The sequence below is a fragment of the Podarcis bocagei genome, assembly GCF_964188305.1.
Source record: "Podarcis bocagei genome assembly, chromosome: 2".
Lineage (NCBI taxonomy): Eukaryota > Metazoa > Chordata > Lepidosauria > Squamata > Lacertidae > Podarcis > Podarcis bocagei.
This window is the reverse complement of record NC_138126.1, coordinates 16,189,934-16,319,974: the sequence shown is the minus strand read 5'-3', so window position 1 is coordinate 16,319,974 and position 130,041 is coordinate 16,189,934. Positions and strand designations below refer to the sequence as shown.

The 130,041-nt window shown below is 45.8% G+C and overlaps 6 protein-coding genes and 1 pseudogene across 11 annotated transcripts; 4 read left to right on the top strand and 3 right to left on the bottom strand.

Moving 5' to 3' along the window:
• Positions 1–3,866: 3,866 nt before the first annotated feature.
• On the bottom strand, positions 3,867–9,357 carry LOC308581232 (E3 ubiquitin-protein ligase TRIM7-like). Its single transcript, XM_081183762.1, has 7 exons — positions 8,915–9,357; positions 8,323–8,418; positions 7,791–8,021; positions 6,753–6,775; positions 5,127–5,248; positions 4,862–4,894; positions 3,867–4,396 (listed from the first exon to the last, which is right to left on the bottom strand). Exons 1-7 carry the CDS (start codon positions 9,341–9,343, stop codon positions 3,888–3,890), a joined length of 1,443 nt encoding a protein of 480 aa, XP_081039888.1. The 5' UTR covers positions 9,344–9,357; the 3' UTR covers positions 3,867–3,887.
• Positions 9,358–11,671: 2,314 nt separating this feature from the next.
• On the bottom strand, positions 11,672–18,017 carry LOC308581227 (E3 ubiquitin-protein ligase TRIM7-like). The gene is made up of 7 exons (XM_081183758.1): positions 17,485–18,017; positions 16,885–16,980; positions 16,085–16,315; positions 15,772–15,794; positions 14,781–14,902; positions 14,359–14,391; positions 11,672–12,194 (listed from the first exon to the last, which is right to left on the bottom strand). Exons 1-7 carry the CDS (start codon positions 17,911–17,913, stop codon positions 11,674–11,676), a joined length of 1,455 nt encoding a protein of 484 aa, XP_081039884.1. The 5' UTR covers positions 17,914–18,017; the 3' UTR covers positions 11,672–11,673.
• Positions 18,018–18,773: 756 nt separating this feature from the next.
• LOC308581187 (E3 ubiquitin-protein ligase TRIM7-like) lies at positions 18,774–26,768 on the bottom strand. The gene is made up of 5 exons (XM_081183714.1): positions 25,983–26,768; positions 23,739–23,834; positions 21,952–22,052; positions 21,526–21,611; positions 18,774–20,960 (listed from the first exon to the last, which is right to left on the bottom strand). Exons 1-4 carry the CDS (start codon positions 26,175–26,177, stop codon positions 21,560–21,562), a joined length of 444 nt encoding a protein of 147 aa, XP_081039840.1. The 5' UTR covers positions 26,178–26,768; the 3' UTR covers positions 18,774–20,960; positions 21,526–21,559.
• Positions 26,769–46,791: 20,023 nt separating this feature from the next.
• LOC308580818 (zinc finger protein RFP-like) lies at positions 46,792–86,715 on the top strand. The gene is made up of 7 exons (XM_081183011.1): positions 46,792–47,415; positions 48,367–48,462; positions 48,760–48,990; positions 49,342–49,364; positions 81,573–81,694; positions 82,049–82,081; positions 84,492–86,715. The coding sequence occupies exons 1-7, from the start codon at positions 46,984–46,986 to the stop codon at positions 84,998–85,000; spliced, it is 1,446 nt and encodes a 481-aa protein (XP_081039137.1). The 5' UTR covers positions 46,792–46,983; the 3' UTR covers positions 85,001–86,715.
• Positions 51,204–53,873, top strand: LOC308579659 (E3 ubiquitin-protein ligase TRIM7 pseudogene; annotated as a pseudogene). The gene is made up of 3 exons (XR_014013475.1): positions 51,204–51,207; positions 52,562–52,594; positions 53,115–53,873. The product of XR_014013475.1 is annotated as an E3 ubiquitin-protein ligase TRIM7 pseudogene (transcript).
• LOC308580797 (zinc finger protein RFP-like) lies at positions 58,790–128,388 on the top strand. 3 transcript variants are annotated; one of them, XM_081182973.1, is made up of 7 exons: positions 58,793–59,641; positions 60,147–60,242; positions 60,799–61,029; positions 63,893–63,915; positions 64,812–64,933; positions 66,238–66,270; positions 70,242–71,437. In XM_081182973.1, exons 1-7 carry the CDS (start codon positions 59,237–59,239, stop codon positions 70,799–70,801), a joined length of 1,470 nt encoding a protein of 489 aa, XP_081039099.1. In that variant the 5' UTR covers positions 58,793–59,236; the 3' UTR covers positions 70,802–71,437. The 3 variants fall into 3 exon arrangements, with proteins under 3 accessions (XP_081039100.1, XP_081039099.1, XP_081039101.1); XM_081182975.1 differs by lacking the exon at positions 70,242–71,437 and adding an exon at positions 128,019–128,388 and having other exon boundaries at positions 59,185–59,641; XM_081182974.1 differs by lacking the exon at positions 60,147–60,242 and having other exon boundaries at positions 58,790–59,641.
• On the top strand, positions 88,084–126,635 carry LOC308580808 (zinc finger protein RFP-like). 3 transcript variants are annotated; one of them, XM_081182996.1, is made up of 7 exons: positions 88,084–88,796; positions 112,482–112,577; positions 112,888–113,118; positions 113,453–113,475; positions 114,470–114,591; positions 122,284–122,316; positions 124,813–126,635. In XM_081182996.1, exons 1-7 carry the CDS (start codon positions 88,365–88,367, stop codon positions 125,325–125,327), a joined length of 1,452 nt encoding a protein of 483 aa, XP_081039122.1. In that variant the 5' UTR covers positions 88,084–88,364; the 3' UTR covers positions 125,328–126,635. The 3 variants fall into 3 exon arrangements, with proteins under 3 accessions (XP_081039122.1, XP_081039124.1, XP_081039123.1); XM_081182998.1 differs by lacking the exons at positions 112,482–112,577; positions 112,888–113,118; positions 113,453–113,475; ... (1 more) ...; positions 122,284–122,316; positions 124,813–126,635 and adding exons at positions 89,369–89,464; positions 90,256–90,486; positions 91,504–91,526; ... (1 more) ...; positions 94,987–95,019; positions 96,640–100,561 and having other exon boundaries at positions 88,191–88,796; XM_081182997.1 differs by lacking the exon at positions 88,084–88,796 and adding an exon at positions 108,115–108,577.
• Positions 128,389–130,041: the final 1,653 nt, after the last annotated feature.

Genomic DNA, 130,041 nt, shown 5'->3' with positions numbered 1-130,041 from the left:
TGGTGTTTCCTGCTTGGCAGGGGGTTGGACTCGATGGCCCTTGTGGTCTCTTCCAACTCTATGATTCTATGACTTGGCTACTACAGTAACTAGAAAGATGAGTGTGAATGGAGCAAGGCGGGGGAGGGGGACAGCAATTCATTCATTAGCTTCCAAAGTAGTCTGAGGCTGACGTGCTGATAGTAAACAAAACCACAACAAATTCCAACAGCTCTCGCAGGGAGGATGAGCATTCCACGTAAAACAAACAAATAAATAAATATTTCCACCATATCAAAGCGGCTCGGAACTCCAGCCAACTCCAAGGCAGCAGGGATCCTGAGTAATCGCATCTGAATTTCCTGGAAAGGAAAACGCCCATTTGCAGACACAAAAAAGAGAAAGCGAAACCCGCTCTCTCACACACGCACTTACTCTCTTCCTGACGACTCCGCCATGGCTGCTTCAGGGGGTCCCGTGAAGGATCTCTTCGAGGAAGCCACTTGCTCCATCTGCCTGGAGTATTTCAGGGATCCAGTGATCATCCCGGAGTGCGGGCACAACTTCTGTCGATCCTGCCTGATCCAGTATTGGGGGAAATCCGAGGGAGAGGCTTCCTGCCCAGAGTGCAGAAAAACAGTTCAGGAAAAGAACCTCATCCCCAATCGGTCGCTGGCAAATGTTGCAGAAAAAGCCAAGATGCGGGCAGAAGCAAAGGAAAGAGTCTGCGAGAAGCACCAGGAGCCCCTGAAGCTCTTCTGCAAGGAGGAGAAAAGCCCCATCTGTGTCGTGTGTAATGTATCTAAGGAGCACCAAAGCCACAAGATGGTTCCTCTAGAGCAGTGTTTCCCAACCGGTGTTCCGCGGCACACTAGTGTGCCGCGAGACGTTGCCTGGTGTGCCGTGGGAGGGAGGCGGGCGAGGCGGGCGGCGAGAGGCGGGGTGGCGGCGAGGAGAGGCCGCCCAGCGCGGGGCTCTCGCCGTCTGGCTGCCTGCGTGGCGCTGACGTCACGGGGCTGTAACGTCGAAAGAAACCGGGAATCCAGGCTGCGGACAGCCAAACTTCGCCTTTTCTCTATGGCCAGCTTTCATCCTATCATATGCTAATACGTCTACGGTTGAAGCTGCGGAAGGGCGGAAGTTCCTGCGGGGAAGAACCGTCCGGTGAGCCCCGCGATCTTGGGAAGCTGAGTTCCCCCCTCGAGAACCGCCCCTCTCCCGCCGCCCTTCTTCTTCTCCGCTGCCCGCGTATGGTCCTGCCGCGTAGCATCCTCTCGGCGCCCAGAGCCCGGGGGGCTTCCTGCTTGCCATGGCGAGCGGCAGCAGCCTGGCGGCGGTAGCTGGCCTCGCAAAAGCTCCCGCCGCTGGAGGCCCCTTTGCGCCCGCCGGCCGCCTGTCGGCCGCCTGCTCCTGGGAGTGCCGGGCGGACCTGGCGGGAGTCCTGCGCCTCGTCCCGGAGGGGGAAACCGACGCCTGCAAGCCCCTGGGACCCCCGCTGAACGGGTGAGGAAGGCGCCCGAGACTGGGGGGGGGGATACACACGCCCCAGGTCACGGGCCTTCCTGTTCTCTGGAAGGAGCCCCGGGAGCCGTGGGAAGGAGGCGAGGGGCAGCCGAGACGGGGCCTCGAGGGGCTTGGCGGGGGGCTGCCCCTCTTCCAGACACCCCCCCAACCCCCCAGAATGACCGCCAAATGCTGAACAAGCATCAAACAACCACAGAGGCTTCCGTGTCGTGACTCAGCGGGCAGAGTGTAGGTGTGTTTTTGCACGAAAAGGATCCCAGGCACATCAGTTCCCGGCGTCGATCCCTGCCTTGGAAACCATGCAGAGCTCCTGCCCTCCAAGTGCAGACCCGCCGCTGTCAACTTTTTCCACATTGAACCCAAACACATTGCACTTCTTAAATCTTTGGCCATATAGTTTGCACGGTTGCACTTGGCGCTGCGACCCAATTTGGATCAATTGGAAGACCAGTGGGTGTAGCAGCAGCCTGGCAAGAATAGGCTCTTGTCCTCATTCCACTTTTTCAATCCACCCTTCCCCCTCTGGGGTAGCTTTCTTACTTGCTCTAGAACAGTGGTTCCCAACCTTTTTTTGGGCCATGCCCCACCTAAACATCTCTAAAATCCTGCCCCTCCCCCCATGACGTATAATTCTTATTATTCAAAAAGTGAATAAGTAAAAAGTGACCTTTCCCCATCTGGCATGGTGGTGTGCCTCGAGATTTTTTTCATGAAACAAGTGTGCCTTTGCCCAAAAAAGGTTGGGAAACACTGTATTAATTTGTGTTTTGACAAAGGCTGAGATCACGCAAGTAAGTTGCGCATGAATTTTAGGCCGACTGTACTCAAACTAGCAAACAATCTTTGGATATGGAGATTTTCCTGAATTGCCACATAAGCTTCCCTGAGGAGTAGCAAAAAAATGGAATTTTGAACCCAATGCTAAGAATTTGTCTAGAATGTATAACTTGTTGCTGAAATGGAATACACAAGATGAAACAGTTAAATCAGCTATGATTAAGTGGGCACAGGACATTGGTCATAACATTATGTTTGCTGACTGGGAACAGTTGTGGACCACCGGTTTGAAATTTACGGCATGTAATGCCTTAAAGGAAAATATTATGAAAATGATTTATAGGTGGTACATGACCCCAGTCAAGCTAGCAAAAATCTACCATTTGCCTGATAATAAGTGCTGGAAATGTAAAGAAACTGAAGGTACCTTTTATCACCTTTGGTGGACGTGCCCGAAGATTAAGGCTTTCTGGGAAATGATATATAATGAAATGAAAAAAGTACTTAAATGTACCTTCCCTAAGAAACCAGAGGCCTTTCTCTTGGGCATTGTCGGCCAATTGGTGTCAAAGAAGGATAGAACTTTTTTTATGTACGCCACCACAGCAGCAAGAGTACTCATCGCAAAGCATTGGAAGTCTCAAGATCTACCCACTCTGGAAGAATGGCAGATGAAGGTGATAGACTATATGGGACTGGCTGAAATGACCGGCAGAATGCATGACCAGGGGAAAGAAACGGCGGAAGAAGATTGGAAGAAATTCAAAATTTATCTTAAGAAACATTGTAAAATTAATGAGTGCTAAAATGTCGAGGTTTTAGGGGAAAAGGGGGGACTACAGCTGTAAAAGATTAAGTAAAAGAAAAGAATAAGGGAAAAATTTGATAAAACCAAGTGTTAGGATTTGCTGAAATAATTTTGGAAATTGGGATGTAGAAAGGGGAGGTATGGGGAAGTCGGCGAAGTAAGGTTTAAGAAAAAGGGATATGAAATTATACATGTTTGTTCGTATGTTTGTGTGTTTGTATTGTGTATTGTTTGTGTTTATAAAAACTGTGAAAAACCAATAAAATTTTTATTAAAAAATAATAATGGAATTTTGGAACTTCCATCTCCACGGCCAGTGGAGGTCTTGCGGGGAGGAAAAGGGAATATGAGTTCAGGATTGAGGCTGAGGAAATGTTTTAAGTGACGCCCGTACATAATTTTGATTTTATTCAGAAAAGATGATGGTATTGTCTATAGAAAATGTGTCAGAATTGGAGGTTGGAGAGAGAACTACATCAAAACAGGAATGTGGGGAGGTTTGCTGTTGTTTCCTAAATTATTTTCTTGCTTCTTTCCCCCCTTTGCACCTCCTGCACTGACAGAAATAGCCGGTTCCCAAGGGAGAGAGACAAGGGGTCTGACAGGGGTCCCAATCCATCCGTGTCATTTACAAAGCTGGCCCGAGAAGGGGGAGTTGCATCATGATTGACACAAGGGATGGCCAATCACAGTTCTGCAAATATAGTTTCTCCTGAAGTGCCTGTCAGCTCAGTCCTGAAGAGGAGACTCAATATGACATGATGGCCATGAATATATGCTTGTCTGTCTGCACCTTCAGTCAAGAGAGTCTCAGGTTCGCTTTCTCGCTCACATAAAAGTAGGGCTGGAGGGTCTCTTCTGAAAAGCAGGCTGCCAGGAATGTGCAGAGGAGGACTGCTGTGTCTGCATCGTAAAAGGACACCCGTCCCCCTTCACAGTTCAGGGCCAGTCGGATCCTCTTGGGCTCCTCACTTGGAACAGGGGCCTCAAGGGGGGAGCAGAACTTGTACACACCGTCCCACTTCCCCAAACCCCAGATCCCTTCCGTAGTATTAAAATACAAAACACCCTTCCTCTTCACAGACTTTCTGGCCACCCCCACCCCCCACCCCTCCTCTCTTCCCACAGTGACCTCCCAGAAATATCTGCCTTCCTCGAACGCCTCACATCCCAGCACATTGCCATATGTGTCAAATCTCTCAGGGTTGTCTGGCAGGTCTTGATAGAAGTCTCCCTCTCTCACACTCTCGCGATCCTCAGACAGGATGAGCCAGGGATTAGCTGTGTCAGGATCCAAAGTTACGTTTTCTGTGGAGGCAAATGAAGAAAGATAAGAGAAACGACGTCAGTGGGAAAGCTGACTTTTCTTTAGGAACATGACAGAAACAGCATCCACTCTGAAATGAACAGGGACTCCATGGCTCTGCATTTGAGACAGGGATGTTCATCAACTTGAAACATTTGCAGATCTGCCAAGAGTTCAAAGCACTTAACACACATTACAGTGGTACCTTGGGTTAAGTACTTAATTCGTTCCGGAGGTCCATTCTTAACCTGAGGCACCACTTTAGCTAATGGGGCCTCCTGCTGCCGCCGGAGCACGATTTCTGTTCTCATCCTGAAGCAAAGTTCTTAACCTGAAGCACTATTTCTGGGTTAGCGGAGTCTGTAACCTGAAGCGTATGTAACCTGAGGTACCACTGTAATAAATAAATAAATAATAATAATAATAATAATAATAATAATAATAATAATAATAATAATAATTTGTACCTATTTGCAGCTGAAGTCCATATTCCACAGTGTCTGGAAGAGAAAAAGGAACCAAGCTTAGCATCACAACATCATTCAGATAACAAACCTGGAAAAACAATATGAGCTTATGAGATTGTAGCCAGTGTGACTTCTTGATATTGAAAATGAATAAACTAATAAACCTTCCATTTTCCTGGCATGGCTTATATTCTGTAGGATCAGAAGCCTGCCATGAACACTTATAAACATCCATTATAAAATACTTTCAGCCCTTCTTTACTACCTCTGAACTGCTTCATGACTCCCTCCAGGAAGGGATTAATATCACAGACGTCCCAGATCCTCCACTTCAGGGCAGGAGGAAAAGCTACAGGAGGATCCTCCATGTTCTCCTTCGCTTGAGACCTGGGAGAAGAAGAACAAAGTCAAGCCAACATCCTTCCAATGCAAGGAGCTTTCTGAGAAGACAGGTGTCTCATCCTGATAATAAAGGCACCATGGATATATCATGAAGACTTGGGAGCAGGGTTTTTCCAATGGCAAAACGGAGCATATAGCATGATGTGTGGATTTAGAAAGCACCTAAGAAGTTGAAGAACAACAAACACACACCAGCTTCCAAAATATGCTGAAGGAAATATATGAATATGAGATTGAAAAGAAGCTGATATATGCAAATTAATTGTTTTAGGAAAGTGAGCAATACTGGGTCCTTACGCAGAGATTTTAGGACTACACCAGTTTTAGTGAAGAATTTCAGGTGATTAATGAGCAAAACAAAATAGGTCTGGTATGTGCATTTCTGAAATATAAGGACGTTCAGAATGCTTTAGAATGGCTTTTGCAGTTAACATCATAAATGTATTTTAGCACAGTGGTTATATTTTTAAAAATACAGAGGATATTGGAAATTAAAGCAGTATTTTCTAAACATGGAAGATTCTCAAAATTCATGAGTGTCTGGAGATGTTGCAGGTGTTTGGGGGAGAAGGCTCTCAGCGGGTTCTCTTCACGATGCCTGGGTCAAAGGCAGTGGTGCCTCTGAAACACAGGAGGGGAGTGTCCTCTGGGGCTCAGATCCTGCCCATCCGTTCCCCACTGGCATCTGGTTAATCATTGTGAAAACAGGATGCTGGATGAGATGGTCCACTGGCCGGATCCAGCAGGGCCCTTTCTCACATTCTTATGTCTGAAGAAGAACCAGCAGGAGCCTGAAATACACTGGATATTTAAGGGATACGGGTGGCGCTGTGGTCTAAACCACTGAGCCTCTTGGGCTTGCCGATCTGAAGGTTGGCGGTTCGAATCCCCGCAATGGGGTCAGCTCTCGTTGCTCGGTCCCTGCTCTTGCCCACCTAGCAGTTTGAAAGCACACCAAAGTGCAAGTAGATAAATAGGTACTGCTCCGGCGGGAAGGTAAATGGCCTTTCTGTGCACTGCTCTAGTTTTGGTGTTACACTGCGTCAGAAGCGGCTTAGTTATGCTGGCCATATGACCCAGGAAAGCTCTCTGTGGACAAACGCCTGTTCTCTCGGCCTGTAAAGCGAGATGAGCGCCGCAACCCCAGAGACGTTCTTGACTGGACTTAACGGTCAGGGGTCCTTTACCTTTTCCTTTTCTTTAATGAATGTTCCCGTTTTTCTGTATATATTCCGGAGTAAATGAATCCTTCTAGGAAAAGGGAGAAATATGTAATGGAGGGGAACAAGGAATGGCTTCCTTCCTATGATTCTAGATGAGACCAATAGCTACAAATGACCAGGAAAATGTGTCTTTGTCTGTGATCTTGTGGAATGGACGATGGAGTCCTAAGCTATCTCTGGAAGGAGGAACTGGAGAGCAAGTTTCCCACCTGTTAAACAGGAACTTTTGTAGCATCAGAATAAGGCAGGGGTTTCCCATCACTTACCTCTGCAAGAAGCTTCCAATATCCTGGAAGGGAAGAAAGAAAGATGTCAGTGGAGCCAGAGCACTGTCATCAGTTTGTTGTTGTTAATTCTGCTGTTGTCATTATCGATTTTGTATACCACCCTATACCCGCAGGTCTCTCAGCAGTTCCCCAAATAAAATCACAAGATAAAAACATAAAATTCATAATAAAAACAAAACAAGAACAACTAAATAATACAAACTGACTTCAGAGGCAGCCCCATCTACAACCCCCAAGCTATGTATCCACTCCTTCAGAGGAAGTGCAACCCCATCAAGAGCAGGCCATCTCCCACCCATCCGGTCTAGGGAACCACCCACTAATAGCTCCTCAGTCTTATCTGGATTGAGCTTCTGTTTGTTGGCTCTCATCCAGTCTGTTAGAGAGACAAGACACTGGTCCAGCACTTCCGCTGGAAGGTGTAAATGAGAGTCACCAGCATATTGCTGAAAACATGCTCCAAACCTCCGGATGACCCCAGTTATCAATACAGTGGTACCTCAGGTTAAGTACTTAATTCGTTCCGGAGGTCCATTCTTAACCTGAAACTGGTCTTAACGTGAAGCACCACTTTAGTTAATGGGGCCTCCCGCTGCCGCTGGAGCACAATTTCTGTTCTCATCCTGAAGCAAAGTTCTTAAGCCAAGGTACTATTTCTGGGTTAGCGGAGTCTGTAACCTGAAGCGTATGTAACTTGAAGCGTATGTAACCCGAGGTACCACTGTACTAAGCAGCTGACCAGCACTTACTGGGGAAAAAGGTGGGCAGAGAGCTACTGGTTTTTAAAGTTTCCCAGAGACCTCTGGTTGGCAAATGGGAGAACATGATGAGAGAATGAAGGGGCTTGTGGTTTGATCATGTAAGGCCGCTTTTGCGATCCCAGGCCTTTCACACTTCATGTACCAATTGTTTAATTTAGAACAGGTTTCTTTGGCGGGGCGGGGGCTAAGATGTTATTCTCCTGCCTATAGTCTGAAGCATCACACTCCACCCTCTCGCATCAGGATGAGGCCTCACCTGCAGGAGTTCACTTGCTGGTTCCTGAAGCTTCTCCTCCATCTCCTGGATGAGGCTGTCAAGAGAGGAGAGTTCCCTGGAGAGTCTGGCCAGGTGCTCCTCCCTTTGGGCTGCAATCTCCTTCTCCACTTCCGCCATCTGGGCCAGAATACGTTTCTCTTGTTCTTCCAGAAACTGGTGCAGTCGCCTGAACTCAGCCACCATCTTTTCCCTCTCTGCACCTGTTTGTTTCTGCAGCAAAGAGGTTGAAATAAGAGAACAGTGGGCCAAAATCAGGCATCTAGTCTTCTCTTGCAGGATGAAGAGGCCAGTTATCCCAATTCCCTTGGAAGGCCACTTCTGACATATTCAGCAGAGAACGAGCTTCATAAAAACTTACAAGTCCACCACCTCCTTCAAATGGTCTTTCATGCTCTGTGGAGATCAGGCCGTTCAAAAAGAAACCGCTTTCTGTATTCCATATTCTCTCCCCCCCCAGATATCGATTCTAGACTATAGCACTTTTTCACCTTAAAATAGCAATGATACTTACAAGCAGGTCTTGGCTTTCCTTTTCTGTGTCTGCTTTAAATACTAGAATTTTCTCTCTCTCCTTCTTCACATTGTCTAGGCAGCTTCTGATCTGATCCTGAGAAGAAAACAAAGTCCAAGTTGGGCTGCGCTACACATTAAAACAACAACATTAACACAACTCCCTGCCCCACATCCCTGGGTCTTTTGCAGAGGTTCCCCTTTTTCATACCAGATGAGGAAGAAATGGGGCTGCCCTATATCAGAGCTGAGAAACATGGGGGTTTTGCTATTTATCCCACACACTGAACACACTTCCAACAACTTCCCCCGCCTCTTTACTAAATTAATCCTAGATGTTGTAATCTTTCGTCCCAGGGGAGTTACTGCAGCCTGCATTCAGGGGGACACTGGTGCACTTTAATCCCTCAAAAAGAAAAATAAATGTTTATTGTATTAATTTTTAGAAGTTTAGTTGTATCAGGAGAATATCTTTTGGGCTGCAAGTTGAGAGAATACATTACAATATGATCATTATCATCATTATCATTATTACAAGCCCCTCTTGTCTGCAGCTCTTCCACCCCCAAGAAAGACCCACTGCCTTTTCCCACCTTGTACTCCTGGGACGCCTCCTCCAGAGGAACCACCTCGTGGCTTTTGTGCTCCTTGGATCTGTCACACACCACACAGATGGGGATTTGGTCCTCTATGCAGAAGAGCTTCAGGGGCTCCTGGTGCTTCTCGCAGACCCTTCCTTTTCCTTCTCCCTCCTCTTTTCCCCACAGATGGCTGAATTTCTTGGCTATTTCCACAACATTTGCCAGCTGCTGGTTTCGGGTGATGCTGCTTTGCTCAACATTTTCCCTGCACTGAGGGCAGGAAGCCTCTCCCTCGGATTTCTCCCAGCACTGGATCAGGCAGGATCGGCAGAAGTTGTGCCCACACTCATGAATGATCACTGGATCTCTGAAATACTCCAGGCAAATGGAGCAAGTGGCTTCCTCGCGGAGATCCCGGACGGGACCCTCAAAAGCAGCCATGCTTGCCTCGCCAGGAAGAGGGAGCTGGTTTCGTTTTCTCTCTTTTCCGCCTGCAAACGGGCGTGTTCCCTTTCCTGGAAATTCGGGTTTCCGGGAAACTCAGGATCTCTGCTACCTAGGAGTTGGGTGGAGCCCCGAGCAGCTTTGATACGGTGGAAATAAATAAATATATATGTATATTTATTTATTTAAAATAAGTGCTCATCCTTGGTGGCTGCTCGTTTATGGAACCATTTCCCTGTGGGAGCTGGTGGAGTTTGTAGTAGCTTTGTTGACTATCAGCACGTCAGCCTCAGACTACTTTGCAAGCTAATGAATAAACTGCCGTCCGCCTCTCCCGCCTTCCTCCACTCACAGCTTCTATCTAGTTAGTAGCCACCGCATACAGAGGAGAAACAGCCCAGCCCTCCATCCCGGTGCCAATTTTTAGTGAATGGTTTTGACAGAATCGCCGGCGTCTGATAATGTGCAATAACCACCTCTGGAACGAACTCTGCAAACGGCCTTTGCAAACAGCTCAGCTAAAGGGTATCCAGATATTTGCTAATCACACCGCAGGGCAGCTATTAGCAGCAGGTGTTTTCACTTAGCCCTGTTTTCTCAATGAATGCAGCCCTTTGTCAGTGAAATATCACTTCGTTATAAGAATTTTAAGTTCTCAAATATAAAATAAATACTGTGATACCTCGGGTTACATACGCTTCAGGTTACAGACTCAGCTAACCCAGAAATAGTGCTTCAGGTTAAGAACAGTTTCAGGTTAAATATGGACCTCCGGCACGAATTAAGTACTTAACCTGAGGTACCACTGTACATAAATGCACACATAACTCAATATATGAACCATGTGTCTGAAATCATACGGGAGAGCGATCCTGAAGCCATTTTGACTCTCCCAATGGCCCCAAATATTCCTCTGCAGTAAGGGAGGAAAATGGGGGAAGTCCATTCATAAGGGCATATTTGTGTATGAATAGGGTGAGCCTGTGACCTGAATTCAGGAACTAAAGTATTTACTATCACAAAAGGTCATGCAATCTGTGACCTTTAACAGGTATCCTGACAGAAGGATTTCTGCTGAAGACTGCCTCCTTCTGTGATGTATGTCCGATATTTGGGGGGTTTGGTCTTGTGCTACAGGTGGGCAGTTTCAAAAGTCTATATAGGGGCTTGCACACCATCGTTCTGGGTTTTCCTCCCTCCTTCATAGGGTGACTGGGCAGTGGGAGGCTCCCTTAGTGAAAGTACGCCTCATGTTAAGAACAGTTTCGGCTTACGAACGGACTCTGGAACGAATTACGTTTGTAACTCGAGGTACCACTGTGGAGGAACTTTGCAGGGAGGGCTTTGAAGCACATCTCTGAAGGGACCCTTGTTAAGATTTCACATTCTGAGTGCACAGTGTGTTGGACTTGGGATGACAAGGCCCATGTTCAAATCCCCTTTGACCATAAACCTGAACGTTTCTCCTTTTTCTAAGTCTCTCAGCTCAGCCTCTTCTACCTCACAGGGTTCCTCTGAGGATAAAACAGGATATCACCCTCCTAAAATCTCTGGAGGAAGTGTCATGGGGAATGGATATTACACAGTTGAGTTCCAAACACCACAGGAGCAACAAGAAGTACAATCTTTAGTAGAATCAAACATGTTAGCGCATGAAACATATCCCCAAATTATTTTAGGCTCGTTATACAAAAGGATAAAAGGAGGGGATCTCTCAAAATACAGGTAAGTATCTGACTCTTCATTACAAACCACCTTGGTGAAAATAATTTTATACATGGGAATTTACCACATACACATAACCCAAAATTCTCAATGTTTGCCAATGGAGAAAATTCTCCCTGGCCAGTGGAGAAATTGGGGGAGGAAAAGGGAATATGAGTTCAGGATTGAGGCTGAGGAAATGTTTTAAGTGATGCCCGTACATAATTCTGATTTTATTCAGAAAAGATGATGGTATTGTCTATAGAAAATGTGTCAGAATTGGAGGTTGGAGAGAGAACTACATCGAAACAGGAATGTGGGGAGGTTTGCTGTTGTTTCCTAAATTATTTTCTTGCTTCTTTCCCCCTTTGCACCTCCTGCACTGACAGAAATAGTCGGTTCCCAAGGGAGAGAGACAAGGGGTCTGACAGGGGTCCCAATCCATCCGTGTCATTTACAAAGCTGGCCCGAGAAGGGGGAGTTGCATCATGATTGACACAAGGGATGGCCAATCCCAGTTCTGCAAATATGGTTTCTCCTGAAGTGCCTGTCAGCTCAGCCCTGAAGAGGAGACTGAATATGTCATAATGCCAATGAATATACACTTGTCTGTCTCACATCAGTCAATAGAGTCTCAGCTTCGCTTTCCTGCTTATGTAAAAGAAGGGCTGGAGGGTCTCTCCTGAGAATGAGGCTGCCGGGAATGTGTAGAGGAGGGCTGCTGTGTCTGCATCGTAAAAGGACACCTGTCCCCCTTCACAGTTCAGGGCCACTCGGATCCTCTTGGGCTCCTCACTTGGAACAGGGGCCTCAAGGGGGGAGAATAACCTGTACCCATTGCCCCACTTCCCCAAGCCCCAGATCCAACCCCAGATCCCTTCCCTGGGACCGAAAGAGAAAACACCCTTCCTCTTCACAGACTTTCTGGCCACCCCCACCCCCCACCCCTCCTCTCTTCTCACAATGACCTCCCAGAAATGTCTGCCTGATGTGAAACCCTCACATCCCAGCACATAGGTAAGTGTGTCAAATCTCTCAGGGTTGTCTGGCAGGTCTTGATAGACGTCACCCTTTCTCACTCTTTTTCGATCCTTGGACAGGATGAGGAGGGGATTTGCTGTGTCTGGATCCAAAGTTATGTTTTCTGTGGGGGCAGAGGAGGAAAGAGAAGAGAAACAACGTCAACTGGGAAGCTGACTTTTCTTTAGGCACATGACAGAAACAGCATCCGCTCTGAAATGAACAGGGACTCCATGGCTCTGCATTTGAGAGAGGGATGTTCATCAAGTTCTTAATAAGGATTCTGGAAACATTTGCAGTTCTTTCAAGGGTTCACACATTATCTATATAGAACCTGACCCTGTAAGTTAAGTCAATCTTAGCATGCCCATTTTTCAGATGGGAGGACTGAGGCTGAGAGACAGTGGCTTGTCTAAGGCCAACCCCACCACCTACATTTCATGGCAGAAGGGAGTTAAAGCAGGGACTCTAATTCACATCTTAATCTTTTACCTCACATCACATGACAGACCATGCTTGACAGGTCAGGTAGAACTGGCAGCAGGTGCTCTCACCCTCCTTGTAACCACCATTCAAGTTTCAGTTATATATTTAACATTATATTACAGACCATCCTTCCAGAGAGTTTATGAAAAAGCAAGAAAGTGGTTAGGCTACCCGGAACCCCCTTGTGTGAAATGTCCTGCTTGGGATTCTTGAAAGCCCATTGTATGATTGTAGAGTTGGGAGGGACCCTAAGGGTCATCTAGTCCAACCCCCTGCAATGCAGGGATCCCAACTAAAGCATCCATGACAGGGGGCCACCTAACCTCTGCTTATAAACCTCCAAGGAAGGAGCGTCCACCACCTTCTGAGAGCTCCCTTCCATGTTCTGCAGTGTGGGCCTTTGGTCTGTTTCCCCCAGGCAAACTATGAGCAGTCAGCCAAGAACAAACTCGATTATCTCTTACGGTTTGGTTAAAGCGGAGCTTTTAAATTGACAACTATTACATCGTTGATATGAATGGCTTTCTTTTTCTGTGAACTGTGTTAATGCATTTATTGTTGCAATCTCAAGATGAAAGGCAAGATTTATAAAACCTAGGAAGTGCCATTCCCACCTGTCACCTTGAACGCAAAGACCCCATCCTGGTTCCCCAGGCCTGATTGGCTATATGAGGATTCATTTTTTTCACTGCTCCTCACATTTATGGAAAAAGTGGGCAGTCGAAGCACAATAAGAAGTCCATTTAAAAATTGGTCAGGCTGGTGGACATTAGGAAGAAGATCTGCTCTGCAGTCCTCTCACCTGCTCCCCACGTTATGGAAAGTTTGTGAAGCAATTTCTTTTTAAAGACACACATTTGTACAGTGGCCTTTGGAAATTATGTGGGATATTGGATGTTGCGAGTGCTGCTATTAGTAAAAAAAATATTGTTAAATGTAATGGTTTTTTCTAGTTTATTGTTGTATTGGTTAGCCTTTATGTATTTTACTTACTGTTTTCTAAATGAATCACAGAATGTACTTTTAAAGATAAGTAGGAGTTTCCTTTATGCTTCCATCTGCTGCACCTTTTCCAGCTCTTATGAATCCCTTTTTGTGGTTTTCAGGATCAGGCCAGACTGGACTTCTGTCTTCCCATTGAGCCTTTCCCCCTGGTCTGTGGTGCAATTCTGTCCTGCTCTTTTAAGTTTACTCAGGTTTCTCTAGTCCGCCATCATGTTGCAGCAGAGAAGTCATACAATACAATACAAAAGCTGACTGAAGACCCCCATCTTGCAGGGAAGCCGGAACACTGAAGTTCACCATCAGTCAGCCCCCAGCTCCTACCACTGACACCCTTCTTGTACTCAAAGGTTGTTGCAGCCATTTTCTGAGCTATTTCTGTTCATGCATTTCCCACTCTTACACCTTACTCTTACATAAACGCTCCTAAATGGGTTGGGGATTTTGTATGGCTCAAAGGGATATTTCTCCCTCATGTGCCGGAAGCATTTGGCTTCACACCATCCCTGTGTCTTATTGAGATTGGGCACAGAAAAGCCAGCCATCCTGGGCTGGGGGTTTCCTAAGAGTCTGCAGGATCAGGCCAAGAGCCCCTCTAGCCCAGCAAGCTGCTCTCACGGAACAGATGCCTCTGGGAAATAAGGGGAAATAAGGCATGGAAGGAAGAGCTGCAGTGGCCTGGTCTTTTGAGAAGCAGATCCCATCTCTCCCGAATTTCTGCCTCTGTTTGACTTGGAAATGGTTAGGGAAACCCAGCCAGATGGGCAGGGTATAAATAATATAATTATTATTAAATGTACCTTTTTGCAGCTGAAGTCCATATTCCACAGTGTCTGGAAGAGAAAAGGGAACAGAGATTTAGCATCACACCATCATTCAGATCACAAACCTGGCAACAACAATATGAGCTCATGAGATTGTAGCCAGGGTGGTGCACTCCTGATGTTGTGGACTACAAGTCCCATCATCCCTAACCACTGGCCACGCCAGCTGAAGAGATTCCAGAGCCCAGCAAGAAGGGTTTGCCGTCCCCTTTCAATTGCATAAGTAAAATCAGTTGTGAATCATCTACATATTAAAGTGTGGCTTCTAGATATTGAAAAAGAATAATAATAAAAACCTGTCCATTTTCCTGGCATGGCTAATATTCCGTATGATCTGGAGCCTTTCATGAACACATCTAAACATCCAGTATAAAATACTTTCAGCCCTTCTTTACTACCTCTGAATTTCTTCATGACTCCCTCCAGGAAGGGATTTATATCAGAGAAGTCCCAGATCCTCCATTTCAGGGAAGGAGGAAAAGCCACCGGAGGATCCTCTAAGTTCTCCTTCTCCTGAGACCTGGGAGGAGAAGAACAAAGTCAAGCCACAATCCTTTGAATTAAAAGAGCTTTCAGACAAGGCAGGTGTCTCATCCTGATGATAAAGGCATGATGGCTATATCATGAAGACTTGGGAGCAGCGTTTTTCCTATGGCAAAAGGGAGCATCTAGAGAGAACCTAAAAGATGAAGGAAAACCGACACACATCTGCTTCCATAATATGGTGAAGAAAATATAGGAATATGAGATTGCATAGATCAGCCTCTTTACCTTCAAATTAATTTTTTTAGGAAAATGAGAAACACTGTGTCCTTACGCGGAGATTTTAGGACTACACCAGTTTTAGTGAAGCATTTCAAGTGATCAATGAGCAAAACATATTGATCTGGTATGTGCATTTCTGAAATATAAGGAATGGCTGCTGCTGGAATGGCATTTGAAAGATGAAGTAAAATCGGTTATGATACACTGGGCCAAAGATTTTGGATATAATATACAGCTAAAAGAATGAGAGAGCTTGTGGAAAGAAAGAATAAAATTTACAGCATGTGATGCTCTGAATGTGATGAAAATGATGTATAGGTGGTATATTACCCCCATGAAATTAACTAAAATGTATAAGACAAGTAATAAATGTTGGAAATGTAAAGAAAAAGAAGGAACTTTTTATCATATGGGGTGGGAATGTAAGAAAGTAAAAAGCTTCTGTGAGTGTAAATGGGACCAATAGCTACCAAAAAATGTGTCCCTATTTTTGTCTGTGATTTTGTGAAAATGGGCAATGGTGTCCTAAATTATCTCTGGAAGGAGGAAATGGAGAGAGTTTCTCACTTGTTAAACAGGAAAATTCATAGCATCAGAATAAGGCAGGGGTCTCCCATCACTTACCTCTGCAAGAAGCTTCCTATATCCTGGAGAGAGAGAGAGAGAGAGAAAGAAAGAAAGAAAGAAAGAAAGAAAGATGTCAGTGGAGCCAGTTCTACTGTTGTTATCAATTTTGCGAGAACATGATGATAGAATGAAGGGACCTGTGGTTTGATCTAGCATATTCGCTTTTGTGACCCCAGGCCTTTTACCCTTCATGTACTAATTGTTCTCTTTACAGCAGCTTTTTTTTAGGGTGGGGGCTAAGACATGTTATTCTCCTGCTTGTACTATGAAGCAGCGCACTCCACCCTCTCGCATCAGGATGAGGCCTCACCTGCAGGAGTTCACTCGCTGGTTCCTGAAGCTTCTCCTCCATCTCCCGAATGGCGCGTTCAAAAGAGGAGAGTTCCCTGGAGAGTCTGGCCAGGTGCTCCTCCCTTTGGGCTGCAATCTCCTTCTCCACTTCTGCCATCTGGGCCAGAATACGTTTCTCCTGTTCTTCCAGAAACTGGTGCAGTCGCCTGAACTCAGCCACCAACTTCCCCTTCTCTGCACCTGTTTGTTTCTGCAGCAAGGAGATGGAAAGAAGAGAACAGTGGGCCAAGATCAGGCATCTAGTCTGCTCTTGCAGGATGAGGAGGGCCAGAGGTCAGCAAACTTTTTCAGCAGGGGGCCGTTCCACTGTCCCTCAGACCTTGTGGGGGGGGCCAGACTATATTTTGAAAAAAATATATATGAAGGAATTCCTATGCCTCACAAATAACCCAGAGATGCATTTTAAATAAAAGCACACATTCCACTCATGTAAAAACACGCTGATTCCTGGACCGTCCACGGGCCGGATTGAGGAGGTGATTGGGGCCTGATCCGGCCCCCGGGCCTTAGTTTGCCTACCCATGACTTATCCAAATTCCCCTGGAAGGGCATGCCTGACATTTTAGAGGGATCACGCCAATATTTAGCAGGGAAGGAGCTTCATCAGCACCCCCCCCTTAAATGGTCTATCATGTTCTGTGGAGATAAGGCTGTTCAAAAAGAAACCTCTTTCTGTATTCCATATTCATTCCTCCCCCCCCCCAGATATTGATTCTAGACTGTAGCATTTTTTCTTCTTAAAGTAAAAATGATGCTTACAAGCAGGTCTTGGCTTTCCTTTTCTGCGTTTGCTTTAAATACTAGAATTTTCTCTCTCTCCTTCCTCAGATTTCCTAGGCAGCTGCTGATCTGATCCTGAAAAGAAAACAAAATCCAAATTGGGCTGTGTTACACATTAACAGGCAAGCTCAACCCTATGTTTGCTCCCTGCCCCACATCCCTCGGTCATTTGCAGAGGTTTCTCTTTTCATCCCACACTAGGCAGAAATAGAACGGCTCTATATCAGAGCTGAGAAACATGTGAGTTTTGCTATTTGCCCCCCACACTCAACACACCTCCAACATCTCCCCCCTCCTTTTTATTAAATTAATCCTAGATGTTGCAATCTTTCCTCCTAGGGGAGTTACTGCAGCCTGCATTCAGGGGTCACTGGGGGCACTTTAATCCCTCGAATAGAAAAATAAATATTTATTATTTATAGTTTCAGAAATTAAGTCTTATCAGGCTGCAAAAGATTCTTGCTGGATAACTGTTCTGGGGCTGCAAGTGGAGAGAATACAAGATTTATTTAGTTTTTTGCAAGCCCCTCTTGTCTGCAGCTCTTCCACCCCCAATAAAGACCCACTGCCTTTTCCCACCTTGTACTCCTGGGACGCCTCCTCCAGAGGAACCACCTCGTGGCTTTTGTGCTCCTTAGATACATTACACAAGACACAGATGGGGCTTTTGTCCTTCTTGCAGAACAGCTTCAGGGGCTCCTGGTGCTTCTCGCAGATCTTCCCCTTTCCTTCTCCCTCCTCTTCCCCCCCCAGATGGCTGAATTTCTTAATTATTTCCACAACATTTGCCAGCTGCTGGTTTCGCCTGATGCTGCTTTGCTCCACTGTTTCCCTGCACTGAGGGCAGGAAGCCTCTCCCTCGGATTTCCCCCAGCACTGGATCAGGCAGGATCGACAGAAGTTGTGCCCACACTCCGGGATGATCACTGGATCCCTGAAATACTCCAGGCAGATGGGGCAAGTGGCTTCCTCGCGGAGATCCTGCACGGGACCCCCAGAAGCAGCCATTGTTGCCTCGCCAGGAACAGGGAGCTGGTTTCCTTTTATCTCTTCCTTTTAGCAAATGGGCGTGTTTCGTTTAGGAACTTCAGAAGTTGGCTGTAGCTCCGAGCCGCTTTGATATGGTGGAAATATATATTTTTATTTATTTTAAATGGAGTGCACATCCTTGGTGGTTGCTCGTTTAAGGAACCATTTCCCCGTGGGAGCTGTGGAGTTTGTAGTAGCTTTGTTGACTATCAGCACGACAGCCTCAGACTACGGTACTTTGCAAGCTAATGAATGAATTGCCGTCCCCCTCCCCCGCCCCCCTCCATTCACACTCCTCTTTCGAGTTAGTAGCCAAGACATACAGAAACAGCCCAGCACTCCATCCTGGTGCCAGTTTTTAGTGAGTCGTTTTTACAGAATCGTCGGCGTCTGATAATATGCAATAACCTCTGGAACCAACTCTGCAAACGGCCTTTGCAAACAGCTCAGCTAAATGGTATCCAGATACTTGCCAATCACATCGCAGGGCACCTATTAACAGCAGGTGCTTTCACTTAGCCCCATTTTCTCAATGAATGCAGCCCTTTGTCAGTGAAATATTACATTGTTATAAGAATTTTAAGGTCTCAAATATAGAATAAATACTCATCAATGCACACATATAGGAATATATGAACCATGTGTCTGAAATAGTACGGGAGAGCAATCCTGAAGCCATTTTGACCCCAAATATTCCTCTGCAGTAAGGGAGAAAAATTGGGAAAGCCTTCCCATTGTCTTTTTGCTTACAAATCCATTCTTAAGGGCATATTTGTGTGTGAATAGGGTGAGCCTGTGATTATTTATTTATTCATTCATTTCATCCAAGTCATAGAGGATACAGCTTTAAATGGCTATGATTCATGATGGCTATAAATCACCTCCATGATCAAAGGAACCATTCCTCCCAATTCCAGTCTCTGCAGAGCAGAAGAAGGAGGAAGCGCTCTTACTTACTTGCTTATTTATTTCATAAAAAATTATACACCACTTGTTTTGTAAAACAAAAACCAACAACACCAAAGTAGTTTACAGAAAGATAAAATCGGGGGGGGGGGATAAAATATACCAGAAGTTAAACTACTAAAACTTATTTTCTAAGCATCTCGGTAGGCTTGACGAAACCAGAATGTTTTTAGTAAAGGTAAAGGGACCCCTGACCATTAGGTCCAGTCGTGGCTGACTCGGGTTGCGGCACTCATCTCGCTTTACTGGCTGAGGGAGCCGGCGTACAGCTTCCGGGTCATGTGGCCAGCATGACTAAGCTGCTTCTGGCGAACCAGAGCAGCGCACGGAAACGCCGTTTACCTTCCCGCTGGAGCGGTACCTATTTATCTATTTGCACTTTGACGTGCTTTCGAACTGCTAGGTTGACAGGAGCAGAGACCAAGCAACGGGAGATCACCCCATCACGGGGATTCGAACCGCCAACCTTCTGATTGGCAAGTCCTAGGCTCTGTGGTTTAACCCACAGCGCCACCCGTGTCCCCTAGAATGTTTTTAGCAGGCACCAAAAAGAACACAGTGAAGGCACCTGCTTAATATCAAGAGGCAGGGAGTCCCAAAATGTAGATGCTGCTGCACCAAATGACTAGGTTCTTGCAAATGCAGACCTGGGGTCCTGCTTGTGGGGCCCCCATAGGTTTCTGGCTTCCAGGTTCTGCTTTGATTTTTAACCAGAATGTTAAGGTCAGCCAACCAGAGACAGGGGCGCAACAGTGGCTTCGTCAGGCAGACAATATATGCTCAACCCAGAAATTTGTGATCAGGACCAGAATCAAGCCTGGGTGTCTATGGACACAAAAATTCAGTCCTGATTCCCCTTCCGGTTTCCTCCCAGCGAAAGATCCCTGAATTGCACAGGGTTGGCCTAGATGGCTCTATGATCCTATGAATGTAAATTATTTTTGGGGTGGGACAGGGAATTGTTTATTGGCAGATCCGCTCCACTTCGCAGTGGGGAGGAATTTGCGGTGGACCGCATGGCCACCCACTCCCCACTGGGGGCGGGGGACTTTGTCCCCCATTGCCTGGGTGATCCCGGCCACGTCAGAGCCCGGCCAGCCAACCCGCTGGCTAGGGGGGCCGTTTAAACGGAGGAGCGAGCCAGAGGACTTCCTCTTTGGCTCGCTTCCTCAATCACCCGCCCTCCCTCCCTATTTTGCAGGTTAGGCACTGGCCTTGCTATGGACTTTGGTTGGTCGCCTTGGTTGTCCGAGGGGCCTGGTAGGAATTTTTCCACTTGGCAAATTGGCGCTGGCCACTTGGTTTTCGCCTACCTCGTAGCAATCGTCACAACTTTGTTAGGGTTGCGGTTAGGCATTGCTTGACCTTGTGTGGGGGAGGGGAGGTGTGGCCATCACCTGCCCCTCCATGCTTAAGGGTATTCCGTTAAAGGAATCCGGGGGTGTTGATCTTGTCCGAAGCCCGGCTGGGGAGCTAAGGCCTTGACACGACCCCGACGGGAACACCAGGGGGAGCTTGAGTTGGTCTGCATTGACAGGGCTCCTCCTACCAGTGGCTTACCCTCACTGGCGACTTCCTGCACAATGGGCAGGAGTCAAATATAGTCAGGTCCAATCAATGGCTAAGCCAATACTGCTCACATTCTGTAATTTCAATAAAGTTGTGGCCAAAATTTGCCCAATAACATAAACCTAATATCCGTGTCCTTGTGTGAGTTATTTCCAACGAGGGGGTGGCTGCGGGGTCTCGACACGCAACTGCCTGAAAGGAGACGCTTTCTAGGCAGTAGCTCCTCCCATCTATGATTTCCTTCAGACTGCTCAGGACATTCCCCACAGCCTCTATGATGATTACTGTCCTTGGCTGGCGGGTTGATCTTTTCTTAACCTGAAAGGTAATAGTGAGACTCCACTTGATGTTTCTAGGTCCTTCCTACAGCTTCAGATGTTTCCAGCTCTGCAATGGCTTCTGCTCCTCCTCCTCAATCCGCTTCTTCAATTTCTCCCCATAGAAGAAGAGCTGCAAGGTTGCTTTTTGAGAGGTGCAGAGGTGTTGGAGATCTGCAATCCAGGCAAAAGGCGGAGCAGAATTAATTTTTGTTTCATTCTGGTGCAAAGGACAATAGTGTTCATAATCTGTGAAATGGATCTAAGCAAGCATGCCTCTCTCATCTCCCACTTGAAACTACCGTATTTTTCGCTCTATAAGACGCACCAGACCATAAGACGCACCTAGTTTTTGGAGGAAGAAAACAAGAAAAAAAATATTCTGAATCTCAGAAGCCAGAACAGCAAGAGGGATCGCTGTGCAGTGAAAGCAGCAATCCCTCTTGCTGTTCTGGCTTCTGGGATAGCTGTGCAGCCTGCATTCGCTCCATAAGACGCACACACATTTCCCTTTCTTTTTAGGAGGGAAAAAGTGAGTCTTATAGAGAAAAAAATACGGTAAATGCCCAGCATTGTTCCTTGTACTTTGCTCACCCGGGGAAGGAACTATCCCTGGGTGACTATGGGAGGGAAGGCAGAAAATAAATAGAATAAAATTATGTGGTATGACAGTGAATGGTATCTCCTCCCTCTGCGCCTGGAGACTGAGGCTTGACACAGAGGGAGGAAAGGGACGTACCTGAAAGGCCCAGAGCAGTCCTCGTCCCAAGAGCTTAAGAAGACTGGCAGTTCAAGGAAGGATGTCTTCTCTTCCATTTCCATTTGCTAGATGGTGGAAGGAGGAGAAAAGGGAGTCAGGGTGGAGAATATATTCAGGTTCTGCAACATCAAGGGACCACGTCATTCCTGAGCATTGCCTGGGAAAGGCACTTTTAAATTCCCTACAAAGGTCACAACATTAATCAGGGAAAGAACTTTCTAGAAGCTTATGGGTGCCCACCCTTGGAATGGTCAGTCATTTCCTGCAGGAGAAAGGGACAACCCCAAATAGAAGCAAGGTGGCCTTGTGTGCTTAAAAATATCCAACCCTTTCTGGATTTATTTTCCCCTGGTTTATTATTTTTAGACTTGTACTTTTTCATTTCCCAACATCAGCAACACTTACAAGAACCCCTTGAATCTTCTTTTCCGCGTCTGTTTTCCCCCATCTCCAAATGCTGCCTGTCTCATCGCCTCCAGATTCTCCGCAAGAGCGTCAATTTGATCCTGAAGAGAAAATATAAACCACTTCATTTTGTTTTTGGTTCCTTTATTGTCTATTTCTGAAGTGAAGTCCGAGGGGGAAAGTTGAATGGCATGCTTGCTCCTTGCCCTCACATTCCTGTGCTTTTTACAGAGATCTCCTGCAACCTTCCATATCCTCTTGCAGCATTTGAATGGGTTGGATTCAATAGATTACAGGGTGCAAGTGAAGTAGGGGGTTTAACACACCTTGATAGGAAGGAAGGGAGACCTCCCCAATGCTTTGGGAGGAGAATACACTCAAGAATGAGGGAACATAAAAAGTGTCCTTCTAATCTGGATCAGGCCAGCATCTCTTTTTCACATTGTCCAACCAGATGCCTCTCTTAGACCTGAGTGGCGCTGTGGTCTAAACCAGTGTTTCCCAAACGTTTTTGGGCAACGGCACACCTGCTTACCGGAAAAAAATCTCGCGGCACACCACCATTAAAGCCCCGCCCCGTGACGTCAGCGCGCAGCGTCACGCCGGGAGGGACGCACAAAAGTGAACGTTTTTTCCCTCCCCCTTGCCGGGGTGGGAGGAGGCAGCAGAGCGAGGGCAGCTGAGGCGGCGGCGGCAGCTGAGGCGGCGGCGGCAGCTGAGGCGGCGGCGGCTGCGATAGCGGGCGGAGGAGCCGTCGCCGGGAGTTGCTGCTGCTGCTGTTGCTGCTGCTGCCTGGACATGCCGGCCTCCTCCTCCTCCGCTGTCTCGCGCTCCTCCCTTTTGCGCGCGCTGCCCCGCCGCTCGGCACCACCACCGCGGAGCCGCCCCGGCTCGACGCGGATCCTCCCTGCCGCCTCTCGCCGCCGCCTCTCGCCCGCCTCCCTCCCACGGCACACCAGCCGGTGTCTCACGGCACAGTAGTGTGCCGCGGAACACCGGTTGGGAAACACTGGTCTAAACCACAGAGCCTAGGGCTTGCCAATCGGAAGGTCGGCGGTTCGAATCCCCACGACAGGATGAGCTCCCGTTGCTCGGTCCCAGCTCCTGCCAACCTAGCAGTTTGAAAGCATGGTCATGTGTAAGTAGATAAATAGGTACCACTCCGACGGAAAGGTAAACGATGTTTCTGTGCGCTGCTCTGGTTCACCGGAAGTCATATGGCCAGCATGACTAAACCGCTTCTGGCGCAGTGAGACACCATTTACCTTCCCGCTGGAGCGGTATCTATTTATCTACTTGCACTGGTGTGCTTTCGAACTGCTAAGTTGGCAGGAGCTGGGACAGAGCAATGGGAGTGGGAACTTGAACCACCAATCTTTTGATCAGAAAGCCCAAGAGACTCAGTGGTTTAGACCACAGTGCCACCAGCATTATGTGTGTTGAAACATCTAATATTCAGTTTTACTGAATGCCCTCAGCTTCTTGTATAAGAGATAAATAATTCTGTCCATCTGCTTTCTTCACACTGTGCATAATTTTATGTCCCTCTTGTCTTAACTTTTGTTTTTCTAAACTCAAAAGCCTCAGATGTTGTGACTTTTCCCCATAAGGAAGGTTGAGGTGTCGCAAGGCCGTAGGACAGAAAGAATTGTTTTCCTTTTAGCTTAGCAAGCAATTGGAAATGTCAAAGCAGGTAGCATCACGCAGAGCTATGGAGTGCATAAGAAGTGGAGTGCAGGATGAGGCCAGTGATCTGTTCTCACAGTGGCCAGCCAGACAGCACTTACAAGCTCGTCTTGGCTTTCCTTTAAGATGGCTGCTCCGTAAGCCAGAACCTCCTCTCTCTCTTGACACAAAATCTCCTCGCGACTGCAGAGTTGATCCTGAAAGAAACATGATTTGTACTTTGGTTCTTTCTCTCTTTTTTGATTTATTGAGTATTTATGATATCAAAATTGAGAAAGTGAGAGGAAAGTTGAATGCAATGCTTGTGACTTGAGTTTTATGGAGGTCTCCTGTACCTTCCATGTCACTTTGCAGCATTCAACATAGAATTGTAGAGTTGGAAAGGAGAGAACAAGAGGCCTGCTGGATCAGACCAAAGTCTAGCATCCTCTTCTCACACTGACCAATCAGATGCCTCTGTGAAGCCTATTGGAGATCTTTGAGAGCATCAATAAGCAAATAGATGTAGGTGACCCGGTGGACATACTGTACTTGGACTAATGTGCGGAATTTGGCAGCCATGTTGCTCACCAGGGCAAGACGGTTTGAGCATATTGTACCCATCTTGGTCCAACTGCACTGGCTGCCAATTAGCTTCCGGGCCCAATTCAAAGTGCTGGTTTTGGCCTATACAGTGGTGCCTCAGGTTAAGAACTTAATTCGTTCCGGAGGTCCGTTCTTAACCTGAAACTGTTCTTAACCTGAAGCACCACTTTGGCTAATGGGGCCTCCCGCTGCCACCGCAGCGAGATTTCTGTTCTCATCCTGAAGCAAAGTTCTTAACCCGAGGTACTATTTCTGGGTTAGCGGAGTCTGTAACCTGAAGCGTCTGTAACCCGAGGTACCACTGTAAAGCTTTAAGTGGCTCAGGACCGCAATACCTCAAGGACTGCCTCTCCCCATAGGGACCCAGACCCCAAGATCATCATCTGAGGCCCTTCTTGATGGGCCTCCTCTGTGAGAGGTCCGGAGGGTGGCAACACAAGAACAGGGCCTTCTCTGCAGCGGCTCCCCGTTTGTGTGATGCTCTCCCCAGCGAGGCTTGCCTGGCACCTTCCTTATAGACTTTTAGGCAACAGGTGAAAACGTTCCTCTTCAACAAGGCCTTTGGCTGATTAATACTCTTCATTCTTTTAAATGTTTTTTTTTTGGGGGGGGGGTTGCTATTTAGTCATGCTGGCCACATGACCTGGAAGCTGTACGCCGGCTCCCTCGGCCAATAAAGCGAGATGAGCGCCGCAACCCCAGAGTCGGCCATGACTGGACCTAATGGTCAAGGGTTTCTTTACCTTTACTTTATTCTGAATATAAATAAACATGGTGTAGCAACAGAGGCCAGCTTACTTCCCCAAAGGATACTTTCCCCCTTTCTTATTCTACAGAACGACTTCTAATATAGCTATAAGAAATGCTTTGGTTATGGGTGACAAATACAGTGGTACCTCTGGATGCGAACAGGATCCGTTCTGGAGCCCCTTTCACATCCTGAAGCGAACACAACCTGCGTCTGTGTGTCTGCACATGCACGGATTGTGATTCACAGCTTCTGCGCATGAGTGTGACGTCATTTTGAGCGTCTGCGCATGCGCGAGCAGCGATAAGCGGAAGTAACGCGTTCCATTACTTCCGGGTTGCCGCAGAACATAACCTGAAAACGCTTGACCTGAAGCATATTTAACTTGAGGTATGACTGTAGTCCCAAACTTAGGGGACCTTTTTTCCCTCCAGCTTCTCTGGCCGTGGCCAGGGTTGCTTGGCCTTGGCTGTAATTGTAATTCAGCAACTCTGGGGGGGAGAGACTTCCTGTTCTCATTCCATACCCTCCAACATTTCTCTGAGGAAAATAGGGGCGTTCTATTCCATCATAATAATAGTAATAAATTTATTATTTACATGCCACCCATTAAAAACATCCCTATACAGGGCTCCCATCAGATGTCTTCTAAAGGTTGTACAGTTTCTTATCTCCTTGGCTCAGGGGTCGCATACCCTCCAACGTTTCTCTGTTGAAAGTAGGGACATCCTACCATACCCTCCAACATTTCTCCGGTTAAAATAGGGACGTCCTAAGGAAAAGTGGGACATTCTAGGATCAAACTGGGACAGCTTCTGTAAATCCGGGGCTGTTCCTGGAAAATAGGGACATTTGGAGCGTCTGCCATTCCACTTAATGAAATACTCCACCTCCTTACCACAAAGCTCACTGGAGCATTCCTTTTATGGAGACACACTGCAACATTTTGTTGCAGGACTCGCTTGCCCATAGCTAGTAGAGTATTGCTAGAATAGAAAACGTGATTTCCTACCTTGTATATTTCAGGCGCTTCATCCAGAGGAACAACCTTGTGTTTTTTGTGTTCCTTGGCTTTGTCACAAATCACACAGATGGCGGTTTTGTGGTTTTTACAGAAGAGTTTCCGGGGTTCCTGGTGTTTTTCGCAGAAGCTCCATGTTCCCCTCTGACGTCTGGAGAGATCCTCAGCAAGACCCCCAGCAGCCATGGCTGCCTCGGGCCCAAGAGTTACTTTTTTCTCTGCTGTCTTTTGCTAAAAACTTATTTCACAAACTGGGTGTTCCCTTTCCTGGAAACCAGGTGACGGGGGATTTCTACTTTGTGTTGCACCTCAGGTGTGTGTCAAAGTCCACAGCCAAAGTGAAAGTTTAAACAATTATAAAAAAGGGGGGGGGTGTGGAAAGAATGTGCAAAGCAAACTCATAGTTTGCAAGGACATTCTGCAATCTTTAATTCAGTACCAGGAACAAACCTTTGATTTAGTACCAGGAAAGAAACTGGAGAATACAGGAGATAAGACGCCTCATTAACTCTAAATTATTTGGGGCATTCCTCACAGGTGCCCCGGGTGATATTTCAGGCTCTGTTAGCTGTAATATCAAAGATGACATTTGGGGGTGCTATTTTTCTAAAATGCATGTGGAATTTAGGGAGTGGAAAACCAATTTCCTCTGGATTTTAATGATCTTCCAGAGTGGGATCCAGTAAAAACCAGGACACCACAAAAGTTGCTGAGCTTCTTCTTTTTTTAAGGAAACCCCCAAAATTGTTGAGCTTTTTACAGGCAATTCCCAAAGTTGTTCAGCTTCTATTCCCTTTTTATTCTGATATATGATAGCACTATAGTAGTAGTAGTAGTAATAACAATAACATTTTTATCCTCTGCCCTCCCCGCCCAGGACCAATAAAATTAATTACAATAAAATGTAATGGGGGGAAAGCAGTAACCCAATCTGAAAGAAAGACTTGATCAGGCCTCAGGCTCAGATCATGATAATGTCTGAAATATGGGAGGGGTTGCTGAAAAATACTCAGTCGAGTGTGACTTTCATGCTCTTTATTCAGCTCATAGTAGCAATGATGAAACTTTCCCCAAAACGTCTAGCTATATATACATTTTTTACACAATGGGCCCCGCATGATTGGCTAATTCCAGGCTGCTCCTGTAGGCTAATCAGGTTGCGGATTCACTTCAGAAGCCTGATTGGCTGCTCCTGCAGGCCAATCAGGTTGCTGATTCACTTCATCCAGGAGCCTGATTGGCTGCTCCTGTAGGCCAATAAAGTCGCTGATTCACTTCCACCTGGAGCTAGATTGGGTGGCTCCTGCGGACCAATCAGACTGCTGCATTCTAGATCCTATTGTTCTAGGATTCAGCTCAGTACATAATAGTAGCTAATCCTCAGAAGATATAATATGGAGGAAGAGAAATTGGGAACCCAGAATGTGTCTTGACTTTGAAGAGAGATCTGGCATGCTGGGAAGCAAATCGTTGGATGCTCTGGAGAAGAAAAGTGGGCCTTCAGAAAAGACCCCCACCCTCTAGACTCTAGATATTCTCAGCCCAAAGCCTCCTGCAGCAGCACCTCCAGCTCTCCTTCAGTTTCATTGGATCACTCCAGGAGCTAAGATCACGAAAAATCTCCCTATCCATTTTCTCAGCATCTCCACCATGTTATAAAGCCCTCTTCAGATATGTGCTCTGTGACAGGGGGCGGGTGGGTGTGGAGGACTCCCTGGTCCTGAATGGGGTACCTGTGCCCCTGAAGGACCAGGTGTGCAGCCTCAGAGTCATTCTGGACTCACAGCTGTCCATGGAGGCACAGGTCAGTTCTGTGTCCAGGGCAGCTGTCTACCAGCTCCATCTGGTACAGTGGCTGAGACCCTACCTGCCCGCGGACTGCCTCGCCAGAGTGGTGCATGCTTTGGTTATCTCCCACTTCGACTGCTGCAATGTGCTATATGTGGGCCTGCCTTTGAAGGTGACCTGGAAACTGCAATTAATCCAGAATGCGGCAGCTAGACTGGTGTCTGGGAGTGGCCGCCAAGACCATATAACACCGGTCCTGAGAGATCTGCATTGGCTCCCAGTACGTTTCTCAGTACAGTTCAAAGTGTTGGTGCTGAACTTTAAAGCTCTACACGGCCTTGGTCCTGAGGAATGCCCTCCCTTCAAATGTGAAGGAAATAAGCAGCTATCTTATCTTTAAAATACATCTGAAGGCAGCCCTATTTAGGGAAGTTTTTAATATTTAATGCTGTATTGTTTTTAACACTCTATTGTGAGCCACCCAGAGTGGCTGGGGAAACTCAGCCAGATGGGCAGGGTATAAATATATTATTATTATTATTATTATTATTATTATTATTATTATTATTATTAGTCAAAATAAAAAAATTCCTTCCAGTAGCACCTTAAAGACCAACTAAGTTAGTTCTTGGTATGAGCTTTCGTGTGCATGCACACTTCTTCAGATACACTGAAACAGAAGTTGCCAGATCCTTCTATATAGTGAGAAGGTGGGGAGGGGTATTACTCAGAAGGGTGGTGGGAATGGGAGATTGGCAGATAGCTGAGATGAGCCTGTTGATGACTCTTAACGACTGTAATAGGTCTTCCAGGAAAAGGCAAGGGGTGAGAAGGTGAAAAATGGCTAAGTCATGTATAATGAGATAAGAATCCAATGTCTCTGTTCAGACCAGGTCTCTCCATGGTTTTAAGTTTGGTAATGAGTTGCAATTCAGCAGCTTCTCTTTCCAGTCTATTTCTGAAATTCCTTTGTAGTTTTTATTATTATTAGTGTTAAGGAAAAATCTAGGTGCGAGGCTGCTCAGTCACCAAGCTCGTCAGGCAGAGCCCGCAGGTCCCTGCGGAATAAAGGAAGGAGTCCAGCCAACCGGAGCAAATAGTTGTAGACCAAAGTTTATTGCGCAAAAGTTTAAAAGAGCAAATTTTGAACCCTGAGGATGGGGTGACAAAGACTTTTAAAACTTTCCCACCACATCCCAGAATACAGTTCGAAGGGGAGGGGTTGACCTTGGCAAACATGTCCAGGCAAGTCCTTGGTACAAGATTAGCATAAGCAGACATGACAGGGCAAGACTCAGGTATAAGATTAGCATAGACAAATATGTCTTAAGTACCCACCACCCAAAAGTACAATAGAAGTTCCTTTGCATGTCTGGAGCCTGAGGCGAGTCAGGTGATGATGAGGCATCAGGCATAAGCCTGCATTTTATTAATGTTTGATCAGGACTTGTATATTAAAGAGGGCTTAGATTTTCAAAAGTAGATTTTCAAATGTTTCATGCCAGGCAAGAAGGCTAGCTGCTTAAGAAAACACTGGTAATGTTTTCCTAGACAAAGGGGCCCCTTTTGATTGATAGCAGAAAGCAATTCTCAAAGTCGTAAAAGCTGAAATTACAGACTGAGTAAGAACACTGACCCTACATGTTATAGAAGATAAAAAAGGCAGAGATAAACATGATTAGGAATGAGTAAATAGTAAAATGATACCATGGGCCTCTCTTAAACCTTGAGCTGTATTTTCTAAGGCCAGAGGCAAATGGGGAGAAGCATCTAGCTGACAGAGAAAGAGAGGATTTTTTGGGAAGTCTTTTTAAAGCTGTATCTTTCTTAAACTGAGAGAGTTTGAGGAAGAGCTAATGGGAAAAGCAGCTGGCTGGAGAAGGGGGGGATGTAAACTGAAGAGGTTTCTTCTGAAACTGTTTTAAACTGAGTTCTTTTTTTTCTTTCTCTCTCTACTTTAAAAAGGCCTTATTCTTTTAAAAGGTTACCTATGATAATGTATGAAATATATTAGCTTAAATATATTGGCTTAAATGTAATTATGCAAAGGATTTAACAAATGCTAGAAGAGTTGTATTTATCCTGGAATTAAGTCAGCCAGCAGTTTAGCCCCCCTGCCAGACAGGAAGACGCCATCAAATGCTGTCCAGATATATTAGCTGTCAGACATTTGTTTAGAAACCTTCAAATGAAGGATATCTTTCAATGTTGATGTGAAACTCAAGATCCTTGACATATGTTTAAGATAAAAATTTAAGATTAACCATTTGTTTTAGAAGGCAATAGGGCAGGGAGGGCAAGAGGTGAGCTGGTAATTAAGATTCCTTGTTGAGACACATGTAAGATATATTACTACTTATTTGTCATTTATAGATGTAACAATATATAGCTGTTTGTGTTCCATATAAGGACAGGAGGATGTGGGTGTATCTTTTAGGATTGGATATAGCAATCAGCCAATAGGAAATCCAACTAGGCTGATTGGACAGAGGCAGCCACAGGAGGAGCAAAGGGGGCTGGATTAAGGGAATATAAGGGCTGGCCATAATGGCAGGAGCCAGGCCAGAGCTTGGTAACCATATACCACTGTGCCTCTCATTTATTTGTCTGACAAATAAATAATTATTTTAATTTCTCTATTGCTGCGTTGAATATTTCATTCCAGCTAAGTGTTAACCACAAGCAGGGTGCTACATTTTATGGTGCCTGCGACTCGGATAAGTGGTCTGCTGGAACGCAGCGCCTTCGCCTCACTGGACGGGGTACAAGAGAGAGGACAACTGTGCCTACCCAGCGCGCACTGGAAAAATTTTTTCCAGGGGAACGCAGCAGTCTCGTCTGTCTGATACCCTGCCCACCGATGGCGACGGACCGGGGGGGACCAGAGAAATAAACAGGGAACCAGCTAAGGGTAAGTGCACTAAGGGGTTTTGGCCCTCCAATTAATTGGGAGGAAGAGAAGTCCTGATCAAACTTCTGCGTCTCAGTAAAGGGGAACTGAGTACGCTAGGTGGCTGGGTATATCAGATGGTGGTCTGGTGGGGGGAAAAGGGAAGAATGGGAGGTAGTGTGTGGTGAAGTATCTAACGCATTGTATGTGTGAGAAAGTACAGAGCAATCTGTAGCTGACCTGAGTGTGGAGTGGGTAGTACTTCGGTTCCCAGTGAGGCGACTCCATCTGGGCAAGGAAACCCACGAAGCGTGTGTGTGAGTGACTGAGTGGATACTTCACAGGGCCATACAATGGGAGTTGGGGGTTCAAAAGGGGAAAATACACCTCTTGAATGTATGTTAAATAATTTTAAGAAAGCCTTCTCAGGGGCGTATGGAGTCAAAATGACGCCAGAGCGCCTGAGAACGTTATGTGAATTAGAGTGGCCGAAGCAAAATACTGAATGGCCATCTCAAGGAACCTTTGATATAAATTTAGTAAGCAAACTTTGGTCTAACATCGCCAAAGAAATTGGAGGGTGCCCAGAACAATTTTCATATATAGATTCCTGGCTGAGCACATTAAATAAAAATCCTCCATGGATAAGGGAATGCAAAGTCCAACGATGCAAATTATTGGCTGTAAAAGCCGAAGCTAGGAAAGGAATCTTGCCAAATAAACTCAAACCCATTTTTGAGGGACCAGAGGAAGAGCTGCTTCCACCTCCACCTTATGCTCCACATCGAAGGGAGCCTAATCCAAACACTCCACCAGTTGTAACCCCAAGGCAAGAAAGTGGAATGAATAATGGGGCTGGAGTCACAGAACTTGATTCCTTGATAGATTATGATAAATATCTTCAGGAGGCATTGGAGGCCTATAATAAAGCCCAAGCAGAAGTGGTTATTCCATCTGTGAGTCCCAGTAGAACTCCATCTACAGTCTCTTTTAGTGAAACAACTGATTGCCTACCCCAAACCCCTGTACATCCAAGTCCTAGAGAATTATTACAGAAGTTACAGGGAGACCTTAATCGGTCAGCAAGCAATACAGCCAGGCGTATAAAGCTGCTAAAAGAACGCCTTGGGACAAATACCATCCCCTATGATTTGAGGCCCCTAGAGCAAAGTGAAGAGAAAGATCACGTAGTAGCCCCTCTCAGAAGAGTATTTGATGCACTTGAGGAGCCTGTGCTGGTTAACGGGCAACTCGGACCACGGCCACCTCGAACTTCGACCCTGCAATATATTCCATTCACGACTACAGATCTGATGAATTGGAAAACACACACCCCATCTTTTGCAGAAAAACCTCAGGCTATGATGGACTTGGTGACTTCAATAATAAATACTCATAGTCCTACTTGGACAGATTGCCGCCAGCTCCTGAATACTCTGTTCACCACTGAGGAAAGGAGAGACATAATTGAAAAGGCACAGATATATTTGCGTGAGCAGGCCAGAGTGGGAAATATTTATAATATTGACCGTCATCTCCAAGACAACTTTCCCTTGGAAGATCCTAATTGGGATCCAAACAATGTAATTCACCTGGCCAGACTTACCACCTACCGCCAGACGCTTGTGCAAGGTATCTGCAGGGCATGCCAGAAGCCCACTAATATGTCTAAAGTCTCAGGAGGGTAGACGTGTTACCCATAACACTGTTTCGTGTTCGGTGCACACCCACAAAAAGACTTAAGTTGTCACCTTTTGAGCTCCTGTATGGGAGGCCGCCCTCCTTTGTTCAGGATAGTCCAACTGACCTCAAACAAATAAGAGACCATGTGACACAGGGACAAGTGCAATCTCTCTCCCGTGTTTTTGTCTCTCTCCCGTGTTTGTTTGTTTGTTTGTTTGTTTTTATCTTAACAGGTGGGCCCTCGAGCGCACGCCGTGCAGCATTGCCGTGCCGATTCATCAGCTTCAGGCTGGCATAGCATATGGGTGAAAGAGTGGAAACGTGATCCACTTGCACCTAAGTGGCGTGGACCTTACACCGTCTTGCTCTCTACTCCAACAGCGGTGAAGGTAGCTGAGGTGACCCCCCTGGATTCATCACTCCCGTTTGAAGAAGTCCGAAGGCAGTTGGACGTGCAAAGGTGACCCCTCTAATCCTCTTAAACTGACTCTCTCCAAAAACCCCTGTATCTAGCCCTACCGGGAACGGGCTAGGTCACGGGCAACATTAGACGACCGGCCTGCTGCAGCCACACCCTGGAAGCTGGCTGACCTGCGCACGCCTGAAGCTTGAGGAGCGTCTGAACCAGCGACTGTGAAAGGGAAGATTCTCTTATACAATTGATTGACTGCCCCCTTGTGGAACAATTATCAGGGATATTACACATTGGGGATCCTTGGGATATATGTTTTGGTCTTGGTGGTTCCCCATTCCTGTCACTGGGGGAATTATATTGGGACTAATATTTATTTGCTATCTCAATAAGGTAATCTTTTGTGGAAGGAATGCATATGCTAGACATCAACATGATTCTATTATTAATCCTGATCCCTTGGGAAGGGGAAGGGTCCTTGAATCTGGCCAAATTGACTAAATATGGATTCCACCATGACCACAATATGTGGGTAGGTTTAGCTGAAATGGTAGCCAATGTTGCAAATAGGACCAATTGCCTTGTTTGCTCTCTCGGGCCAGATGATTCAGAGGGAGGTATGCCCTTATTACCGATACCATTAGATGCCATTGGTATGGTAAGCGAAATACCACACCAAACAGAAGTACAGAATTTCCCCGGATGGAACTCAACTAAACCATTACGAGTTATACCTGTACAAGGGGAATTCTGTGTACATAGATCATCAGATGCAGCTGATTCTACCATGATAGGCTCTTCTCATTGTCACTATACTTGGGATAATATTAAGAATACCTGGGCACACGATACTACCTATCGAACTCGGGATGCCTTGCCCTGTGCACCTCCTTTTATTCATGCATGGAAAGTGGTATGGAACATAACTGTGACAGAAAAAGGCAATCTAACATACTGCACTGTGAACTCTCTACCTCTTTTGCTATTTCGCCTTCTGTACTCCACGTACCAAAGACCTCAGACACGATGGTTGTGGTGGATATGTGGAGAATGGGCATACAAGAAACTCCCCTCCAAATGGAGTGGGACTTGTTTCCTGGGATGGGTATTACCACCAATGTGGATTATGCCCACTAATTTGGCCAAGCGTACACGAAGAAACGCTGATATTTCTCATATAGCAGGAGGAAGTACCCAAAGTTGGAGCGGTACTGATGATTGGCCACCAGAGCGCATTATAGCCTATTATGATCCTGCCTCCTGGAATCCTGGTGAGCTCATACAAGGGGCACGGGATCCTATTTATAATCTAAACAGAATAATTCGATTGCAAGCAGTAGTGGAACTTGTAACCAATGCAACGGCCAAGAGTTTGAGACTTATTGCACAACAGTTGGATGAAAGTAGAGCCGCCATTTTGCAGCTGAAAATGGGAATGGATTATGTACTTGCCAAGCAGGGAGGCCTATGTGGAGTCTTGAACTTGACAGGGAATGCCTGTTGCTTTAACATTTCAGATAATGGTGAGGCAATCCGTGTGTTGGCCACAAAGATGGAAAATATAGCACATGTCCCAGTACAAACATGGGAAGGATGGGATATGGGATGGCTCACCAATTGGTTACCTAATGTCACAGGACTCAAAGGGATACTATTGTCTTGCTTGTTTTTCTTGACAGTAGTGGTAATGGTTTTATGTATGATGCCATGTATCATTTCATGTTTTAGAAGTACAATTAGCAAGATGGTTTCAAATGAAACTCTACCTCATATCATGGCCCTATACAGAGCTTTACCTCAGGAATATGATGAAGGTCAAGCTATCAAGGACACTTGGGATGAAGGTCCTTGAGCTTGAAAGGGGGGAATGAGGCATCAGGCATAAGCCTGCATTTTATTAATGTTTGATCAGGACTTGTATATTAAAGAGGGCTTAGATTTTCAAAAGTAGATTTTCAAATGTTTCATGCCAGGCAAGAAGGCTAGCTGCTTAAGAAAACACTGGTAATGTTTTCCTAGACAAAGGGGCCCCTTTTGATTGATAGCAGAAAGCAATTCTCAAAGTCGTAAAAGCTGAAATTACAGACTGAGTAAGAACACTGACCCTACATGTTATAGAAGATAAAAAAGGCAGAGATAAACATGATTAGGAATGAGTAAATAGTAAAATGATACCATGGGCCTCTCTTAAACCTTGAGCTGTATTTTCTAAGGCCAGAGGCAAATGGGGAGAAGCATCTAGCTGACAGAGAAAGAGAGGATTTTTTGGGAAGTCTTTTTAAAGCTGTATCTTTCTTAAACTGAGAGAGTTTGAGGAAGAGCTAATGGGAAAAGCAGCTGGCTGGAGAAGGGGGGGATGTAAACTGAAGAGGTTTCTTCTGAAACTGTTTTAAACTGAGTTCTTTTTTTTCTTTCTCTCTCTACTTTAAAAAGGCCTTATTCTTTTAAAAGGTTACCTATGATAATGTATGAAATATATTAGCTTAAATATATTGGCTTAAATGTAATTATGCAAAGGATTTAACAAATGCTAGAAGAGTTGTATTTATCCTGGAATTAAGTCAGCCAGCAGTTTAGCCCCCCTGCCAGACAGGAAGACGCCATCAAATGCTGTCCAGATATATTAGCTGTCAGACATTTGTTTAGAAACCTTCAAATGAAGGATATCTTTCAATGTTGATGTGAAACTCAAGATCCTTGACATATGTTTAAGATAAAAATTTAAGATTAACCATTTGTTTTAGAAGGCAATAGGGCAGGGAGGGCAAGAGGTGAGCTGGTAATTAAGATTCCTTGTTGAGACACATGTAAGATATATTACTACTTATTTGTCATTTATAGATGTAACAATATATAGCTGTTTGTGTTCCATATAAGGACAGGAGGATGTGGGTGTATCTTTTAGGATTGGATATAGCAATCAGCCAATAGGAAATCCAACTAGGCTGATTGGACAGAGGCAGCCACAGGAGGAGCAAAGGGGGCTGGATTAAGGGAATATAAGGGCTGGCCATAATGGCAGGAGCCAGGCCAGAGCTTGGTAACCATATACCACTGTGCCTCTCATTTATTTGTCTGACAAATAAATAATTATTTTAATTTCTCTATTGCTGCGTTGAATATTTCATTCCAGCTAAGTGTTAACCACAAGCAGGGTGCTACATTTTATGGTGCCTGCGACTCGGATAAGTGGTCTGCTGGAACGCAGCGCCTTCGCCTCACTGGACGGGGTACAAGAGAGAGGACAACTGTGCCTACCCAGCGCGCACTGGAAAAATTTTTTCCAGGGGAACGCAGCAGTCTCGTCTGTCTGATACCCTGCCCACCGATGGCGACGGACCGGGGGGGACCAGAGAAATAAACAGGGAACCAGCTAAGGGTAAGTGCACTAAGGGGTTTTGGCCCTCCAATTAATTGGGAGGAAGAGAAGTCCTGATCAAACTTCTGCGTCTCAGTAAAGGGGAACTGAGTACGCTAGGTGGCTGGGTATATCAGATGGTGGTCTGGTGGGGGGAAAAGGGAAGAATGGGAGGTAGTGTGTGGTGAAGTATCTAACGCATTGTATGTGTGAGAAAGTACAGAGCAATCTGTAGCTGACCTGAGTGTGGAGTGGGTAGTACTTCGGTTCCCAGTGAGGCGACTCCATCTGGGCAAGGAAACCCACGAAGCGTGTGTGTGAGTGACTGAGTGGATACTTCACAGGGCCATACAATGGGAGTTGGGGGTTCAAAAGGGGAAAATACACCTCTTGAATGTATGTTAAATAATTTTAAGAAAGCCTTCTCAGGGGCGTATGGAGTCAAAATGACGCCAGAGCGCCTGAGAACGTTATGTGAATTAGAGTGGCCGAAGCAAAATACTGAATGGCCATCTCAAGGAACCTTTGATATAAATTTAGTAAGCAAACTTTGGTCTAACATCGCCAAAGAAATTGGAGGGTGCCCAGAACAATTTTCATATATAGATTCCTGGCTGAGCACATTAAATAAAAATCCTCCATGGATAAGGGAATGCAAAGTCCAACGATGCAAATTATTGGCTGTAAAAGCCGAAGCTAGGAAAGGAATCTTGCCAAATAAACTCAAACCCATTTTTGAGGGACCAGAGGAAGAGCTGCTTCCACCTCCACCTTATGCTCCACATCGAAGGGAGCCTAATCCAAACACTCCACCAGTTGTAACCCCAAGGCAAGAAAGTGGAATGAATAATGGGGCTGGAGTCACAGAACTTGATTCCTTGATAGATTATGATAAATATCTTCAGGAGGCATTGGAGGCCTATAATAAAGCCCAAGCAGAAGTGGTTATTCCATCTGTGAGTCCCAGTAGAACTCCATCTACAGTCTCTTTTAGTGAAACAACTGATTGCCTACCCCAAACCCCTGTACATCCAAGTCCTAGAGAATTATTACAGAAGTTACAGGGAGACCTTAATCGGTCAGCAAGCAATACAGCCAGGCGTATAAAGCTGCTAAAAGAACGCCTTGGGACAAATACCATCCCCTATGATTTGAGGCCCCTAGAGCAAAGTGAAGAGAAAGATCACGTAGTAGCCCCTCTCAGAAGAGTATTTGATGCACTTGAGGAGCCTGTGCTGGTTAACGGGCAACTCGGACCACGGCCACCTCGAACTTCGACCCTGCAATATATTCCATTCACGACTACAGATCTGATGAATTGGAAAACACACACCCCATCTTTTGCAGAAAAACCTCAGGCTATGATGGACTTGGTGACTTCAATAATAAATACTCATAGTCCTACTTGGACAGATTGCCGCCAGCTCCTGAATACTCTGTTCACCACTGAGGAAAGGAGAGACATAATTGAAAAGGCACAGATATATTTGCGTGAGCAGGCCAGAGTGGGAAATATTTATAATATTGACCGTCATCTCCAAGACAACTTTCCCTTGGAAGATCCTAATTGGGATCCAAACAATGTAATTCACCTGGCCAGACTTACCACCTACCGCCAGACGCTTGTGCAAGGTATCTGCAGGGCATGCCAGAAGCCCACTAATATGTCTAAAGTCTCAGGAGGGTAGACGTGTTACCCATAACACTGTTTCGTGTTCGGTGCACACCCACAAAAAGACTTAAGTTGTCACCTTTTGAGCTCCTGTATGGGAGGCCGCCCTCCTTTGTTCAGGATAGTCCAACTGACCTCAAACAAATAAGAGACCATGTGACACAGGGACAAGTGCAATCTCTCTCCCGTGTTTTTGTCTCTCTCCCGTGTTTGTTTGTTTGTTTGTTTGTTTTTATCTTAACAGGTGGGCCCTCGAGCGCACGCCGTGCAGCATTGCCGTGCCGATTCATCAGCTTCAGGCTGGCATAGCATATGGGTGAAAGAGTGGAAACGTGATCCACTTGCACCTAAGTGGCGTGGACCTTACACCGTCTTGCTCTCTACTCCAACAGCGGTGAAGGTAGCTGAGGTGACCCCCCTGGATTCATCACTCCCGTTTGAAGAAGTCCGAAGGCAGTTGGACGTGCAAAGGTGACCCCTCTAATCCTCTTAAACTGACTCTCTCCAAAAACCCCTGTATCTAGCCCTACCGGGAACGGGCTAGGTCACGGGCAACATTAGACGACCGGCCTGCTGCAGCCACACCCTGGAAGCTGGCTGACCTGCGCACGCCTGAAGCTTGAGGAGCGTCTGAACCAGCGACTGTGAAAGGGAAGATTCTCTTATACAATTGATTGACTGCCCCCTTGTGGAACAATTATCAGGGATATTACACATTGGGGATCCTTGGGATATATGTTTTGGTCTTGGTGGTTCCCCATTCCTGTCACTGGGGGAATTATATTGGGACTAATATTTATTTGCTATCTCAATAAGGTAATCTTTTGTGGAAGGAATGCATATGCTAGACATCAACATGATTCTATTATTAATCCTGATCCCTTGGGAAGGGGAAGGGTCCTTGAATCTGGCCAAATTGACTAAATATGGATTCCACCATGACCACAATATGTGGGTAGGTTTAGCTGAAATGGTAGCCAATGTTGCAAATAGGACCAATTGCCTTGTTTGCTCTCTCGGGCCAGATGATTCAGAGGGAGGTATGCCCTTATTACCGATACCATTAGATGCCATTGGTATGGTAAGCGAAATACCACACCAAACAGAAGTACAGAATTTCCCCGGATGGAACTCAACTAAACCATTACGAGTTATACCTGTACAAGGGGAATTCTGTGTACATAGATCATCAGATGCAGCTGATTCTACCATGATAGGCTCTTCTCATTGTCACTATACTTGGGATAATATTAAGAATACCTGGGCACACGATACTACCTATCGAACTCGGGATGCCTTGCCCTGTGCACCTCCTTTTATTCATGCATGGAAAGTGGTATGGAACATAACTGTGACAGAAAAAGGCAATCTAACATACTGCACTGTGAACTCTCTACCTCTTTTGCTATTTCGCCTTCTGTACTCCACGTACCAAAGACCTCAGACACGATGGTTGTGGTGGATATGTGGAGAATGGGCATACAAGAAACTCCCCTCCAAATGGAGTGGGACTTGTTTCCTGGGATGGGTATTACCACCAATGTGGATTATGCCCACTAATTTGGCCAAGCGTACACGAAGAAACGCTGATATTTCTCATATAGCAGGAGGAAGTACCCAAAGTTGGAGCGGTACTGATGATTGGCCACCAGAGCGCATTATAGCCTATTATGATCCTGCCTCCTGGAATCCTGGTGAGCTCATACAAGGGGCACGGGATCCTATTTATAATCTAAACAGAATAATTCGATTGCAAGCAGTAGTGGAACTTGTAACCAATGCAACGGCCAAGAGTTTGAGACTTATTGCACAACAGTTGGATGAAAGTAGAGCCGCCATTTTGCAGCTGAAAATGGGAATGGATTATGTACTTGCCAAGCAGGGAGGCCTATGTGGAGTCTTGAACTTGACAGGGAATGCCTGTTGCTTTAACATTTCAGATAATGGTGAGGCAATCCGTGTGTTGGCCACAAAGATGGAAAATATAGCACATGTCCCAGTACAAACATGGGAAGGATGGGATATGGGATGGCTCACCAATTGGTTACCTAATGTCACAGGACTCAAAGGGATACTATTGTCTTGCTTGTTTTTCTTGACAGTAGTGGTAATGGTTTTATGTATGATGCCATGTATCATTTCATGTTTTAGAAGTACAATTAGCAAGATGGTTTCAAATGAAACTCTACCTCATATCATGGCCCTATACAGAGCTTTACCTCAGGAATATGATGAAGGTCAAGCTATCAAGGACACTTGGGATGAAGGTCCTTGAGCTTGAAAGGGGGGAATGAGGCATCAGGCATAAGCCTGCATTTTATTAATGTTTGATCAGGACTTGTATATTAAAGAGGGCTTAGATTTTCAAAAGTAGATTTTCAAATGTTTCATGCCAGGCAAGAAGGCTAGCTGCTTAAGAAAACACTGGTAATGTTTTCCTAGACAAAGGGGCCCCTTTTGATTGATAGCAGAAAGCAATTCTCAAAGTCGTAAAAGCTGAAATTACAGACTGAGTAAGAACACTGACCCTACATGTTATAGAAGATAAAAAAGGCAGAGATAAACATGATTAGGAATGAGTAAATAGTAAAATGATACCATGGGCCTCTCTTAAACCTTGAGCTGTATTTTCTAAGGCCAGAGGCAAATGGGGAGAAGCATCTAGCTGACAGAGAAAGAGAGGATTTTTTGGGAAGTCTTTTTAAAGCTGTATCTTTCTTAAACTGAGAGAGTTTGAGGAAGAGCTAATGGGAAAAGCAGCTGGCTGGAGAAGGGGGGGATGTAAACTGAAGAGGTTTCTTCTGAAACTGTTTTAAACTGAGTTCTTTTTTTTCTTTCTCTCTCTACTTTAAAAAGGCCTTATTCTTTTAAAAGGTTACCTATGATAATGTATGAAATATATTAGCTTAAATATATTGGCTTAAATGTAATTATGCAAAGGATTTAACAAATGCTAGAAGAGTTGTATTTATCCTGGAATTAAGTCAGCCAGCAGTTTAGCCCCCCTGCCAGACAGGAAGACGCCATCAAATGCTGTCCAGATATATTAGCTGTCAGACATTTGTTTAGAAACCTTCAAATGAAGGATATCTTTCAATGTTGATGTGAAACTCAAGATCCTTGACATATGTTTAAGATAAAAATTTAAGATTAACCATTTGTTTTAGAAGGCAATAGGGCAGGGAGGGCAAGAGGTGAGCTGGTAATTAAGATTCCTTGTTGAGACACATGTAAGATATATTACTACTTATTTGTCATTTATAGATGTAACAATATATAGCTGTTTGTGTTCCATATAAGGACAGGAGGATGTGGGTGTATCTTTTAGGATTGGATATAGCAATCAGCCAATAGGAAATCCAACCAGGCTGATTGGACAGAGGCAGCCACAGGAGGAGCAAAGGGGGCTGGATTAAGGGAATATAAGGGCTGGCCATAATGGCAGGAGCCAGGCCAGAGCTTGGTAACCATATACCACTGTGCCTCTCATTTATTTGTCTGACAAATAAATAATTATTTTAATTTCTCTATTGCTGCGTTGAATATTTCATTCCAGCTAAGCGTTAACCACAAGCAGGGTGCTACAATGAGATTTGGCTTCCTTTGGCTAACAATGAGCCCAGCAATTGTCACCTCTGAGAACTTCCTGGAGTCCTTTTGCAAGGGGAAAATAGCTTTGGAATGGGGGGAACTGGGAAAGGAGATGATTTTATATTATTTTTAAAGCTAGGTGACTTCCCTGAGCTGTCAAGTTGGAAGGATATATTCAGGCATAATCTTTGTAATATTTAACTTTAAAGATGTGCCCCCCCCCGTAATTTCCGTAACAATAGCAAAAGCTCCTGGTTGACCAGAGTCCCAAGGAAGGCAGTTGGAGTGGAGTGGAGAGACGGTGTGAGAGATTCAGGGGGCCTGAGAGTTGTTTTTTCTGTCAGGAGAGTTCATTCTGACATGGGGTAGAGCTGAGGAGAGCCACGAATTCACAGTACATGGTCTCAGGTTCTGAATCACAGAACACTGATAAAGATAGAAAAGACACAGTCCCAAACGGTGTTTTCTCTGAGGAAAAGGGTCCTCAGAGGGAATACTCTGACAGGAAAAGGCAGTTGTGATGCTGAGGCAAAGGAAGATTTGGGGGTCTATAAGGAAACAGTCCACTTAAAATCATAGAATCATAGAATCATAGAGTTGGAAGAGACCACAAGGGCCATCGAGTCCAACCCCCTGCCAAGCAGGAAACACCATCAGAGCACTCCTGACATATGGTTGTCAAGCCTCTGCTTAAAGACCTCCAAAGTAGGAGACTCCACCACACTCCTTGGCAGCAAATTCCACTGTCAAACAGCTCTTACTGTCAGGAAGTTCTTCCTAATGTTTAGGTGGAATCTTCTTTCTTGTAGCTTGGATCCATTGCTCCGTGTCCGCTTCTCTGGAGCAGCAGAAAACAACCTTTCTCCCTCCTCTATGTGACATCCTTTTATATATTTGAACATGGCTATCATATCACCCCTTAACCTCCTCTTCTCCAGGCTAAACATGCCCAGCTCCCTTAGCCGTTCCTCATAAGGCATCGTTTCCAGGCCTTTGACCATTTTGGTTGCCCTCCTCTGGACACGTTCCAGTTTGTCAGTGTCCTTCTTGAATTGTGGTGCCCAGAACTGGACACAGTACTCCAGGTGAGGTCTGACCAGAGCAGAATACAGTGGCACTATTACTTCCCTTGATCTAGATGCTATACTCCTATTGATGCAGCCCAGAATTGCATTGGCTTTTTTAGCTGCCGCGTCACACTGTTGGCTCATGTCAAGTTTGTGGTCAACCAAGACTCCTAGATCCTTTTCACATGTACTGCTCTCAAGCCAGGTGTCACCCATCATGTATTTGTGCCTCTCAATTTTTTTTGCCCAAGTGCAATACTTTACATTTCTCCCTGTTAAAATTCATCTTGTTTGTTTTTGCCCAGTTCTCTAATCTGTCAAGGTCGTTTTGAAGTGTGACCCTGTCCTCTGGGGTGTTAGCCACCCCTCCCAGTTTGGTGTCATCTGCAAATTTGATCAGGATGCCCTTGAGTCCATCATCCAAGTCGTTGATAAAGATGTTGAATAAGACCGGGCCCAAGACAGAACCCTGTGGCACCCCACTAGTCACTCTTCTCCAGGATGAAGAGGAACCCTTTGGGTTCGGTCAGTCAGCCAGTTACAAATCCACTGAGTGGTAGCATAGTCAAGACCGCATTTTACCAGCTTCTTTACAAGAATATCATGGGGCACCTTGTCAAATGCCTTGCTGAAATCAAGGTAGGCTACATCCACTGAAGGGAACGCCCTTCATCTACCAGGCTTGTAATTCTGTCAAAAAACGAGATCAGGTTAGTCTGACATGACTTATTTTTCAGAAATCCATGCTGACTATTGGTGATCACAGCATTCCTTTCTAGGTGCTCACAGACTGTTTGCTTAATGATCTGCTCCAGAATCTTCCCTGGTATTGATGTCAGACTGACTGGGCGATAATTATTTGGGTCCTCTCTTTTCCCCTTTTTGAAAATAGGGACAACATTTGCCCTCCTCCAGTCTGCCGGGACTTTGCCTGTTCTCCAGGAATTCTCAAAGATGACTGCCAGTGGTTCTGAGATCACATCTGCCAGTTCTTTTAATACTCTTGGATGCAGTTCATCTGGCCCTGGAGACTTGAATATATCTAAATTAGCCAAGCATTCTTGCACTATCTCCTTAGTTATTCTGGGCTGTGTTTCCGTTGCTGAATCATTTGCTCCAAATTCTTCAGGTCGGGCATTGTTTTCTTTATCGGAGAAGACTGAGGCAAAGAAGGCATTGAGGAGTTCAGCCCTTTCTGTGTCCCCTGTTTGCATTTCACCATCTTCTCCTCTGAGTGAACCCACTGTTTCTTTGTTCTTCCTTTTGCTACGAACATACCCATAAAAGCCTTTTTTGTTGCTTTTAACCTCTCTAGCAAGCCTGAGTTCATTCTGTGCTTTAGCTTTTCTGACTTTGTGTCTACACGTGCTGGCTATTTGTTTGAATTCCTCTTTGGTGGTCCTCCTGGGTTCCTGTAGTGTGTGTGGAAAAGTCTGATCTATGGAAGATGTGTAAAAGAAAGTAACCTTAAGCCTGGACAGCATACAGCCTACAACTGGAAACCATATTTGTTTTTTGGAGGGGAAACAAAACAGCGCTGTTTGTTGTGTTTCGGTGGAAGAAGAAGAACCAAAACTCCTTGTTTACATCTGCTATAATAAAGTTTGTTTGCAACCTGATTTCTCAAAAGAAAAACCCAGTGATTCATTCTCCATTGGGGATTTCACCTGAGGGAAAGGGAAACAGAGGGCTGGCCCAGCAGCGCCAGGGAAAGAAAGTACCGTTGCTCCGTTGAATGTTCCCAAGCCCTCCTTGCACAGTTTTGTATGTTGCAGCTCATGTTCAGGTATTCCTGTGTCAACAGTGAAGCTCTGAAGGGGGATTTAAATCCAGTTTGGGTTCTGCCATAACCCTTGCTTTCTTGTCCGCAGCCCCCAAGGATGTCTGCTATGGGTGTAGACAGAGGGAGGTTGGGGGGGTAAGCTGCCCCCCTAAATCAAGTGAATAAATAAAAAACACTTAACTAACTGACCAACTGTTTCACAGATTGCTCGGTTCTTCCCTCCCCAAAAGTCCTGCCCCCCCCCCGAAGCCCTGGCTGCGTTTCAGTTTTTGAAAAACCAGACCTTTAGTGACATGGGTACTGGGGGTGCTGTCCCTTCAAGTTTTCTTTGTCCCCCTAAATTTTCCAGAGGCCAGTAATTAAATAAGCAGGAAAGCCTTTATTTCTCCTTCTTTTATCAGGCTTTTTCACTCAGAGGCCAGACAAACCCCAAGGTACAAGAAATAATATGGGGGTAGCTGAGTCCAACCCCTTCATGGATCACTGCCTTGCCATGGCGAAGGGGCTTGAATAACTCAGAGAAACTATGAACTATGCCAAGCAGGGCACCCAAGATGGACAGGTCATAGTGGAGAGGCGACAAGGCTGTATATTGTCTCCCTGCTTATTTAACTTATATGCAGAATTCATCATGTGAAAGGCTGGACTGGATGAATCCCAAGCCGGAATTAAGATTGCCGGAAGAAATATCAACAATCTCAGATATGCAGATGACACAACCTTGATGGCAGAAAGTGAGGAGGAATTAAAGAACCTCGTAATGAGGGTGAAAGAGGAGAGCGCAATATATGGTCTGAAGCTCAACATCAAAAAAATGAAGATCGTGGCCACTGGGCCCATCACCTCCTGGCAAATAGAAGGGGAAGAAATGGAGGCAGTGAGAGATTTTACTTTCTTGGGCTCCATGATCACTGCAGATGGTGACAGCAGTCACAAAATTAAAAGACACCTGCTTCTTGGGAGAAAAGCAATGACAAACCTAGACAGCATCTTAAAAAGCAGAGACATCACCTTGTCAACAAAGGTCCGTATAATTAAAGCTATGGCTTTCCCAGTAGTGATGGATGGAAATGGGAGCTGGACCATAAAGAAGGTTGACCGCTGAAGAATTGATGCTTTTGAAATATGGTGCTAGAGGAGAGTATTGAGAGTCCCATGGACTGCAAGAAGATCAAACCTATCCATTTTAAGGAAATCAGCCCTGAGTGCTCACTGGAAGGGCAGATCGTGAAGCTGAGGCTCCAATACTTTGGCCACCTCATGAGAAGAGAAGACTCCCTGGGAAAGACCTTGATGCTGGGAAAGATGGAGGGCACAAGGAGAAGGGGACGACAGAGGATGAGATGGTTGGATGGTGTTTTTGAAGCTACCAGCATGAGTTTGACGAAACTGCGGGAGGCAGTGGAAGACAGGAGTGCCTGGCGTGCTCTGTCCATGGGGTCACGAAGAGTCAGACATGACTAAACGACTAAACAACTAAACAACCTTGCATCTGGAGTGTGTGGGTTTTCTTTTTCTTCTCTGCATCTTCCCTCCTTAGCTGGCTTGAGCAGGTGGGGGGGTACCTTTTGAGGAAGACTCAGCTGCGTTGTGAGAAAAGGGGCCTCTTGAGAACCAAGTTCTCCCAGTTTGGTGGAGCAAAACTTGTCAGGTGGAGAAAAGAGAATTCTGGTGGGTTCTGTTGAAAATGCATGGGAGAAGCTTCTCGGTTAGGATGGCTAGCAATCCTATACACTCTCTGGGTTGGTTTCAAGTATGTCCTACTCAGAGTAAGCCCATTGAAACGAATGAGCCTAAGTTAGTCATGCCTATTGACTTCAATGGGTCTGTGCTGAGCAGGACTTAAAATACTACCCGCTTTTGCCAGAATAAATAATGACAATGGGGCTGTGGAGGGGATTGAAGAGAGAATTCTGGAGGCTTTTATTGAACTTGCAAGGGCTGCTTGGAGAGGGGTGGTGGGGACCTTTATTAAACTGTTTTCTGATGTTTGTCTCTGCAACTTCAGCATGCATTCAAAGTCCTTTGGGCAAGTGAAACTCAGCCTTATCTGCCATGGCAGTGAGACAACTGAAGAACCGGGACCAGGGCCAACGGCCAAGGAGAGGGGACATTACAGGAACATTTCTGACATAGTTCAACCACTCAAACGGGAAGAGGAAGTGAAGGCAGGTCGTCTTTTTAATCTCTTCTGTGGAGCAAAGAGGAAATAAATGCTTCAGCCTTGTGCCCCCTTCCCCCCTTTCTAGGAAAGCCTCTTTAAAAAAAACACCCTTAAGAAAAAGATACATATATTTTTCTAAGAGAACTGAGGGGCTGGAGATGGGACCAGTGGGTGTACAAGACTGGGAAGATGCTGGAGCTGGAGAGCAGCTTAGAAATCCCCCAGCCTCCATCTCATGTTCTCAGTGGCTGCAGATGGGGGTTAAATTGTCTGGTGGGAATGTGCATCACAGTGGCTGGTTTGGCAATTGGGTGGGAGGGGCTTGCAAGATTCAGATTAATTCACTGGCTTTCAAATGAAAAAAACCCTCGCTTCCATCTCCTTTGAAAAATGGCCCCTTAAATCGGCAGCCTGGATTTATGCCCTTTTTAATATATAAATTCCCATGCCCCAAAGACTCTGTGTCCCTGCTAACTCCCCCTCTCTTCAGGCAGCTGTGGTCTTGAGCCATCAAGTTCCGCCCATTTGCAAACGAAAAGCAAAGCAAACGAAACCATCTCTCTCTTGCTGGCGAGGCAGCAGCCATGGCTGCTTCTGGAGGTCCCGTGCAGGATCTCTGCGAGGAAGCCACTTGCCCCATCTGCCTGGAGTGTTTCAGGGATCCGGTGATCATCCCGGAGTGTGGGCACAACTTCTGCCGATCCTGCCTGATCCAGTGCTGGGGGGAATCCGAGGGAGAGGCTTCCTGCCCTCAGTGCAGGGAAATCCTTCAGCAGAGGACCCTCATCCCCAATCGGCCGCTGAAAAATGTTGTGGAAATACTAGTAGCCGAGAAAGTCTCCCTTCCAGGGGAAAAGGGGGCAGAAGGAAAGGGGAGGGTCTGCAGGGAGCACCAGGAGCCCCTGAAGCTCTTCTGCAAGGAGGACGAAAACCCCATCTGTGTGGTGTGTATTGCGTCCAAGGAGCACAAAAGCCACGAGGCGATTCTTCTGGAGGAGGCGTCCCAGGAGTATAAGGTAAGAAATCTCTCTGAATTTCCTTTGGGTTTGATGAGGGTGAATTAGCAACAGAGAAGGGGGTCTTGCAAGAAAACGCTTTAATTTATTCTCTGGCAGTGAAAGAGTCACTCTCCAGCAAGAGCTTTTGTGCAGCCTTATGAAAGTAAACTTCTAGCCCAAAAACGAGCGAGGTCCCAACTAAGAAGAATGGCAACTTAAGCTGGCAGAATATGCACAGCTTGCAGACCTAACATAAAGAACAAGAGAACATACATTTAAAGAATATTGGAAAACGTTTATTGAATACGTGCGAAATAACTGTGTACACTTGAAAATGTTGGCAGCATTATGATAAATTCAACTGTAAATAAGTTTTGATGGATTCAGTAATGGAATGTTAAATGGTTTAGTTTTTGTAAAATATGCAGGGATTTATGATATGCAGAATGAACCATGGAAAGAGAAGAAGGGAAGTCATTGATATCTTAAGGATGCTAAAATGAGTATTTTAAATTGTAAAAAAGAAATTTTAATAAAATTTATATAAAATAAATGGAATAAATAAAGTTTTGAAACTCTGTTTAATCAACTTTTTTTCCCCTTTCCGGGGATTACAGTGCCCCCAATGTCCCCCTGCATGCAGAAGTAACTCACCCCCAGTTCTTCCTCTGGGCTGGAGGGTGGGGCAGTGCAGGTGGCAGGGACCCTGAGGGCCATCTAGTCCAACCCCCTGCAATGCAGAAATTCTGCCCACAGCCGTCCCTGGTTGGGTTCGAACCACCAGCCTTCTGACTGACCCATTGCGCCACAGGCTCCCGGAATGAAGAAGGCACTTGGGGGACCGAGGCAAATACCACAGACTTGGGGACAGGGAGCAAGCATATGATTCAACATTCCTGTTATTATGAATACTAAAAGTCCCAACAAAATAAGAAAGCAACCCAACTTTGATTTTGTTTTCTTTTTCAGGCTCAGATCAGCAGCTGCCTAGACAATGTGAGGAAGGAGAGAGAGAAAATTCTAGAATTTAAAGCAAATGCAGAAAAGGAAAGTCAAGGCCTGCTTGTAAGCATCATTGTTACTTTAAGGTGAAAAAGTCCTGTAGTCTTAAGTCAGAATCTGGGGAAATGAATATGAAATACAGGAAGAAGTTTCTTTTTGAACAATCTGATCTCCCACAGAGCATGAAAGATCATTTAAAGGAGCGGGTGGGCTTGTAAGTTTTATGAATCCCTTCCTCTGCTGAATATGTCAGAAGTGGCCTTCCAAGGGAATTGGGATAACTGGCCTCTTCATCCTCAAGAGCAGACTAGATGCCTGATATTGGCCCACTGTTCTCTTCTTTCAACCTCTTTGCTGCAGAAAAGAACACGTGCAGAGAGGGAAAAGATGGTGGCTGAGTTCAGGCGACTGCACCAGTTTCTGGAAGAACAGGAGAAACGTATTCTGGCCCAGATGGCAGAAGTGGAGAAGGAGATTGCAGCCCAAAGGGAGGAGCACCTGGCCAGACTCTCCAGGGAACTCTCCTCTCTTGACAGCCTCATCCGGGAGATGGAGGAGAAGCTTCAGGAACCAGCAAGTGAACTCCTGCAGGTGAGGCCTCATCCTGATGTGACAGGGTGGAGTGTGCTGCTTCAAAATTTCGGCAGGAGGATAACATGTCTTAGACCACCCCACATAAAAATGCTGCTGGAATGAAAACATTATGTGAAGGGTGAAAGGCATCAGTCCTGGGGTCAGAAAAGGGGCCTTGCTAGATCAAACCACAGGCCCCTTCATTCTAGCATTGTGTTCTCTCATTGGCCAACCAGAGGTCTCTGAGAAGCCTAAAAAATAGCAGTGCTCTCTAAACCTGTGATCCCCAGCAGTTGCCACTCAGCTGCTTAGGATTTATAACTGACTGCAGAAATGGCTCCACTGACATCTTTCTTTCTTTCCTTCCAGGATATTGGAAGCTTCTTGCAGAGGTAAGTGATGGAAAAACCCCTGCCTTATTCTGATGCTAGGAAAGTTCTTGAGAGGAACTCACTCTCCAGTTCCTCCTTCCAGAGATAGCTTAGGACACCATCATCCATTTCACAAGATTATGGACAAAAATAGGGACACATTTTTATAGTCATTTGTAGCTATTGGTCTCATCTGCAATCATAGGAAGGAAGCCATTCCTCATTCCTCTCCATTACATATTTCTCCCTTTTCCCTGATAGATTCATTTACTCTGGAATAGATAACAGAAAGGGGGGGACATCCCAAAGGGGCTTGTAAATATATTTACTATAACTTACTCTTAAATATTTGAAATATTTCAGGCTTCTACAGGTTCTTCCTATAGGATGTTTATGAAAGCCTATGAGATGGCAAGTGAAGGCTGTAGAATATTAGCCATGCCAGGAAAATGAGATTTATGTATTTATCCTCTTTCACTATCAGGATGCCACACTTTCATATACAAAGGACTCCCAACTTACTCTAATTCTACTTACACAATCACAGCTTTATGTGGATCACAAATAAATAGATATAGTTACCGTATTTTTCGCTCTATAGGACGTTTCCCCCTCCAAAAATGAAGGGGGAAAGTGTGTGCGTCCTATGGAGCGAATGCAGGCTTTTGCTGAAGCCTGGAGAGCGAGAGGGGTCGGTGCACACCAACCCTTCTCGCTCTCCAGGCTTCAGGAAGCTATCCGCAAGCCTGCGGAGCCTGACTTGCGGACAGCTGCCTGCAGCCCGAAGCTGTTCTGGCTTTGGGAAGGCTGCGGAGGCTTGAAAGGCTGTCCCTGAAGCCAAAACATCGAGACGGGGCGCTGTGCGGCCCTCCTCGCTGTTCTAGCTTCGGGAGGGCTGCGCAAAGCCTCCGCAGGGTGGCGAGGTGAAGGCACCCCGCCACCCTGCGGAGGCTTGAAAGGCTGTCCCCGAAGCCCCGCTCCAAAGGCTTCAGGGATCTTTGAGGTTGGCGGTGGGGGAAAGCAGCGCTTCCCCCCACCGCCTGCCCCACAAGCTCGGGGGGCAGCGGCAAGGCTGCACACAACCTTTGCACTGTTCCCAGACCTGCTTTTGAACACACCTTGAGCGCACCTTGTTTTTGAGGGGGAGAACAAGAATTCCCCCCCCCCCCCGTTCTCCCCCTCCTATGGTCCGGTGCGTCCTATAGAGCGAAAAATATGGATGGTAGGTAGGTAGGTAGGTAGATAGATAGATAGATAGATAGATAGATAGATAGATGATAGATAGGAAGGAAGTGGTCAGGAAACCATCACTTGTCAGGCTCTGGAGGCTTTTAATCCCTCCAGGAAAATCACTTTAAAGCCCTCTGCATTTCTTACTAGGCTCTGAGAGGCTCTTGTGGGGCCATCCAATATCTTGGATGGAGGGGGTGATTTGGGAGGGAATTCTGGTTTTGCATGACTTTATGAACAATCCCCAGGAAAGTAACCCTTGCGTAAGTTGTGAATTGTCTGTAAAAAGCTGTATTTTACTGCTTCACATCTCTCAGCCAGGCCTTAGATGCTTCCCACACCTCTCCCATTTCCCAAGTAGCCTCACCTACAGCCTTTTGCGCGTCTCCTCAGTTCCTCTGGCCTTGAGATTGATGTAAAGCAGGCAGAAGGAGGGAAGAATGGAGGCTGTCAAAGAGCCACCCAGGAGCAGAGGGAACAGGGGTTGGGAACTCCAGTTCTGGAACAGGGAAGTCCAGATCTTACATCTATATGAAGCTGCTGGGAGAAATCATCGGGGGTTTGGGCTGGGCAGATGATACCCAGCTCTAGCTCTCTTTCAAATCAGAACGAGTGAAGGCAGGGAAGGTGATGTGTGAGTGTCTGGAGGTGCTTGGAGGATGGATGGTGGCTAACAGATTGAGGTTGAATCTTGACAAGACAGAACTTATGTTTTGAGGGGACAGGGGGCGGGCAGGTGTGGGGGACTCCCTGGTCCTGAATGGGGTAACTGTGTTCCTGAAGGACCACGTGTGCAGCCTGGGAGTCATTTGGGCTCTCGTGTGTCCATGGAGGTGCAGGTCAATTCTGTGTGCAGGGCAGCTGTCTACCAGCTCCATCTGATAACACTGGCTGAGACCCATAGCTGTCAACTTTTCCCTTTTCTTGCGAGGAATCCTATTCGGAATAAGGGAATTTCCCTTAAAAAAAGGAAAATGTTGACAGCTATGCTGAGACCCTACCTGACTCTGCAACATATAGCCAGAGTGGTACATGCTCTGGTTATCTCCCACTTTGACTACTGCAATGAGCTCTACGTGGGGCTACCTTTGAAGGTGACTCAGAAACTACAACTAATCCAAAATGCAGCAGCTAGACTGGTGACTGGGAGCGGCCGCCAGGACCATATAACACCGGTCCTAAAGGATCTTCATTGGCTCATAGTGCTTTTCTGAGCAGAATTCAAAGTCTAGGTGCTGACCTTTAGAGCCCTAAACGGCCTCGGTCCTGTATACCTGAAGGAGCGTCTCCACCCCCATTGTTCAGCCCGGATACTGAGGTCCAGCGCTGAGGGCCTTCTAACGGTTCCCTGAATGCGAGAAGTGAGGTTACAGGGAACCAGGCGGAGGGCCTTCTCGGTAGTGGCACCCACCATCTGGAACGCCCGCCCCCCATGCTTCAGATGTCAAGGAGATAAATCAACTATCTGACTTTTAGAAGACAACTGAAGGCAGCCCTGTATTGGGAAGTTTTTAATGTTTGATGTTTTACTGTTTCAATATATGCTGTGAGCCGCACAGAGTGGCTGGGCGGGGAATAATAATAATAATAATAATAATAATAATAATAATAATAATAATAATAAATAATAATAATAAATAATAATAAATAATAACAACATCTCCTCAAGATTGTTGCTGATGGGGAGATCTTCTGGGGGTCCTGCTCCTCGTCTAAGGTCTGAGCAAGCCTGAAGCTTGACCTCGCCCCTGCCCTGGCTTATGCAGGTATAGGCAGCATGGTGGGTTTTAGACATTTTAAATGGCAACTCCCATAAGCTCCAGCTGGCATGGCCGATGCTTAGGGATGATGGGAACTGTAGTCCACAAACCTAAAGTTCATCACTCTGGCTTCCCCAGCTATAATTGCATAAGCTCATATTGTCATTACCAGATTAGTCATCAGGGTGATGGTGTGATGATAAATCTCTGTTCCCTTTTCTTCGCCAGACACTGTGGAATCTGGACTTCAGCTGCAAAAAGGTAAATTTCAGGGTTGAATGGAGTCACAATTTCGGGAGAAATGGAATCTCCTTCTCAAAAGATGAGACCATTGCAGCTCTTCTGTCCATGCCTTATTTCCCCCCCGTTAGCACTTTCCACAGGGACACGGGTGGCGCTGTGAGTTAAACCACTGTGCTGCTTGGGCTTGCTGATCAAAAGGTCGGCGGTTTGAATCCCCGCAACGGGGTGAGCTCCTGTTGTTCGGTCCCAGCTCCTGCCAACCTAGCAGTTCGGAAGCACGTCAAAGTGCAAGTAGATAAATAGGTACCGCTCCGGCGGGAAGGTAAACGGTGTTTCTGTGCGCTGCTCTGGTTTGCCAGAAGCGGCTTAGTCATGCTGGCCACATGACCCAAGAACTTGTGGAGTATCTTAGTTCCAAACGCAGGTAACAAAGTCCCTGTTCGTTTCAGATGGAATTACATTTTTGTCACGTGCCAAAAGAAAATTCAGCATCCCAGTTGACGTCCTTTCTCTTCTCTTTCCTCCTCTGCCCCCACAGAAAACGTAACTTTGGATCCAGACACAGCAAATCCCTGGCTCATCCTGTCTGAGGATCGAAAGAGTGTGAGAGAGGGAGAACTGTGTCAAGACCTGCCAGACAACCCTGAGAGATTTGACACGCATGGCTATGTGCTGGGGTGTGAGGGTTTCACAGCAGGCAGACATTTCTGGGAAGTCACTGTGGGAAGAGAGGAGGGATGGGGGCTGGGGGTGGCCAGAAAGTCTGTGAAGAGGAAGGGTGAGTTCTGTTTTGATACTACAGAAGGGATCTGGGGTTTGGGAAAGTGGGGCAATGGGTACAGGTTCTCCTCCCGCCGTAAGGCCCCTGTTCCATGTGAGGAGCCCAAGAGGATCCGAGTGACCCTGAACTGTGAAGGGGGACGGGTGTCCTTTTACGATGCTGATAGAGCAGCCCTCCTCCACACATATTCAGCAGCCTCCTTCTCAGGAGAGACCCTCCAACCCTTTTTTTATGTGTGCGCCAAAGGCCACCTGACAATCTCTCGAGTGTAATAATAATAATAATAATAATAATAATAATAATAATAATAATACAGTGGTTAATTCGTACTTAATTCGTTCTGGAGGTCCGTACTTAACCTGAAACTGTTCTTAACCTGAGGTACCACTTTAGCTAATGGGGCCTCCTGCTGCTGCCGTGCCGCCGGAGCACTATTTCTGTTCTCATCCTGAAGCAAAGTTCTTAACCCGAGGTTCTATTTCTGGGTTAGCGGAGTCCTCAACCTGAAGCGTATGTAACCTGAAGCGTATGTAACCCAAGGCACCACTGTAATAATAATAATAATCATAAAAACAACAGAATATGCATCAATTAATTAAAATACATCTTAAAATTAATTCAGACAAATTAAAATCTGGGCAGGTGGCAATTATCAGGTTAGAATTGAGAGTGGTTAATATTTGCCAGGACCAACTGCTTCCACTGAGCATGCAAGGACCTGTGAGTGGGTTGGGGGCCTCCTTCGAGCTTGTTTTTATACAAAGCAAAGTAAGTCAAACTGCATCCTGCCCAAAGGCCTGGCGGAACAACTCCGTCTTGCAGGCCCTGCGGAAATACGTCAAATCCTGCAGGGCCCTGGCCCATTGTGGGAGAGCATTCTACCAGGCTGGGGCCACTGCCAAAAAGGCCCTAGCTCTAGTCGAGGCCAGTCTAATTTCTCTGGGGCCCAGGATCGTCAAGGTTTTGTTGTTTGCAGACTGTAAGGTCCTCTTTGAGGCAAACCAGGAGAGGCGGTCCCGTAGGTACGAGGGTCCTAGGCCGTGTAGGGCTTTAAAGGTTAAAACCAGCACCTTAAACCTCATCCTGTACTCCACAGGGAGCCAGTGCAGCTGGTATAGCACTGGGTGAATGTGATCCCGCCGTGAGGCAGGGCAGCAGCAGTAGAGACAGACAAGCAGATACTCATCACCACATTTTCAAACTAAGTCTTCTTGAAGGGGCAGCTGTATTGGCAGAACAGTGATTGGCTGACCCGAGTGTCCATCATGGTACAACTCTCTTTTCTCAGGCTGCTTTTGTAAATGACACCGATTGGTTGGGTTTCCTGTCAGTCCTGAAACCTGCCTGTTGTCTTTCCCTCATGGTCTCCCTTGGGAATCAGCTGCTTCAGTTGGTGCAGGAGGAGCAAAGGGGGAAAGAAGCAGACTAATAATAAACACAAAATCAACCCTACACTCATGCCTGTTCTGATGTAATACTTTTTCCAGCCTTACAAAAGTCAATGAAGTCTGACTTACAGCTTTCTATGGAGAATACCCTCACCACTTCTCTGAATAGGCATTGCTTAAAACTTCCCTCCTGCTTTCAGTTTTTCTTTCCTTTCCCCAAGACCTTCACTGGCTGTTGGACTGGTCGTGTTGTGTGGATGCCTGATGATTGACTTCCAAAGCAACTACTCTGTTCTGAACTTAAAAATGGAAAGCATAATGCTGGTGGTCAACAAAAGAGGTTTAAAGACTGTCTCAAGGCAAATCTAAAAAAATGTAGTATAAACACTGACAACTGGGAAACACTGGCCTGCGAGCGCTCCAGCTGGAGAACAGCCTTTACTAAAGGTGTCATGGGCTTTGAAGACACTCAAACTCAGGATGCAAGGGAGAAACATGCCAAGAGGAAGACACGCTTGGCAAACCCTCACCGGGATCAACTCCCACCTGGAAACCAATGTCCCCACAGTGGAAGGATGTGTAGATCCAGAATTGGCCTCCACAGTCACTTACCGACTCATTGCTAAAACTGTGTTTATGGAAGACAATATTACTCAGCTACAAGTGATCGGAAAAGAAGAAAGAAGGGAATTTTAGGGTGGGTGTGTGTGGTAAATTCCCATATACAGTATACAATTATTTTCTCTTAGGTGCTTTGTAGTGAACAAGCAGATATCTCTGCAATGAGCAGGAAAGCCAGAAGGACTAATGCCAAGCAGTTACAGATCCATAAGGGTCTTTATGGGAGAAGGACTGTGAGAGAACTGCTCCCCAGGGGACCAGGCAGGTTCCAACTCAAGGAGCTGGTTTGCCTACCTCACATTATCCATTAAAACTTCCAGTCCTGACTCTCATTATTCTAGTCGTCGTCATCATCATCATCATCATCATCATCATCATCATTTTATTATTTATACCCTGCCCATCTGGCTTGGTTTCCCCAGCCACTCTGGGCAGCTTACAGCACATACAAAATGGCTTTGGAATGTTGTGCAGTTGTTTGATCTAGGATCAATTGCAATTGAAAGTAACATGTTGAGGTCAACCGTGAAGTATTTAAATTTGATAAAAAATACATTTTTGTGCTTCAAGCAGCTTAATAGCTGCACGGCCCAAGCCTCCGACGACAGGCTGTTATGGTTCAGTTGCAACGGGATGAGGCAAATTCAGCAACCCTATCAGGGACACGGCTTTCTCCCCAATGGGCCCAATCTCGGCCACATTACCAAATGTCTGTCCTCCCAGACAGGCAGCCCCAAATTGCTCTCTGTTATGTACTGAGTTGAATAGGATCCAAAAATGCAGCAGTCTGATTAGTCCCAGAACAATAGGATTCAGAATGCAGCAGTCTGATTGGTCCTAGAACAATGCAGCAGGATGATTGGTCTGCAGGAGCCACCCAATCCAGCTCCAGATGGAAGTGAATCCACAACCTGATTGGCCTACAGGAGAATTCCAGAATTAGTCAATCACGTGCAGCCCATTGTGTAAATAATGCATATAAAGCAGATACTTTGAGGGGACTTGCATTCCTCCTCACCACTATGAGCTGAATAAAGAGCATGAAATCCACTCTCGACTCTGAGTATATTTCACTCTCCAAGTCCCAACCACATCATTTCACATGGGGTGGTGGTAAGGGAGCCAAACCACTTTCATAAACAGCAAAGTAAGGAGCACTGGGCTGTAGGAGTGGCCAGGCAGTCTGTGAGGGCTGAGGAGGAAGGGCAAGTTCGCTCCTCCCTGAGGATGGGATTTGGGAGGTGGGGAATTGGGAAGGTGAACAGGGCGCCTCCTCTTCTGATGCCCCTGTTCTGTCCCTGCTTGAGGAGCCCAAGAGGATCTGAGGGACCCTGAACTCTGAAGTGTCCTTTCACGATGCTGATCCAGCAGCCCTTTTCCATGCAATTCCAACATCCACCTTCTCAGGAGAAGACCCTCCAGCCCTGCTCTCCCTCCAGGGAGAAGCCCTATGTGCAGGATAGAGATTGGCCGGCCATTGTGTCAGTCATGGTGCAACTCTTCCTTCTCAGACCAGCTTTCTACACAGCACTGATTGGCTTGCTGTTGGGTCAGTTGGGAGAGAAAACCCGCCTCTTGTCCCTCCCCCAGGCAGCTTTCTCAATGGAGTCACTCGTTTGGTTCATGTCCTCTCTGAATAAAGTGACATTTCACTGAAAAAGGGCTGCATTCATCTCTTGGCAACACGAGAACGGGCCTTTTCTCCAGGGTCTCCCCGTCTGTGGAATGCTCTCCCCAGCGAAGTTCGCCTGGTGCCTTCATAATATAGTGGCACCTCCACCGGTTACGAATTTAATTCGTTCTGGAGGTCTGTTCTTATCCGGAAACCATTCTTAACATGAGGCATGCTTTCGCTAATGGGGCCTCCCGCTGCTGCTGCGCGACTTTCGCTTGCATTCCGGGGCAAAGTTCGCATCCAGGGGCATCTACTTGAGAGTTAGTGGCGCTCGTTACCCAAAGCGTTTGCAAGGAGGACGGTACATAACACGAGGTTCCAGGCAAAAACATTCATTTTTAACCAGGCCTTTGGTTGATCTGTTTGACATCCTATAAAATTGTGGCTCTTTTCTGGGGGGGTGTTATTGGGTGGCTGTTTTTATTCTGATTATATATGTTGTGATTTTTTTCTGTGAGCCGCCCTGAGACCTCCAAGTATAGGGAGGTATATAAATTCAACTAATAATAATAATAGAGAAAATGAGGCTAAGTGAAAGCACCTGCTCTTAATAGGTGCCCTGTGATGTGATTGGCAAATATCTGGATACCATTAGCTGAGCTGTTTGCAAAGGCCGTTTGCAGAGTTGGTTCCAGAGGTTACTCTTGTACATTATCAGACGTTGGCGCTTTTGTGCAGCCCTACGACTCGAGTTCGCCCAGTCCTCAATTGTTAAACGAGCATGGAGCCGAGCCATTTCCTACAGCTTCCACCTACTAACATCGGATGCTCGAATTAGAGGTGGTTTCTCCAATCTGATCTTAAGAGATATTCATAATTCCCCTTGGAAAACTACAATTAACCTCAAATTCCGCTCTCTTCTCAATTTGAACCGTAAAACTGTCCTTAGCTCAGAGTGTATCAACCCGGCGGCCCTACCTCTAATCAAAAAGAAACTACAGCAACTTGACTTTTCTAACACAGCTTCCTATGCAAGAGGACCGTGTTCAGGCCTAGCCCTAGCTATTCCACCCCCTGAAGGGATCCCTCTATACTGCTTCACAATTTCTTCGGAGGCTAAGCGTAGGGCCTTTACCTGTGCCCGTCTCAACTGTTTTCCTACAGCAGTTCTGTCGGGTCGTTATTCCAGAGTTCCCATTGCAAATAGAACATGCTCTTGTAATGACACGGCCCTGGAGACTATGGAACATGTAATGCTCTTCGGTCCCAACTGGACAGATGAAAGATCTCGGTTTTTAACTCCCCTCGTGAATAAGCTTCATCTCCCAATCCAGCCTTGGATAGTGTCCCTCTTTCTGCAGGATTCTGATTGTTGGATTACCGAGATGACAGCAAATTTCCTGCTTAGTGTAATGAAGAGGAAAGCGGCACCAACTTCTTCTTTAACACCACAGCTGCAGTTGGTACGCCGCACAACCGAACGAAGTTCCAAGTAGCCTTATTGTACAAGGACAATCGAGCTAGGACATATCTGAGGAGCTGAAGGACCCTTTAACGGTCCTCCTCCAGCCTCAGCAGTTTTTTTGTTTGTTTTGTTTGTTTGTTTAAGTAATCGCCCAGGACGATATCTACCTTTACCTCCCCACCCCTATTTTATGTTGTTATCTCAATGTATATCATGCTATGGCCACACGGCTAATGCAATAAAATTGAAATTGAAAATTGAAAAAATTTGTCAAAACGACTCACTAAAAATTGGCACTGGGATGGAAGGGCTGGGCTGTTTCTTCTCTGTATGACTTGCATAGCTGTCAACTTTTCCCTTTTCTTGCTAGGAATCCTATTCGGAATAAGGGAATTTCCCTTAAAAAAAGGGAAATGTTGACAGCTATGATGACTTGGCTACTAACTCGAAAGAGGATTGTGAATGGAGGGGGGCGGGGGAGGGGGACGGCAATTCATTCATTAGCTTCCAAAGTAGTCTGAGGCTGACGTGCTGATAGTCAACAAAACCACAACAAATTCCAACAGCTCTCGCAGGGAGGATGAGCATTCCACGTAAAACAAACAAATAAATAAATATTTCCACCATATCAAAGCGGCTCGGAACTCCAGCCAACTCCAAGGCAGTAGGGATCCTGAGTAATCGCATCTGAATTTCCTGGAAAGGAAAACGCCCATTTGCAGACACAAAAAAGAGAAAGCGAAACCCGCTCTCTCTCACACGCACTTACTCTCATCCTGACGACTCCGCCATGGCTGCTTCAGGGGGTCCCGTGAAGGATCTCTTCGAGGAAGCCACTTGCTCCATCTGCCTGGAGTATTTCAGGGATCCAGTGATCATCCCGGAGTGCGGGCACAACTTCTGTCGATCCTGCCTGGTCCAGTATTGGGGGAAATCCGAGGCAAAGGCTTCCTGCCCAGAGTGCAGAAAAACAGTTCAGGAAAAGAACCTCATCCCCAATCGGTCGCTGGCAAATGTTGCAGAAAAAGCCAAGATGCGGGCAGAAGCAAAGGAAAGAGTCTGCGAGAAGCACCAGGAGCCCCTGAAGCTCTTCTGCAAGGAGGAGAAAAGCCCCATCTGTGTCGTGTGTAATGTATCTAAGGAGCACCAAAGCCACAAGATGGTTCCTCTAGAGGAGGCTTTCCAGGAGTACAAGGTGGGAAAAGGCAGTGGGTCTTACTTGGGGGGGGGGTGGAATAGCTGCTGACAAGAGGGGCTTACAAAAATAAAAATGTTGTAATGTATTCTCTCCACTTGCAGCCGAAAAGGAGTTTTCCAGCAAGAGATCTTGTACAGCCCGATACAACTAAACTTCTGAAGCTTTATACAATAAGCATTTACTTTTCTTTTTGAGAGATTAAAGTGCACCGCCTGAATGCAGGCTGCAGTAACTCCCCTGGGACAAAGATTACAACATCTAGGATTAATTTAATAAAAAGGAGGGGGGAGATGTTGGAGGTGTGTTCAGTGTGGGGGATAAATAGCAAACCCCCCATGTTTCTCAGCTCTTGATATAGGGCAGCCCCATTTCTGCCTTGTCTCGGATGAAAAAGGGAAACTCCTGCAAAATACCCTGGAATGTGGGTCAGGGAGCAAACATACGATTCAGCTTGCCTGTTAATGTGTAACGCAGCCCAACTTGGACTTTTTTTTCTTTTCAGGATCAGATCAGCAGCTGCCTAGACAATGTGAGGAAGGAGAGAGAGAAAATTCTCATATTTAAAGCAGACACAGAAAAGGAAAGCCAAGACCTGCTTGTAAGCACCATTGTTACTTGAAGGTGAAAAAGTGCTATACAGATCTGTGCAGGAGGCATGTTGGCAACCCGCAGCGTTCGCAACCTGCAGTGCCACGTCTGCACATGCATGGGTTGCAATTTGGAGCTTCTGCACATGCACAAAGAACAATTTAGCGGTTCTGTGCATGCGTGAGTGCCGAAACCCGGAAGTAACCCATTCTGGTACTTCTGGGTTCAGCGCAGTCTGCAACCCAAAATGTGCAACTTGCAGCATTCGCAACCCAAGGTATGACTGTAGTCTAGAATCCATATCGGGGGGGAAATGAATATGGAATACAGAAAGAGGTTTATTTTTGAACAGTCTTATTTTCCACAGAGCATGAAAGACCATTTAAAGGAAGGGGTGGGCTTGTGTTTATGAAGCTCTTTCCCTGCTGAATACTGGCATAATCTCTCTAAAATGTCAGGTGTTCCCTTCCAGGGGAATTTGGATAACTGGCCTTTTCATCCTTCAAGAGCAGACTAGATGCCTGATATTGGCCCACTGTTCTCTTCTTTCAATCTCTTTGCTGCAGAAACAAACAGATGCAGAGAGGGAAAAGATGGTGGCTGAGTTCAAGCGACTGCGGCAGTTTCTTGAAGAACAGGAGAAACGTATTCTGGCCCAGATGGCAGAAGTGGAGAAGGAGATTGCAGCCAAAAGGGAGGAGCAGCTGGCCAGACTCTCCAGGGAACTCTCCTCTTTTGAACACGCCATCCGGGAGATGGAGGAGAAGCTTCAGGAACCAGCGAGTGAACTCCTGCAGGTGAGGCCTCATCCTGATGCGAGAGCGTGAAGTGTTCTGCTTCATAGTACAAGCAGGAGGATAACATGTCTTAGTCCCCACGCCCCAAAAAACTGTTGCAAGGAAAAGAATTGGGACATGATGGGTGAAAGGCCTGGGGTCACAAAAGGGGATCTGCTAGATCAAACCACAAGCCCCTTCATTCTATCATGTTCTCGCACTGGCCAACCAGAGGTCTCTGGGAAGCCTTAAAAACCAGTAGCTCTCTGCCCACCTCTCAGGGACGCGGACTTATAAAAAATATTGGGGGGGGCCCGGGAAAGCTCATGAATAATAAATAAGCTCATGAATATGCAAATAAAGTGGCTCCGGCCCTAAATAGGGCAAGCCACGCCCCCCAGCCAGCCGATTGGCTGGCTGGGAGGTGTGGCCAGTCGGGATTCCCCTGTTCTCGCGGGGGCTGAAACCGCCAGGAGGAAGGAAATTCCCCCCGGCAGTGCCTTGGCAGTGGCGGTGGTGCTGCGAAGCAGCGAGGCAGGAGCCCCCGCCCCCGGTGCCCGAGATTATTGGGGGGGCTGAGCCCCCCCAAAAATTTTTTTGAGGGGGCTCGAGCCCCCTCAAGCCCCATGGAGTCGGCGCCTATGCCACCTCTGTATCCCAGTAAGTGCTTTTCAGCAGCTTAGTATTGATAACTGGGGTCATCTGGAGGTTTGGAGCACCTTTGTCAGCAATATGCTGGTGACTCTCCTTTACATCAGGTGAGGCAGTGGAAGTGCTGGACCATTGTCTTGTCTCTCTAGCAGACTGGATGAGAGTCAACAAACAGAAGCTCAATCCAGATAAGACTGAGGAGCTATTAGTGGGTGGTTCCCTAGACCGGATGGGTGGGAGATGGGCTGCTCTTGTTGGGGTTGCACTTCCTCTGAAGGAGTGGGTACATCGCTTGGGGGTTGTAGATGGGGCTGTGCCTGAAGACAGTTTGGATTATTTGGTTGCTCTTGTGTTTGTAATAATAATAATAATAATAATAATAATAATAATAATAATAATAATAATAATACCTGTAAAGCCCTATATGGCCTAGGACCCTCATACCTACGGGACCGCCTCTCCTGGTATGTCCCACGGAGGACCTTACGGTCTTCAAACAAAAACATCTTGGAGGTCCCGGGCCACAGGGAGGTTAGGCTGGCCTCAACCAGAGCCAGGGGTTTTTCGGCTGTGGCTCCAATCTGGTGGAACGCTCTGTCACAAGAGACTAGGGCCCTGTGGGACTTGACATCTTTCCACAGGGCCTGCAAGACAGAGTCTTTGGTAATCCTCACAGAACTCTAGCCCAATGGTTGCCATTAATCTGATTTGAACTGATTTTATAATGAAATGATTTTAGAATGTTGTATCATTTTACTGTTGTTAGCTTCTCTGAGCCCGGCTTCGGCTGGGGAGGGCGGGATATAAACATAATAATAATACTAATAATAATTAATAATTTATACCCCACCCATCTGGCTGGGTTTTCCCAGCCACTCTGGGTGGCTTTCAACAGAATATTAAAATACAATAGTCTATTAAACATTAAAAGCTTCCCTAAACAGGGCTGTCTTCAGATGTCTTCTAAAAGTCTGGTAGTTGTTTTTCTCTTTGACATCTGGTGGGAGGGTGTTTCACAGGGCGGGTGCCACTACCGAGAAGGCCCTCTACCTGGTTCCCTGTAACTTGGCTTCTCGCAGCAAGGGAACTTCTAGAAGGCCCTCAGCACTAGACCTCAGTGTCTGGGCAGAACGATGGGGGTGGAGATGCTCCTTCAGGTATACTGGACTGAGGCCGTTTAGTGCTTTAAAGGTCAGCACCAACACTTTGAATTGTGCTCAGAAACGTACTGGGAGCCAGTGTAGGTCTTTCAAGACAGGTGTTATGTGGTCTCAGGAGCTGCTCCCAGTCACCAGTCTAGCTGCCGCATTCTGGATTAGTTGTAGTTTCCGGGTCGCCTTCAAAGGTAGCCCCACATAGAGCGCATTGCAGTAGTCCAAGCAAGAGATAACCAGAGCATGCACCGCTCTGGCGAGACAGTCCGTGGGCAGATAGGGTCTCAGCCTGCATACCAGATAGAGCTGGTAGACAGCTGCTCTGGACACACAATTGACCTGCACCTCCATGGACAGCTGTGAGTCCAGAATGACTCCCAGGCTGCGCACCTGCTCATTCAGGGGCACAGTTACCCCATTCAGGACCAGGGAGTCCTCCACACCCGCCCGTCTCCTGTCCCCCAGAAACAGTACTTCTGTCTTGTCAGGATTCAACCTCAATCTGTTAGCCGCCATCCATCCTCCAACCGCCTCCAGACACTCACACAGGACCTTTACCACCTTCACTGGTTCTGATTTGAAAGAGAGGTAGAGCTGGGTATCATCTGCATACTGATGAACACCCAGCCCAAACCTCCTGATGATCTCTCCCAGTGGCTGCATATAGATGTTGAAAAGCATGGGGGAGAGGACAGAACCCTGAGGCACCCCACAAGTGAGGGCCCAAGGGTCTGAACACTCATCCCCCACCACCACTTTCTGAACACGGCCCAGGAGGAAGGAGTGGGACCACTGTATAGCAGTGCCCCCAGCTCCCAGCCCCTCTTATTATGAATTTTATGTTTTTATATAGTGATTTTATCTTGTCAACCGCCCAGAGGCCTGCGGTTAAAGGGTGGTATACAAAATTGATAATAACAACAAACTGATCACAGTGCTCTGTGCAAAACTGACTTCACTGAAATCTTTATTTCTTTCTCTTTCTTTCTTTCTTTCTTTCTTTCCTTCCTTCCTTCCTTCCTTCCTTCCTTCCTTCCTTCCTTCCTTCCTTCCTTCCTTCCTTCCTTCTCTTGCTCCAGGATATTGGAAGCTTCTTGCAAAGGTAAGTGATAAAAAAACCCTGCCTTATTATGATGCTAGGAACATTCTTTAACAGGTGAGAAACTCACAGTCCGCTCTCTCCTTCCAGAAATAGTTTAGGACACCATCATCCATTTCACAAAATGACAGACAAAAATAGGGACACGTTTTCGCAGTCATTTGTATCTATTGGTCCCATCTACAATCACAGACAGGAAGCCGTTCCCATTGCATATCTCTGTGATGGAGTCATTTGATTGTGATGGAGACTCTGTGATGGAGTCAATTGATACAAAAAGGGGAGACATTCCAAAGGGGCTTGTAAATATCTTCACTATAACTTTCCCTTAAATATCCAGTGTATTCCAAGCTCCTGCAATTTCTTCCCCAGACATAAGAAGATGAGATAGGGCCCTGCTGGATCCGGCCAGTGGTCCATCAAGTCCAGCATCCTGTTTTCACAGTGCTTAACCAGATGCCAGTGAGAAACCCGCGATCAGGATCTGAGCGCCAGAGGACACTCCCCTCCTGTGGTTCATAGGCACCACTGCCTTTGACCCAGCCATCATGAATAGTAGGCGCTGAGAGCCTTGTCCCCCAGACATATTCAAACACTCATGAATTTTGAAAATCTTCCATGTTTAGAAAATGCTGCTTTAATTTATTTTCTTTTAAAAAAATAATTTGCATATATCAGCTTCTTTACCTTCAATCTCATATTCATATATTAGCTTCAACATGTTTTGGAAGCAGCTGTGTGTCGGTTTTCCTTCAGCTTGTTAGGATCTCTCTAGATCCACACGTCATCTAGATGCTCCCAAGTCATCATGCCTTTATCATCAGGATGAGACACCTGTCTTGACAGAAAGCTGCTTACATTGGACGGCTGGTGGCTTGACTTTGTTCTTCTTCTCCCAGGTCTCAGGCAAAGCAGAAATTTCAGAACCCCCCTGAGGCTTTTCCTCTTGCCCTGAAGTGGAGGATCTGCGACTTTTGTGATATGACTCCTTTCCTGGAAGCTGTCATGAAGAAATTCAGAGGTAGTAAAGAAGGGCTGGAAGTATTTTATACTGGATGTTTAGAAGTGTTCATGACAGGTTCCAGGTCATACGGAATATTAGCCATGCCAGGAAAATGGAAGGTTTATTTATTTATTCTCTTTCAATAGCTAGAGGCCATACTTTCATATGCAGAAGTCGCAACTTATGCTGCTTTTACTTCTGCAATTACAGATTCACGTGGATCGCTAAAAAATAGAAAAAGAGCGGGGTAGGAAATTATCGTTTGCTGGGTTCTGCCTCTGCCTTGGTTATTGGGCTCTGAGAGGCTCCACTGAGATCTTGTGGGAACGTCCCAGATCTCATTTGGAATGTAACCCTCACATAAGTTGTGAGTCGTTTGTAAAACGTTGTGTTTTACTGCTTCACATCTCTCAGCCAGGGCTTAGGTGCTTTCATGCATCTCACCCATTTCCCAGGTAGCCTCACCTACAGCTTTTTGGGCATCTCCTCTGTTCCTTTGGCCCTGAGATTGATGTAAGGGGAGCAGAAGGAGGGAATGAGGGCAGCTGTTAAAGAGCCAGCCAGGAGCAGAGGAGACTGGAATTGAGGCCTCCCATCCTGGAACAGAGATATCTGGTGTCATGAACACATCTGTCCCAAGTAGAGAAGCACAGCATGTGTTAAGCAGCCAGCAGCAGGAACTCTTGCATTTCTCTCAGGCAGCTGGTAGCAGTCGCATGTCTACTACCCCTTCCCCTGACAGTGAAAGAAATGCAGATAAGACTTATGTAGAGAAGCCAACTCACTCAAGAAGCACAGGCTGGCTCAGAATGAAGGAGGGGAAGCATTTCCTCACCGGAAGAGGAGGCAATTAATCCTATGAGCCCAAGGAATAGACATATGTGAAAGAGATTAGAAAGGAAACAAAACCAGAAAAGTAAGGGTTATAGGTTCAGGATATTCTGCAGAAGCAGGAAGAACTCCTCAGAAGGGTCAACTGAATCCTATGGTACGGAAGCTCCAATAGGGCGTCTGAGGCTGATTGTAAATCTTCCAGCTAATTATGACTTGTGTGCTGTGTTATCAAGATGGCAGCCTGGGCTCCTGACATCTCCTGAAGGTTGTTGCTGATGGGAAGATCTTCTGGGGGTCCTGTTCCTCTTCTAAGGTCTGAGCAGGCCTGAATCTTGACATTGCCCCTGCCCTGGCTTATGCAGGAATAGTCAGCATGGCGGATTTCAGATAGTTTTAAATTACAATCTCATGAGTTTGTATTGTCGTTACTAGATTAGTTATGAAGACAGTGGCATGATGCTAAAACTCTGTTCCCTTTTCTCTTCCAGACACTATGGAATATGGACTTGAGCTGCGAAAAGGTAAATTTCAGGTTTTTAAAGGAGGCACAATTTCAGGAGTGATGGAATCTGCTTCTCAAAAGACCAGACTACTGTGGATCTCCCATCTGTCCCCCCCCCCCAGTCCCCGTTTCCACTTTCCATGTCTCCGTTACAGGTTCTTGTCACTTTCAGGAAGTGATAAATTGTACCTAGGGTGTTATACTCCTCCAATTTTCTTGTCAGTGAGAAGTCCAAAGTGTTGGTGCTTTGCTGGCACCAGTTGTCCTCCGGACATCCAGGCACGACATACATCCGAAAATGCATGCTCATAGTCATTAGCAGAGTTAGCCTAAACTGAGACCAGTGCAATGTAGCATAAGGGTTTAGTGATTTATTTACAGGATGAAAACAAAGATCAGAGCCATTAGGGCGCGTCTCTTCTCCTCCGAGAGAGCAACAAACAGACAGGAAACAAAGGACGGAATTAGGAAGTCATAGGACTATCTTCCATTTCTCACGCTTCCAAAGAATGGAATGTCAACACAGAGAGCATGTGGTCTAGTAGTCACACACACACTGCAGCATGGGAGAGAATGAAACTACTGACACAAAGAGGTTTCCTTTTGAAGGGTATCATTGGAGGTTTATGGCATTTCATCCTTTTTGAGTTTTTTATTTGCCAATATCAATAGATTGACAGAGCTTAAACATTCACAACAGGCAAGTCCACAGTTTGGCATCAGAGAGAGGCAGCCAGGACCACCGACATGCTGTCACCTGACAGAGCCCAAACTCCACTCCCTCTGTCTCCTCCTCTGCCATACACTCAAACATTAGTTTTTATTATTGACAGACTCCTAATAACATTGGGACGCGGGTGGCGCTGTGGGTTAAACCACAGAGCCTAGGACTTGCCGATCAGAAGGTCGGTGGTTCGAATCCCCACGATGGGGTGAGCTTCCATTGTTCGGTCCCAGCTCCTGCCCACCTAGTAGTTCGAAAGCACGTTAAAGTGCAAGTAGATAAATAGGTACCGCTCCAGCGGGAAGGTAAATGCCGTTTCTGTGTGCTGCTCTGGTTCGGCAGAAGTGACTTAGTCATGCTGGCCACATGACCCAGAAGCTGTACACCGACCCCCTCAGCCAGTAAAGCGAGATGAGCGCAGCAACCCCAGAGTCAGTCATGACTGGACCTAATGGTCAGGGGTCCCTTTACCTTTACCTATTTACCTAATAACATTGTCTTTAGCTAGGACTTTTTTTCCTGCTTGTGTGGTGGTGGTGGTGGGGACATGCCTCCAGTCACCTTCTAGCTATTTCTTTGTTATTTAGCCAAAAATCTCTGTAACAACAGCAACCTGGAAACTTTTCTAAGCCTCTTTTTATGTATGTGAGGAACAGAGATGAGAAAGATGAGTCATATCAATCTGGTCTGGGGAGCCAGGATGGGGTCTCTGCATTGAAGGTTACAGGTGGGAATGACACTTCCTAGGTGTTACTGGGTTTGGCTTTAATTTGTTGTTGTTCAGTCATGTCTGTCTTTTCATGACCCCATGGACCAGAGCACGCCAAGCACTCCTATCTTCCACTGCCTCCTGCAGCTTGGTCAAACTCGTGTTCATAGCTTCGAGAACACTGTCCAACCATCTCGTCCTCTGTCGTCCCCTTCTCCTTGTGCCCTCCATCTTTCCCAACATCAGGGTCTTTTCCAGGGAGTCTTCTCTTCTCATGAGGTGCCAAAGTATTGGAGCCTCAGCTTCAGGATCTGTCCTTCCAGTGAGCACCCAGGGCTGATTTCCTTCAGAATGGATAGGTTTGATCTTCATGCAGTCCATGGGACTCTCAAGAGTCTCCTCCAACACCATAATTCAAAAGCATCAATTCTTTGGCGATCAGCCTTCTTTATGGTCCAGCTCTCACTTACATACAACACTACTGGAAGAACCATAGCTCTAACAATATGGACCTTTGTTGGCAAGGTGATGTCTCAAGGTGAAGGCATCTTTTAATTTCGTGGCTGCTGTAACCATCTGCAGTGATCATGGAGCCCAAGAAAGTAAAATCTCTCACTGCCTCCATTTCTTCCCCTTCTATTTGCCAGGAGGTGATGGGACCAATGGCCATGATCTTCATTTTTTTGATGTTGAGCTTCAGACCATATTTTGCGCTCTCCTCTTTCACCCTCATTAAAAGGTTATTTCATTCCTCCTCACTTTCTGCCATCAAGGTTGTGTCATCTGCATATCTGAGGTTGTTGATATTTCTTCCGGCAATCTTAATTCCGGCAAGGGATTCATCCAGTCCAGCCTTTCGCATGATGAATTCTGCATATAAGTTAAATAAGCAGGGAGACAATATACAGCCTTGTCGTAATCCTTTCCCAATTTTTAACCAATCAGTTGTTCCATATCCAGTTCTAACTGTAGCTTCTTGTCCCACATAGAGATTTCTCAGGAGACAGATGAGGTGATCAGAGACTCCCATTTCTTTAAGAACTTGCCATAGTTTGCTGTGGTTGACAACAGTCAAATGCTTTTGCATAGTCAATGAAGCAGAAGTAGATGTCTTTCTGGAACTCTCTAGCTTTCTCCATAATCCAGTGCATGTTTGCAATTTGGTCTCTGGTTCCTCTGCCTCTTCTAAATCCAGCTTGCACTTCTGGGAGTTCTCGGTTCATATACTGCTTGAGCCCTCCTTGTAGAATTTTAAGCATAACCTTGCTAGCGTGTGAAATGAGTGCAATTGTGCGGGAGTTGTATCATTCTTTGGCACTGCCCTTCTTTGGGATTGGGATGTAGACTGATCTTCTCCAGTCCTCTGGCCACTGCTGAGTTTTCCAAACTTGCTGGCATATTGAGTGTAGCACCTTAACAGCATCATCTTTTAAAATTTTAAACAGTTCAGCTGGAATACCATCACTTCCACTGGCCTTGTTATTTGCAGTGCTTTCTAAGGCCCATTTGACTTCACTCTCCAGGATATCTGGCTCAAGGTCAGCAACCACATTACCTGGGGTGTACGAGCCATCCATATCTTTCTGGTATAATTTCTCTGTGTATTCTTGCCACCTCTTCTTGGTGTCTTCTGCTTCTGTTAGGTCCTTACTACTTTTGTCCTTTATTATGGTAATCTTTGTACGAAATGTTCCTTTCATATCTCTAATTTTCTTGAACAGATCTCTGGTTCTTCCCATTCTGTTGTTTTCCTCTATTTCTTTGCATTGCTCGTTTAAGAAGGCCTTCTTGTCTCTCCTTGCTATTCTTTGGAAATCTGCATTCAATTTCCTGCATTGAATCTTTCACCATCTCCCTCGCATTTTGCTTGCCTTCTCTCCCCCACTATTTGTAAGGCTTCGTTGGACAGCCACTTTGCTTTCTTGCATTTCCTTCTCATTGGGATGGTTTTCGTTGCTGCCTCCAGTATAATCTTGCGAGCCTCCATCCATAGTTCTTCAGGCACTCTGTCCACCAAATCTAAATCCTTATGTATTGTTATGTATTCTTGTCCTTTTTATAAACTACCTAGAAGGATGGGGTAGAACATACTTTAAATATGTAACTGAAGCTGGAATCGTGGTTACAAGGAAGGTGAAAGTACCTGCTGCCAGATTTACCTGGCATGTCAAGCATAGTCTGTCATGTGATGTGAGGTAAAAGATTAAGGTGTGAATTAAGAGTCCCTGCTTGGACTCCCTTCTGCCATGAACAAACCACTGTCTCTCAGCCTCAGTCCTCCCATCTGAAAAATGGGCATACTAAGATTGACTTAACTTACAGGGTCGTTGCAAGGGATCTATGTAGATAATGTGTGTTAAGTACTTTGAAGACTTGAAAGAACTGCAAATGTTTCAAGAAACCTTACTAAGAACTTGGTGAACATCCCTCTCTCGAATGCAGAGCCATGGAGTCCCTGTTCATTTCAGAGGGGATGCTATTTCTGTCATGTGCCTAAAGAAAAGTCAGCTTCCCAGTTGACGTTGTTTCTCTTCTCTTTCCTCCTCTGCCCCCACAGAAAATGTAACTTTGGATCCAGACACAGCACATCCCTGTCTCATCCTGTCTGCGGATCGAAAGAGTGTGCGAAGGGGAGAAGTGCGTCAAGACCTGCCGGACAAACCTGAGAGATTTGACACAGAAACCTATGTGCTGGGATGTGAGGGTTTCACATCAGGCAGACATTTCTGGGAGGTCACTGTGGGAAGCGAGGGGGTGTGGGAGGTGGGGGTGGCCAGAAAGTCTGTGAAGAGGAAGGGTGGTTTCTCTTCTGGTCCTATGGAAGGGGTCTGGGTTTTTAGGAAGTGGGGCAGTTTGTTCAAGTTATTCTTCCCCCAAGTTCAGCTGCCCCTCAAGAGGATCCGAGTGACCCTGAACTATGAAGGGGGACGAGTGTCCTTTTACGATGCTGATACAGCAGCCCTTCTCCGCGCATTTCCAGCAGCCTCCTTCTCAGGAAAGACCCTCCAGCCTTTGTTTTATGTGTCCGCCAAAGGCCACATAGCACTCTCTGAGGGTAGAGACAGACAATGTTCCAGGTTCGGTGCTCAGTATGCTTCTCAGTGCCACCTGTCCTGAATCAGCAGAGCGATGCTCAACATCAAAGCGCTTCAGAAGCTCTGACCCAGATAACGAAGCCAGTAACTCACAGATTCAGTTAATTACAGACAGAAGTATTTTACCATTGGGTCATAAAAGCTTAATGGTTCCTGTTATAAGAATTTTAAGGTCATATATAAAAAAATTAAATGTTCGTAACTGTATATATAAATCACATATCTGAAACCCCACAGATTAGGTCCTGAACAAATTGACCTCAAATATTTCTCTGTCTCTTTCCTCACAAATCCTGTCCTCACAAATCCACATTCAAGATATGAACAGGGTGTGAGCCTGTGACCTGTGAGCTAGATTCAGGAATTAAGTAGTTATAATAAGAAAAGAGTGGCCAAAACCCAGATAATGCAATCAGGTAACTTGCCAGGCAGGAGATAAACAACGCACTCATATTTCTGCTGTAGACCGCCTCTTCTGTGATGTAGGTATGATGTGTCTGGGGGGTTGGTCTTGGACTCCAGGGTGGGCAATTTAAAATGTCTATATAAGGGTGGGCACACCTTTGTTCTGGGTCCTCCTCCTTTCTCCTGCATGTGGGGGAGCACCCTGTTGCAACAGTTAATAAAGATCAGGCTTACTAGCTGCTTTGCTTCTCAATATTCTCTGGTTGGTCTCTGTTATTTTCTCCTACCGATAGAGAACCTACAAAAGGACTCTATAAGGGCTCTTGGGTACCCCATAAGAAGAAGAAGAAGAGTTTGGATTTCATATCCCGCTTTATCTCTACCCAAAGGAGTCTCAAAGCGGCTAACATTCTCCTTTCCCTTCCTCCCCCACAACAAACACTCTGTGAGGTGAGTGGGGCTGAGAGACTTCAGAGAAGTGTGACTGGCCCAAGGTCACCCAGCAGCTGCATGTGGAGGAGCGGAGACGCGAACCCGGTTCCCCAGATTACGTGACTACCGCTCTTAACCACTACACCACACAAGGCAAAAGGAGCAGGTTTTTTTTTACTTATATCAGTTCCCATTTAGAGAGTTCATCTGCCGAAGTGTTTCTTCCTTAGAGTTTTCTGGGCTTTGCTTTTTGCAACCCGCAATGCCCTGCTCTTCCCTCTCTGTCAGCTTGCCAGATCATAGAATCATAGAGTTGGAAGAGACCACAAGGGCCATCGAGTCCAACCCCCTGCCAAGCAGGAAACACCATCAGAGCACTCCTGACATATGGTTGTCAAGCCTCTGCTTAAAGACCTCCAAAGAAGGAGACTCCACCACACTCCTTGGCAGCAAATTCCACTGTTGAACAGAGATCAATGCAGACTAAACACAGTTTTCATACAGCTGCTGTAAGAACAGAAGCAGCTCCTCTCACAGATGTGGCCTTTACTAAAGAAAAACTCCAGCCCTCTGGAAGCTTCTTGCAGTATCCGAAATCTTCTGGAATCTTCAAGAACTTTCAGTTAGTTCTGGAAAGAATGAAAGCTCTCCCTCGCCCCAACCACTCATCACCACACAGTCCTCAAGGGTTGTCCCCCCCCCCCCCCGAAGTAGAACAGTGTTTGCAGGACAGTGATTGGCCAGACTTCCTGCCAGCCATGATTCCATGTCTACCATCTCAGGCCAGGTTGGTAAACAGCACTGATTGGCTGGCTCTCCTGCCAGTCCTGAAACCTGCCTGTTGTCTCTCCCACATGCTTTCCCTTGAGAATCCGCTGCTTCAGTTGGTGCAAAGTGGGAAATAAGCAGGTAAAGGTAAAGGGACCCCTGACCATTAGGTCCAGTCGTGGCCGACTCGGGGGTTGCGGCGCTCATCTCGCTTTATTGGCCAAGGGAGCCGGCGTACAGCTTCCGGGTCATGTGGCCAGCATGACTAAGCCGCTTCTGGCGAACCAGAGCAGCGCACGGAAACGCCGTTTACCTTCCTGACGGAGTGGTACCTATTTATCTACTTGCACTTTGATGTGCTTTCGAACTGCTAGGTTGGCAGGAGCAGGGACCGAGCAATGGAAGCTCACCCTGTCGCGGGGATTCGAACCACCGACCTTCTGATCGGCAAGTCCTAGGCTCTGTGGTTTAACCCACAGCGCCACCCACGTCCCGGGGGAAATAAGCAGACTAATGCTTAAAACAGCAACAACCCTGCTCTTATTCCGGTTCTGATACTGTTCTTTCTCCAGCCTCCCAAAAGAGAGTCGAGTCTGACTTACAGCTTTATAAAGACGAGACCATAATCTTACTGGCCTTACATTGCTCAATCGGTAAAGCTCTTAATATTAGGGTTGTGTGTTTGAGCCCCACATTGGGCAAAAGATTCCTGCATTGCAGGGGGTTGGACTAGATGACCCTCGTAGTCCCTTCCAACGCTGCAATTCTATGATTCTGAAAGGACATCGGTTAAAACCACCCTCAGCCTCAATCCTGTTCTCAGTTTCCCTTTACCTCCCCCAAGATGACCTCCACTGGCCGTGAACAACCAAAACCCCTTGCCTTCATCTTATGTGGCAATTCCAACAAAATATCTCTATCCAAAGAGGGCCAAAATTTGCACGTAACTCAATTATGCAATCACAGCCTTGTGTGCTTTGTCGAAACACAGATAGATAGATAGATAGATAGATAGATGATAGAGGTTGGGAGGAAACTCAGACGGGACTGTATGTCATCTCACAAGAGCATCCAGAGCCCAGAAAGCAAGATGGGGGGCTTACAATTTTGGTGCCCTATATCCTGCTGTGCAAAGGGTCTCTAAGCCCCTCTGCCTTGCTTACGGACCTCCAAGAAAGGTTTCTCAAGGCGTCTCCCTGACTTGACTTGCTAATCCCCAGAACGTAAGAGCCTCTGACAGAAGTTCCAAGGACAGAACAAAGACAATTTGGGGAATTTCAGGGGGTGGTAGTGGGACGCGGGTGGTGCTGTGGGTTAAACCACAGAGCCTAGGACTTGCCAATCAGAAGGTCGGCGGTTCGAATCCCCGCGACAGGGTATGCTCCCGTTGCTCGGTCCCTGCTCCTGCCAACCTAGCAGTTCGAAAGCATGTCAAAGTGCAAGTAGATAAGTAGGTACCGCTCCGGTGGGAAGGTAAACGGCATTTCCGTGCGCTGCTCTGGTTCGCCAGAAGCGACTTAGTCATGCTGGCCACATGACCTGGAAGCTGTCTGCAGACAAACGCCAGCTCCTTGGCCTACAGAGCGAGATGAGCGCCGCAACCCCAGAGTCGGTCACAATTGGACCTAATGGTCAGGGGTCCCTTTACCTTTACCTAGGGGGTGGTAGTAAATTCCCACTTATACAATTATTTTCTCTAAGCTGACCTGTTGTGAACAATTGGATACATCTATATATTTTTTTTTTACAGATCCCCTCTTATTCTTTTGTATAACATGCACGAAAAATCTCCCTATCCATTTTCTCAGCATCTGCACCATGTTGCAAAGCCCTCTTCAGAGATGTGATCCCAAGGCTTCATTGTGAAGTTCTTTTATGTTGCAGCTCATGTTCGGGTATTCCTGTGTCAACAGTGAAGCTCTGAAGGTGGATTTAAATCCAGTTTGGGTTCTGCCATGACCCCTGCTTTCTCATCTTTCCCCTCAAAGATGTCTGCCATGGGTGTAGACAGAGGGGGGCAGGGAGGGCAGCTGGCCCCTTAAATCAAATAAATAAATAAATAAATAACACTTAACTAACTGACCAACTGTGTCACAGATTACTCAGTTCTGCCCTCACCACAGAAGCCCCCCCCCCCAAAAAAATCCCTGGCTGTGTTTCAGTTTTTGGAAAACCAGACCTGTAGTGACTTGGGTGCTAGACAGGGCCAGATTTATGTATAGGCTAAGTAGGCTGAAGCCTAGGGCCTCTAAATCTAGGGGGCCTCGCCAGCCTGCCCGCTCCCCATCACTGCAGTCTCCCCTCTCCCAAAATTGCAAACCCGAGACTTCATGCGAGGGCATTTCTTCCCCATTTCAATGACATTTTGCTTCAAAAGGAAAGGCGGACTTGGACATCGTCTTCCTCCATAATTCTCTAAGGGAGAAGTCACGTACTCAACTTGGATACCACCCTCCCCCATAATCCTTGGGATATACAGTCAAGTACACAGCATTTATAGGGGGACAATGAACATCCATTGATGGGTTGCCTGAGGCAGGTGTTCCCACAGCCCATCCTCAGGAAGGCTAGAAGGCAAGGATATGCATTGATAGTTTTATTGTTCTTTAGGTGGCGGGTACTTAAGATGTAGGAGGGACGCGGGTGGCGCTGTGGGTAAAACCTCAATGCCTAGGACTTGTTGATCGTAAGGTCGGTGGTTCGAATCGCCGCGGCGGGGTGAGCTCCCATCGTTCGGTCCCAGCTCCTGCCCACCTAGCAGTTCAAAAGCACCCCTAAGTGCAAGTAGATAAATAGGTACCGCTTTCTAGCGCGAAGGTAAACGGCATTTCCGTGTGCTGCTCTGGTGCTGGGTCGCCAGCTGCAGCTTCGTCACACTGGCCACGTAACCCGGAAGTGTCTTTGGACAGCGCTGGCTCCCGGCCTCTTGAGCGAGATGAGCGCGCAACCCTAGAGTCGGACACGACTGGCCCATATGGGCAGGGGTACCTTTACCTTTACTTAAGATGTACTTAAGGTGGTGGGTACTTAAAAAAGCAGAGACATCACCTTAGGAGACACCAGGTTCTAGGTCTGGGCAGGCCTGAGCCTTGACATCGCCCCTGCCCTGGCATATGCAAGGGTGCTCATCATGGTGGCTTTCAGTATTTTCAAGTGCAACTCCCATAACCTCCAGCTGGCATGGCCAGTGGTTAGGGATGATGGGATTTGTAGTCCACAACATCTAGAATGCACCACTCTGGCTACAATCGCATGAGCACATATTGTTGTTACCAGGTTTGTTATCTGAATGATGGTGTGATGCTAAATCTCTCTTCCCTTTTTTCTCTCCAGACACTGTGGAATCTGGACTAAAGCTGCAAAAAAGTAAATGTCAGGGTCTAACGGAGGCACAGTTTTAGGAGAAACATAGAATCATAGACTTGTAGAAGTTGTAAGGGACAGTGAGGGTCATCAAACAACCCTGTGCAACGCAAGAATTTTTCACCCAATGTGGGGCACGAACCCACAACCCTGAAATGAAGAGTCTTGTGGTCTAGAGAAAGACAAGTCATATAGTTGATCCGATGCAGGTAGCCAGGATGGGCTCCTGCATTTAAGGTTACTAGTGGGAGTGACACTTCCTAGATCTTGACTCAAACCAATCTGTAGTAAAAGAAAGCAATTTATAGCAACAGTACAATAGATATCATTATAAAAGATGCAACATCTATTATCTGCATCACTTCTAAATGAACTGCAAGCAATACATTGGTATCATTCCCACAATAAAAGCTCACTGCAAATTGATTTTGCCTTACCCAACAGTGTGTCCATTTGAAAACAGATGTAAGTGGGGGGGGGGTTACGCCAAGACTGCAGTCTCCAATTCATTTTTCACTCAGCTGTGACATGTGCAGGGAAGAAAAGGCATGGATAAACTAATCCAAGGTGGTTCGGTTCAAGTGTCACTGTTTTTGATGTATATAAACTACAGTACCTGGAAAGTTGCAGGATAACGTACTTTAAATATATAAGAGAAACTCGGGTGGTAGCTGCAAAGAGGGTATTTTCTCTGCTGTGGCCTGCTGCCAGTTTTTCCTGACCTTTCAAATACGGTCTTTGATGAGATGCAAGGCAAAATATTGAGCTGTGAATCAGAGGAGTCCCTAGTTTGACTCCTGCTCCTCTGCATGATCTTTAGCGGCAGGCGGGGTTGGCCACATTTTCATTGGCTTTCTGTTAGGTCAATCAGGAGAGGAAGCCCGCCTCTTGTCCCTCCCCCAGGCAGCTTTCCCAAAAGAGGAACTTGTTTGGTTCATGTTCTCTCTGACTAAAGTGATATTTCACTGACAAAGGGCTTCATTCATTGAGAAAATGGGGCTAATTGAAAGCACCCGATGTTAATAGCTGCGCTGCGGTGTTATTGGCAAATATCTGGATACCATTTAGCTGAGCTGTTTGCAAAGGCCGTTTGCAGAGTTCGTTCAGAGGTTATTATTGCACATTATCAGACGCTGGCGATTTTGTCAAAAGGACTCGCTGAAAGCTGGCACCAGGATGGAGGGCTGGGCTGTTTATCCTCTGTATGCGGTGGCTACTAACTAGAAAGAAGATGTCAATGGAGCAAGGAGGGGGCGGGGCGGAAATTCATTCATTAGCTTGCAAAGTAGTCTGAGGCTGACATGCTGATAGTCAACAAAAAAACAACAAACTTCACCAGCTCTCGCAGGCAAATGGTTCCTTAAACGAGCAGCCACCATGGATGAGCATTCAATTATATATATATGGAGCTCCACCCAACTCCAAGGCAGCAGAGATCCTGAGTAATCGCATCTCAATTTCCTGGAAAGGGAACACGCCCATTACAGACGCAAAAGAGAGAAAACGAAACCAGCTCTCTCTTCCGGGCGAGGCAGCAGCCATGGCTGCTTTTGAGGGTCCCGTCCGCGATCTCAGCGAGGAAGCCACTTGCTCCATTTGCCTGGATTATTTCAGGGATCCGGTGATCATCCCGGAGTGCGGGCACAACTTCTGCCGATCCTGCCTGACCCAGTATTGGGGGAAATCTGAGGGAGGGGCTTCCTGCCCTCAGTGCAGGGAAAACGTTGAGCAAGGCAGCATCAGGCGAAACCTACAGCTGGCAAATTTTGTAGAAATAATTAAGAAATTCAACCATCTGGGGGGAAAAGAGGGAAAGGAGGGAGAAGGAAAAGGAAGGGTCTGCGAGAAGCACCAGGAGCCCCTGAAGCTGTTCTGCAAGGAGGACGAAAGCCCCATCTGTATGGTGTGTGACAGATCCAAGGAGCACAAAAGCCACGAGGTGGTTCCTCTAGAGCAGTGTTTCCCAAACGTTTTTGGGCAACGGCACACCTGCTTACCGGAAAAAAATCTCGCGGCACACCACCATTAAAGCCCCGCCCCGTGACGTCAGCGCGCAGCGTCACGCCGGGAGGGACGCACAAAAGTGAACGTTTTTTCCCTCCCCCTTGCCGGGGTGGGAGGAGGCAGCAGAGCGAGGGCAGCTGAGGCGGCGGCGGCAGCTGAGGCGGCGGCGGCTGCGATAGCGGGCGGAGGAGGAGCCGTCGCCGGGAGTTGCTGCTGCTGCTGTTGCTGCTGCTGCCCGGACATGCCGGCCTCCTCCTCCTCCGCTGTCTCGCGCTCCTCCCTTTTGCGCGCGCTGCCCCGCCGCTCGGCACCACCACCGCGGAGCCGCCCCCGGCTCGACGCGGATCCTCGCCGCCGCCGCCTCTCGCCCGCCTCCCTCCCACGGCACACCAGCCGGTGTCTCACGGCACACTAGTGTGCCGCGGAACACCGGTTGGGAAACACTGCTCTAGAGGAGGCGTCCCAGGAGTACAAGGTGGGAAAAGGCAGTGGGTCTTTCTTGGGGGTGGAAGAGCTGCAGACAAGAGGGGTTTGCGATGATGATGATGATGTAATGTATTCTCTCTACTTGCTGCCCAAAAGGAATTCTCCAGCAAGAGATCTTGTGCAGCCTGATAAAACTAAACTTCTGAAACTTAAATATTTCTTTTTCTATTTGAGGGATTTCAAGTGTGCCCAATGACCCCCTGAATGCAGGCTGCAGTAACTCCCCTGGGACGAAAGATTACAACATATAGGATTAATTTAATAAACAGGAGAGGGGAGATGTTGGAGGTGTGCTCAGTGTGGGGGAGAAATAGAAAAACTCACATATTTCTCAGCTCTGATATAGGACAGTTCCATTTCTGCCTTGTCTGGGATGAAAAAGGGGAACCTCTGCAAAAGACCCAGGGATGTGGGGCAGGGAGCAAACATAGGATTCAGCTTGCCTGTTAATGTATAATGCAGCCCAATTTGAATTTTGTTTTCTTTTCAGGATCAGATCAGCAGCTGCCTAGACAATCTGAGGAAGGAGAGAGAGAAAATACTAGTATTTAAAGCAAACACAGAAAAGGAAAGCCAAGACCTGCTTGTAAGCACCATTGTTACTTTAAGGTGAAAAATGCTACAGTCTAGAATCAAGATCGGGGGGGGGGGGAGAATATGGAATACAGAAAGAGGTTTGTTTTTGAACAACCTTATCTCCAAAGAACATGAAAGACCATTTAAGGGGGGGGGGGCTTGTGCTGATGAAGCTCCTTCCCTGCTAAATATTGGCGTGATCCCTCTAAAATGTCAGGCACGCCCTTCCAGGGGAATTTGGATAAGTCATGGGTAGGCAAACTAAGGCCCGGGGGCCGGATCAGACCCCAATCACCTTCTCAATCCGGCCCGTGGACGGTCCAGGAATCAGCGTGTTTTTACATGAGTGGAATGTGTGCTTTTATTTAAAATGCATCTCTGGGTTATTTGTGAGGCATAGGAATTCCTTCATATATATTTTTTCAAAATATAGTCTGCCCCCCCCCCCAATGTCTGAGGGACAGTGGAATGGCACCCTGCTGAAAAAGTTTGCTGACCCCTGGCCCTTCTCATCCTGCAAGAGCAGACTAGATGCCTGATGTTGGCCCACTCTTCTCTTCTTTCAATCTCCTTGCTGCAGAAACAAACAGGTGCAGAGAGGGAAAAGATGGTGGCTGAGTTCAGGCGACTGCACCAATTTCTGGAAGAACAGGAGAAACGTATTCTGGCCCAGATGGCAGAAGTGGAGAAGGAGATTGCAGCCCAAAGGGAGGAGCACCTGGCCAGACTCTCCAGGGAACTCTCCTCTCTTGACAGCCTCATCCGGGAGATGGAGGAGAAGCTTCAGGAACCAGCGAGTGAACTCCTGCAGGTGAGGCCTCATCCTGATGTGAGAGGGTGGAGTGTGCTGCTTCAGACTACAGGCAGGAGGATAACATCTCTTAGCCCCCACCCCACCCCCCGCAAAGAAGCTGCTGTAAAAAAACACAATTGGTACATGAAGGGTGAAAGGCCTGGGGTCACAAAAGGGGTGCTGCTAGATCAAGCCACAGGCTTCTTCACTTTAGCATCGTGTTCTTGCATTGGCCAACCAGAGGTGGCTGGAAGCCTAAAGAACCAGCAGCACTCTGCCCCCCTCTGTTTCCCTGCAAGGGGAACTCAGCTGCTTAGTATTGATAACTGATTGGAGTCATGCAGAGGTTTGGAGCCCGTTGTCAGCAATATGCTGGTGACTCTCCTTTACACCTTCAGGTGAGGCAGTGGAAGTGCTGGACCGTTGTCTTGTCTCCATAACGGACTGGATGAGAGCCAACAAACTACAGCTCAATACAGATAAGACTGAGGAGCTATTAGTGGAAGGACCCCAAGACTGGATGGGTGGGAGATGGGCTGCTTTTGATAGGGTTATGCTTCCTCTGATGGATTGGGTACATAGCTTGGTGGTAGTACATGGGGCTGCCTCTGAAGACAGTTTGGATTATTTGGTTGCTTTTGTTTTTATTTTTATTATGAAGTATATATTTTAATACTGTGATTTTATCTCGTGAACCACCCAGAGACGTGCGGGTACAGGGTTGTATACAAAATTGATAAAAACAACAACAGTAGAACTGGCTCCACTGACATCCTCCCTCCCTCCCTTTCTTTCTTCCTTTCTTTCTTTCCATCCAGGATATCGGAAGCTTCTTGCAGAGGTAAGTGATGGGAAACCCCTGCCTTATTCTGATGCTATTAATTTTCCTGTTTAACAGGTGAGAAACTCACTCTCCACTTCCTCCTTCCAGAGATAATGTAGGACTCCATCGTCCATTTCACAAAATGGCAGACAAAAATAGGGACACATTTTTGTGGTAGCTATTGGTCCCATCTAAACTCACAGTCAGGAAGCCATTCCCATTGCATATATCTGAAGGCCTTTCTCTGTAATGGATTCATTTACTCTGCAATTGATACAAAAAGGGGGGACATCCCAAAGGGGCTTGTAAATATCTTCACTATAACTTACCTTTAAATATCCCGTGTATTTCAGGCTCCTGCAGGTTCTTCCTCAGACATAAGAAGGTGAGAAAGGGCCCTGCTGGATCAGGCCAGTGGCCGATCTAGTCCACCATCCTGTTTTCACAATGATTAACCAGATGCCAGTGGGAAACCCATGGTGAGCAGGATCCAAGCCCCAGAGGACACTCCCCTCCTGTGGTTTCAGAGGCACCACTGCCTTTGACTCAGCCATTGTGAATAGTAGCTGCTGAGAGTCTTGTCCTCCAGACAACTTAAGACTTTCTAATATTTTATAGATATTACTTTCTAATATTTACTAATATTTTCTCCATTTTTAAAATATAGCTACTGTGCTAAAATACATTTATAATGTTAATTGCAAAAACCATTCTAAAGGATTCTGAATTTCCTTATTTTTCAGAAATGCACATACCAGATCAATATGTTTTCCTCATTAATCACTTGAAATGCTTCACTAAAACTGGTGTAGTCCTAAAATCTCCACCTAAGGACCCAGTGTTGCTCACTTTCCTAAAAAAAATAATTTGAAGGTAAAGAAGCTGATATATATGGTCTCAAATTCCTATATTCCCTTCAGCATATTTTGGAAGCGGGTGTGTGTTGGTTTTTCTTCAACTTCTTAGATGCTTTCTAAATCCACACATCATCTAGATGCTCCCTTTTGCCATAGGAAACTCCTGCTCCCTAGTCTTCAGGATATATATCCATCATGCCTTTATAATCAGGATGAGACCCCTGCCTTGTCTGAAACCTCCTTGCGTTGGAAGGATGGTGGTTTGACTTTGTTCTTCTCCTCCCAGGTCTCAGGAGAAGGAGAACTTAGAGGATCCTCCTGTGGCTTTTCCTCCTGCGCTGAAGTGGATGATCTGGGACTTCTGTGATATTAATCCCTTCCTGGAGGGAGTCATGAAGCAATTCAGAGGTAGTAAAGAAGGGCTGAAAGTATTTTATACTGGCTGTTTAGAAGTGTTCATGACAGGCTCCAGATCATACGGAATATTAGCCATGCAAGGAAAATGGTTTTTTTGTTTATACTTTTTCAATATCTAGAAGTCACACTTTAATATGTAGATGATTCACAACTGATTTTACTTATGCAATTGAAAGAGGACGATAAACCCTTCTTGCTGGTCTCTGGAATCACTCCAGCTGGTGTGGCCAGTAGTTTGGGATGATGGGACTTGTAGTCCACAACACCTGGCTACAATCTCATGAGCTCATATTGTTCTTTCTTTGATGGTGTGATGCTAAATCTCTGTTCCCTTTTCTCTTCCAGACACTGTGGAATGTGGACTTCAGCTGCAAAAAGGTACATTTAATAATAATAATAATAATAATAATAATAATAATAATAATAATAATAATAATTTATTATTTATACCCTGCCCATCTGGCTGGGTTTCCCCAGCCATTTTCCAAGGCAAAATTCGGGAGAGATGGGATCTGCTTCTCTTTTTTTTTTAATAATATTTATTAAAATTTCAAAGAAGTACAAAAGTAAAATAAAATAAAACAAAAATGCAAAATACAAAAAAATGCAGAAAAATAAAACAGTTAAAAACAAATCAATTTTTCCACATCTTATCTTTCATTTGCTTTTTCCTTGACCTCCTCACACCTCCCTTTTTTGTGTTCTAGTTCAATTAGTTAATTCAGCAAATCCTTTCCATCTTTGTTTTTATCTTAATAATTTATCTTAGTATATTGTAACTTTACATTTTCACCTGTTAACAATCCATTTTTACATACTCCTTTGTAACATTACTGCTAAAACCACATAACTTCATTTCAGCATCCTTCTAACATTCTTTAATTCTACAATGTTTCTGTAGATAGTCTTTAAATTTCTTCCAACCTTCTTCTACCGACTCTTCTCCCTGGTCTCGGATTCTGCCAGTCATTTCCGAGATGGGATCTGCTTCTCAAAAGACCAGGCCACTGCAGCTCTTCCATCCATGCCTTATTTCCCCTTATTTCCCAGAGGCATCTGTTCCGTGAGAGCAGCTTGCTGGGCTAGAGGGGCTCTTGGCCTGATCCTGCAGACTCTTAGGAAGCCCACAGCCCAGGACGCCTGGCTTTTCTGTGCTGAATCTCACTAAGACACAGGGGTGGTGTGAAGTCAAAGGCTCCCGGCACATGAGGGGGAAATATCCCTTTGAGCCATACCAGATCCCCACCCCTTTTATGTAAGAGAAAGGTGTAAGAGTGGGAAATGCATGAACACAAATAGCTCAGAAAATGGCTGCAACAACCTTGGGGGGGGGGGCGAGAAGGTGAATGGGTTCTGGTGTCAGTGGAGGGAGCTGGGGGCTGCCTGAGTGTGAACTCCAGGGGTCCAGCTTCCCTGCAAGATGGGGGTCTTGTATTGGAGGGGAGACATGGCTTCTCTGCTTAAACTAGAGAAACCTGAATAAACTTAAAAGAGCAGGGCAGAATTGCACCACAGACCAGGGGAAAAGGCTCAGTGGGAAGACAGAAGTCTAGTCTGGCCTGATCCTGGACACCACAAAACGGGAATCATAAGAGCTGGAAAAGGTGCCGTAGATGGCAGCATAAAGGAAACTCCTACTTATCTTTAAAATTATATTCTGGGATTCTTTTAGAAAACAGCAGTAAGTAAAATACATAAAGGCTAATCAATACAACAATAAATTAGAAAAACCCATTACATTTTACATATTTTTTTTACTAATAGCAGCACTTGCAGCATCCAATATCCCACTTAATTTCCAAAGGCCTCTGTACAAATGTGTGTCTTTAAAAAGAAATCGCTTGACTAACATTACATAACGGGGGGGGGGGTGAGAGGACTGCAGAGCAGATCTTCTTTCTAATGTCCACCAGCCTGACCAATTCTTAAATGGGTTTCTCATTGTGCTTCCACTGCCCACCTTTTCCATAAATGTGAGGAACAGTGAAGAAAAAGACGAGTTATATAGCCAAATCAGGTCTGGGGAGCCAGGATGGGGTCTTTGCATTGAAGGTGATAATTTTTTTGTGGTTTTGTGTGTGTGTGTGTGGGTGTGTGACCCTTTATCTTAGGATTGCAACAATAAATACATTAACGATTAACACAATTCATAGGAAAAGAAAGCCATTCATGTCAACGATGTAATAGAACTATCAATTTTCTGCATCGCTCTAACTAAACTGCAAGATATAATCAAATTTGTTCTTGGCTGACTGCTCATAGTTTGCCTGGGGGAAAGAAACCATAGGCCCAAACATCTCCCAGGGACTCCTGCATCACACTGCAGAACATGGAAGGGAGTCCCTCAGAAGGTGGTGGACTCCTTGGAGGTTTATAAGCAGAGGTTGGGGGGGGGGCTGTCATGAATACTTTAGTTGGGATTCCTGTATTGCAGTGGGTTGGACTAGAAGACCCTTCTGCCATGAACCCTTCTGCAGTGGGTTTGGCCTTAGACAAGCCACTGTCTCTCAGCCTCAGTCCTCCCATCTGAAAAATGGGCATAGTTAATATTGACTTAACTTCCAGGGAACTTGCAAGGGTTCTATGTAGAGAATGTGTGTTAAGTACTTGAAAGAACTGCAAATATTTCAAGAGTCATTAAGAACTTGATGGACATCCCTGTCTCCAATGCAGAGCCATGGAGTCCCTGTTCATTTCAGAGGGGATGTTATTTCTGTCATGTACCTAAAGAAAAGTCAGCTTCCCAGTTGACGTCGTTTCTCTTCTCTTTCCTCATCTGCCCCCACAGAAAACGTAACTTTGGATCCAGACACAGCACATCCCCTCCTCACCCTGTCTGAGGATCGAAAGAGTGTGAGAGAGGGAGGAGTGCGTCAAGACCTGCCAGACAACCCTAACAGATTTGACACATGTTGCTGTGTTCTGGGGTGTGAGGGTTTCACATCAGGCAGACATTTCTGGGAGGTCATTGTGGGAAGAGAGGAGGGGTGGGGGGTGGGGGTAGCCAGAAAGTCTGTGAAGAGGAAGGGGGTTTTGTATTTTAATACTACAGAAGGGATCTGGGGTTTGGGGAAGTCGGATGGTGAGCTCAAGTTCTGCTCCCCCCGTAAGGCCCCTGTTCCAAGTGAGGAGCCCAAGAGGATCCGAGTGACCCTGAACTGTGAAGGGGGACAGGTGTCCTTTTACGATGCTAATACAGCAGCCCTTCTCCATGCAGATACAGCAGCCCCCTTCTCAGGAGAGACCCTCCAGCCCTACTTTTTCGTGAGCAAGAAAGGGAACCTGAGACTCTCTTGACTGAAGGTGCAGACAGACAAGTGTATATTCATTGCCATCATGGCACATTCAGTCTCCTCTTCAGGGCTGAGCTGACAGGCACTTAAGGAGAAACCATATTTGCTGAACGGTGATTGGCCATCCCTTGTGTCAATCATGATGCAACTCTCCCTTCTTGAGCCAACTTTGTAAATGACACTGATTGACTGGGTCCCCTGTCAGTCTCCAAACTTGCCTGTTTTCTCTCCGTTGGGAATCGAGTACTTCTTTCAGTGCAGGAGTTGGAAAGGGGGTAAGAAGCAAGAAAATGATTTAGGAAACAGCAGCAACCCCACACACATTCCTGTTTCAATGTAGTTCTTTCTCCAACCTCCAATTCTGACTTAAGATTTCTATAGATAATACCATCATCTTTGCTAAATAAAATCAGAATTATGCACTGGCATCACTTAAAACCTTCCTCAGCCTCAATCCTGCTCTCAGATTCCCTTTTCCTTTCCCAAAGCCTCCACTGGCCAGGGAGATGGAAGTTCAAAAATCCCTTTTTTTGCTACTCCTCAGGGAAGCTTAGGTGGCAATTCAGCAAAATCCCCATATCCAAAGAGACCTGTTTGCTAGTTGGGTGCAGTCGGTCCAAAACTCAGCACAACTTAACTTACATGATCACAGCCTGAAGCCCTTTGTCAAAACACAAATTTGTAAATAGAGGGTGAGTCCGGGAAAAGCTCTTGGAAGGGACTGTGTGAGATCTCACAAGAGACTCCAGAGCCCAGAAATCAATGGGGGGGGGGGGCTTTGGCTGTGGGGGGAAGAGTTTCTAAGTCCACCTTGCTTCCCGGCCTCTAGAAAGGTTACATAAAGCTCTGAAGATCTCTGGCTTCGAACAAGTAGGGATGATGAAGAAGAGGGGTTTGGACTTGATATCCTCCCCATCTCTCCCCTTAAGGAGTCTCAAAGCGGCTAACATTCTCCTTTCCCTTCCTCCCCCACAACAAACACTCTGTGAGGTGAGTGAGGCTGAGAGACTTCAGAGAAGTGTGACTGGCCCAAGGTCACCCAGCAGCTGCATGTGGAGGTGCGGGGAAGCAAACCCGGTTCACCAGATTATGAGTCCACCGCTCTTAAGCACTACACCACGCTAATTGCGTGGGGGGCATTTTTGAGGGTCTTCCTGACTTGTGCAATATTGCCTTTGCATGCTGACTCCAGGAATGTAACCCCCACATAGGTTTCAGGCCTCAATGCAACAAAATCCCCTCTGACAGTGAAGAGCCTCTGTCAGAAGTTCTGAGGAAAGAACAATGGCAATCTAGAGGATTTCGCATGGGGGGGGGGATTCCCATGTACAGTGGTACCTCGGGTTAAGAACTTAATTTGTTCTGGAGGTCCATTCTTAACCTGAGGTACCACTTTAGCTAATGGGGCCTCCGGCTGCCGCCGCAGCACGATTTCTGTTCTCATCCTGAAGCAAAGTTCTTAACCGGAGGTAATATTTCTGGGTTAGCAGAGTCTGTAACCTGAAGCGTCTGTAACCTGAAGCGTCTGTAACCCGAGGTACCACTGTATACAATTATTTTCTCCAAGGTGCTTTGTAGCAAACAGTCAGATACTTACCTGTATTTTTAGAGATCCCCTCTTCTTATCCTTTTGTGTAATGGTCCTGTAAGAATTTGGGGATATGTTTCATGCGCTAATATGTTTGATTCTATTAAAGACTGTACTTCTTGTTGCTCCTATGTTGTTTCAGACTCAACAGTATAATATCCATTTCCCATGACACTTCCTCCAGGGATTTTAGGAGGGTGCCTGCGTCATCAGCTGGGTTGTGAGAAAAAGGGGCTTTGAGAACCAAGTTCCCCCATTCAGCAGGTTTCCTGGAGCAAAACACGCAAGGTGGAGAAGAGAGAATTCTGGTGGATTCTGCTGAAATGCATGGGAGAAACGTCTGGGCTAGGATGGCTAGCAATCCTATACACCCTCTGGGTTGGTTTCAGGTATGTCCTACTCAGAGTAAGCCCATTTAAATGAATAAGCCAATGTTAGTCATGCTTATTGACTTCAATGAGTCTGTTCTGAGCAGGACTTGAAATACTACCCACTTTTGCCAGAATAAATGTCAATGAAAATGGGATTGAAGAGAGAATTCTGGAGGCTTTTATTGAACTGCAGGGGCTCCTTGGAGAGGGGTGGCGGGAGATTTATTAAACTGTTTTCTGATGTTTGTCTCCGCAACTTCTGCATGCATTCCAAGTCCTTTGGGTGAGTGAGACTCAGCCTTATCTGCCATGGCAGCCAGACAACTGAAGAACCGGGAACAGGGCCAACGGCCAAGGAGAGGGGACATGACAGGAACATTTCTGACAGAGTCCCACTCCTCAAATGGGAAGAGGAAGTGAAGGCAGATTGTTTTCTTAATCTCTTCCGAAACCCCCTAGCCTCCATCCCATGTTCTCAGGGGCTGTGGATTGGTGTCCAATGGTCCCGTGGGAATGTGCATCACAGGGGAGGGTTGGGCTCCGGCTGCGATGCTCCTTGGAGTCTGAACTTTTGTGTCTTACAGCGGGAAAGGGGCTCCGAAAGCAACAACTTCAGAGCTGAAACCTCTCCATGGAGCGGGGAAAGGGTGCTGTTTAACACACACACTCCGCGTTTCCATACCCGGTCGCTAGGGGGCGGCGGTGCCTCGACGCCGCTTGGTATCCTCCCAGAGGACTAGTGGCTTAACCTGGCGGCAGGATCGACCAGGGCGTGGGGCCGGGACTTTGTGCCACGTCGCACCCTTCACTCATGTTGACATTAGCTCCAGCCACGTAAGCCGTCGGCCCTGGATTCTCTCACGCCCAAACCTCCCCTGCGAAAGCGCCATTCGTTCGTAAAGCAAAGGGAGCCGGGTGCCCGCGCGCAATAAATGTTGGAAGAGATGTCCAGCTTCCCTCTTGGCCTCCAGAGAACTCAGGAGTTCCGGATTCCACCCCACCCACCACCCTCATGCCTATTTAGAGATCAGTGTAAATTCTGTTCATGCTGGACTTTCCTGCTTTTTACGCATGGGTTGCTACTAAGGGTGGGAGGGGCTTCAGATTCAAATTCATTCACTGGCTTTCGAATGAGTGAGGCTGACATGAAGCTCATAAAAAAAACCTCGCTTCCTCCACTTCTCCTTGGAAAACGGCTCCTTAAATCGGCAGCCAGGAATTATACCCTTCCTTTTAAAAAATATAAATTCCCATGGCGGGAAGACTCTGTCTCCCATTTAACCCAACTCTTCGGGCAGCAGTGATCTCGAGCTATAGCACCTGAATTTCCTGGAAAGGAAACACGCCCATTTGCAGACGCAAAAGAGAGAAAACGAAACCAGCTCTCTCTTCCGGGCGAGGCTGCAGCCATGGCTGCTTCTGGGGGTCCCGTGCAGGATCTCTGCGAGGAAGCCACTTGCCCCATCTGCCTGGAGTGTTTCAGGGATCCGGTGATCATCCCGGAGTGCGGGCACAACTTCTGCCGATCCTGCCTGATCCAGTGCTGGGGGGAATCCGAGGGAGAGGCTTCCTGCCCTCAGTGCAGGGAAATCATTCAGCACAGGAACCTCATCCCCAATCGGCCGCTGGCAAATGTTTTGGAAAAACTTACACTCGGGAAACTCCGTCTTCATGGGGGAAAGGGGGCCGAAGGAAAGGGGAAGATCTGCGAGAAGCACCAGGAGCCCCTGAAGCTCTTCTGCAAGGAGGACGAAAGCCCCATCTGTGTCGTGTGTATTGCGTCCAAGGAGCACAAAAGCCACGAGGCGATTCTTCTGGAGGAGGCGTCCCAGGAGTACAAGGTGAGAAATCTCTCTGGATTTCCTTTGGGTTTGATGAGGGCGAAATAGCTACAGAGAAGGGGGTTTTGCAGGGCAATGTTTTAATATATTCTCCCCCTCCTGCAGACAAAGAGTCTCTTGTCAGTAAACTTCTGAAACTCTGTTCAATTTATTTTTACCGTTCTGGGGATTACAGTGCCCCCAATGTCCCCCTGCAGGAGAAACTCACCCCCAGTTCATCCTCTGAAAGCAGCTTCCTTAGGAAAGGGCTGGAGGGAGGAGCAATGGAGGTGGCAGGGATAGAATCACAGAATGGTGGAGTTGGAAGGGGCCCTGAGGGCCATCTAGTCCAACCCCCCGCAACGCAGGAATTCTGCCCACAGCCGTCCCTGGTTGGGCTCGAACCACCAACCTTCTGGTTAACAGCCAGACACACTGACCCATTGCGCCACAGGCTCCCAGGATGACGAAGGCAAAGACCACAGTCTTTGGGGCAGGGAGCAAGCATCTGATTCAACTTTCCTGTTATTATGAATACTAAAACTCCAACAAAGAAAAACAACAACCAAAGTTTGATTTTCTTTTCTTTTCAGGGACAGATAAGCAGCTGCCTAGACAATGTGAAGAAGGAGAGAGAGAAAATTCTGGAATTTAAAGCGGGCACAGAAAAGGAAAGCCAAGACCTGCTTGTAAGCATTATTTTTATTTAAGGTGAAAAATGTTATGCAGTAGTACCTCGCGTTACACAACCCTCTGGTAATGTAAACTTCAGGATGGGAACATGGCAAACCCAGAAGTATTTTTCTGGGTTTCACTGCGCGCATGCGCAGAAGCGATCTATCACGCACATGCGCAGAACAGGCACCTCCAGTTGCTGAAACTTCGAGATCCAACTGGAGCTCCGGAATGGATCCCATCCGCAACCCGGAGGTAATACTGTAGTATAATATCTGGGGAAAAATGAAGATGGAATACAGAAAGAAGTTTACAGTATTTTTGAACAGTCTGATCACACACAGGGCATGGAAGACCATTTGAAGGAGGATGGGGTGGGCTTGTAAATTTTTACGAAACTCTTTTCCTGCTGGAGTGATCTCTCTAAAATGGCAGACATGCCCTTCCAAGTGAATTCTAATAACTGGTCTCTTCATCCTGCAGCATTATGCCTAATATTGGCCAGGTTTTCTCCTCCTCTTTCTCTTTTTGCTGGTGCAGAAGCAAACAAAATCAAAATCTGGGAAAATAAATATGAAATACAGAAAGAGGTTTATTTTTTGAATGGTCTGATCTCCCACAGAGCCTGAAAGACCATTTAAAGGAGGGGGTGGGGTTGTAAGTTTTTACTAAGCTCTTTCTCTGCTGAATATGTCAGAAGTGGCCTTCCAAGGGAATTGGGATAACTGGCCTCTTTATCCTGCAAGAGCAGACTAGATGCCTGATATTGGCCCACTGTTCTCTTCTTTCAATCTCCTTGCTGCAGAAACAAACAGGTGCAGAGAGGGAAAAGATGGTGGCTGAGTTCAGGCGACTGCACCAGTTTCTGGAAGAACAGGAGAAACGTATTCTGGCCCAGATGGCAGAAGTGGAGAAGGAGATTGCAGCCCAAAGGGAGGAGCAGCTGGCCAGACTCTCCAGGGAACTCTCCTCTCTTGACAGCCTCATCCGGGAGATGGAGGAGAAGCTTCAGGAACCAGCGAGTGAACTCCTGCAGGTGAGGCCTCATCCTGATGCGAGAGGGTGGAGTGTGATGCTTCAGACTATAGGCATTTCTTAGTCCTTCCCCACATAAAAATACTGTTGTCAGAGAAACAAGCAGTACATGACATAGCAGCTAACTCCGAGGGGCCAAGGTCCCTTAGACTGCCCAATAAAATATTTGAGGGGGCCAGCCCCCCCCCTGCCACCAATAATGGGCATTTCTATTGAAATGGGGTGTGTGTACTGCATCTTGTGATTGATTATGTGGGGCGGAGCTTACCTGCCCACCCCCCAATATTTTTACTACATCAAACCACAGGCCCTTTCTGTCCTGCTTCCTGTTCTTGCATTCGCCAACCAGAGGTCTCTGGGAAGCCCACAAGCCAATAGAACTCTGTATTCAATTAACCTTTACTCAGAGTAGACTATCTTAGGTTCATTCATTTCAGTGTGTCTGAGTAAAAGGTAGTTGAAAACAACCAATACTGTCTCCAACACAGGCATTCCAAATTGGCACTGCAACATCTTTTCATTCAGATGCTGTCTTGGGTCCAGCCAGAGAGGGGGTGACCTATTATCATCATCATCATCATCATCATCATTATCATTATTATTATCATTATTATTAAAATAAGTTTGTGTACCACCCAATACCCACAAGTCTCAGGGTGGTTCATAGAATATGATTGAGTGTGGGATGTACATAACAGTGAACCGCATGTGAACACGGAACCAGCATGCGCTGCAGGGCAAAATGGCAGATCAGGGAGGTGGGATTGAATCTCTCAGGTGTTTGGGTGACTTGGTCAAAAGAGAAGAAAGGGACCTTTTATTCGTCATCACTGGAATGGCTGACTTTTGCCATCTGATGGTTATTCCAAAATTATATGGCGCTGTGTATTTTATTGGGGGTCTTTTGTTTTGTGCTTGGCTAACCTCTCTCCACTTCAGGTGCTTAGTATTTATAACTGACCGCAGCACTCTGTGGAGAAATGGCTCCACTGATAACTTTTTCTTTCCTTCTTTCCAGGATATCAGAAGCTTCTTGCAGAGGTAAGTGTTGGAAATCTACTGCTTGAAGATAATGTACAGTGGTACCTCGGGTTACATGCACTTCAGGTTACATATGCTTCAGGTTACAGACTCCGCTAACTCAGAAATAGTACCTCAGGTTAAGAACTTTGCTTCAGGATGAGAACAGAAATTGGGCTCTGGTGGCGCAGCTGCAGCAGGAGGCCCATTAACTAAAGTGGTGCTTCAGGTTAAGAACAGTTTCAGGTTAAGGATGGACCTCCAGAACGAATTAAGTACTTAACCCGAGGTACCACTGTATTGGGAAAGTTCCTGTTTAACAAGTGAGAAACTCATTCTCCAGTTCCTCCTTCCAGAGATAGCTTAGGACTCCACCGTCCATTTCACAAAATCACAGACAAAAGTAGAGACACATTTTTGTGGTTGTTTGTTGCTACAATCACAGACAGGAAGCCGTTCCCATTGCATATTTCTGAAGGTCCATTTCTGTGATGGATTCATTTACTCTGCAACTGATACAAAAAAGGGGGACACCCCAAAGGTGCTTGTAAATATCTTCACTATAACTTACCCTTAAATATTCAGTGTATTTCAGGCTCCTGCAGTTTCTTCCTCAGCCATAAGAAGGTGAGAAAGGGCCCTGCTGGATCAGGCCAGTGGTCTATCTAGTCCAGCATCCTGTTTTCACAATGATTAACCAGAAGCCAGTGAGAAACAGTGGGCAGGATCTGAGCCCCAGAGGACACTCTGCTCCGGTGGTTTCAGCAACTGGAGTTCAGAGGCACCACTGCCTTTGACTCAGCCATCGTGAAGAGCAGCCGCTGAGAGCCTTCTCCCTCAAACACCCTACAACATGTTCAAAAATTAAAGAATTTTGAAAATCTTGCATGTTTAGAAAATACTGCTTTAATTTCTAAGATTTTCTCCATTTTTAAAATATAACCATTGTGCTAAAATACATTTATAATGTTAATTGCAAAAGCCATTCTAAAGCATTCTGAACTTCCTTATATTTCAGAAATGCACATACCAGATCTATTTTGTTTTCCTCATTAATCACTTGAAATGCTTCACTAAAACTGGTGTAGTCCTAAAATCTCTGCATAAGGACCCAGTATGGTTCACTTTTCTTAAAAAAATAATAATGGGTATACATCAGCTTCTTTATCTTCAATCTCCTATTCATATCTTTCATTCAAAATTCAAAAGCAGGTGTATTTCGGTTTTCCTTCAACTTCTTAGATGCTTTCTAGATCCACACGTCAGCCAGATGCTCCTTTTTGCCATAGGAAGAACTCTGCTCCCAAGTCTTCATGATATTTCCATGGTGCCTTTATAATCAGGATGAGACACCTGCATTGGAAGGATGGTGGCTTGACTTTGTTCTTCTCCTCCCAGGTCTCAGGAGAAGGAGAAATTAAAGAATCCTCCTGTGGCTTTTCCTCCTGCCCTGAAGTGGAGGATCTGGGACTTCAAAGATATAAATCCCTTCCTGGAGGGAGTCATGAAGAAATTCAGAGGTAGTAAAGATGGGTTGAAAATATTTTGTACTGGATATTTAAAATTGTTCATGAAAGACTCCAGCTCATTAGCAGTGCTAGGAAAATGGAATGTTTGTTTATTTATTCTTTTCAATATCTAGAAGTCACACTTTCCTATGTAGATGACTCACAACTGATTTTCCTTAGGCAATTGAAAGGGGATGGTAAAGGGAGTCATGAAGAAATTCAGAGGTAGTAAAGAAGGGCTGAAGGGGACGCGGGTGGCGCTGTGGGTTAAACCACAGAGCCTAGGGCTTGCTGATCAGAAGGTTGGAAGTTCAAATCCCCGCAATGGGGTGAGCTCCCGTTGCTCAGTCCCTGCTCCTGCCAACCTAGCAGTTCGAAAGCACGTCAAAGTGCAAGTAGATAAATAGCTACCGCTCTGGCGGCAAGGTAAACGGCGTTTCCATGTGCTGCTCTGGTTCGCCAGAAGTGGCTTAGTCATTCTGGCCACATGACTGTTGGGATACTGCCAGGGAGATAAAGCCCATCATGACTCCACGTCGCCTCCGGACGATCCATCAATCTCCCGTAGATACAGTATCAGCAATTGGCGACACGAGCCCCAGAAATAGTTTCCCACATTCCAGAGCTCTTGCACGCTCTATCAGCAGAGTTCGCACAGCGAAAGACGCACTCAGGAGAGCATATTTACAAGTTTATTCAGCGTTGGTCAGAACAAAGAAAAAACATGACTGCCTGCTTCAGTGTCTCAGACACAGAGAGAGAAACGAAAGCAAGAGACAAAACATAAACTTCCTGTGAACAGGAAATACGCAGACTCTGTGACTCACAAAGCCTGCTCCCTTTTAAGGTGGAACGGAAATATCCTAAGCCCAAGCCAGGGAAAAGCATTACTTTGCTGCTGTACGCCGGCTCCCTCAGCCAATAAAGCGAGATGAGAACTGCAACCCCAGAGTCGGCTACGACTGGACCTAATGGTCAGGGGTCCCTTTACCTTTACCTTAAAGAAGGGCTGAAAGTACTTTGTACTGGATGTTTAGAAGTGTTCATGACAGGCCCCAGGTCATACGGAATATTAGCCATGCCTGGAAAATAGAAGGCTTATTTATTTATTCTCTTTCAATATCTAGAAACCACACTTTGCTATGTAGATGACTCACAACTGATTTTATTTAGGCAATTGAAAGAGGAGGATAAACCCTTCTTGCTGGGCTCTGGAAGCTCCTGCGAGATCTTGGGGGAGCCTCCCAGATTCCAGTCAGCAAGGTAAAGGGCTTGAAAGCTCTTGCCATGAAGGGTTTGGCCACCGTGCAAATCGCTTTTAAGACCTTACTTGGTTCTGAGAGGCTCCTGCGAGATCTCAAGGGACCGTTTTGAGATCTCTGATGGCAGGGATGATTCCGGGGGTCATTCTGACTTTGCACAATTTGCCTTTATGCACAATCTTCAGGAATGTAAGCCTCCCTCAAGTGGTGAGTGTCTGTAAAAAGTTGTCCTTGACCTCTTCCCATCTCTCAGCAAGGCTTTGGGTGCTTTCACACACCTCACTTTTCGGGCATTTCTCCTGTTCCTTTGGCCCTGAGATTGATGTAAGGAGGGAAGGAGGGGAGCCATCAAAAAGCCAGCCAGGAGCAGAGGGGACTGGGATTGAGGCCTCCCGTCCTCGAACAGGGGTGTCTGGATCTTGTTGATGGGGAGATCTTCTGGGGGTCCTGCTCCTCCTCCCAAGATTTGGGCAGGACTGACCTTTGATATCACCCCTGCCCTGGTTATGCAGGGATAGCCAGTATGGAGACCTTCAAATAGTTTTAACTTCAACTCCCATAATCTCCAGCCGGCGTGACCAGTGGTTAGGGATGATGGGACTTGTAGTCCACAACACCTGGCTACAATCTCATGAGCTCATATTGTTCATTCCAGGTTTGTTGTCTGAATGATGGTGTGTTGCTAAATCTCTGTTCCCTTTTCTCTCCCAGACACTGTGGAATATGGACTTCAGCTGCGAAAAGGTACATTTCCGGGTCAAGCACAGACACTAATTCGGGAGAGATGGGATCTACTTCTCAAAAGACCAGGCCACCGCACCTCTTCCGTCCATGCCGTATTTCCCCTTATTTCCCAGAGGCATCTGTTCTGTGAGAGCAGCTTGCTGGGCTACAGGGGCTCATGGCCTGATCCTGCAGACTCTTAGGAAGCCCCCAGCCCAGGATGCCTGGCTTTTCTGTGCCAAATCTCCATAAGACACAGGGGTGGTGTGAAGCCAAAGGCTCCCGGCACATGAGGGGGAAATATCCCTTTGAGCCATACAGGATCCCCACCCTTTTTATGTAAGAGAAAGGTGTAAGAGTGGGAAATGCATGAGCACAAATAGCTCAGAAAATGGCTGCAACAACCTTTGGGGGGCGAGAAGGTGAATGGGTTCTGGTGTCAGTGGAGGGAGCTGGGGGCTGCCTGAGTGTGAACTCCAGTGGTTCAGCGTCCCTGCAAGATGGGGGTCTTGTATTGGAGGGGAGACATGGCTTCTCTGCTAAAACAAGAGAAACTTGAGTAAACCTAAAAGAGCAGGGCAGAATTACAGCACAGACTGGGGGAAAAGGCTCAATGGGAAGATAGAAGTCCAGTTTGGCCTGATTCTGGACATCACAGAAAAGGAATCATAAGAGCTGGAAAAGATGTAAAAATGGCAGCATAAAGGAAACTCTTATTTACCTTTAAAATCATATTCTGGGATTCTTTTAGAAAACACTGAGTAAAATACATAAAAGTTAATCAATACAATAAACTAGAAAAACACATTACATTTAACAAAACAAAAAACTAATAGCAGCACTGGCAACATCCAACATCCCACATAATTTCCAAAGTGCAAAAGTGTGTTTTTAAAAAGAAATCACTTGATTACTTTCCGTAACGTGGCAGGGGTAGGGAGGACTGCAGAGCAGATCTTCTTTCTAATGTCCACCAGCCTGACCAATTTTTAAATTGGTTTCTCCTGATGCTTCCACTCCCCCCCTTTTCCATAAATGTGAGGAACAGTGAAGAAAAAGATGAATTATATAGCCAAATCAGGTCTGGGGAGCCAGGGTGGGGTCTTTGCATTGAAGGTGACAAGTGTGTGTGTGTGTGTGTGTGTGTGTGTGTGTGTGTGTGTGAATGCATTAACGATTAACACAATTCATAGGAAAAGAAAGCCATTCATATCAACGATGTAATAGAACCATCAATTTTCTGCATTGCTCTAACCAAACTGCAAGATAAAATTAAATTTGTTCTTAGCTAACTGCTCATAGTTTGCCTGGGGGAAACAAACCATAGGCCCAAACATCTCCCAGGGACTCCTGCATCACACTGCAGAACATGGAAGGGAGTCCCTCAGAAGGTGGTAGACTCTTCATCCTTGGAACTTACAGGGAAGTTGCAAGGGTTCTATGTAGAGAATGTGTGTTAAGTACTTCAAACACTTGAAAGAACTGCAAATATTTCAAGAATCATTAAGAACCTGTCTTGAATGCAGAGCCATGGAGACCCTGTTCATTTCAGAGCGGATGCTATTTCTGTCCTGTACCTAAAACAGAGTCAGCTTCCCCGTTGACGTCGTTTCTCTTCTCTTTCCTCATCTGCCCCCACAGAAAACGTAACTTTGGATCCAGACACAGCACATCCCCGCCTCATCCTGTCTGAGGATCGAAAGAGTGTGAGAGATGGAGAAGTGCGTAGACGCCTGCTGAACAACCCTGAGAGATTTGACACACATGGCTTTGTGCTGGGATTTGAGGGTTTTACATCAGGCAGACATTTCTGGGAGGTCACTGTGGGAAGAGAGGAGGGGTGGGGGGTGGGGGTGGCCAGAAAGTCTGTGAAGAGGAAGGGTGTTTTGTATTTTAATACTACGGAAGGGATCTGGGGTTTGGGGAAGTGGGATGGTGTGTACCAGGTATGCTTCCCCCATGAGGACCCTGTTCCAAGTGAGGAGCCCAAGAGGATCCGAGTGGCCCTGAACTGTGAAGGGGGACGGGTGTCCTTTTACGATGCAGACACAGCAGCCCTCCTCTGCACATTCCTGGCAGCCTGCTTTTCAGAAGAGACCCTCCAGCCCTACTTTTATGTGAGCGAGAAAGCGAACCTGAGACTCTCTTGACTGAAGGTGCAGACAGACAAGCATATATTCATGGCCATCATGACATATTGAGTCTCCTCTTCAGGACTGAGCTGACAGGCACTTCAGGAGAAACCATATTTTCAGAACGGTGATTGGCCATCCCTTGTGTCAATCATGATACAACTCTCCCTTCCCAGGCCAGTTTTGTGAATGACACTGATTGACTGGGTCCCCTGTCAGTCCCCAAACTTGCCTGTTCTCTCTCCCTTGGGAATCGGCTACTTCTGTCAGTGCAGGTGGTGCAAAGGGGAAAAGAAGCAAGAAAATAATTTAGGAAACAACAGCAACACCCCCCCCCCCGCAATATTCCTGTTTTGACGTTCTCTCTCCAACCTCCAACTTGAGTTTTCTAGAGACAATACCATCATCTTTTATGAATAAAACCAGAATTATGCACGGGCATCACTTAAAACCTTCCTCAGCCTCAATCCCTTTCTCAGATTCCCTTTCCTCCCCCAAAACCTCCACTGACCATGAATGGAAGTTCCAAAATCCCCCCTTTTTTTCTTTTTTCTTTTGCTGCTACTCAGGGAAGCTTATGTGGCAATATAGCAAAATCAGAGACCTGTTTGCTAGTCAGTCCAGAATGCACAACTTACTTGTGTGATCACAGCCTGGAGCACTTTGTCTAAACAAACAAACAAATAAATAAATAGAAAGAGGGTGAGAGATGGGAAAACCTCTTGGAAGGGACTGTGAGATCTCACAAGAGTCTCCAAAGCCCAGAAGGCAATTGGGGGGGGGGCGCTTTGGCAGTGGGAGAAAGGGTTTCTAAGTCCACCTTGCTTACTGGCCTCTACAAAGGTTGCATAAAGCTCTCAAGATCTCTGGCTTCGGACACGTAGGGATGGTTGCTTGGGGGGCATTTTCGGGGGTCTTCCTCACTTATCCAATATTGCTTTTGCATTCTGACCCCAGAAACATAATCCCCCCACAGGTTTTGGGCCTTGATGTAACAAAATCCCCTCTGAACAGTGAAGAGCTTCTGTCAGAAGTTCTGAGGAGAGAACAGTGACAATCTAGAGGATTTTGGGGAGTGGGTTTTCCCCCCGTAAATTCCCATGTATACAATTATATTCTCCAAGGTGCTTTGTAGTGAACAGTCAGATACTTATTTGTATTTTTAGAGATCACCTCTTCTTTTTTTGTTTATACAGTGGTACCTCAGGTTACAGATGCTTCAGGTTACAGACTCCGCTAACCCAGAAATAGTACCTTGGGTTAAGAACTTTCCTTCAGGATGAGAACAGAAATCGTGTGGCGGCAGCAGGAGGCCCCATTAGCTAAAGTGGTGCTTCAGGTTAAGAACGGTTTCAGGTTAAGAACAGACCTCCAGAATGAATTAAGTTCTTAACCAGAGGTACCACTGTGTGTGTGTGTGTGTGTGTGTAAAATTTTGCAGCACAGGCACACACATTCATACAACTAAACATAAAAGTAGTAAAAGACAAGGTAAAAAGACATTAAAAGATAAAAGATAAGAATACTAGTGAAAAGAATAAGCAATATCAGCATAGCATACAAAAACTCATACAATACAAATAATAAACTATTGCTCCAGAAGCGGTTTAGTCATGCTAGCCCCATGACCCGGAAAGCTGTCTGTGGACAAATGCTGTCTCTCCCGGCCTGAAAGGAAGATGAGTGCTGCAACCCCATACTTGCCTTTGACTGGACTTAACCATCCAGGGGTCCCTTACCTTACCTTTACCTTTTTATATTTCAATTATTTTCTTTCAGTTGACTTCCTTCATCCTCAGCACAGTTGCATTTTCATTTTTGATAAATTGTCTCCTCCTTTTTGTATATTTTTTACCCATCTTTATTTTTGTTTTTATTTTTTTATTTGAGGGCACTGCTTTTTAAGGTAATCCCTGTATTTTCCCCATTCTTTTTGAAATTTTTGTTTGGGCTGCCCCCTAATTGCATCTGTCATTCTAGCCAATTCTATATAATCAAATAATTTATCTTGCCATTCTTTTCTTGTTGGTGTTATTTCTTTTTTCCAATATTTAGCAATTAATGTTTTCGCAGCTGTAGTAGCATAAAGGAATATTTTCTTATTTTCTCTGGCTATATTCGTATCTAATATCCCCAATAAAAAAGCTTCTGTTTTCTTAACAAAGTTTTCTTTAAACATTTTCTTTAGCTCTTCGTATACCATGTCCCAAAAGCTTCCAATTTTGTCACATGTCCACCACACATGTAGTAGTGTCCCCTCTACAGTGGTACCTCGGGTTTAGTACTTAATTCGTTCCGGAGGTCCGTTCTTAACTGAAACTGTTCTTAACCTGAAGCATCACTTTAGCTAATGGGGCTAACCCAAGGTACCACTGTACAAATTTAAATCAGGTAATGCCAATCCACCCCTATTTTTTTATCTATTAAAAGTTTATACTGCCAAATAATTTTTTTTTATACTGCCAAATAAACTTTGATAGATCTTTTTGCCAAGATTTAAATCCCACCCCTCCAATGATTGGTATCATTTGAAATAAGAACATCATTTTAGGCAACACTTTCATTTTCACAACTGATATCCTGCCACACATTGATAATCTTAACTTATCTTAACTACAAATTTCCAAATCTCTCTTGAATTATTTCCATATTTTTATATAGTTATCCTTGAATAGGTTACTGTTTTTAATCGTCGGCCAAATTCCCAAGTACTTAGTTTGGTTTACTATTGTTAATCCTGATATCTTCTGCAGTTCTTCTTTTTCCTGCATTGATGTATTTTTGCTAACATATTGGTTTTATTCTTGTTTAGTTTAAATCCTGTCACTTTTCCTAATTAAAGAATCCTTTATATTATTTTTGGTACACTCTCTTCTGGATTTTTGGTAGTTAGGATCAGATCATCTGCAAAGGCCTTCATCTTATGTGATTCCTTTCCCACTGTTATACTTTTTATATTTTGATCTTACCTTATTGCGTTCACAATAAATACTAAAGGTGAAAGAGGACAGCCTTGCCTGCTCCCTTTACTTATCTTTAAATCTTCCATTATTTCAATATTAAGGATCAGTTTGGCTCTCTGGTTTCAATATATTGCCTCAATGCCCCTCTTAAAGTTTTCCCCGAGCCCTATTATTTCTATAGATTTTTTCATAAAGTTCTACAAGATATTATCTAAGGCAGGCACCCCCAAACTCAGCCCCCCAGATGTTTTGGGACTACAACTTCCATCATCCCTAGCTAACAGGACCTAGTGGTCAGGATGGTGGGAGTTGTAGTCCCAAAACATCTGGAGGGCTGAGTTTTGGAGTGTCTGATCTAAGGCCTTCTCCTCATCACCTCTTCTTATCCTTTTGTATAACTGGAAGAATTTGTGGATATGTTTCATGTGCTAGCATGTTTGATTTTATTAAAGATTGTCCTTCTCATTGTTCCTATGTTGTTTCGAACTCAACAGTATAATGGCCCCATCCATTCCCCATGACACTTCTCCAGGGATTTTAAGAGGGTGATATCAGAGAAACCCTGTGCGGTAGAAGAGGCTGAACTGAGAGACTTAGAAAAAAGGAAACACATTAAAGTTTATGGTCAAAAGGGATTTGAACCTGGGCCTTGTCACCCCAAGTCTGGGCACTCAGAATTTGAAATCTTAGCAAGGGTCCCTTCAGAGATTTGCTTGACAGCCCTTCCTGCAAAGTTCCTGTATGTGGAAGCTCATATTCAGACCTTCTTGTGTTTACCGTGAATGTCTGCAGGAGGAGTTGATCCAGTTTGAGTGGCTGATTTCAGGGGCTTCCCTGCATAAACTCTTATTTTGCACCTGGATCCATTTCTTGATCTCAGCATTCTGATTAAAAATGAAAGCAAATCCCCCAAGTCGGAAGTCTGCCCATCCCTTTATTTGTGGGAATCCCACAACCAGGAGAGCAGTGAGCCTCAGCCGTACCTGCCATTTCAGCGAGAGAGCAGCTACCCTATTGACACCCTATTTTTTAAAATACAGTCAGTTGTGGGCAAAGTGAAGGGGGGATGAAAAGAATGCCAATTATAATAGCTCCCCACCCCATTTTCAACAGAAGCATTGCAACCAGTGCCAAACAGATGGGGCAACAAATTGGCAGAGGCGTTTTCATTCAACATTTTTATCATGGTCTTCCAAATGGCAATTCTCAAGTCGGAAGAGGAAGTGAAGGCAGCACATCTTTCTAATCTCTTCTGAGCTCTATGGCACAAACAAGAAATCAAGCCTATAGCCCTGTGCCCTGGGATAAGTCCCTTTGAACTTACTCTTAAGTAGACATAGGAGTGCATTTTATTTTGTAGACAAAAAGGATTAGCTCACGGGTTTTGATGATTGCCTAGAGAGAAAGGACTTGTTCATACAGCACATCATATGATTTTGGACACTAACTTACACATCCTTTTAAAGTTGGTGAGACGAAAGGTTTGAGACCAAAAGCCCTTTCCTGCTCGCCTCCACAACTTCAGCTGATTCAGAGGTAGACTGCCTCTGCGCCAGGAGGTTTCATTGAGCAGGATGCTGTGCTCTGGCAGCACCAGAAATGACTCCCCTCTGACCTGGCCAACTGCTGCCGCTTGGTCTGTGCAGGTAACAGTTATAATTACTTCATAATCATTAATACAGGCTTAATGAATACAAGCAAAACATAAAGGCAGTCTGTGGGCCTGAGGATAAAGGTCAAGGGACCCCTGACTGTTAGGTCCAGTCGCGGACGACGGGGGTTGTGGCGCTCATCTCGCTTTACTGGCTGAGGGAGCTGGCGTACAGCTTCTGGGTCATGTGGCCAGCATGACTAAGCCGCTTCTGGCGAACCAGAGCAGCGCACGGAAACGCCGTTTACCTTCCCGCCGGAGCGGTACCTATTTATCTACTTGCTCTGTGTGCTTTCAAACTGCTAGGTTGGCAGGAGCAGGGACCGAGCAACGGGAGCTCACCCCGTCGTGGGGATTTGAACCGCCGACCTTCTGATCAGCAAACCCTAGGGTCTGTGGTTTAACCCACAGCGCCACCCGCGTCCTATGGGCTTGAGGATACCCACCCCCAAAAGCTTTTTAATGTGTCTCCTCTGACACCTCGGCCCTTCCGCTCCGGACTGGACATCTCCAACTCCACGGATCTCCTGCCCTGTTCAAAGGGAAGTATGGTGTGGGAGACAGGGAAGAAAGGATCAAGGGCCCACAGCAGAGGTAGGTGGTGAAGGTGCCATGTTCCAGCACTCCCTCCAACCTGAGGAACCAATATCCTATCAGCCAGCCCTGACTGGTGGTTAATGCCAGGTTGGCTGTGAATAAAGTTCCTCTCATCCGTGACTTGATTGGGGATGAGGTAACAGGTAAAGGTAAAGGACCCCTGGACAGTTAAGTCCAGTCAAAGGCGACTGGGGTTGTGGCACTCATCTCGCTTTCAGGCCAAGGGAGCTGGCGTTTGTCCACAGACAGCTTTCCAGTGAAGAAGACAAATCAAATACGATTTGTCCCTTTTCCTTATGGGAATGTCCGAGGAGCCCAGGTAGGAGTTTCAGTAGGCCGGAGGGAAACAGAACAATCAAGGCAAGTCGGAGCAAAGCAGCAGTTTCACCCGATCTTTATCTTCTGCTGCAGCAGGGTCTTTTCTTTCTTTTTTCTTCTTTTTTCTTGCTGCAGCAGGGTCTTGACCCACTTATGCAAGATAGGCAAGAACCCTGAACAAAAGGATAAACACATATTTATAATTTCCCTCCTCAGGTGTCCCTCTCTCCTTCCCTGCCCCGTCATGTGTGTCACAGAAATGTCAAGAGAGGAGGTGTCGGAGATAAGGTTACAGATAACTTTTACACAGGTGATGGTGGTTGATGTTTGAGTAGTTGATATTCATGTTTCCCTAACTACCTGATGCTGGTTACAGATAGGTAGCCATGTTGGTCTGCCATAGTCATTAAATTTCTGGTGAAAGGTGTCCAGGGTCTGTTGACCATGTGTCCAGATGATAAAAATATCGTCAATGTATCGCAGGTACAAGAGAGGTTTGAGTGGGTAGGAGTTCAGGAAATGTTGTTCTAAATCTGCCATGAAGATGTTGGCATACTGTGGGGCCATGCGGGTGCCCATTGCTGTGCCGCTGATCTGAAGGAACAGGTCATCACCGAATTTGAAGTTGTTGTGGGTAGAGTTTGCCACCAAACCTTGCCACCAGACCCTGGACACCTTTCACCAGAAATTTAATGATTTTCACCCCACAATCAACCTTACAATGAATCAATCTATGCAAGAAATACATTTTTTGGACACTACTATAAAAATACAGGATGGGCGCATAGACACCACCTTATACCATAAACCAACTGACCAACAAACATATCTACATGCCTCTAGCTACCATCCCAAACATACCAAACAGTCTATTGTATATAGCCAGGCACTACGTTACAGCCGCATCTGTTCCAATTCTACAGACAGAGACTCTCACCTAAGAGATCTACAGCAAACCTTTTTAGAACTAAAATACCCAGCAGATGAAGTTAGACAACAGATCAACAGAGCCAGACTGATACCCAGAGAGAACTTGCTGCAAGACAGACCCAAAAAAGAAAATAACAGAACACCTCTAGTCATCACATACAGCTCCCAAGTTAAAACAGTACAACGCATCATCAGAGATCTACAACCTCTCCTGGACAATGACAGTTCTCTTTCTCAAGCTCTGGGAGGAAGACCTTTCATTGCCTACAGACAGCCACCCAATCTTAAACAACTCCTAACCCACAATAATACTACAACTAGACTTAACACAGACACTGGCACCAGAGCCTGCAATAAACCCAGATGCCAACTTTGCTGCCACATACACCCGGACAACACCATTACTGGTCCCAACAACATCACACATACCATCTCGGGACTATTTAATTGCTCATCGTCTAACATTGTGTATGCCATCAAATGCCAACAGTGTCCTTCAGCTCTCTATATTGGACAAACAGGCCAAACCTTATGCCAAAGAATAAACGGACATAAATCTGACATCAAGAATCACAAAACAGAGAAACCAGTAGGAGAACACTTCAATCTCCCAGGACATTCTATACAAGATCTCAAAGTAGCTGTTTTACTACAAAGGAATTTCAGAAATAGACTGGAAAGAGAAGCTGCTGAATTGCAACTCATTACCAAACTTAAAACCATGGAGAGACCTGGTCTGAACAAAGACATTGGATTCTTATCTCATTATACATGACTAAGCCATTTCTCACCTTCTCACCCCTTGCCTTTTCCTGTAAGACCTATTACAGTCGTTAAGAGTCGTCAACAGGCTCATCTCAGCTATCTGCCAATCTCCCATTCCCACCACCCTTCTGAGTAATACCCCTCCCCACCTTCTCACTATATAGAAGGGTCTGGCAACTTCTGTTTCAGTGTATCTGAAGAAGTGTGCATGCACACGAAAGCTCATACCAAGAACTAACTTAGTTGGTCTTTAAGGTGCTACTGGAAGGAATTTTTTTACCTGGTGCTGGTGTCTGACCTTACTAATGACTATTTCCTCAGTGTCTTAGAAAAAGAAGTGACCTCATTCGACTCCTTTGCCTAGTTCTTTATCACTAGCTGGCACAAAGATTCTTTTAAGAAAGAGTGCTTTAAAGAATGCAGCTTTTATTCTTTGAAGTCTTTGTCTCCAATCACCTCTGACACAGCTTTACACACCTCAAATGCAACCAACCAACAACCATCCCATATGCACAGTATATATATTTATAGCTGAAAGGCAGCATGTGTCATGCAGGCTTTGCCAATTCATGGTGGGCCTCAGTTCCTTTTGTTTCTTCGTTTAAAGAAATAGCAGCTACCTTTTAGGCTGTGACATTTTGCTTCATAGGACAGATGCCAGACACAATTGCTGAGCTGTGGACAACAACCCTTACTTGCAATGCCTGGGTGTGAACAACTTCTCACCATCTTAGCTAGATGGGCCATTTTCAAGGTAAATGCTGCCCTTATTGGTGTCTGGTGTTTTGTATAGTTTTGTGAATGGTTCATTCAATAAACGTGTGTGGATTTTGTGAATGGGTGTAGTTTCCTTGCAGACCCAGTGGATGGAAGTGTTGGCCATACATCTCGGAAATCAGACATTAGAAGGATTAATTCCTCAGTATACAGTGGTACAGGCGAAAATACATATGTGACTACATTTGTGGAAAACATTATTCTTAATCAGCCATTAACACATTTCACATCGTTGCCTTTTCTTCATATGTATACATTTGACGTTAGCATTGAGTACTCTTTCACCACAGTGTCAGGTTTTGTTAGAGAAGACATATTTCATATAGAGTACCCGCCCCCTCATTTCAGTCTACATCACCGGGTCATGTGGTCAGCATGACTAGACGACTTATGGTGCAATGGAACACTCTGATGGAAACCAGAGTGCATGGAAATGCTGTTTACCTTCTTGCCTATTTATCTACTTGCACTGGTATGCTTTCAAACTGCTTAAGTTGGCAGGAGCTGGGACTCAGCAACGGGAGCTTACTCCGTCGCAGGGATTTGAACTGCCCACCTTATGATCTGCAAGCCCAAGAGGCTCAGTGGTTTAGATTACAACGTCACCCACGTCTGGTCTGTATTCCTGAGGCCTGGGTGGATAAACAAGATGGAGTTGGTCTCACCCAGTTGTGCCTACCTGGGTACTCGTTTCAGCATCAGGGCAGACTTGAGAGCCAGCAAGTGGAGGGTTGCTGTGGTCTAGAGAGATTCCTCTTTCTCTCTCCAGATGAATAGGGATCTACAGTGTTCGTTCCTGGCACTGAGTAATTGGGACAGATATGGGATTCTGCTAGTTTACTGCTGGCCTCGCTCCCCAGCAGTCCCCCTGCCTGAGTGGCAGAGCCAGTCTTGGTGGCAGAGTTGGGGGCTCCCAGACTGCTGCATCTGGGGGGCTTCAACCTCCATGTTGAGGCGACTGACTCTGAGGGTGGCGGCTCAGGAATTCATGGCTGCCTTGACAACCGTGGGGATGTCCCAACATGCTGTTGGCCTGATTAATATCGCTGGTGACACTGGAGCTTGGGCAGGAAGAGAGTGATCTGAAACTGGGAGATAATTGACCTCAGTCTGTTGTCCTGGTCAAATCACTTCCTGTTGAAATTAGGCCTTTTCAGCACCATTTCCCCTCTGCAGAGGTGGGGCACCCATGAGAATGGTCCACCCTCAGAGGCTGGAGGATTTTCCAGCTGATATGACTGGCACTTCTGTTGAAGCCCTGGTCAGGATCCCTCAGGATCCCTTTCCCACTTTGGGATGCCCATTTGGCCTGGTATAGTACTCTCAAGCTGTGCAGGTTACAGTTATCATTATCATAATCCTCATTAATATTGACTTAATGAAAACAACAAAAACATTAGTGTGTCCGTTGGGATAAACTGCTGCTTGTGCTACTTTTTTTGTTGTTCTCCTGGAACTATTAGGCTGGCTACAGGCCTGAGGACATCCACCCCAAAAGAACTGTCCCCTCAGCCTTTTATTCAGTGACAGACCCTTCTGCAAAATGTCAACACAGAGACAGCAGGAATCATAATAATCCACAAGGATTCAGAATATGAAACGGAAAACAATTTTGGGTGGATCTGTAATGGCCTCAAATGTTTTGTCTTCATTTTTACGCTTGAACATAGACCCAAATTAAGAAGGGGACCCTCACTTCAGCATGGATCAAATGAAATGTCAGGGGGAAATGTTCAGAGCATCAACATTGAATTATTTTTTTAAAGTGTGATTTGTAAAAAATTTTATGAGGAATGTGTCAACCACCGAACAAGAATAATTCAGCAGTATATAAAGATAAAAAGTATCACAAGTGAAAAGAGTGAGAACTCTTCCCACACACCAAAAAATAAAAAATAAATATAAAAGGTTCCATGGTTAATGTTAATTTTTCTGAGAGGATGGACTGACTGGAGATGGGATCAGTGGATGGGGAAAAAATGGAGGAAGCTGGACCTGAAGAGCAGCTTAAAAATTCACCAGGTTTGCAGGAGGATTAATTTAGAGGAGATGATGGAGAGGAAACAGGGAAGTTGTTTGAGATTACTTCAGCCCACCCCATTTGAAGCTTGAAGTTGGAAACAAGAAAGGGCAGCCTGGCCATTCTGTGGTGATGGTTAATAGTTTAGTTCCTGAGTCCAGGTCACAGGCTCACCCTATTCATACACAAACACGCCCTTAAAACAGGATTTGCAAGCAAAGAGAAAATGAGAAGACTTTCCCCATTTGACTCCCTTCCTTCAGAATAATATTTGGGGTCATTGGGGGAGTCAAAATCGCTTCAGGATTGCTCTCCCGTAGTATTTTAGATACATGGTTCATATATTTAGATATGTGTGCATTTATGAATCTTTATTCTATATTCGAGACCTTAAAATTCACTGATAAAGGGCTAATTGAAAGCACCTGCTGTTAATAGGTGCCCCGTGGTGTGACTGGCAAATATCTGGATACAATTTAGTTGATCTATGATTTGCAAAGGCCGTTTGCAGAGTTGGTTCCAGAGGTTATTGCACATTATCAGACGCGACGATTCTGTCAGTCCGACTCACTAAAAACTGGCACCGGGATGGAGGGCTGCTTCTCCTCTGTATGTGGGGGCTGCTAACTAGAAAGGAGATGTCAACGGAACAAGGGGGGGCGGGGCGGGGCAATTCATTCATCAGCTTGCAAAGTAGTCTGAGGCTGACATGCTGATAGTTAAACGACAACAACAATAAACTCCACCAGCTCTCGCAGGGAAATGGTTCCTTAAAAAACCAGCCACCAAAAATGAGCATTCCATTTAAAAACATTTAAAATAAAATATATAAAACCATATATTTCCTCTATATCAGAGCGGCTCGGAGCTCCACCCAACTCCAAGGCAACAGAGATCCTGAGTAATCACACCTGAATTTCCTGAAAAGGAAACCCTCCCATTTGCTGACGCAAAAGAGAGAAAACGAAACCAGCTCCCTCTTCCCGGTGACTCCGCCATGGCTGCTTCTGGTGGTCCCGTCCGGGATCTCTGCGAGGAAGCCACTTGCTCCATTTGCCTGGATTATTTCAGGGATCCAGTGATCATCCCAGAGTGCGGGCACAACTTCTGCCGATCCTGCCTGATCCAGTGTTGGGAGAAATCCGAGGGAGAGGCTTCCTGCCCTCAGTGCAGGGAAAGGGTGGAGCAAAGCAGCATCAGGAGAAACCAGCAGCTGGCAAATTTTGTAGAAATAATTAAGAAATTCAGCCTTCTGGGCAGAAAAGAGGAGGGAGAAGGAAAAGGAAGGGTCTGCGAGAAGCACCAGGAGCCCCTGAAGCTGTTCTGCAAGGAGGATGAAGCCCCCATCTGTGTGGTGTGTAATGTATCCAAGGAGCACAAAAGCCACGAGGTTATTCCTCTAGAGGAGGCGTCCCAGGAGTACAAGGTGGGAAAAGGCAGTGGGTCTTTCTTGGGGGTGGAAGAGCTGCAGACTAGAGGGGCTTGTAGTAGTAGTAGTAGTAGTAGTAGTAGTAGTAGTAGTAATTAATAATAATAATAATATTGTAGTGTATTCTCTCCACTTGGAGCCCAAAGGGAATTATTGTGCAGCCTGACTAACTTCTGAAACTTTATACAATAAACATTTATTTTTCTTTTTGAGGGATTAAAGTGTGCCCAGTGTCCCCCTGAATGCAGGCTGCAGTAACTCCCCTGGGAGGAAAGATGGCAACATCTAGCATTAATTTAATAAAAAGGAGGAGGGAGATGTTGGAGGTGTGCTCAGTGTGGGGGATTAATAATAATAATAATAATAATAATAATTTATTATTTTTTATTTTTTTATAAAAAATTTTTATTGGTTTTACAGAATTTTAAAGAACAAACAAACACTTAAAAAGACATACAAACACGTATAATTTCATAACATTTTTTCATAAACCTCTTTTCTGAGACTCCCCCATACCCCCCCTTTCTGCATCCCAATGTCCATAATTTTATAGCAACTCCCAATTGTTGCTTTCCAACCTCTGTCATCTTAGTCATCTCTGTATTCTGACCTTATATCACTGTATCCCTTTGTTCCTAAAAACCACAACACTCTAACATTCTTCAAGTTTATAATAGTCCTTAAGATAACTTTTGAATTTTTTCCATTCTTCTTCCGCCGTCTCTTTTCCTTGGTCACGGATTCTGCCTGTCATCTCGGCCAATGTCATATAGTCCATCACTTTCATCTGCCATTCTTCCAGAGTGGGTAGATCTTGTGTCTTCCAATACTTTGCGATGAGTATTCTTGCTGCTGTTGTGGCATACATAAAAAAAGTTCTATCCCTCTTTGACACCAATTGGCCGACAATGCCCAAGAGAAAGGCCTCTGGTTTTTTAGGGAAAGTACATTTAAGTACCTTTTTCATTTCATTATAGATCATTTCCCAGAAAGCCTTAATCTTCGGGCACGTCCACCAAAGGTGATAGAAGGTACCTTCAGTCTCTTTACATTTCCAACATTTGTTATCGGGCAAATGATAATTTTTTGCCAGCTTGACTGGGGTCATGTACCACCTATAGACCATTTTCATAATGTTTTCCTTTAAGGCATTACATGCCGTGAATTTAATACCGGTGTTCCATAACCATTCCCATTCAGCTGACATAATGTTATGTCCGACATCCTGCGCCCACTTAATCATAACCGATTTAACTGTTTCATCCTGTGTATTCCATTTCAGCAGCAAGTTATACATTCTTGATAAATTCTTGGTATTTTTTTTTTTTATAAAATTTTTATTAGTTTTACAAAATTTTATAGAACAAACAAACACTTAAAAAGACAAACATACACGTATAATTTCATATCATAATTTCATAAACCTCTTTTCTGGGACTTCCCCATACCCCACCTTTCTGCATCCCAATGTCCATAATTTTATAGCAACTCCCATTTGTTACTTTCCAACCTCTGTCATCTTAGTCATCTCCATATTCTGACCTTATATCACTGTATCCCTTTGTTCCTGAAAACCACAACACTCTAACATTCATTAAGTTTATAATAGTCCTTAAGATAACTTTTAAATTTTCTCCATTCTTCTTCCGCCGTCTCTTTTCCTTGGTCACGGATTCTGCCTGTCATCTCGGCCAATGTCATATAGTCCATCACTTTCATCTGCCATTCTTCCAGAGTGGGTAGATCTTGTGTCTTCCAATACTTTGCGATGAGTATTCTTGCTGCTGTTGTCGCGTACATAAAAAAAGTTCTATCCCTCTTTGACACCAATTGGCCGACAATGCCCAAGAGAAAGGCCTCTGGTTTTTTAGGAAAAGTACATTTAAGTACCTTTTTCATTTCATTATAGATCATTTCCCAGAAAGCCTTAATCTTCGGGCATGTCCACCAAAGGTGGTAGAAGGTACCTTCAGTCTCTTTACATTTCCAACATTTGTTATCGGGCATATGATAAATTTTTGCCAGCTTGACTGGGGTCATGTACCACCTATAGACCATTTTCATAATATTTTCCTTTAAGGCATTACATGCCGTGAATTTAATACCGGTGTTCCATAACCATTCCCAGTCAGCTGACATAATGTTGTGACCAACATCCTGTGCCCACTTAATCATAGCCGATTTGACTGTTTCATCCTGTGTATTCCATTTCAGCAACAAGTTATACATTCTGGATAAATTCTTAGTATTGGGTTCTAACAATTCAGTCTCTAGTTTTGATTTTTCCACCTGGAAGCCAATTTTCCTATCCTGTTTGAAAAACTCCATTATTTGATGGTATTGAAACCAATTTTGTACTTTATGTTTCAATTTCTCATGACTTTGTAATTTCAACTTATCTCCACAATTTCCCAGTAGATACTGTCTCTACTTACTCTGATGTACTGTATCCAGGCAATGCAAAAACTTTGTATCACAATGTAACTTTCACAGGGAAAAGTCAGTTCAGTGTCCTATTGTCCTAAAAGGCAGACCGTTTCATGCTCTTAAACAGCTGAGGCAGCAGAGGATTTTTCTTTTAAATAAATCATGCAGTTGCCAAAGTCTCTTTTGCCTCCCCTCTGCCCTGCTAGCTAGAGGGGAGATCTAAAGTCCAAATGTCAGGTTTGGTTAAATAAAAACAAAGTCTTTAACGGATGCAGCTTTAGAGTTCCGTTGCTTTCACTTTCATGCAGTCGGGGGGAGGCAGACTTCCTTGATTTTGACCTCCCCGCTTTCAACCAAATCTCCAAATTTTAGATCCAAATAAAAGTTCCGTTTTACTCACGGGTTTTTTCTGTCCGTAATTTACAGGAAGGAATCGGCGCTCTCCACTAATAGCGACGCGGCTTCACCCTGCGGGCTGGGTAGCGATTCTCAGCACCGCGCTCCCCCGATGTCGTTCCAGAGCCTTTAAAAAGGCTCTTTCTGCGGTAAAGGGGGGCGCTTTTGGTGCCCACCGAATCTCCTCGTTCACAGGCTTCCGCGCCTGTGATTTTAGGGGTCCCCCGCTTGCCGTAGCGGGACAGACCCGAACTCGCAGGGCAGTCCTTCTCCGGAGCTCGGAAAAAGGACCGCCATTAGCGCTGGCGCCGACCGGAAGTCGATAAATTCTTGGTATTGGGTTCTAACAGTTCAGTCTCTAGTTTTGATTTTCCCACCTGAAAGCCAATTTTCTTGTCCTGTTTGAAAAACTCCATTATTTGATGATATTGAAACCAATTTTGTACTTTATGTTTCATTTTCTCATGACTGATAATAATTTATTATTTATACCCTGCCCATCTGGCTGAGTTTCCCCAGCCACTCTGGGCGGCTCCCACTCAGTGTTAAAAACAATACAGCGTTACATATTAAAAACTTCCCTGAACAGGGCTGCCTTAAGATGTCTTCTGAATGTCAGGTAATTATTTATCTCTTTGACATCTGATGGGAGGGCGTTCCACAGGGCGGGCGCCACTAGCGAGAAGGCCCTCTGTCTGGTTCCCTGTAGCCTCACTTCTCGCAATGAGGGAACTGCCAGAAGGCCCTCGGCGCTGGATCTCAGTGTCTGGGCTGAACGATGGGGGTGGAGACGCTCCTTCAGGTATACTGGACCGAGGTCGTTTAGGGCTTTAAAGGTCAGCATCAACACTTTGAATCCTGCTCGGAAACGTACTGGGAGCCAATGCAGATCTCTCAAAATAGCAAACCCCCCATGTTTCTCAGCTCTGATATAGGGCAGCCCCATTTCTGCCTCCTCTGGGATGAAAAAGGGGAACCTCTGCAAAAGATCCAGGGATGTGGGGCAGGGAGCAAACATACAATTCAGCTTGCCTGTTAATGTATAATGCAGCCCAACTTGGATTCTGTTTCTTTTCAGGATCAGATCAGCAGCTGCCTAGACAATGTGAGGAAGGAGAGAGAGAAAATTCTAGTATTTAAAGCAGACACAGAAAAGGAAATCCAGGACCTGCTTGTAAGCACCATTGTTACTGTTTTAAGGTGAAAAATGCTATAGTCTAAAATCAATATGGGTGGGAGGGGCAGAAATGAATATGGAATACAGAAAGAGGTTTATTTTTGAATGGCCTGATCTCCTACAGAGCATGAAAGGCCATTTAAAGGTGAGGGTGGGCTTGTAAGTTTTTATGAAGCTCTTTCTCTGCTGAATATGTCAGAAGTGGCTTTCCAGTGGAATTTGGATAACTGGCCTCTTCATCCTGCAAGAGCAGGCTAGATGCCTGATCTTGGCCCACTGTTCTCTTCTTTCAATCTCTTTGCTGCAGAAACAAACAGGTGCAGAGAGGGAAAAGATGGTGGCTGAGTTCAGGCGACTGCACCAGTTTCTGGAAGAACAGGAGAAGCTTCTTCTGGCCCAGATGGCAGAAGTGGAGAAGGAGATTGCAGCCCAAAGGGAAGAGCACCTGGCCAGACTCTCCAGGGAACTCTCCTCTCTTGACAGCCTCATCCGGGAGATGGAGGAGAAGCTTCAGGAACCAGCGAGTGAACTCCTGCAGGTGAGGCCTCATCCTGATGTGAGAGGGTGGAATGTGCTGCTTCAAACCACAGGCATTCCTTAGTCACATAAAATTGTTGCTGGAAGGACAACAGTACATGAAGAGTGAAAGGCGTCAGTCCTGGGGTCGCAAAAGGGACCTTGCTAGATCAAACCACAGGCCCCTTCATTCTAGCATCATGTTCTCTCATTGGCCAACCAGAGGTCTCTGAGAAGCCTAAAAAACAGTAGTGCTCTCCACACCTGTGATTCCCAGCAGTTGCCACTCAGCTGCTTCATATTTATAACTGACTGCAGAAATGGCTCCACTGACATCTTTCTTTCTTTCCTTCCAGGATATTGGAAGCTTCTTGCAGAGGTAAGTGATGGGAAACCCCTGCCTTATTCTGATGCTAGGAAAGTTCCTGCTTAACAAGTGAGAACCTCTCTCTCCAGTTTCTCCTTCCAGAGATAGCTTAGGACTTCATCGTCAATTTCACAAAATCACAGACAAAAATAGGGACACATTTTTGTGGTAATTTGTTGCTATTGATCCCATCTACAATCACAGACAGGAAGCCATTCCCATTGCATATTTCTGGAGGCCCTTCTCTGTGATGGAATCATTTACTCTGCAATTGATACAAAAAGGGGGGACATCCCAAAGGGGCTTGTAAATATCTTCACTATAACTTACCCTTTAATATCCAGTGTATTTCAGATTTCTGCAGGTTCTTCCCCAGATATAGGAACATGAGAAAGGGCCCTGCTGGATCAGGCCAGTCGCCCATCTAGTCCAGCATCCTCTTTTCACAGTGACTAACCAGATGCCAGTGCGAAATCCGCGGTTATCAGGATCCGAGTCCAAACAACTTTAGACACTCATGAATTTTGAGAATCTTCCATTTTGAAAATCTAACCACTGTGCTAAAATACATTTATAATGTTAATTGCAAAAGCCATTCTAAAGCATTCTGAACTTCCTTATATTTCAGAAATGCACATACCAAATCTATTTTCTTTTGCTCATTAATCACTTTAAATGCATCACTAACACTAGTGCAGTCCTAAAATCTCTGCATAGGGACCCAGTACTGTTTTTTCTTCAAAAAAATAATTTGCATATATCAGCTTCTTTACCTTCAATCTCATATTCATATATTTCCTTCAGTATATTTTGGAAGCAGGTGTGTCGGTTTTCCTTCAGCTTCTTAGGTGCTCTCTAGATGCTCCTTTTTGCCATAGGAAAACCCTGCTCCCAAGTCTTCATGATATATCCATGGTGCCTTTATCATCAGGATGAGACGTCTGCCTTGTCAGAAAGCTCCTTGCATTGGAAAGATGGTGGCTTGACTTTGTTCTTCTCCTCCCAGGTCTCAGGAGAAGGAGAACTTAGAGGATCCTCCTGTGGCTTTTCCTCCTGCCCTGAAGTGGAAGATCTGGGACTTCAGAGATATAAATCCCTTCCTGGAGGGAGTCATGAAAAAATTCAGAGGTAGTAAAGAAGGACTGAAAGTATTGTTAGCTGGATGTTTAGAAGTGTTCATAACAAGCTTCAGGTCATAGGGAATATTAGCCAAGCCAGGAAAATAGAAGGTCGAAACAACATGGCGCCGAGGTAAGACGCGCTTGCCGGTGCTCTTCGGACTTCTTTTAATCTTCTTTTAATCTTTTATATTTTTATCTTAACTGACTCAGTCAGTTTTTGAGGTATTTTATAATTGCTGCAGCCGCATGCTATGGAAACTCTCTGAGAGATTTGGCCCTGCTCCAGACTGCTGTAAGCTGCTCTTTGTTTCTCTCGTATCAGCGGGCCGGCTTTAGCTGCTAAAAGAGTTGAGAACACCATTATCTTAATTGTGTGTCAAGTGTTATGAGGAAAAGCATGGGTCAGAAAAAACGCTTGAGAGACTTTGACGAGCCCCTATCATCCCCTAAACCAAAACTATCAAGGTTGGTGCCACACCGGAATGGAGGAGGGAGTGACCATGCCGAGCAGTGCTTTGCAGTGGAAACCCAAAATCGCTTCCTACCTCTAATTGATTTAGAAGCTACTCCAATTCCGATGACTCAAAATGTTTCAAAAGTAAAGCCTGTAAAGGAGAATACGAAAGAAAAACTCTCATCACAGGAAGATGGTTTGGCATCTATTATGGGGGAGTTCCCCGGTTGTGAGCAGTTACACTTAGTAATTAAGACCCTTCACTGTATTTTTAAAAGGCTGGACGAGGTATCTTCACAATTATCCAATATCCTGATGAAAATCGAAAAACTTGAATCAACAACACAATCTTCAGTTTGTGAGGTGAAAAACTTATTGCCTCACCCCAATTCAGATAAAATAAAGGAGACTAAAATTAAATATATCTTAAATTCCCAATTGAACAATCAGATATTAACTCTGCAACCCAAGAAAAGTTGCCTTTCTGTCTGGTCGGAAATAGGAAGATGGTCAACGCTAGAAGGGGCTAAAGACTGTTCAAGCAAACTTTTAAAAATTAAGAAACATCAGATTGACCTATATGCTGTGATGCTCCTTCCCCGGCAGACCAACTTCTTGAAGGTGATACTTGCGTTCCACTCTGAAAAGATACCCTCTATTACTGTTAGGAGGAAAACGCTTTTGTCCATGGCCGACATTGTAGCAACGAGGGTTTTTACAGACAGCAAGATCAAACCCCTTCTAAATAGGTGCCCTGGCGGTGAGGACATTAGGACAAGAGACTTTGCCTTACTTCAAAATACTGTCAGGTCCAACCGCGATGACTCTGCAGCGTGCCATCCTCGACCAAACTCGATACCTTCTCAAACAGCCATATATGAGGACGATAACCTGCAGACTGCCCTTGACGAAAGGGAACTTATTGATTCATTCAGAGCCCTCCCTCCGAAAGAACAGTCGGTGATGATGCAAAGATTTGACACGCTTAAATCTCAGCTTTTGCAAGTCCTACATAGAGGGGAAGATACTAATGATGTCTCAAATAATCCCACTTGGGCTCACCGGACAGAAGTGGTCGACCTTCTTCAACTCAGCCCCACTCTGAAATCAAAAACCATCCGACAAGACTCAAATCTTCAAGTTGTTTCTGCCCCGTGCGCTACATCACGAGACAACCAGGCTCTGCCATCCTCACTGAACTTTCATCTATATTCATCGACCAACATACCGTATTTTTCGCACCATAGGACGCACTTTTTCCCTCCTAAAAAGCAAGGGAAAATGTGTGTGCGTCCTATGGAACGAATGCAGGGGGGAGGCAGGCGGGAAAAGCCCCCAAGAGCCGCACACAAGCTCCGTGAGCTCTTGCGGGCTTTTCAACAGGAGGGAGAAGGGACTGACTGGCGGCATCAGTCCCTTCTCCCAACTCCCAGAAAAGCCAGGAGAAGCCGCGATCTCTTTAAAGGGATTGCGCGGCTTCTGCGGGCTTTTGCGAGAGGTGAGGGAATCCCCCCACCTCCCAGAAAAGCCAGGAGAAGCCGTGCAGCCCTTTTAAAGGGCGCGCGGCTTCTGCCGGTTTTGCGGGAGGTGGGGGAATCCCCCCACCTCCCAGGAAAGCCAGGAGAAGACGTGCAGCCCTAGAAGTGCGCGCGGCTTCTGCCGGTTTTGCGGGAGGTGGGGGAATCCCCCCACCTCCCAGGAAAGCCAGGAGAAGCCGTGCAGCCCTTTTAAAGGGCGCGCGGCTTCTGCCGGTTTTGCGGGAAGTGGGGGAATTTCCTCACCTCTCACAAAAGCCAGGAGAAGCCGCGATCCCTTTAAAGGGGTTGCACAGCTTCTGCGGGCTTTTGCGAGAGGTGAGGGAATCCCCCCCACCTCCCAGGAAAGCCAGGAGAAGCCCTGTGCAGCCCCTCCGCCAAGGAGAGGCTGCACGGGGCTAAAGGGGAAGCCAAAACAGCGAGCGGGATCCATCCCGCTCGCTGCCTTGGCTTCCTCCATAGCTGCGCGCAACCCCTCTGCCAAGGAGAGGCTGCACGGGGCTATGGATTCTTTAGCCCCACGCAGCCTCTCCCAGGAGGGAGAAGCTGCACGGGGCTAGGGGAAGCCAAAACAGCGAGCGGGATCCATCCCGCTCGCTGCCTTGGCTTGATCCATAGCTGCATGCAACCCCTCCGGCAGGGAGAGGTTGTGTGCAGCCTGTACGCTGCTCTTTGGGGCTGCGGGGGGGGGAGATTTTTTTCTTGAATTCCCCCCCTAAAAACTGGGTGCGCCCTATGGTCCGGTGCGCCCTATGGTGCGAAAAATACGGTACCTAAGGACGAAATTCTGATTTCCCTGCTTGACTCAAATCCCTCTTTAACTCACTCACCTATGCCAGAGCTAGAATCTTCTCCAGTTTCGACCAGAGATAGAAGTAGTTCACAAGTGATGCCCCTGAGAGAGTCTTCCGCAATTCCCACCCCCGTGATGCCCCCTCAATTACCTCCTTCAAAGGAAACTGCGAATGTTACACCTCGGGACCCGTCGTCGGAAATGATTGAAGACCCGATGGGACGCATCAATAAAATCATCCGAATGTCGGATGATAAATCTGCGAGAGGGTTTACTCCGACGGACTCAATTTCCCCCTCCCTGGGTATTTCTCTGTCAAGTTGTACCAAGAATTTCGAAATGAAGAGACTTCCTGTTCAGGGATCTACTCTCAGTGGATCATCCACGGTGTGCCAACAGTCGAACCAAATTGTTAAAAACTTTAATTTGGAGGGCTCCTCACAGTTACCATCTTCCCAAAGTAAAATAACTGACTTTTTTGTTACATCTTCTGTCTTTAACAGAGAGTCTGCCCCCCCCCTCCGTTTTGACTGTTAAAAGAGACAAAATGTCCCTCACCTCTACTACTATCCTGGAACGTTGCTGGATGGCAATCGAAAACAATGGACAAAGACGTTCTATCCTATGTATCACAGTTCAAGATCATCCTGCTCCAAGAAACCTGGATGCAAAATCCTTTTGAACTACACAATTATTTTGCTTTCCATTCCTGTGCCTCAATCGGCCCAAAAGGCGGAAGACCGGCGGGAGGTCTGAGCACCTTCGTATCGACAGATCTAGGAACCTCTCCTATCCAATTGAAAATCGATAAAAAATGGATTTTGGCTGTTAAAATATTCTCTACCCACTTTAAGATCATATGCATCAATGTTTATATTCACCCACTTATGAAACAAACTGATCTGAAAAACATCTGGAACGAACTGGAAGACTGCATTCTCCTTGTCTCAAATAAGTTTCCCTCTGCCTCCTTAATTATTGGGGGGGATTTTAATGCAAGGTTAGGCCACTCAGACGAACAGTTAATCAACGAAAGTGGAATAGGTCCCCTAAATGCTAATGATGAACATTGGCCCCTATTCAGGCGTCACTCACTTGACCCAGTTACCAATTTTGCTGGTACATGTCTTTTTTTAATGGCACTTAGATTAAACCTTGTTATCTTAAACGGCCTCTTCTCGGGAGACTGCCCTGGCCAATTTACTTATTGGTCAGGCTTAAGGCATTCTGTTATTGACTACATCCTTGTCTCCCAAGAACTCTTTGATGAATATATTGAATTTACTGTAGATATAAGAACCGAAAGTGACCATTTACCCCTAAATCTTAAAAGGACTGAATTCTGGGAACCCTCTAGATGTGGGCTTGCCCCACAGGCACCTGATCCTAATGCTTTACAACAAATAGGCAGATCCAGAATTAAATGGTCCCCTTATGTTAATAACAATTTTAGCATTTGGACACAATCAATGGAAGGTCAACTCCTCTGGGCTGATCTGACTTCCAACGACACTGAAGAGACCTCCCCAATTGACCATTATAACACATTAATCCGAAAACTCCAACCGTTATTGTCAAGACCCAGGAGATCTAACCAAAATGAGTCCCCTACCAACAAAAAATGGTTTGACCACGAATGCACTCAGGCAAAACTTATACTCAGGGAATGCTTTAAGGTCTTCCAGCAAAATCCTAACCCTATCACTAAATTAGACTTACAACTTTAAAAAAAGAACTACAAAGAGTTACTAAAAACAAAAAAAAAGAACCGCAGACTCTCTCATCTGGCAGGCCCTCACAAAAGCGTCACTAGAAAAAGAAAATACCAACTTCTGGAAAATTATCTCCAGTCAAACCAAAGCTCCTAATGAGGGCACAATAATCCCTGCAAATTCATGGGAAGAGCACTATAAAGTGCTGTTTAGAGAACATCGTCCTTCTGCGCCGCTTAACATCCCCTTAGATAATGATACACCATGGCCCCCAACATCTGAAACTGAAATCACTTCGCTAATTCTACAAATGAAATCTGGCAAAGCCCCAGGAAGTGATTTCATCGTCGCTGAACTTCTGAAAGTGCAAATAAACTGGTAGGCCCCGGTCCTTGCAAATCTATTCTCATATATAGATAAGACAACTGAAATCCCTAAAGATTGGGGACTAGCTATAATTGTTCCTATATTTAAAAAGGGCAACCCCTCTGGCCCATCTAATTATAGACCAATTAGTCTTCTGAATGTGATCTGTAAACTTTATACAAAACATCTATGCCTAAAATTATGTGAATGGTTAGATCATAATAACTTGCTAGAAATCAAACAAGCAGGGTTTACATCTGGACGTTCCACCATTGATCACTGCTTAGTGTTAGATTACTTTGTCTATAAGTATGTGAAACATTGGAAAAAGTCATTGTATGCGGCCTTTGTGGACCTAAAGGCAGCATTTGATTCTGTATCCAGGAGTAGGCTCTGGGCCAAATTGGCCAATATGGGTATTAACAGAAGGTTACTACTTCTGATGATTAAGCTTCATGAGAACAATACCCTCCAGATAAGACTCACACAGGACGGCAGACTCTCTAGAGAAATCCCAGTCCAAAGAGGAGTTAGACAAGGATGCCTATTAGCCCCATTTTTATTCAACATCTATGTTAACTCCCTGGTCACATGCTGCCGTGAAATCGAAACCCACCCCCCCACCCCCGTGTTCTCTAACGGCAGAAAAGTACCAGTTTTAATGTATGCGGATGACGCTGTTCTTCTCTCTCAAACCAAAGTGGGTCTGAAACGTGCCTTAGGAAAGTTTAGTGACCAATGTAACACTGAACTGTTAACAATTAACTTTGCCAAAACTAAAATTGTACATTTTAACCGCTCCTTCAGGAAAGATAATTGGAGTGTAAAGGGAAACGCCATTGAACAGACTAAGACCTTCCAATACTTAGGCATTACTTTCTCTTATAATGCCAAATTCTCAGCACACTTGACCACATCAGCTATATCAGCAGGAAGAAGTGCAAATGCTATTCTTAGATTATTCAGAAGGAAAGGAGCTGGCTTCCTCCCGATGGCCCTAACAGTTTTTCAGGCAAAATCTTTAGCCCAACTCCTATATGGCTCTCAAATTAGCCTCTCTGCCAACCTTAAGACCCTTGAAACAGTACAATCAAAATTCTTAAGATCATTATTTGCTACCCCAAAGTGTACCCCTAATGCAGTCTTAAGGCAAGAGGCAGGACTGCCCAGAGTGGAATTAAAAGTCTGGGAGCAAGCAATATCCCTCTGGCTGAAAATCCATTACAATCCTAAGGGACGGTTACCTTGCTTCCTGGCCGCAGTTCCCTATCCTCCTTGGCTTATGCAAATAACTAACAAGATCAAACAAATTGGCCTAAACCCTGAAAATCTTTTTATTGGAACTCTGAATAAGGCAAAAGCAATTATCACTCAGAGACTTTACGATGTCGAATTACAACAAGAAGGCGCCCTACTCCCGGAGACGTATAGATGTTTAAAAGCTTGGCCTAATTTTGCAGCTGCCCCTTACTTAACTAACATCACTAACGGAGCTTATAGATGGGCTTTCTCTAGAGCCCGCTTTGAGACAATGCCCTCAGCAGTGCTGTACGGCAAATTCACGCGGGTTCCAATGCATGCGCGCCTCTGCTCTTGTATGTCTAATAAGGTAGAATCTGTCACACACATTCTTTTATTTTGCGAATTTTATAGTGAAGAACGAGCTCAACTTATTTTGCCGCTTTTATAAAAATTTATACCCCTACAACATTATTTGGAATCCTCCCCCGAAATTCTACGGAAATACCTCCTGGAAGATTCCTCAAGTGCAATATCATATGAGGTGGCTAAATTTTGCACTTTAGTAATTAGGAAGCGTAAATCTCTGTTGAATGGCACACTGCGAAGTTCCCTTGTGTAATCTTTTTCTTTTCTGATGTTGTTGTTGATTTCTTGTTGTTTGATCTTGTGTTTAGTGTTACTGGCTTTTGCCGCAATAAAACTTGAACTTGAGTGTGAAAATAGAAGGTTTATCTGTTCTCTTTCACTATCTAGGAGCCGCACTTTCCTATGTAGATGACTCACAACTGATTTTTCTTATGCAATTGAAAGGGGATGGTAAACCCTTCTTGCTGGACTCTGGAAACTCTTGTGAGATCTTGGGGAAGCCTGGCGGGCACACAAATCACTTTTAAGACCTCTACCATGATTACGAGGCTCTGAGAGGCTCCTGCGAGATCTCATGGGGCCATCTTGAGATTGCAGGTGGCAGGGGTGAATCCGGGGGTCATTCTGACTTTCCTCGATTTGCCTTTTTGCACAATCGCCAAGAATGTAACCCTCCCTTAAGCCGCGAGTTGTCTGTAAAAATTTGTACTTGACGTCTTCACATCTCTTAGCCATGCTTTGGGTGCTTTCACACATCTCAACCATTTCCCAGCTAGCCTCACCTACAGCTTTTTGGGCATATCTTCTGTTCCTTTGCCCCTGAGATTAACGTAAGGGGGGGCAGGAGGAGGAAAGGAGGGGGGCTGTCCAAGAACCAGCCAGGAGCAGAGGGGTTGAGGCCTCCTGTCCTGGAACAGGAATGTCTGGATCTTGTTGCTGATGGGGGGATCTTCTGGGGGTCCTGCTCCTCCTCCCAAGATTTGGGTAAGTCTGAACCTTGACATCACCCCTGCCCTGGTTCTGCAGGGATAGCCAGCATGGAGAGTTTCATTTTAAGGTAGGTTTCACGTAGTTTCAGGTAGGTTTAACTGCCAACTCCCATAATCTCCAGCTGGCATGGCCAAGTAGTCCACAACACCTGGCTACAATCTCATGAGCTCATATTGTTTTTCCAGGTTTGTTATTTGAATGATGGTGTGATGCTAAATTTCTGTTCCCTTTTCTCTTCCAGACACTGTGGAATATGGACTTCAGCTGCGAAAAGGTACTTTTAATCATAATAATAATTTATTATTTATACCCCACTCATCTGGCTGGGTTTTCCCTTCCATTTCCTCAGGCACAAATTCGGGAGAGAGGGGATCCGCTTCTCAAAAGACCAGGCCACTGCAGCTCTTCCTTCCATGCCTTATTTCCCCTTATTTCCCAGAGGCATCTGTTCCGTGAGAGCAGCTTGCTGGGCTAGATGGGCTCTTGGCCTGATCCTGCAGACTCTTAGGAAGCCCCCAGCCCAGAATGGCTGGCTTTTCTGTGCCGTATCTCCATAAGACACAGGGGTGGTGTGAAGCCAAAGGCTCCCGGCACATGAGGGGGAAATATCCCTTTGAGCCATACCAGATCCCCACCCCTTTTATGTAAGAGTAAGGTGTAAGAGTGGGAAATGCATGAACACATAATAGCTCAAAAGTGGCTGCAACAACCTTTGGGCATGAGAAGGTGAATGGGTTCTGGTGTCAGTGGAGGGAGCTGGGGCTGCCTGAGTGTGAACTCCAGGGGTCCAACTTCCCTGCAAGATGGGGGTCTTCCCTCAGCTTTTGTATTGAAAGGGAGACATGAGATGATGGTGGACTAGAGAAACCTGAGTAAACTTAAAAGAGCAGGACAGTATTTCACCACAGAACGTGGAAAAAGGCTCAGTGGGAAGACAGAAGTCCAGTCCGGCCTGATCCTGGACACCACAAAAAGGGAATCGTAAGAACTGGAAATGGTGCAGCAGATGGCAGCATAAAGGGAACTCTTACTTGTCTAAAAGAATCCCAGAATATAATTTTAAATATAACAGCAGTGAGTAAAATGCATAAAGGCTTATAAATACAACACTGAACTAGAAAAACCCATTATGTTTAACAAAAAAAAATTTGACTGATAGCACTGTCAACATCCAATGTCACATTTAATTTCCAAAGGCCTCTGTACAAATGTGTGTCTTTAAAAAGAAATCGCTTGACTAACTTTCCTTAACGTGGCAGGAGGGGGAGGGAGGACTGCAGAGCAGATCTTCTTTCTAATGTCCATTAGCCTGACCAATTTTTATTTTTTTTTTAAAAAATCAATTATAATAATAGCATCGTTATAACAATACCAATTTATAATACAATTCTAATGTAAATCACTCAAATATCAAATTATATAACTTATTTAAGGTGCTAGAATTGATAATTTTCTTTGTTTCTGTGTTCTAAAATCTTATCGAATTCAATGACATTCCAGTCATCATCATAATCCCTTATACAACAGCTGCAATATTTATAACTTCTATTCATGTTGACACATTAAATGAGCACTTTTAAAATGAATTTCTCATGATGCTTCCACTCCATAAATGTGAGTCATACAGCCAATCAGGTCTGTGGAGCCAGGATGGGGTCTTTGCATTGAAGGTGGGTTGCATTGAAGGTGGCAATTTAAAGGGTGGGAATGGCACTTCCTAGATTTTACTGGGTTTGGCTTTAATAAAGGCCTCTTATCTTGGGATTGCAACAATAAATGCATTAAAACAAGTCATAGTGAAAGGAAGCAACTATGTAATAGATGTCAATTTAAAGGACAGAACTATCAATTTTCTGCAATGCTCTAACCAAACACAAGAGATAATCATGTTTGTTCTTGCTTGACCGCTCCTGTCAAGAATCCCGAGCCGGACATTTTAGACAGGGAGTGTCAATCAGAGCACAGAAATACTTTTTTGGGTATTGTTGTTCTTTTTATAATCTGTCTGGAAGGATGGGCTATAACATTACATTTAATATGTAACTGAAACGTGAATGGTGGTTTCAAGGAGGGTGAGAGCACCTGCTGCCAGTTTTACCTGTCCTGTCAAGCATGGTCTGCCATGTGATGTGAGGTAAAAGATTGATGTGAATTAGGGAGTCCCTGCTTTGACTCCCTTCTGCCATGAATGGTGGGAGTGGGGCTGGCCTTAGACAAGCCACTGTCTCTCAGCCTCAGTCCTCCCATCTGAAAAATGGGCATGCTCAGATTGACTTAACTTACAGGGTTGTTGCAAGGGTTCTATGTAGATAATGTGTATTAAGTTCTTCAAATCCTTGAAATAGTAGTAGTAGTAGTAGTAACAACAACAACAACAACAAATTTATTTATACCCACAACAACAACAACAACAACAACAAATTTATTTATACCCTGCCATCCCTGGCGAAGACTGGGCTCAGGGCGGCTAACACCAAATAGAATACATTAAAAACAGAAAATGAAATGATTGATTAAAATACAGTTCAAAATCACATATGAAATCAGAATAAAATTAAGTGGAAACCCACGAATCACAAACCGTAGGGGTAAGGAAAGAACTGCAAATGTTTCAAGAATCATTATTAAGAACTTGGTGAACATCCCTGTCTTGAATGTAGAGCCATGAAGTCCCTGTTCATTTCAGAGGGGATGCTGTTTCTGTCATGTGCCCTAAAGAAAAGTCAGCTTCCCAGTTGACATTGTTTCTCTTCTCTTTCTGCCCCCACAGAAAACGTAACTTTGGATCCAGACACAGCAAATCCCTGGCTCATCCTGTCTGAGGATCGAAAAAGTGTGAGACGGGGAGAAGTGCATCAAGACCTGCCAGACAACCCTGAGAGATTTGAAGCACATCTTTATGTGCTGGGATGTGAGGCGTTCAAGGAAGGCAGACGTTTCTGGGAAGTGGCTGTGGGGAGTGAGGAGGAATGGGCCGTGGGGGTGGCCAGAGAGTCTGTGAAGAGGAAAGGCGAGTTCATCGCTGGTCCTACAGAAGGGATCTGGCGCATAGGGAAGTGGAGTGATCAATACAGGGTCTCCACCCGCAATGGGCCCCCTGTTTCGATTCTGGGTGGGGAGCCCAAGAGGATCCGAGTGGCCCTGAACTGTGAAGGGGGACGGGTGTCCTTTTACGATGCAGATACAGCAGCCCTTCTCCACTCATTCTCAGAAGCCTCCTTCTCAGGAGAGACCCTCCAGCCCTTCTTTTACATAAGCAGGAAAGCGAACTTGAGACTCTCTTGACAGAGAGTCTACAGAGGAGAAAGGTCAAGATCTCTGGCTTCAGACAAGTGGGGGGCATTTTGGGGGGTGTTCCTGACTTACACTATATTGCCTTTGCATGCTGACGCCAGAAGTGTAACCCTCACATAGGTTTTGGGGCTTGATGTAACAAAATCCCAACAGTGAAGAGCCTCTGTGAGACGTTTTGAGGAGAGTACAGTGACAATCTAGAGGGTTTCAGGGTTTGTGTGTTAAATTCCCATGTATATAATTATTTTCTCCAAGGTGCTTTGTAGCAAAGAGTCAGATACTTACCTGTATTTTTAGAGATCCCCTCTTCTTATCCTTTTGTGCAATGGGTCTGGAAGAATTTGGAGGTATGTTTCCAGTGCTAACATGTTTGATTCTATTAAAGATTGTACTTCTTGTTGCTCCTGTGTTCTTTAAACTGAATAGTATAATATCCATTCCTCATGACACTTCCTCCAGGGGTTTTAGGAGGGTGATATCCTGTTTTAACCTCAGAGAAGCCCTGTGAGGTAGAAGAGGCTAAGCAGAGAGACTTAGAAAAGAGAGACACATTAGTGTTTATGGTCAAGGCACTCCTACCTCTGGTATGGTAAAATGAAAGTGCACAGAGGTTTTACAAACCATGTGATAAGGAGTGCCCTATATGAGGTCTGGGACAGAAATAAGAATCTGCTAGAAAGGAAAACACCGTGGTGGGTCTCACCAGTCGAAATGTTAACAGTAAAATTTGAATATGGAAGGGAGATGGGCTACATATAAGGAGATTTTGATGAAATCTAAGAAAGGATGGAAACTAAAGCCCTGTAATTGTATTGAGGAGAAATTGACAGGATGGCTGCAATACCATCAAGTAAATGATGTTTTAAGGATGACAAAAAAATAGGATTTGAAGATAAAAAATCAAAATTTCAGATTGACATTTTAGAAAGCAGGACCAAATTACTCTCGAAAATGTATAATTTCTTATTAGAATGGAATACAAAAGATGAATTGATAAAAGAGGCAATGGCAAAATGGGCAATAGATTTTGGACATAATGTAGAATATGATGCATGGGTGAAACTTTGGAATGAGAATTTAAAATTTACTGCATGCTCTACTTTAAAAGAGAATGTAATGAAAATGGTCTATTGCTGGTATCTAACACCTGTCAAACTAGCAAAAATGTATAGGATGAGTAGTAAAATCTGTTGGAAATGTAAAGAAAAGGATGGTGATTTTTACCACATGGTGGACGTGATAAAATGAAAGTGTTTTGGGAATTGATCTATAATGAATTAAAAAAGATGTTTAAATATACTTTCCCAAAAAAGCTTGAAGAATTATTGCTAGGATTGATGTTGTTGTTTAGTCGTGTCCGACTTTTCGTGACTGCGTGGACCAGAGCACGCCAGGCACTCCTGTCTTCCACTGCCTCCCGCAGTTTGGTCAGACTCATGCTGGTAGCTTCGAGAACACTGTCCAACCATCTCGTCCTCTGCCGTCCCCTTCTCCTTGTGCCCTCCATCTTTCCCAACATCAGGGTCTTTTCCAGGGAGTCTTCTCTTCTCATGAGGTGGCCAAAGTATTGGAGCCTCAGCTTCAGGACCTGTCCTTCCAGTGAGCACTCAGGGCTGATTTCCTTAAGAATGGAGAGGTTTGATCTTCTTGCAGTCCATGGGACTCTCAAAAGTCTCCTCCAGCACCATAATTCCAAAGCATCCATTCTTCAGCAATTAGCCGCCTTTATGGTCCAGCTCTCACTTCCATACATCACTACTGGGAAAACCATAGCTTTAACTATACGGACCTTTGTTGGCAAGGTGATGTCTCTACTTTTTAAGATGCTGTCTAGGTTTTCATTGCTTTCCTCCCAAGAAGCAGGCGTCTTTTAATTTTATGACTGCTGTCACCATCTGCAGTGATCATGGAGCCCAAGAAAGTAAAATCTCTCACTGCCTCCATTCTTGTTGCTCCTGTAAATGGGTTCTTGTGTCAGTGTCAGGGAGGTGGGGGCTGCCTGAGTGCCTGAGAGGTTGGGGGCGGGCCGTGTCATGAATACTGTAGTTGGGATCCCCGCATTGGGGGGTTGGACTAGATGACCCTTGGGGTCCCTTCCAGCTCTACAATTATACGATGCGCGTTCAAGAATCCCAAGTAGGACATTTCACTCAGGGGTTGGGGAAGCCTAACCACTTTATTGCTTTTTATAAACTACCTGTAACTGAAACGTGAATGGTGGTTACAAGGAGGGTGAGAGCACCTGCTGCCAGTTTTACCTGGCCTGTCAAGCGTGGTCTGTCATGTGATGTGAGGTAAAAGATTAAGATGTGAATGAGAGAGTCCCTGCTTGGACTCCCTTCTGCCATGAACTGTGGTGGCATGGCTGGCCTTAGACAAGCCACTGTCTCTCAGCCTCAGTCCTCCCATCTGAAAAATGGGCATACTAAGTTCGACTTAACTTACAGGGTTGTTGCATGGGTTCTATGTAGATAATGTGTGTTAAGTACTTTGAACTCTTGAAATAAATGCAAATGTTTCAAGAACCATTGTTAAGAACTTTATGGACATCCCTGTCTCCAATGCAGAGCCATGGAGTCCCTGTTCATTACAGAGGGGATGCTGTTTCTGTCATGTGCCTAAAAAAGAGTCAGCTTCCCAGTTGACGTCCTTTCTCTTCTCTTTCCTCATCTGCCCCCACAGAAAACGTAACTTTGGAGCCAGACACAGCACATCCCCACCTCATCCTGTCTGAGGATCGAATGAGTATGAGACAGGGAGAAGTGTGTCAAGACCTGCCAGACAACCCTGAGAGATTTGACAGCTATACCTATGTGCTGGGATGTGAGGATTTCACAGCAGGCAGACATATCTGGGAGGATACTGTGGGGAGCGAGGGGGAATGGGCCCTGGGGGTGGCCAGAGAGTCTGTGAAGAGGAAAGGCAAGTTCATCGCTGGTCCTACGGAAGGTATCTGGGGCATAGGCAAGTGGAAGGACCAATACAGGGTCTCCAGCCACAATGGGCCCCCTGTTTCGATTCTGGGTGGGGAGCCCAAGCGGATCTGAGTGGCCCTGAACTGTGAAGGGGGACGGGTGTCCTTTTACGATGCAGATACAGCAACACCCCTCCACTCATTCTCGGCAGCCTCCTTCTCAGGAGAGACCCTCCAGCCCTTGTTTTACATGAGCAAGAAAGAGAACGTGATACTCTATTGACTGAGGATGTAGACAGACAAGTGCATATTCATGGCCATTATGACACATTCAGTCTCCTCTTCAGAACTGAGCTGACAGGGACTTAAGGAGAAATCACATTTGCAGAACTGTGATTGGCCATCCCTTGTGTCAATCATGATGCAACTCTCCCTTCTCAGGCCAGCTTGGCAAATGACACTGATTGATTGGGTCCCCTGTCAGTCCCCAAACTTGCCTCTCTCCCTTGGGAATCAGCTACTTCTGTCGGTGCAGGAGGTGCAAAGAAGCAAGAAAATGATTTTGGAAACAACAGCACCCCCTTCCCACATTTCTGTTTCGATATAGTTATCTCTCCATCCTCCAACTCTGACTTAAAATTTCTAGAGACAATACCATCATCTTTTCTGAATACAATCAGAATTATGCAAAGGGCATCACTTAAAATCTTCCTCAGCCTCAATCCTGCTCTCAGATTCCTTTTCCTCCCCCAAAACCTCCACTAGACATGGAGATGGAAGTTCCAAAGCCCCCTTTTTGAGACTACTGAGGGAAGCTTATGTGGTAATTCAGCAAAATATCCATATCCAAAGAGACCTGTTTGGGAGTGGAGTACAGTCGGCCCAAAATTCATGCACAACTTACATGATCACAGCTTAGAACCCTTCGTCGAACCACAAATTAATACAGTGGTACCCCGCAAGACGAACGCCTCGCGAGACGAAAAACTCGCAAAACGAAAGGTTTTTTCGTTTTCGAGTTGCCTCGCAAGACGAATTTCCCTATGGGCTTGCTTCGCAAAACGAAGCTTGCCCCGGGGACAGCGGGTCTTCTCTTTTGAAGCAAGGGGCGGCGGGGAGAAGCGATCTTCTCCCCGCAGCCCCAGGTCCGGGGACAGCGGGAAGCGCAGCGCTTCTTCCCCGCTGCCCCCGGACCTCTTTTGAAGCAAGGGGCTGCGGGGAGATCGCTTCTCCCCACCACCCCTTACTTCAAAAGAGGTCCGGGGACAGCGGGAAGCGCAGCGCTTCTTCCCCGCTGCCCTCGGACCTCTTTTGAAGCAAGGGGCTGTGGGGAGATCGCTTCTCCCCACCACCCCTTACTTCAAAAGAGGTCCGGGGACAGCGGGAAGCGCAGCGCTTCTTCCCCGCTGCCCCCGGACCTCTTTTGAAGCAAGGGGCTGCGGGGAGATCGCTTCTCCCGGTGCTCCGAAGCTGGGCGGGGGGAGGGAACACCTTCTGAAGGCAGGCGGGGGGCGAAAGTCTTTGCTCCCCCCTGCCTGCCTGTCCCGGAGGGCTTTTGAAGGCAGGCGGGGGGGAGCAAAGACTTTCGCCCCCCGCCCGCCTTCAGAAGAGGTCCAGGACCTCTTCTGAAGGCGGCGGGGGGCAAAAGTCTTTGTCCCCCCTGCCTGCCTTCCCAGGGGCTTTTAAATTGCCCCGGACAGTGGAGAAGTCCTCCGCTGTCCCGGGGCGATTTTAAAATGCCGCCCGCCAGCATTTTAAGATCGCCCGGACAGCGGAGAAGTCCTCCGCTGT

Coding starts and splice junctions, on each gene's coding strand:
- LOC308581232 (XM_081183762.1), bottom strand. CDS start 9,343: ATGGCTGCTTTTGAGGGTCCCGTCCGGGATCTCCGCGAGGAAGCCACT. Junction 8,022..8,322: donor AGGAAAGCCAAGACCTGCTT/GTAAGTATCATT, acceptor TCTTTGCTGCAG/AAACAAACAGGTGCAGAGAG. Junction 5,249..6,752: donor ATTGGAAGCTTCTTGCAGAG/GTAAGTGATGGG, acceptor TTCTTCTCCCAG/GTCTCAAGCGAAGGAGAACA.
- LOC308581227 (XM_081183758.1), bottom strand. CDS start 17,913: ATGGCTGCTTCTGGGGGTCCCGTGCAGGATCTCCGCGAGGAAGCCACT. Junction 14,903..15,771: donor ATAGGAAGCTTCTTGCAGAG/GTAAGTGATGGG, acceptor TTCTCCTCCCAG/GTCTCAGGAGAAGGAGAACT. Junction 12,195..14,358: donor TGGACTTCAGCTGCAAAAAG/GTACATTTAATA, acceptor CTGCCCCCACAG/AAAACATAACTTTGGATCCA.
- LOC308581187 (XM_081183714.1), bottom strand. CDS start 26,177: ATGGCTGCTGGGGGTCTTGCTGAGGATCTCTCCAGACGTCAGAGGGGA. Junction 23,835..25,982: donor AAGCGCCTGAAATATACAAG/GTAGGAAATCAC, acceptor TGTTTCTTTCAG/GATCAACTCTGCAGTCGCGA. Junction 22,053..23,738: donor AGGAAAGCCAAGACGAGCTT/GTAAGTGCTGTC, acceptor TTTTCTCTTCAG/GATCAAATTGACGCTCTTGC.
- LOC308580818 (XM_081183011.1), top strand. CDS start 46,984: ATGGCTGCTTCTGGAGGTCCCGTGCAGGATCTCTGCGAGGAAGCCACT. Junction 47,416..48,366: donor AGGCGTCCCAGGAGTATAAG/GTAAGAAATCTC, acceptor TTTCTTTTTCAG/GCTCAGATCAGCAGCTGCCT. Junction 82,082..84,491: donor TGGACTTCAGCTGCAAAAAG/GTACATTTAATA, acceptor CTGCCCCCACAG/AAAACGTAACTTTGGATCCA.
- LOC308580797 (XM_081182973.1), top strand. CDS start 59,237: ATGGCTGCTTCAGGGGGTCCCGTGAAGGATCTCTTCGAGGAAGCCACT. Junction 60,243..60,798: donor AGGAAAGCCAAGACCTGCTT/GTAAGCACCATT, acceptor TCTTTGCTGCAG/AAACAAACAGATGCAGAGAG. Junction 61,030..63,892: donor CAGCGAGTGAACTCCTGCAG/GTGAGGCCTCAT, acceptor CTCTTGCTCCAG/GATATTGGAAGCTTCTTGCA.
- LOC308580808 (XM_081182996.1), top strand. CDS start 88,365: ATGGCTGCTTCTGGGGGTCCCGTGCAGGATCTCTGCGAGGAAGCCACT. Junction 88,797..112,481: donor AGGCGTCCCAGGAGTACAAG/GTGAGAAATCTC, acceptor GTTTCTTTTCAG/GATCAGATCAGCAGCTGCCT. Junction 114,592..122,283: donor AGTCATGAAAAAATTCAGAG/GTAGTAAAGAAG, acceptor TTTCTCTTCCAG/ACACTGTGGAATATGGACTT.